Genomic DNA, 105,438 nt, shown 5'->3' with positions numbered 1-105,438 from the left:
CCTCGCTGCAGCCAGCTGGTTCCGGTGCTCGATGCGATCGGCGAGATTGCGGCACCTACTCCCTCGCTGATGGCGCGTGACATGGTGCCTGTTCCCCTTGACCCAATGCCAATACACGTCACAAAGCTGGCACGGGGGCGCAGGGATACCGCGGCAGCGTCCTTGCTGGTGCAGCCGTAGGTGGTCCGACCGCCCAAAGTCGTGGTGACAATTGTCACACACATACCCTAGCGTCGATAGGAGTTTGGAGATGCCCATTCTGCACACAGTAACCAAAACAAATATATTACGTTGGACCAAAACAGACTATTCATAAATTACGTGTGCCTATAGCCTTGGTAGTCGCACGTGCGCTGTGGGCCTTTCGCACCAGTAGAGCAGATAGCTTCGCGGTATATTCGATGTGAAGTGCAGAGTTTTTCAAACGTGCACAGGCTTCGAATGCGTCCCGTGCAAAATGTATCCAATTGGCATAGAAAATCCATTACAATTACCTTATCGCGGCCTCTCTGAAAGAGCATGCCTGTTTTAGCATAAGAAAAATTGTGTGACACGTTTACACCTACCCCAACATAAAATCGCGCAAGCCCAACGAAGTCCTACTTCCGCTTCGTAAAGCCCTGTTAGATTTGATTCCTGACGCCAAAGATCATCATGCCCGAAACCTTTGCATAATCTTTCGGATCTGCTGGCTATTTGTCTGGTCGACCGATCAGAGTTTCTTTGCACGTATCTGGATAGAACAATCCTGGAATACGCTACTCGTCAGTTCACCCCTGAGCCCAAGCGTAAACGTCGTCGATTACACTAGGGCATGTCAAGTGAAGAATCTCGTAAACGTCGATTCGATGAATACTTTATATACTTAGACGACGAAATTACCCAGGCCCTGCCTGAGGAAAATGTAAGCAACGTCTGCCGTCTTTTCCTTGAGTCGGTAGGTCAGCTACACCAAGCAATCGACGAATTATTCCCATCTGCTCTGACCTTGGTCGAGAGCGACAGTCTGTCGAAGATAGCTAAATCGGGTTGTTTGACACCCTTGAGGTCGAGCGACAAGTCCGCTTATTTGAGTACACCGAACACTCGGCAAAGAAACATCGCAACCGTTAACTGAATAAGTGACCTTTTCTTCATCAACCAAGACTTCTAAATCCACAAGGATGGTCCGCTGACTCGATACCGCAAAAACTCATCGAAATGGCCGATAAGCAGCAGCAGCTTGAAGCCATGAATAAGCGTGAAGTAAAAGTGGAAGGTATCCGTTTGACACAATTTTATGGCAAGATGGGATAATCTGTGAATTATACTTCAAGCAGCTTGCTCAGTACTTTAAAGTTAAAAATATTGCTTGGCAAGACGATAATTTAAACACTTGAACTTTGGCCATTACTGCAAACTTTAAGGAAAATGCTGCCGTTTGGTACAAGCTGAGCAAGCGTGATATCAAAGACATGCAGGACCTTATGGCCAAGCTGAGCGAATTGGTGTCTCCATATTTGCAAGATCGCTTATGTGATCAACGGTACGCTCAAGCCGAAAAACTGTTCCAGCCTGGAGGACTATCTCTTTCATTCCCGTGAAGCCATCATGCAAGAAGCAGACGTGAGTGAGTTGGACAATATCACTTACATTACACGTAGACTCGTTATCCCTACGCGTGATGAAGTGCAGTATCGCCGCTGTACAACAGTGTCGCAAGCACAGATCGTTTGTTTAAGGAAATCAAATTCGCTCTTCAAGGAGATCTAACGCATCGTCTTGTAGCGGGCAATTGATGTTTCCTTGACAAGTGCATGTATGTTTCGAGCAGCGCAGCATCTTGACACCGCAAGCGCGTTAAAGCAGCATGGTGTGCGCGTTCGTTTATTATTACCATGAAATAGTTGTTACGTGTCATTTTAAGCCTTTTTCAAGTTTTTAAGCCTTTTTCAAGTTTATGTGCCCCATTTAAGATTTTCTCCTGAATTCCAGAAAAATTACAGTTACTTTTTGCGAATTTTGATTTTTTAGCGAAACGAGCTATTTACATTTGTGAATTGTGCCTTTGAAATTTCACTAAGGTAATTTTATAATGATTTTTAAAATCTACTTGCTGCACAATTGAGAACCCCTAATAGGGGCTCTCAATTGTGCAGCAAGTAGATTTTTTTTGGTTGGCCGGCGTTTCATGCAACACCTTTTCAGCCAATCAAACACTTCGTAATTGAGGGCCCCTAGATTTTTACTTGGCGCCGACTCCAGTGCTGCACAATTGAGAACCCCTAATATCTTATCGAGCTCTTTTTTCTAATTTAAAGCACTCTCTTTTCGTAGCCGCAGGTTTTATTACATTCATAAGATGCTACGCCAGGTCACGAGGACTCGTGCCGTGGCCGGCCAGTCCCGCCGCGCGTTCAGCGTGCCGCCCAAAGCTCCGATTGCACCCAAGGCGGTGCCACTCACTCCGGCCGTCAAACTGCCGAGCAACGGCAAGCCCGTGGCGCCCGCGAAGTCGACACCTGCCACGGCTGCCGCGGACTCGAGCACAGGCTCGTCGCTGCCCAAGCTGCTGCTGCTCGGTCTGCTGTCCACGCCTGCGGCCACTGCTGTGTATGTGAAGAAGAACCCGGAGTGGAACCCGGCCGCCTTGAAGGATGACGCGCGCTGGATCAAGTTCCGCGAGCTGGTGCTGGGCAAGGACGTGGCACAACCGCCTGTGGTGCCTGTGAAGCGCTCGCCCGAGGACTTTAGCGCTGCCATTAACAAGGCCCAGCAGGAGGTGCAGAAGGAAGAGAAGGCTAAACTGAAGAAGGACGAGAAAAAGGCCGAAAAGAAAGCTGAGAAGGCCAAGATGAAGGCTGCCAAGCTCAAGAAGGACGATACGGACGAGAAAAAGGCTGGCAAGGACGAGAAGAAGACCGACAAGGTGGAGAAGACACTAAAGCAAGCCGAGAAGAAGATGGAAAAGGCCGAAAAGAAAGCTGAGAAGGCCAAGATGAAGGCTGTCAAGCTCAAGGAGGACGATAAGGACGAGAAAAAGACTGAGAAGGCTGAGAAAAAGATGGAAAAGGCCGAGAAGAAAGCTGAAAAGGCCGAAAAGAAGGTGGCCAAGCTCAAGAAGGAGGTGGAGGCCAAGGGGCACAAGGAGGAGAACGCTGTTAAGAAAGACGTTAAGAAGGTGGCCGCCGCTGTTGCCGGCGCTGCCACTGTTGTGGAAAAGAAGGTGGACGCCGCCACGGCCAAGGCGCGGGAAGAGATCTCCAAGTTGGCAGGCGAGGCCAGCCCCGAACACCTCAGCCGTCAGATGGACAAGCAGATCCAGGCCACCACGGTACGTCGCGTGACGTGGCAGTACAGTGCGATAGTGTGAGTTACTGATGAGATTATGCTGCTTGCTTATTGAAGAACGACCTGCTCAGCTCGCTGAAGGCCGAGTCGGACGCGGCCGCTGCAGAGATGGACAAGCAGTACCTGTCTGGCCTCAACGTACGTACTGCAGAAGAGGCTGTACTATGCCTGGGCTGGAAGCTAACGTCGTTATTGTTGCAGGAGCTTGATGCGAACGCGTTGGCCATCCGCGTGGCCCAGCTGGCCACAGAGATGAAGCACCGCTCGAAGTGGGAGGCTGTGCGTCTGCTGGAGTCGCTCCGTCACATGGAGGAGGACGCCCAGAAGAAGAGTACGGAGGTGCTACGTCGTCAGGATGAGCTGCATAAGGAGCTGCTCGCCCGTGAACTGCGTCTGCAGCAGGAGCTCCTTTCTCGTCAGTCCCGCGAGGAGATGAAAGCTCTGAAGAAGCAGTGCACCGACGATCTGGCGCGCAACGTGAGTCAGCAGCGTGCGAGCTTGTTGTCCGAAGTGCAGCGCACTTTCGCCCGTGAGAGCAAGGCGATCGAGCAGCGCAACGCTCAGCGACTTGAGGAGGCAACGCAGAAGATGCAGAAGACGCTGGCCGAGGAGCGTGAGAAGCGTGTACAGGAGCTGGAAAACTATCGCGCAGAGCTTCGTGCACTTGGCACGGTTCTGGACAGCTCTTCGACATACGAAGCTTTCAGCCACCGTGTTCACAAGGCATCCATGGCGGCGCTGGCGCTGTCGGACCGCGTGGAAGCTGCGGCACCGCTGCGTAGCGAGATCCGCGCTCTGCGTGAGGCGGCGAGGAACGACCCGTTCATCGAGGCGGCCGTCAAGTCGCTGCCGCAAGACGTGGTTGAGCAGGGTGCACCGTCTGTGGGTCAGCTTCAGGAGCGCTTCAAAGTCGTCAAGTCGGTCGGCCACCGGGCCGCGCTAGTGCCGGAGAACAGCGGCATTATTGGCCAGGCGTTCGGCACTGCTTTGTCACTGCTGATGATCCCGCCTGGAGGCCCGATCGAAGGCAGGGACACGGACGCCGTGCTGTCCCGCGCTGAGTTCGCTCTGAAGGCAGGCGACATTGAGAAGGCGATCGTGGAGATGAAGGGTCTGTCCGGGCTCCCCGCGCAGGTTTCGCAGGACTGGATCGCTGCTGCCGAGTCTCGATTGGCCGTGGAGCAGACAGCCAAGGTGGTGAAGGCGCACGTGGCTCTGCTGGCCGCAAGCTGCTCCTAAGCGCAGCAGATCGATGAACCAGCAAACGGAACCGCGTGCGTGTTTGGTAAGTCCAACGAGTTAAAAGCAAAGTAATGACATGAAACTTTTGAGTTGGATGGAAAACATGTTTGGAAGTGCAGGAAGCTCGACACTTGAAGCGTCGAAGGCTGTCAAGTGAGCGGAATTATTTACATGCACTTATAGATCAATACAAGCGATGGACTATGGACTATGGACTATGGGGCTATATGAGCTGAGTTGGCAGCTTAGAAGATGGACATCTTGCGCGCCGTGAGCTTCTGGCCCGGACGCCAGCCGATCGTGGGCATCGCGTAGTACTCGGAGATGTTGCAGATCTCGAGCTTGCGCACCTTCTGCATGGCCTGCGCGAACAGCAGCGCGCACTTGATGTTGTTGATGAGCGACACACCGAAGTCCACGGCGGCACGACGAATCTTGTAGCCGCTCGTCAGCTCCTCGCGGTTCGTTCCTTCCGGCACGTTGATTACCAGCTCGATCTTACCCGACGAAATGTAGTCAATCACACTCGGCAGGTCGCTCTCCGGGTCCGAAGGCTTGCGCAGCGCAATGGTCTTGACGCCCTGCGTGGCCAGGTACTCGTGCGTGCCGGGCGTGGCGTAGATCGTGTAGCCCAACTCCTGCAGGATGAGAGCTCCCTCCGCGAACTCGCGCTTGATGTCCTGGTTGCCAATGGAGATCAGCACCTTCTTCTCCTTAGGCATCTTGAAGCCGGCACTCAGCAGCGCCTTCAGATACGCCTCGTGCATGTCCGTACCGAAGCAGGCCACCTCACCGGTCGAAGCCATCTCCACACCCAGACTCGGGTCAGCGCCGTGCAGACGCGTGAACGAGAACTGCGGCGCCTTGACACCCACGTAGTCAATGTCGATCAGAGCGATCGGCACCGACTTGACCGGCAGACCGATCATGGCCTTCGTGGCCAGGTTGATGAAGTTCAGGTCGAAAGTCTTCGAGATGAATGGGAACGTACGCGAGGCGCGCAGGTTGCACTCAATCACCTTGACGTCGTTGTCACGGGCCATCAGCTGGATGTTGAACGGGCCAGTGATGTCGAGCGCCTGTGCGATGGCGCTGGCAATGCGCTTCACCTGTTTGATCGTGCCCACGTACAGCTTCTGGGCGGGCAGCACCAGCGTGGCGTCTCCAGAGTGCACACCGGCGTTCTCCACGTGCTCCGACATGGCGTAGTTGAGGATGGCGCCGTCCTTGGCCACACCGTCGAACTCGATCTCCTTGGCGTTCAGGATGAACTTGGACACAGTGATGGAGCGCGAAATCTTAACGGCGTCGGTGCTCAGGTAGTCCCTCAGCTGGTCCTCGTCCGAAGCCACAATCATACCAGCACCCGACAGCACGTAGCTGGGACGGACAAGCACGGGGTACTGCACCTCCTGCGCGAACTCAAGAGCGGAGTTCAGGTCCGTCACCTCCGTCCAACGCGGCTGGTCGACGTTCAGCGTGTCCAGCAGGGCAGAGAATTTGTTGCGGTCCTCGCACTGGTCGATGCTTTCCGGAGACGTGCCCAGGATGTTGACGCCGGCCTGGGACAGCGGCATGGCCAGGTTGTTCGGGATCTGGCCACCCACAGACACGATCACACCCTCCGGGTTCTCGCGGTCCCAGATGTCCAGCACGCGCTCCAGACTCAGCTCCTCGAAATACAGACGGTCGCTCTCGTCATAGTCAGTGCTCACCGTCTCCGGGTTGTAGTTGACCACGATCGCCGGCTTGCCCAGCTCACGCACCGTGCGCACAGCACTCACGCCGCACCAATCGAACTCCACAGACGATCCGATGCAGTACGCGCCACAGCCGAGCACCACGATGGCCTCCTCGCTCGTCGGGATGTCGTCCTCCGAGCCGCCGTACGTCATGTACAGGTAGTTGGTCTGGGCCGGGAACTCAGCAGCCAGCGTATCGATCTGCTTGACACACGGCACAACGCCCAACTGCTTACGACGCTCACGCACCTGCATGGCCGTGGCGTTGGGCAGCTTGGCGGCGATCTGACGGTCAGAGAAACCGTTCACCTTCAACGTACGCACGAAGCGCTCGCTCAGCGTGTCCAGCGTGAGCTTGGGCACCGACTGACGCAGCGACGAGATGCGCGCCAGCTTAGACAGGAACCACTTGTCGATCTTGGTCAGCTCGTGCACGCGGTCAATCGTGTAGCCGGCGTCCAGAGCCGAGATGACGTAGAACAGGCGCTCGTCCGTCGGATGGCTCAGCTGCGCGTCCAGCACCTCCGGGTTGGTCTCGTTGTCCACGGCGCTGCCGTCCAGACCGTCCAGGTTCGGGTTCACCATGCGCACAGCCTTCTGGATGCACTCCTCAAAGTTGCGGCCGATAGACATGACCTCGCCCACGGACAGCATGTAGCTACCCAGGTCGTTGGACACACGCGAGAACTTCTTCAGGTCCCAGCGCGGCATCTTGACCACACAGTAGTCCAAGCTGGGCTCGAAACAGGCCGTGGTCGTCTTGGTCACGCTGTTCTTGATCGACACGAGGTCAATACCCAGAGAGATCTTGGTGGCCACGTAGGCGAGCGGGTAACCCGTGGCCTTGGAGGCGAGAGCGCTGGAACGAGACAGACGAGCGTTCACCTCGATGATGCAGTAGCGCTCCGACTTAGGGTCCAACGCGTACTGGATGTTACACTCGCCCACAATGCCCAAGTGACGCACCACCTTCTGCGCCGTCGAGCGGAGCTTGAAGTACTCGCTGTTCGACAGCGTCTGCGACGGAGCCACGACGATCGAGTCGCCCGTGTGGATGCCCAGCGGGTCGAAGTTCTCCATGTTGCACACCGTGATGCAGTTGTCCTTGGCGTCACGCACAACCTCGTACTCGACTTCCTTCCAGCCGCGCAGGTCCTGGTCGATCAGAATCTGCTTGATCTGGCCCTTCGACGCCGAGCCGTGCAGTGCCTTGGTAGCCAGCACACGCAGCTCCTCGTCGTTGGCAGCGAAACCCGAGCCCAGACCGCCCAGAGCGAAAGCCGCACGCACCAGCACAGGGTAGCCGATCTCGTTGGCAGCCTTTAATGCGCCTTCGACGGTCGTAGCCGGCTGACTCAGAGCGATCGTCTCATCAATCTCCGCCAACTTGGCCGAGAACTTCTCGCGATCCTCCGTGTCGATGATCGACTCGATCTGCGTGCCCATGACGCGGACGTTGTGACGCTCCAGGTCGCCGTTCAGGTACAGCTCGATACCGACGGACAGAGCCGTCTGGCCACCCATACTCACCAGGATTCCATCCGGCTTCTCCTTCTTGATGATCTCCAGCACCGTCTCGGCACGCACCGGCACGAAGTAGACCTTGTCGGCCAGACCCTTGGACGTCTGCACCGTGGCGATGTTCGGGTTCACCAGCACGACGTGCACGCCTTCCTCACGCAGAGCCTTGATGGCCTGCGAACCAGAGTAGTCGAACTCACCAGCCTGGCCGATAGACAGACCACCGGAACCGAGCAGCAGCACCTTGGAGAACGTCGGACGGTCGTACAGAGACGTGTCCATGACTGTGAGCTTAGGCGGAGCGCTGTTGACCTTCTCCAGGAACATGTCGAAGAGGAAGGCCGTGTCCGTGGGGCCGCCACAGGCCTCCGGGTGGAACTGCACCGAGAAGAAAGGCTTGTGTTCGTGGATAATACCCTCATTCGACTTGTCGTTGGCGTTCATGAAGAAGGTCTTCCATCCCTCAGGCAGAGAGTTCGAGTCCACAGCGTATCCGTGGTTCTGCGGTGTGATGTAGCAGCGTGTAGTGCGCATGTCGATGCAGGGCTGGTTCATACCGCGGTTACCGTACTTCATCTTGTACGTGGTGGCACCGGCGGCCAGAGCCAGGATCTGGTTACCCAGACAGATACCGAAGATAGGCTTGGGTTTCTCCTGGTTGATGGCCCAGCGGATGCTCTCGATGGTCTTGGAGGCCATGGTTGGGTCACCAGGACCGTTACTGATGAAGATACCGTCGTACTGCAGCTCGCTGTTGGGCAGGTCGTAGTCGTAGGGCACGACCGTGAGCTCCACGCCCTTGGAGGCCAAGTACCGCACAATGTTGTGCTTCATACCGCAGTGGAAGGCCACGATCTTGGGAGACGCGCCCTTGTTGTACACGGTCACTTCCTTGACGGTCACTTCGGCCACGAGGTTCACCTTGTTGGGGTCCACGATCTCAGTGGCTTGGCCCTCGAACTCGATCTTGCCTAGCACGGCACCGAGCGAGCGGATGCGCTTCGTGATCATACGTGTGTCGATGCCGAACAGAGCCGGCACGTTGTGCTCCTTGAGCCAATCGCCGAGCGACTTGACGGCGTTCCAGTGACTGTACTGGAACGAGTACTCGGACACAATGAGACCCGAGATCTGCACCGTGCCCGACTCGAAAAACTTGGGCAGGTTAAACTCGTCCTTGACGTCCATGTCGGGCACACCGTAGTTGCCAATAAGTGGGTACGTCAGCACAAGGATCTGGCCACGGTACGACGGATCGGACAGAGCCTCCGGGTAGCCCACCATACCCGTGTTGAACACCACTTCGCCCGAGATGCTCTTGTCCGCACCGAACGAGTAACCGGCGTACGTAGTGCCGTCCGCCAGCACCAACGTGCCACGAGAGGCGTTGTCTGTGTCTGCGGCCACGGGAGACAGCACCGGCGCCTGCGTGGCCGGGGCCGCGCTCTCCGAGAAGGTCACCGACGACATGTTGACGATGTGATGTGTAGGTTGAAGCTTGATGGAGCGGGACGGAGTGACGGTCCCGGTGGAGTGGTGCTTGCTTGCGCTCTTGGAGGCAAAAGGCAAAGTCTTAGCAGCGGGTGCACGCAGACCTAAAAGGTAAACGCGTCTTGAAGCCTGAACCGTCGGTAGTTGGAGTTGGGCAAAGACTCACTTGGTTTGAGTAAGTGTACACCGAGAGTGGACAAGCGTGTCCGTTAGGCCAATCAGAGCGGATGCCCGCCCCACGATGGGAAACTGGCCTGTCTACGACGTCCGCTTACTCAATGCAAGTGAAAAGTTCAATTTGGGAATTTTTGAAAAGGATGGCCAAAGATTGTCGCAGATACTAAAGACAAGTCAAAGCCAGTGGCCAGGAGAAGCCCAAACACGTCAGCCAACAGAGACGGGGCGATCGCGAATGCGTGGTGCTGGTGCGCCGTGTTGCGCGCGGAGCTCTTTTCAACTCTTTCCGCTTTTTGCGGCTTAGGGCGCAGGTGGTTTAGGAAGAGCGAGTGGATCGAAGCGCTGACCTGACGGACGCGATGGAGGGCACGTGACGACAGCGACTGACATGCATCACGGAGAAGCTGTATAAACAGGAGAGCGTGATCTACCTCATCTACGGATAATCTACAGTGGACAGCTACAGCGCTACAGCGAACAGCTACATACAGGTCAGCACGCCACCACGCACGAACAGCGCTAAATCAGATCATAGGCGAGATAACGTGCTGCATGGAGCCACTAAGAGCTTTCGGGAGAGGTGGGGGGGGCGATGATTGAGCGGTCTGTGGCGTTCAAACAGTGGAAAAGAGGACGCAAAGGCCACGCTGGGGAGGGAGAGAGCTTTCAGGACCGTGTGCGCGCGTGAAATAGCGTATAGCTTTCAGGACCGTGTGCGCGCATGAAACAATGTGCGGCGGAGCGGACCAACGTCAGAGATCTTTGTCTGAGGAACGCGTTCAGATAGATGACGGACGGAGCTGCTCCAGTGTAGCGATTTGCAGAATCAACCCCTTTGTGCGCCGTTAAATATATTATATATATTTGTACGATACGCGTTGGTCTTGGGCGGGGTTGCGATGCATCTTGGGTTAGGCTGGCACACTCAGCTGGCGTGGTGGTGTCGCTGCGGTACTGTCAAGTAGGCGTCGAAACGTGGAAAGTATCGATGTTCGACACCATCTCGCAGCAAGTGGTGGTGCTGGGACTGATCAGCAGAGTAGGTATATCGAGTTGGCAGCAAAGATTCCCTCTGCACAACCAGGCTGCGGAATATCGCATCTTAATTATTGTCAATCAAAGCAGAAAATACTACAGTAGTAGATAATTGAAATTTACAAAAAGTGATCAAGCCAAAATACGCTTTTGAATTAGCAAATCTCAGGCATACTGTACTAGCCGAGCGCCGCCGCTACGCGGCGGTAGTTTAGGTTTAGCTCTACCTTCCCGCCTCTGCTGCTTACCGGATTTATGAAATAATTATTCTAATGATCTTGAATCAAAATTCTTGATGCAATCTCTTTTTTATTGCTGGCTATCACTGTATCTTCACCTTCCACCCAAAACCAGCCGCACTTTAAATAACATTTATACAAACGCTATTCAATATGTTCAGTTTAGCGTCGTGCTCGATATCACGGACCATTTCTGAGCCGCTATGAAATTTAGCTCACATGATAGTACATGTAATGGTCTGTCCAGCTTGCACCTATTTGAGCTTACTTCACACACAAAACTCAATGAAAGCTAGAAAATATTCAAATTGTAATATTTTTTTATGCAGGCAGCGTTCATTTTGTGCTGATTCAGAATTAGTCAATAGACTACCAGTTATGATTAAAGCATTTAGATAATGTGTCGCAAGACGCCTTGCTGTTGTTGTTGTTGACGGTACAGTAGTGCTTTGAATTTGATAGTTTAACGATAATTTCATGATGGTTAAACATCATTTAGGCTCCTAGTTTATTAGCGTTTCTTTATGGTGTCTACTTAGCCTACTATAATGAACACCTCTCGTGTTTTGTTGTTGTGCTGCCGCTCCATTTAAAATCGTATCCTACGCCCCTGTCGGCGACTCGTCCGCCAGTTAAGTAGTATCGGATTTGCTGCCTAACAACTCTTAGAAAACAATGGCTTACAGCAGTCTCTTAGAAAACAATGGTTACAGCAGTAACACATATGAGTTATTTCTATTCAATCTAAAACTATTTATCTTTATGGATCAGGTGACAACGTTTATTGGCACAGCGTTGTTCTTACGGTCAGCTTCTGTTGTACGTGTACTACTATTTGGCAGCTCAATCAGTTACCTCACACTCAGATATGTTCTTAATATTTCTACAACAAAACAGCTGTAGCTATTACGTATTATGTATGTTGCTCATTGTAACTTGCAGAAACTATTAAGAACATAGTATTACGTATATTATAGTATGGCCTCGAAAACACGCATTCCTACGTGTACGCTGAGCACCTTGCAGCATAGGAAGCGTCTTTCGGGGCTATTTCATCTGAGAATAAGTAGCCCTTAAATATTAATAGCAACTTCCCATATTAAAATAGTTCAAATTAAAACTTCGTAGTATTTAAACGATGCCGCCATCGGATAATGGATAGTCTTGTGCAAATCTCCATATGTGCTCTGTGAACCACATAAATTTACTGATGTAAGCTACATAATTCCGGCTTAGCCAATCGAAGCCGCCTTCGCTCCGCTCGGCAGCCAATGGGAAGGCTCAAAAATCTAAGCGTTTCGTGTGACGGACGGACGGACACCGTGCTAGCATTGATAGTTTAGGACTAGCCGTTCGCCGCCGCTACGCGGCGGAGTGGCATGGTTTGATAAAGATACAGTGGCCGCAAATTTAATGCTTCTTGGTGTCGCGTACTTTGTCAGCGTCGTTCACCCCAGTATGTCTTGACTTCGTGTATTTAACCACTTACCATTCCGTAGTCTCATGTGGACCCGTATAATATCGTTGTTTGGTACGCTTCCGTTACCCCGTACTACATGTTGGATGTAATGTTCTACAGTGGCCGGCGCTCTTCAGTGATCTTCCTGGCTTCGTGTTTCCCTGCTCACCCGTGGCCCGCGCTGCATAGTGGGTACTCTCTCTCTCTCTTGGGCTCATGCTCTTTAGTACGGCCTCATTTGTGGCTGCTAACTATTCCCTGTTCTCAAACGTTTTCATGGGTTGCATCGGCTTCGTGGTACATCGTATTTCGTGGCCGTTGGCCTCCCATCGCCGGTAAGCTAGCCGAAGGGTGCTTTTCCGTGGTTTGGTGCCTCCACGCAGTCGTGTTGCTCCAGCACCCGTGTATCGGCTCGTCTGGTGAGGCTCCATCGACCGCGTTATAACGCCGTCGTGTAATTGCGATATAGTTTTGCTGTCTATGGTATTGTGCTCGCGGATTGCATCTGCATCGCCCGTGTTATCGTGCTCTACAACGGCATCGTCCTCCACAATCGTGGTCACCCCGAGCCCCCTTCCATTTCGTGGCTGGTCCGCCGTCCGTGTAATCGAATTTTAATGCGCTATTGTCCTCCGTGGCACGGTAAGCTCAGGTCCCACACTGATATAGTGCTCCGTGGCTCGGTGGTTTCGCGTCTACAGCTCCAGTGGCCGCATTTCTATCATGGTTTAAGGTCTTGGCCACCGTCCCAGTCATCGTTTTATTTTGTGGTGTCGACGCTGGTCTGCCGTCCGTTCTGCTGTGAGCTATCGTAGTATCGCGCTGTCGGACTCGGTGAGCTCCGGTTCTACCCTAATATCGTACTCTTACGCTCGGATGATCTTCCGTTTATGGTATACCGCGGCGTCATGTTTGGTCGGTCGACTGTGCTCCGTGTTCTACCGTGGTGCTATGTAAGAATTGCTGTCCGTGCACTCCTACCACAGCGTGCTCTTCCGCAGCCGTGCTTTTTAGCATGCTGGGGTGTCTATATATTTCGTTCCCTTCCGTGGCCCGTGCGCCCCCTTTATATTCTTGTCCTTCTGTCCTTTTCATTGCTGCGTGCTTTTCGGTCTTTCACGCTACGCATAAAACCTCGTGGATTGCATCGCCTAAGTCTTCTAGTATCGTCCATGGCCTTTCGTGCTTCGTGTTGCTCTTCTATCCCAGCGTCTACTTAGTGTGGGTCGGTGTTCCTTCGTGTTTCGTGTTTTTGCTTTGTCACGTGCCTCCACGCTAACTGAATTACAAACGCTGCTCCCATTTTGTTTGATGTACGCTACGTATATTGCTGGAAAGCTCGAACAATACCTTAAGGCTGCACACTACGCGCGCAAATACAAAGGAAGATGATACTTTTTCCCGGAGGCAGTGTGGGGTGAGTCATATTTTAAAGTTTTAACACTACTATTTGATAGTAATAAATATTGATTTTTTATTATACGCTAATAAAATAAATATGTTGACTACTACTACAAATAACTGCAAGCAAAATATGAGATGTCTTTAGAATAGTACTACGCAAAATAGTTTTGTAATTTTTATTATATGAAAAGTACTACAAAGATAAAACATCATTTTAATAGCCAATAAGTACTAAAGTTTCGATTGAGGCCGAAATATACGTCACCAAAGCCTACAATTTTTTTCAACAGCTCCTACGACGATACAGTACGTGTGTGCCCATCGGCGCCTTATACTAATGCTAACTAACGCGCACACAGGCAGCGCCCTTTGCGTGGCCTTGCAGACCGCAGCTGAAAATGAGAGCAAAAATAAATTTAAGCGGTGCTTTTAAGTACGATGTGTAGACCACAGTGTGTACAAAACACAATGTCGATTTTAGCCAATGGAAGCCGCCTTCGCTGCGCTCGACAGCTTTTTAGCGAATCGAGGCCGCCTTCGCTGCGCTCGACAGCCAGTAGAACGCGCGTATTTGCGTTACATTAATTAACCCTAGCCGCGGACGGACGTACGGACGGACAGACAACACACTCCACTAAAGCATACGTGTACTTCAAAAATGTAAGACCGGGTAGTTAAATCATATACTACGGTGTAGATTACTGCTCCCGACAGAGAGAGCTGATACCGTATTTCCAGAGTTCCGTGCCACACTAACAGTTCATCTGAAAACTTTACAGTTTCCACTATAAATATTAACCAATAAAAAAAGCAAACATCACTGGAAAGAGGACATCGCGTAGCATCGAAAGTGCCCTCCCGCACCTCAAAGCGCCAAATACTCGGTGACAAATCGCCCAATACGGTGTGAGCTAAGTGCAGAGCGAACGGGCTGTGCCATGAAAGAAGTCGATTCAGCTGAAAAATCAGCACTAGCAGATGCAGTTGCTGCAGTAAAGGCGAAGCTGTTATCACTTTGAGAAGCAAGTAAGGAGCACAAAGTGGGTCGGATGAAAATTCAGCACCGTGTAACCGGACAAGTAGCAATGGATGCTAGAAACGATCCTGCTCCTCTGTTAGCGAAGGATGAGGTAAATGGAGTGATCGAAGCTGTTGAGCAGCATTTTTATCACGCCCTGTAACGGGGTACAATCCAGTGTGCCCCATGTTTCATATAGAGTGACCCGTCACTCTTGTGGACATCTGGTGCACGGTTTACAGGTGCCCTCGGAGCCAGTCAGTGCATGACTACTTCGCTCCACTATAGGTAACCTCTAGTTTGTATGAGACCCAAGCTTATCTTACTTATAAATACATCAGTCTTAAATCTACTCTTTTAAGTAACAAACCGCTCCCTTTGAGGCCGGGAACACGTGGACTAACGTTCACTCGGGTAGTTAATACCCTTAAGCACTTCCTCTGTGCAAGGTGCTGTGTGACCCCGTCACACTTGGTAGCACTCGTAGTCACGCCAACACCATCGCGGGTAGATTGAACTACCTGAATCCTCTGTGCGCTCAGCGTTTGATCCAAGATGGACCGAAGCGAGTTTCCTCGCTTGAACGACTCACAGTACGAGTCTGTTCGGAAGATGGGAGGCATCTTTGGACAAGATTTCCTTCGCAGCTTGGCGGCGGCGACGCCTGCCGAGCAACAAGAACGCGTGACCGCGTTTGAGACCTACAAGCGTGGTCTCATCGCTCACGTCCGCGGGAGCTTGGAGGCCACGATGGCTGCTCCCCAGGCAACCAAGCCTAAGCCGGTATGGCTGAAGGTCCCCGCGTTCGAGGGGAAGGAAGGAGAGAACCTTCACTTCTGGGTCCGTGAGGTGGAGATCGCCATGAAGGCGGGTCTCATCTCGGACGAGCCAGTTCGGGTGGCGTTTGCCCTGTCCAACCTTGGTGGACGTGCCAAGCACTGGGCATACACCAGGGAGACGACATCTCCTGGATGTTTTGCATCCTGGGCTCAGCTGTGTGAGCAGCTTCGAGCCGCGTTCCTACCGGCGAACAATGAGTTCCGTCAGCGCTCACGCTTTCTCGCGTGCAAGCAAGGTAAACGTGAGCTGCAAGCGTACGCGCAAGAGATGCGCACGTTGGTGGCATCTCTGGCAGGGCATCCTCTGCCTGAAGACATCAAGACAACAGTCTTCACGGATGGCCTGAAGGTCGGTCCTGCTCGCACCCAGCTATTTCGGGTGCAAGCGACAGCTATGGAGGAGGCGATTCAAATCGCCCTCCAAGAAGAGTACAGCCACAAGCAGGCTGGTACTTCTCGGAAAGAGGAACATCGCCATGATGAGGATGGCGTTCCTCGAAAGGCGGAGCATCGCAGCAATGACGCTGTTGCTCCTGCTGTCACGTAGCCCGTTGATACCGGTGCGTACAGCGAGCCCGAACCCATGGACTTAAGTCAGCCGAGAGCTTGGTCCGCTGCTATGGATGCGGCGGGCATGGACACTACCAGCGTGTGTGTCCCTCGCCAGTCCTTGGGAAGAGGACAGCCCGTGGATCCCAAGTCCGGTGGCGCAGGCCACGGCCAGGTGGACGAAGACTCCACGGCCATCAGTAGAGGTGGTATGCCCTACTGAAGAGCGCTAAGTCTTCGTGATGGGTGTGCAGGTTGTGCACACCACGGTACTTAGCCCAGAGAGACGTGGATCTCTCAAACCGGTGAAGGGCAGTGATGGGCTGCTGGTAGTACACTCAGTGTACGGGGGTACGGTACCCCTTTAACTTTTGATGAGTTCTGGGGCGTTGATACGCCGCCGGAACGTCGCTTGGCATAGCGACATCCGACTGCACTCTATGTCAGAGTAGCGGTCGTGGGCTGGTCCTTGGTGGACTAGCCTTTGGTACGGTGAAGGAAGTACCAATGGTCCTCAACGGACCTGAACGTTTCGGCTCGATGAACTCGCGCACCGCGGTGTCGCTCGCAGTTCTCGCCATGAACAACATGGCTGTGCCGAACATAAGGCACAGCCCGGACTTTGGTGTGGCAAGGCTGAGAAGGGCCTACCCGTCCAATTCTATGACGGAGCATTGGCGAGTCATGTTCCCACCTCCGTCATGACTGGGGCGTCTGATACAGACCGCCAGGACGCAGAAGCGTCACGGATCTGTCAACGCGCCGACAGCTCTGCGTACAGCAAGACCATGCTCCGCTGCGGCAATGCCACGGGCGTGGGTCTTTTGCCCGGCGTGTGGACCTGCTACACCAGCAGCGTCCAACGCCGAAGGTCGTCGCGCCGTACGGGCTTCGACAGTGGATATGCCTTTAAGCGCTAACCAGGTGGGTAACGTAAGACCACACGGTCGCCCAGACCTTAACTGATGAGGAAGGCATTGTCCATGCTTCCTGTGTGGGTAATACAGTGCCACACGAGGTCTCACGTGCCTCTGATGTCGTCAACGAGACATCACGACGTGGGTAACGAAGTGTCACGTCACGTCAGCCGCCGCAAGTCGGGTCTGAACCTTGTTCAGGCCGACGTCGCTTCAAGCAACTTGGAGTCCAGGGCCCTGACTCGGTCGGTGGACACCAACTCTGTCCGGTGTGTGTGTGCGGGTCTGCCACGCCAGCTGATCCCAACACCGAAGGTCGTCGCGCCGTATGCGCTTCGACAGTGGTGGTGCCGAAGGGAATTCACCAGGTGGGTAACATAGGTCCACATTGCGGGTAACAAGTTCCGCAAGCAGCGAAGCTGCTTAAGGAGACCGACATTCGGTGCTCCGAGCGTGGGTAACAGAGTTCCACACAACCAAGGTGGGTAACAGAGCTCCACACCCAAGGCGGGTAACATAGCTCCCCACACAGAGCCATTGGCTCGAGGCGCGAGGTTGTCTTGGCCTCGCCAGACGTCAGCAACTCGCTCGACGTCAAGTCGCGCAGATTCAAACTGCTGACGCGAAGGCTGGATGCCTTCGGTCGACACGGCCGACGCGGTCGTCCATACCGACGCCGTGCACAGGGCGGAGAGCCGTCGCGCCTGCCAGTGGCTATTAGAAGCCACGAGAGACTCAGTAGTCTCGAGGTTAAGTGGGGGAGAGGCTCGGAAATACCTTTCCCCCCTGACTTTCCAAGAGGTAGGTAGCCGTCGTGCTGCCAGTGGCTATCATAAGCCACGAGAGACTCAGTAGTCTCAAGTGTAAGTTGGGGAGAGGCTCGGAAATACCTTTCCTCCCTGGTGTTGAGGTAAGACCAAGTTCTTACGGAGCCAGGCGTCGATGTACGTCGACTGCAGGCTGGAGGCGAACAGCCGGGCTAGAGCTGCGGTAGCTCTAGCCGAACAAGACATAGTGGCGAAGAAAGCCACTGGCGCAAGGTGCCTCGGAATCGCTGAGCGAATCAGCCGTGTTGGGGTTGCAAGCAACCACACACGAGGCGAAGCGCGGGCCTAGTGCAATCAACGCACTGGTCGCTTGGTCATGAACGACCTGTCGGGTAGGGTGAACGGAGCGTCTCACCCGCCGACAAAGCGGTTGCGGTACGTGATGTACGCAACGCGACGGGTATAATGGGCCGTGGAGCCATAACCCAGGTGTGGTGCACGAGTGCACACACAAATGACCAGGTGGTGGTTGAGGCAAGGCACGCAGTCGTTACTGGTGCCGCACCGAGCATGACACCGTGGTGATGGCAGCTTGCCTCACCATGGGTTGGTACCCGTGAGTACTCGGTGTCAATGCCAGACACCAACGCCGCAGTGGCATGGTGGTGAGATATGCCCCACCACGATCGAGTACCATCAAGGTACATGGTGTCTGTGACAGACATGCAAAGGATATGTACCATACCACGACCCGATGCGCTCTGGACGCTGTGAGTCAACGCACGTACCGTGCATCGGCACTGGCTGCTGTCGAGCAGCCTGCCGGGAGTTCCACGTAATAAACTCGTCGTGCATGACACACATGACGTGCACGGAGCACGTATGGTAGCTGTGGTACGTGACGTACACAGCGTACCTCGTGTACGGGCCCATGGACCTGTACACTGTGCTTGCACATGCGTCGTGCATGATGTGAGCACTGGCCATGAATTTGTTCAGGCGACAGCACAGCAGAAGCTGTTTCCGCCAAACATGGCAGCCTTGTGGTGTGCGTACCGCACCAAAGGTTAGTACCGTACGGTACATGGTGTCGATGGGAGACATCTACACCACGGTTGTGTACTGGCACGGTACACGGTGTCGATGAAGGACACCTACGAGCCGCTGGTATGGTGACCAAGACGCGAAGAGAGCGTGGCAGAAGCTCCGCCCGCAAGGATGGATCCTTGCTGGAGCCAAAGGCATTACCCGAGGTGAGCTGATAGCTCCCTCTAGTGCTGGGGAAGGTGTTGCCCTTCTCGGTGTCGTCCCTCGCGGGGACACCATGCTCCGGACGCGTTCGCGAGGACTGTCGTGTCCTCTGGTGCGAGCTGTGGGCGAATGCCACATGTTCGGATGCTATTGCACCCTGTGCCAAAGCACTGTACGCGCTCTAGCGCAGGTGCTAAGGCAGCTCTGAGTGTAGGCTTTGCGGCCAACACAGCTGTGAGCATAGGGATGCAAATCCCAGTGAGCTTTGGCAGCACAAGTCACTGTGAGTGTGACTGAGAGCCGCGCCAGTCTCGTGGCTGCTCAGTGTGAGAATTCACCTTTTGGTGTTTTAATTCTCTCACTTCTGATTGGAGAATCAGTTGTGATTGGAGAATCAGGTGATTCTCAGTTAAGTGCGGGAGGATGTAACCGCGTACAATCCAATGTGCCCCATGTTACATAAAGAGTGACCCGTCACTCTTGTGGACACCTGGTACTGTACACGGTACCAGGTGCCCTCGGAGCCAGTCAGTGCATGACTACTTAGCTTCACTATAGGTAACCTCTAGTTTGTATGAGACCCAAGCTTATCTTACTTATAAATACATCAGTCTTAAATCTACATTTCTAAGTAACAAACCGTTCCCTTTGAGGCCGGGGACACGTGGACTAGCGTTCACTCGGGTAGTTAATACCCTTAAGCACTTCCTCTGTGCAAGGTGCTGTGTGACCCCGTCACACGCCCAGTGCTTTACAATTGAGAGGTTGGCTTTCTTCATTTGCCGTATTGCGAGGAATAGTTCAAATAGACGCACCCGATCCCCGACATTTTCTTCTCTCAGCTGGTGTTACGACTGTATTGCGTTACACAAGAACACTTTTGGGCCAAGAAGAGCCCAAAACATGGAGGAGTCGTCCACATGCGAAAATGTCTTGCGGCACTATAAGAATTACGAAAGGGTCGTAGGAAAGGTGGGTAATATTGAGTCAAGATGCGTGTGGAACCTTGACGAGACTGGCATGTGCGGGCAAGGAACTAGAAAGAAGAAGATTGGGCTTGACCCTAAAGGGAAGCGTGCCAATGTTCAGCAGTCAAACGATCGGACCAAAGTCACAGCTCTCGTGTGTGTGGATGTTGATGATGGGTGTCTGCCTCTTTTTTGTATTATGCCTGGGGCTGATGTGATACGGAGCGAATCACGGGAAGGGTATCCCAATGCTATGTTTACTGTCAATAAGAGCTTCTTGCCGTGGGCCTACACGTTTGTGCGGACTAAGCACGAGTACGCGTACAAGCGCCTGTTCACCTCGGTGGTGATGTTTGCCAAGCTTCTTTCCTTGCGTGATTCGGTCACAAAATATAGTAGCTTGGGCCATTCAGACTGCATCGCAAACACATAACTCACGGTTTGGTATCAAATTGTTTTGCTGGACTGCTAGCCTCACATGTCTAGGAGTGCCGGAAAAACAAAGAACGTCTGTCGCAAAGTTCGTTTTTTAAGACCAAAAGCGCAATTATCATCGTTGATACATGTGGCACGAAGAGCAAGTTGATGCGCTTTCGAGCCTGTACATAATGTTCTGGCATGAATATGGCGAGTGCGATTACGTCAACTGGTTTGAAAAAAACAATATGTTTGCATTATTGGAAGAGGTGGTTTGCGGTAAGCGCATTTGTGAGCATTCTTCGGTCGCAGAACGCTTTGGGGTCCCCAAACGGAGTTATTAAAGCTTGCGGAGTAGCCGAAAAGAGGGCAAAGAATATAGCTGTTTTGGAAGAGTCGGTACCAGGTGACTCGCACTCGCTGCTATTGACACACCAACAGCCACATTCGGTCATTGCAGCGATGTTTTATTTTGTTTTTTTCTACTTATATTTTAGTCTATCACTAACAACGATCTTTACAACATGGCCCGGTCTGCTGATGAGCATCAAGGTTGCTCACGCTGCCAAACATATCCAGCCAGAACGCCACTACATAAAGCGACGACAGGAAAATGAAAAGAATATTAAGTGCATCATTTAATTGAGCGCTTCGAAGTACATAGAGACACCATCGGGTAAGTCCGCAAAGCCTGTCACCGCTGGTCGCGCTAACCGGTTAGCTTGTACTATTAAAAGTGCAATCCTAAATGCGTTGCTGTTAGGATTGATGCAATTTGCGGTGGTGAGTCACAGGTATCTGAAATCAAAAACTGGGCTGCATAATCACGTCGATTCGGTTGAAGACAGCAGCCTCAACTAAAAAGATCTGCGTTAGTTGGGCTACTTGATACGAATCGCACCAAGACGTTCAAGCTGACCAATGAGCTAATCGTAGCATTAGACCAGGTACCGACCCCCCCCCTTGATCGCCAAGCTGCATCGGGTCTTTTTTTGCTTACTTTTTTTTTTAATTGTTGCGATTTGCGCAAAATTTCGCTGTGACTGCAAGTCGTTACGGAGCACTGGATGCATGGGCTTTCACGTAATTGCTGCAATGGCGCTGAAATAGAGTTTTTCACTGGCAGTAGCCATGGACGCGCTTCCAGCGAAAAAGCGGGTGGTGGCCAAAGCGATATCCCTCGGACGCATTGCAAGGACAAAAAAAGCAACAAAACGTTTTCGAAAGGAAATCTTATCAACAAGCTTCAGCGCGATTAGATGTACTGCCTCGGATGGAAAGCTGGCGCTGACTTCTCCTTCATTGCAAAAGATGGCTAGAGTATTACGGACCCCATGGTAGGCAATTCATGGCCATCGCCGGGGAAATGGCATTTCTAAGTGGTGTGCTAAGGGCTAACTCTGTTGCAGTAAAAGTGAGTACTGTGATGGGAATGTGATCCTGTACGGGATCGAGGATATAGTAATGCTGAAAATTTCGTTGAGACGTGATGGTCTGGATGTCACACATGGAGCGAAGCTAACGGCTGCAGACATTTAATTCTAGATTGAGGGAAGGATATATTTGAACAAGGTGAGGTGGATGAGCAGTTGTGTTGTCTGATGGTACGTATCGGCTCCGACGGCGCTATACATCGTATCCAGCTGATAAAGGGCAGCAGCAGCATCATACACTTTATTTTGTTTTGCATATTTGCGAAATAGCTACAACGGTAGTAATACGAAGTACCCATCCACTTTTGAATTTGACATCTTAGCCAGTTGTCATAGTTCGAGTCTTTCAATGATTTTTGGTGAACTCACTGAGTACACCTTTTCTGCGACATACACGGAGCCATCACGGTGCTCAGTATGTCAGCATTTGGTACAACTAGAAAACCATCCGCGTGATTTGAAATTGGTCTGAGGATCTCAGGTCTAGTATGCGCGATTCTAAGCCGCTGCTTTATTCTGCAGGTGTAGTTAAGTGCTTGTGACTTACATTTGTAGAAGTTGCAATGCTGCTCTGCATGTCCGCTCCAAAGCGCGCTATGATATTCTGCGGTCACTGGATCCACCGTCGGTGAATTGGTGGCACCAACCGTTGGTCCTTGTGAAGACAGCTCGAAACCCTTCCCTGCTACAACCACGAGTAGTTGGTCTTGCATATTTTGCTGCTTGTGGATTTCATGGGCTCTCTTCTCGCCGATAGCGATCAGGCCTCCATTCTGTAGGTGATCAACATATAAACGGTAGACGCGCGATCAATCCACGCGAATTCGTACATCTCGGAGAAGACGACCCTGTCGCTTTAAATTGATGCCGTAATAGCTGCAGTATATTCCTATCAATAGTCTATTGAAGCCTTTCGCGGTGTATCAATTACATGTATCTTTCCGTATTCCAGAGTTCCGTGCCACTTTTGAGCTCATCAAAAAGACACAAAGTAGGGGATTTAAAGAAATCTGAAGGTACATGGAAAACGTAGAAATCCCAAGGAAACCGTTCAGTGCAGTACAACGAAAAATAGCTATAGCAGCGCGACGCAGCGCTGTTCTTTCTTATTATGTCTCGAAATTTGTATAGACAATCCAAGCTGCATTTTACATACAGTCATTATTACGCAGCCGCAGAATACACGAGCTTTACCGTCTTGTCGAGCGTGCGCTTTGCTGTCATCTACTCCTCGCAAAGTTTTAGTATTCATACGTGCCTCTAGTGCCTTTTTATCTTTGTTTCGCGTAACAGAGCTTTGGCCTTACGATTTTGCTCTTTTCTCAGCAGCCTCTATGCGTAACTCCTCACACAGCACTCATCACGAGTACAGCCGTGGTATTGGCTTCATAAATCAGGTGCAAAATATACGAACCGCTAAGTTGTCAAAAATGACGAAGGAGAAGCAGCAATCATAGCATTGGGATACCCTTCCCGTGATTCGCTCCGTATCACATCAGTTCCAGGCATAATACAAAAAAGAGGCAGACACCCATCATCAACATCCACACACACGAGAGCTGTGACGTTGGTCCGATCGTTTGACTGCTGAACATTGGCACGCTTCCCTTTAGGGTCAAGCCCAATCTCCTTCTTTCTAGCTCCTTGCCCGCACATGCCAGTCTCGTCAAGGTTCCACACGCATCTTGACTCAATATTATCCACTTTTCCTACGACGCTTTCGTAATTCTTATAGTGCCGCAAGACATTTTCGCATGTGGACGCTTTCGCTCGACACTCCTCCATGTTTTGGGCTCTTCTTGGCCCAAAAGTGTTCTTGTGTAACGCAATAAAGTCGTAACACCAGCTGAGAGAAGAAAATGTCGGGGATCGGGTGCGTCTATTTGGACTGTTCTTCTCAATACGGTAAATGAAGAAAGCCAACCTCTCAATTGTAAAGCACTGGGCGGGATCAGAACGTTGCTCAACAGCTTCGATCACTCCATTTACCTCATCCTTCGCTAAGAGAGGAGCAGGATCGTTTCTAGCATCCATTGCTACTTGTCCGGCTACACGGTGCTGAATTTTTATCCGACCCACTTTGTGCTCCTTACTTGCTTCTCAAAGTGATAACAGCTTCGCCTTTACTGCAGCAACAGTATCTGCTAGCGCTGCTTCTTCAACTGGATCGACTTCTTTTATGACACAGCCCGTTAGCTCTGCACTTGGTTCACACCGTATTGGGCGATTTGTCACCGAGTATTTGGCGCCTTGAGGTGCGGGAGGGCACTTTCGATGCTACGCGATGTCCTCTTTCCAGTGATGTTTGCTTTTTTTATTGGTTAATATTTATAGTGGAAACTGTAAAGTTTTCAGATGAACTGTTAGTGTGGCACGGAACTCTGGAAATACGGATACGGATGAATATCATCAAGGTGCCGACACATAATTTTATCATCATTTAAGTATAGGAAAATGGCAGCAGTGTGCGCCTTTTGACCAATGACATTCATCTATGTATCTAATCTACCAATAATATCCACTAGGGGTAGGTTTACAGGCTACCGACATTGTGTCGACGTATAATGTAGGCACGGAGGGCAGAATATGCAGCGGCTCAATACGAGCCACTAGTTCAGTCCACATCACTGGCATATTTGCGCTCTTACCGGCAAAACACTAGAAACGAGTATGATCCTTCAAGACCTCGCACCTGTCAACTCCCAGCGCGCTCGCCAAACAGCTATCAACGCATTTAACCGGTTTATCGCTGCGGAAGGAGTCACCATGGACTTCGTCGCAGCCTCCCTCCTTGGAGACGGAAGCGGAGCGGTGTTTGTGAAGCTCATGGATCGCTTTGGTGTTCATCTAGCCTTTATGGAGGGACGAGGAGGGAAGCCGCTGGCTAGGAAGTCTGTCATGAGCTATTACCGTCACGTGAAGAACTGGCTGCTCGACACCTACCCGAAGCACCGCACGGCCATCGAACAGAAACTTCTCAAGATGGGCCAGACGCTCGAGCGCCACTGCCTTAAGAGAGTCGAAGGTGGAATGGTCAAGAAGGCACCTAGATTACTCAGGTCAATACCAGCTACACAAACGACTTAAAGAGACATACAAACAAACTCAGAATTTCACGTGCTGTTTAATATTAAATTACTATGGAGTTGCCCAAATTTAATTATTTTTATTATAAATCAAACTGACAACGTGTTTTTAAAATTAAAACTTGAATTTTGAAGAAGGATTAAAAGTAAAAGAAAATTTATTTTGATTGATTACTTGGCTCGATGGCATAAACACCATCAACCTCGGCAAAGAAATGTCGCAATGCCTCCTCAGTGCTTGCCTTGTAGACGAATTCATCGGAGTCGATGAAGTAGTGTTTGTCACGAACTAAAGCTCGCGCAATACAGTGACACGTCCCTTTCTTCTGACCCATTGCTCTACCAACGATCATGAGATGCTTGTACTTGGAGCGGGCCACCTTCTTAAACCACTTCTTCTTGCTACAATTGAAAGTCGCCATGTTGTTGAGGTACCTCAGTTGATATCCCTTGGCTCGAAGTGCTTCGTGCAGCGCCGCCGTAGAATAGGCACCGTATTTGTCGTTACCGTGAGGTTCAAGGCCCTCACTTTCGCCTGATTTTTCATTCAAACGACGCACAATTGGCGCCATTGTCTCAACCGACAACATATCGCGGTGTTGAAGAGCATTGTTGACCGAATATAATCCGCACAGCGAGTATCGAACCGAAGTTCCGCTCTGATTCTGACACATTGGACGACCTCTTGTCCGTCTCAAATTGTTGGATGCATCTCCGTCCTGATTATCTAGCAAATCGCCGGATCCGGAGAGAAACGCGCACCGAAAGACTCCCAACTTCTACTTCACACTGACTTTCCCGCAAAACGGTCGCTAGCAGAACGCTGGCTAAAGGGAGTGCAAAAGTAGAAGTGAGTTGGGGGAGCGTTGGCGCAGGCAAACTTCCTGCTAGCCATTCATGCTAAAAGCGTAAGAAACCATGTAGTTATGCGACCTAGCCTAGATGTCTCTGTGTAGTAGCGTTACCATTTGAGAATTGCATTAGCTTCTAGCGTTTCAAGCATTAGCGTAATGCAGTTTACTGCAATTGATTTGCTCTACACATCATTGATTGCCCAGCAGCTGTGAAAGCAACCGACTGCCTTTTTTCTCAGGATTTGTTTTTCACCACTTGGTTCAATATACAGTACTACATTGTGTATTATTAACGGTAAATAGTCCTTTTAGTAATACTGGGCGAGTACAGTATTCACGAGTGTGGTACTGTATTATCGTTTTTGCATGTGATTTGAAGCTAAAATACAGTCAGTGCCTGCCAGCTGGGATAATAGTTGCGAAAAGCAAACTATGAAAAAAAAACATTATGTCAAAAAAAAAAATGGAAGTTGCATTGTTAAATAAATGCTGCCACTTGGATGCATGAAGTAGTCGCCTCCTAGCTCTATCAAGAGACGAGAAGTTAGCATCATATTACACAACGCTACATGGAGTAGGCTGTGAGGTGCAGCCTTTGCACAACATTAATTATGATATGCTGCATATATTTGATTATTTACTTTGTTCGCAGCGAATTTCGCTTGGCGTACAACCAGTGTTGCACTGCGCAAGTTTCCTACACCTTCCGTGTCAATCTATTCACTTGAATCAATCAGTTTTCTTACATTTTCGACCAATCATGTCTTGTCGGCACAGTTGGCCAGGTGTCGGCAATTTTATGGTATGGTATCAGCTTTCTCTGTCGGGAGCAGTAATCTACACCGTAGTATTTGATTTAACTACCCGGTCTTACATTTTTGAAGTACACGTATGCTTGTGGTCGAAATACAGTATTACCAGCACAGTAATAACGAGTTTCAAAGCGTGTTCCAAAAACTGGGAGCCAATCAGTCAACTGCCGCCTAACCATTTGAGTAAAGTATGAGCAGAAATATCGGTTCCAAAACCTTAAGGTTTTTTTAAAACGAGGCACGCCACTCCCCCCACAGCCCGAAAAGCACGCGCACCGACGAGCAGCCACGCACGCGCACGCGCGCCTACGAGCAGCCAAGCACGCAGATCCAGTCACGCGCACCAACGCGCCGACGTTCAGGACGAAGCCGCAGACTCAGCGCTCGCGTGCTGTTAAAGCGGGATCAAACCCAGCAGGGCTGGTGAAATGCTGCCCATTTCGCGCGCCGACGGCTACATTATATGTTTTCGACTTGCTATCAACGTCTTCGGGGTGCGTAAAATGCTTTGATTGTGTAGCTGACGGGTCGCTAACATTGTCAGTGCGGTGTGTACTCACCGCAAGACTGTTGATTGTGTGTTTGCTGTGAAATATATATGCATAGGCGTACTATTTAAGCGTTTAAATGAAGACATGGACTGAACTGAGCCTACAATTCTAAGTCTTTTTGCTTCCAAATGTGTGTGTCAGGTGTGCACTGGTCGACGATACCGTTGGCGGCTTTGCGAAGGATGTACGCAGAGCACAGCGCTTTGTACTCCGGTTGATGTTCAAGTCGCAGCTTCCTCCAACGCTTCCTCAAAGAGCTGGCTGTCTTGGAGGTGCTCTTCCCGTCAATACTTCTCAGCTTGCAATTGACCTTCTTGTCCAAGTCTTCCGCTAGCGTCCAGAGCGCCTATTTCCACATGCGATATGCGACTCCATTTCGCTCAACCGGCGCAGCAGGTATGTTCATATCACGTCCACCGGTAGCCATCATGATGCTAATGCAGGCCTTCAGATCAGCGCGCACAAACTGCTGTCTTTTCTGCGTAGCCGTGTGCCACATATCAAGTGTGAACCAATTAAAGAAGCGGCCAGCCAGCGTGTGAGCCTCGACAACGACGTCATCCTGGCGTGGAGAAAGTGGAGCACTAGAACCGGATGTACTACAGCTGCAAGTCGGCGGTTGGGAGGAGCTACAAGGCTGTGCCTCGTGCATGGCAACAAGCTTGTGCAATGTTTGCTGCATTGTTCCAATCGAAGCCAGCATTTTGCGTGATGGCAGCACTAAGCGCAGCTGTGTCACCGCCACTGCTATTTCCGAGTTGAACATGATTCTTCGCCTTCCACAACACTCGTAGCTGTCGCCCCCATTCGATACAAGAATCAAGTGTCAAGTGAGCTCCCAGGGTGGTGTTGGTGGCGTCAAGAGCTTCGCGAAACCGGCACACGTAGTGCGACGTGAACCCAGACGTGCCCTGCTTATTTGCTACTGCTGAAGCGACTTCCTCGAGACGAATGAAGAGCGCCGCCATTGCAGCATCCAGTATCGCACCGTCAACGTTTAGATTTACTTCCGTGAACCCCGACACATTTTTGAAAAGCAGCCCCCGCAGTCCTAGAAGCTGGGCGTATTCGACATCGGGTAGTTGCGCCTTCAAGGACACAATCGACGGCGTTATACAAGGCAGATGCGGATTCTGGTATCCCGCAAGCACCTTGCCGACGCTTTGGTCCTCCTTCGTGGTGGTGCCCACGTAAGCGACCGCCTTTGTTAGAGAGTCCAGCAGCCGCGCCCCTCGCGTCGAGATCCACTGAATTGCGAGCTTCGGTGACGCATTCGCGTAGGCAGCTGCACCCGCCTCAACGAGTGACTAGTGAGCTCAGGTGTAAGGTCGGGAGGCATTGGGGCACAGGATTTTGAGAGCCGGTCGGTGACCGAGGCTATGATGTCGTTGATGTACTTGGCTACACTTGGCCTTCCTCTAACACGCTTTGCTGGAGGCTCCTTCGAGTCCTGGTTTTCTTCGAGGCTTTCCCAATACAGACTTGCTTCGTCTTGACTGTACGTCTTCTCTCCAGGTAAATCGGACGCAGCCACGTGCTTACCAGTGAAAATACGTAACATGATGGATCAGAAGCACCCACAAAGAGCCTACCCAGTGCATGTAGCATGCAATGTTCCCAGTGTACGGCCGCTTTGTAAATGGAAATCCCTTGTACTACAGACGTCTTGATTCTTGCCACACGGAAAAACAGTTCGCCCGATGCTGACATGGAGAGCTGAGTTTTTCTGGCAAAACAAGTACCAATAGCGCGACCAAAGGTGTGCCACATTAGCGTTAATACAACAGCATCATGTAGACTCTTGTAGCCATTTCCAGCCCCCTTAGTACTAGTTTTCTGGACTTACAGACGTAGGTCGCCCAGCGTGCACCCAGGTGCCTCTCCTGTTTGTGCACCGGTTAGCAAGTTCCGCTCCTCAATAGCAGCAGCAATTTTATCCCTAATTTTTCCAATTCGCTTGCTGTCTGACATAAACTGCGGATACCGCTCTCTCAGCAGGTTGACTACCTGTGACATATAGCCAACTGCGGTAGCCTTGGCGAGCTGGCTGCCTTGAGAACTTTGTTTCGTTTGCAGAAAAATAGAGAAAGCAGTTAGCAAAGAGTAGAAATTCTGGCTAGATAAAGCATCAGAGCTAGACAACGACTTCGCAATCGTGGCGATGGATTCTTGGTCCATGTTTCCGAGTGCTAGGAATTCCCCGAAGCATTTCATTGCTGCTGCTTCTTGCACTGCCGTCCCTTGCGGGACGTCGAGTCCTCTTGCACTGCGCTGCATCTTTTTAACAGGCAAAGTCGCGTGGAGAGAACTTGGGAGAGTCGCAGCTATTTTAATAATCTAGCTTTAGACTTGACATTTGTACGTATCATTATTCGGTAATGTGCACGTTTTCCCAAAATAATTGGGAACATCTTCGGAATGTTTAGGGATGGACAGTGATTGGTCAAAACACAAAATTTAAAGAATTGATTGGGCGTATCAACAAAAAATCGTGAGACTTAGGAGAGATATTCTCTCTGTTTGAAAAATAATTGCTTATCCTACAATAATTTACTGCCTGAGTTTCGCTAATTCAAAAGCTTATTTTGGCTTGATCACTTTTTGTAAATTTCAATTATCTACTACTGTAGTATTTTCTGCTTTGATTGACAATAATTAAGATTGTGCAGACAATTTGACAGGGAATCTTTGCTGCCAACTCGATATACCTACTCTGCTGATCAGTCCCAGCACCACCACTTGCTGCGAGATGGTGTCGAACATCGATACTTTCCACGTTTCGACGCCTACTTGACAGTACCGCAGCGACACCACCACGCCAGCTGAGTGTGCCAGCCTAACCCAAGATGCATCGCAACCCCGCCCAAGACCAACGCGTATCGTACAAATATATATAATATATTTAACGGCGCACAAAGGGGTTGATTCTGCAAATCGCTACACTGGAGCAGCTCCGTCCGTCATCTATCTGAACGCGTTCCTCAGACAAAGATCTCGGACGTTGGTCCGCTCCGCCGCACATTGTTTCATGCGCGCACACGGTCCTGAAAGCTAAACGCTATTTCACGCGCGCACACGGTCCTGAAAGCTCTCTCCCTCCCCAGCGTGGCCTTTGCGTCCTCTTTTCCACTGTTTGAACGCCACAGACCGCTCAATCATCGCCCCCCCCACCTCTCCCGAAAGCTCTTAGTGGCTCCATGCAGCACGTTATCTCGCCTATGATCTGATTTAGCGCTGTTCGTGCGTGGTGGCGTGCTGACCTGTATGTAGCTGTTCGCTGTAGCGCTGTAGCTGTCCACTGTAGATTATCCGTAGATGAGGTAGATCACGCTCTCCTGTTTATACAGCTTCTCCGTGATGCATGTCAGTCGCTGTCGTCACGTGCCCTCCATCGCGTCCGTCAGGTCAGCGCTTCGATCCACTCGCTCTTCCTAAACCACCTGCGCCCTAAGCCGCAAAAAGCGGAAAGAGTTGAAAAGAGCTCCGCGCGCAACACGGCGCACCAGCACCACGCATTCGCGATCGCCCCGTCTCTGTTGGCTGACGTGTTTGGGCTTCTCCTGGCCACTGGCTTTGACTTGTCTTTAGTATCGGAAGGTCTGCGACGATCTTTGGCCATCCTTTTCAAAAATTCCCAAATCGAACTTTTCACTTGCATTGAGTAAGCGGACGTCGTAGACAGGCCAGTTTCCCATCGTGGGGCGGGCATCCGCTCTGATTACGCTTGTCCACTCTCGGTGTACACTTACTCAAACCAAGTGAGTCTTTGCCCAACTCCAACTACCGACGGTTCAGGCTTCAAGACGCGTTTACCTTTTAGGTCTGCGTGCACCCGCTGCTAAGACTTTGCCTTTTGCCTCCAAGAGCGCAAGCAAGCACCACTCCACCGGGACCGTCACTCCGTCCCGCTCCATCAAGCTTCAACCTACACATCACATCGTCAACATGTCGTCGGTGACCTTCTCGGAGAGCGCGGCCCCGGCCACGCAGGCGCCGGTGCTGTCTCCCGTGGCCGCAGACACAGACAACGCCTCTCGTGGCACGTTGGTGCTGGCGGACGGCACTACGTACGCCGGTTACTCGTTCGGTGCGGACAAGAGCATCTCGGGCGAAGTGGTGTTCAACACGGGTATGGTGGGCTACCCGGAGGCTCTGTCCGATCCGTCGTACCGTGGCCAGATCCTTGTGCTGACGTACCCACTTATTGGCAACTACGGTGTGCCCGACATGGACGTCAAGGACGAGTTTAACCTGCCCAAGTTTTTCGAGTCGGGCACGGTGCAGATCTCGGGTCTCATTGTGTCCGAGTACTCGTTCCAGTACAGTCACTGGAACGCCGTCAAGTCGCTGGGCGATTGGCTCAAGGAGCACAACGTGCCGGCTCTGTTCGGCATCGACACACGTATGATCACGAAGCGCATCCGCTCGCTCGGTGCCGTGCTAGGCAAGATCGAGTTCGAGGGCCATGCCACTGAGATCGTGGACCCCAACAAGGTGAACCTCGTGGCCGAAGTGACCGTCAAGGAAGTGACCGTGTACAACAAGGGCGCGTCTCCCAAGATCGTGGCCTTCCACTGCGGTATGAAGCACAACATTGTGCGGTACTTGGCCTCCAAGGGCGTGGAGCTCACGGTCGTGCCCTACGACTACGACCTGCCCAACAGCGAGCTGCAGTACGACGGTATCTTCATCAGTAACGGTCCTGGTGACCCAACCATGGCCTCCAAGACCATCGAGAGCATCCGCTGGGCTATCAACCAGGAGAACCCCAAGCCTATCTTCGGTATCTGTCTGGGTAACCAGATCCTGGCTCTGGCCGCCGGTGCCACCACGTACAAGATGAAGTACGGTAACCGCGGTATGAACCAGCCCTGCATCGACATGCGCACTACACGCTGCTACATCACACCGCAGAACCACGGATACGCTGTGGACTCGAACTCTCTGCCTGAGGGATGGAAGACCTTCTTCATGAACGCCAACGACAAGTCGAATGAGGGTATTATCCACGAACACAAGCCTTTCTTCTCGGTGCAGTTCCACCCGGAGGCCTGTGGCGGCCCCACGGACACGGCCTTCCTCTTCGACATGTTCCTGGAGAAGGTCAACAGCGCTCCGCCTAAGCTCACAGTCATGGACACGTCTCTGTACGACCGTCCGACGTTCTCCAAGGTGCTGCTGCTCGGTTCCGGTGGTCTGTCTATCGGCCAGGCTGGTGAGTTCGACTACTCTGGCTCGCAGGCCATCAAGGCTCTGCGTGAGGAAGGCGTGCACGTCGTGCTGGTGAACCCGAACATCGCCACGGTGCAGACGTCCAAGGGTCTGGCCGACAAGGTCTACTTCGTGCCGGTGCGTGCCGAGACGGTGCTGGAGATCATCAAGAAGGAGAAGCCGGATGGAATCCTGGTGAGTATGGGTGGCCAGACGGCTCTGTCCGTCGGTATCGAGCTGTACCTGAACGGCGACCTGGAGCGTCACAACGTCCGCGTCATGGGCACGCAGATCGAGTCGATCATCGACACGGAGGATCGCGAGAAGTTCTCGGCCAAGTTGGCGGAGATTGACGAGACGATCGCTCTGAGTCAGCCGGCTACGACCGTCGAAGGCGCATTAAAGGCTGCCAACGAGATCGGCTACCCTGTGTTGGTGCGTGCGGCTTTCGCTCTGGGCGGTCTGGGCTCGGGTTTCGCTGTCAACGACGAGGAGCTGCGTGTGCTGGCTACCAAGGCACTGCACGGCTCGGCGTCGAAGGGCCAGATCAAGCAGATTCTGATCGACCAGGACCTGCGCGGCTGGAAGGAAGTCGAGTACGAGGTTGTGCGTGACGCCAAGGACAACTGCATCACGGTGTGCAACATGGAGAACTTCGACCCGCTGGGCATCCACACGGGCGACTCGATCGTCGTGGCTCCGTCGCAGACGCTGTCGAACAGCGAGTACTTCAAGCTCCGCTCGACGGCGCAGAAGGTGGTGCGTCACTTGGGCATTGTGGGCGAGTGTAACATCCAGTACGCGTTGGACCCTAAGTCGGAGCGCTACTGCATCATCGAGGTGAACGCTCGTCTGTCTCGTTCCAGCGCTCTCGCCTCCAAGGCCACGGGTTACCCGCTCGCCTACGTGGCCACCAAGATCTCTCTGGGTATTGACCTCGTGTCGATCAAGAACAGCGTGACCAAGACGACCACGGCCTGTTTCGAGCCCAGCTTGGACTACTGTGTGGTCAAGATGCCACGTTGGGACCTGAAGAAGTTCTCGCGTGTGTCCAATGACCTGGGTAGCTACATGCTGTCCGTGGGCGAGGTCATGTCTATCGGCCGCAACTTCGAGGAGTGCATCCAGAAGGCTGTGCGCATGGTGAACCCGAACCTGGACGGTCTGGACGGCAGCGCCGTGGACAACGAGACCAATCCGGAGGTGCTGGACGCGCAGCTGAGCCATCCGACGGACGAGCGCCTGTTCTACGTCATCTCGGCTCTGGACGCCGGCTACACGATCGACCGCGTGCACGAGCTGACCAAGATCGACAAGTGGTTCCTGTCCAAGCTGGCGCGCATCTCGTCGCTGCGTCAGTCGGTGCCCAAGTTCACGCTGGACACGCTGAGCGAGCGCTTCGTGCGTACGCTGAAGGTGAACGGTTTCTCTGACCGTCAGATCGCCGCCAAGCTGCCCAACGCCACGGCCATGCAGGTGCGTGAGCGTCGTAAGCAGTTGGGCGTTGTGCCGTGTGTCAAGCAGATCGATACGCTGGCTGCTGAGTTCCCGGCCCAGACCAACTACCTGTACATGACGTACGGCGGCTCGGAGGACGACATCCCGACGAGCGAGGAGGCCATCGTGGTGCTCGGCTGTGGCGCGTACTGCATCGGATCGTCTGTGGAGTTCGATTGGTGCGGCGTGAGTGCTGTGCGCACGGTGCGTGAGCTGGGCAAGCCGGCGATCGTGGTCAACTACAACCCGGAGACGGTGAGCACTGACTATGACGAGAGCGACCGTCTGTATTTCGAGGAGCTGAGTCTGGAGCGCGTGCTGGACATCTGGGACCGCGAGAACCCGGAGGGTGTGATCGTGTCTGTGGGTGGCCAGATCCCGAACAACCTGGCCATGCCGCTGTCCCAGGCCGGCGTCAACATCCTGGGCACGTCTCCGGAAAGCATCGACCAGTGCGAGGACCGCAACAAATTCTCTGCCCTGCTGGACACGCTGAACGTCGACCAGCCGCGTTGGACGGAGGTGACGGACCTGAACTCCGCTCTTGAGTTCGCGCAGGAGGTGCAGTACCCCGTGCTTGTCCGTCCCAGCTACGTGCTGTCGGGTGCTGGTATGATTGTGGCTTCGGACGAGGACCAGCTGAGGGACTACCTGAGCACCGACGCCGTTAAGATTTCGCGCTCCATCACTGTGTCCAAGTTCATCCTGAACGCCAAGGAGATCGAGTTCGACGGTGTGGCCAAGGACGGCGCCATCCTCAACTACGCCATGTCGGAGCACGTGGAGAACGCCGGTGTGCACTCTGGAGACGCCACGCTGGTGCTGCCCGCCCAGAAGCTGTACGTGGGCACGATCAAGCAGGTGAAGCGCATTGCCAGCGCCATCGCACAGGCGCTCGACATCACTGGCCCGTTCAACATCCAGCTGATGGCCCGTGACAACGACGTCAAGGTGATTGAGTGCAACCTGCGCGCCTCGCGTACGTTCCCATTCATCTCGAAGACCTTCGACCTGAACTTCATCAACCTGGCCACGAAGGCCATGATCGGTCTGCCGGTCAAGTCGGTGCCGATCGCTCTGATCGACATTGACTACGTGGGTGTCAAAGCTCCGCAGTTCTCGTTCACGCGTCTGCACGGCGCTGACCCGAGTCTGGGTGTGGAGATGGCTTCGACCGGTGAGGTGGCCTGCTTCGGTACGGACATGCACGAGGCGTATCTGAAGGCGCTGCTGAGTGCCGGCTTCAAGATGCCTAAGGAGAAGAAGGTGCTGATCTCCATTGGCAACCAGGACATCAAGCGCGAGTTCGCGGAGGGAGCTCTCATCCTGCAGGAGTTGGGCTACACGATCTACGCCACGCCCGGCACGCACGAGTACCTGGCCACGCAGGGCGTCAAGACGATTGCCCTGCGCAAGCCTTCGGACCCGGAGAGCGACCTGCCGAGTGTGATTGACTACATCTCGTCGGGTGAGATCGAGCTGGTGATCAACGTGCCGGAAGGAACGAACCGCGAGGAGCTGACGAGCGGCTACAAGATTCGTCGTGCCGCCGTGGACTTCGGTGTGTCGCTCATCAACAACATCAAGTGCGCGCTGCTGTTCGCGCAGGCCATGCAGAAGGTGCGCAAGCTCGAGATCTGCAGCATCTCCGAGTACTACGCGATGCCCACGATCGGCTGGCGTCCGGGCCAGAAGCTCACGGCGCGCAAGATGTCCATCTTCTAAGCTGCCCAACTCAGCTCATATAACCCCATAGTCCATAGTCCATAGCTTGTATTGATCTATAAGTGCATGTAAATAATTCCGCTCACTCAACGCTACGAGTGTCGAGCTTCCTGCACTTTCAAATATGTTTTCCATCCAGCTCAAAAGTTTCATGAAAAAACTCGTTGGACTTACCAAACACGCAGGGCACTATTAATAATACAACATGTACTTCCAGATATTTCCTTAACCCCCCCAAAGCGACGGCCTGTATTATACACGTTTCGTAGGGAGGGCTTATCCTGTATAATACACGATAAATGGCGCATGAATGATCTGCTAGTTTTTCACCTTGTTTTTGTATACGGTCATACAAACGCTAAGCCAAAGAGGGATAGGTATGTGAAGCCTGATCCCCATCCTTCCTGGTGCGGTGTGCGCAGGCGGTGCATTGCACAATTTTTCATAAAATAAAAGTTTAGAGGAAACTCAGCGATATGTGGTTCACGCCAAATCAATATAAGAAACTGCAGGGATTTTCAACGCCACTCATTTTGGCGCTCATTTCAGAAAACTCCCGCTTCCAGTCAGATGTCGGGTTTTCGGGCCCGATGGCAGGAACTACGGCAAGAAGGCTGGTCTTCCAAGCCTCCTACATGCCTCTCAAATGACCACACCTATCTGAAGCCCGGTAAAAGCAAGACAGACGTCCGCGGAATAGACATCTTTGTAGGGGAGAAGGAGCTGATGTCGTATTTGGATCGACTAGACCTTGGTAAGTTGATTATTCTAATGATGTATTGAAAACTTGAGCCTAACCGTTGACGCGTGTATAGATGAGCTTGCGAGGCAAAAGGAAGATGAACGACAGACCGACGACGCCACACACGCATCCTCGAGGCAAGACGATGGAGCCACTCCACCTGATGACGCTACTACACCTCCAACAGGTATATTTTACAACGCCTGTACATTACACCGTACCTGTCTAGCACTATCGTGTATTATGCAGTTAGTACAGTGCGTGAAGAGCCACTCTCAACCACCCCAGTACGACAACAGACGCACCCCAACTCTCCAATGCAATCTCACTCCAGTGCACCGCTAATTACTACTTCGCCGCAAGAAGCTGACGACGATATCGATGCTTTATTTTCGTCAAGTCCAGACACACCCGGTACGTTTACTGTGCCATCCATACAATTCGAAGGTGTTGTAGCTAACTCTTTTCAACGTTGTATTTTTCCAGTTGTGCCAACCACTTCAAGGCGCAATCTGTATGAACTGTTTGGGTCTTCTGATGATTCAGATGACTCTAACGACTCTCCGCAAAGCCCCATAAATGTGCAACAGTCCGCAGACGGCGATCGCGTGGACGCGGCATCGAACGCTGCGTTTTCCTGTTCGTCTTTATCTGGTAGGTTCAAACGTGTATGTACACGATATACAATTCCTTTGTATACATGATACACATACATGATAATAACAACTATCATGTATATTTTTAACAGACGATCCTAACATTGTAGCGCCCGGCGATGACAAGTATGTCTTTGCAAGTCTTGATTCGGACGAGGAGGGGGGAGGATTCTCTGTGTACGACGATGATGAAGAGCTGGAGCTCGCTGAGCCTGATCCCAGCATTGAAGATGAAGATGTCGTCCCACCTGAGCTTCCATTTGATGCGTCTCTACTTGAAGCAGTAGGTGGTGTTCACGAGATTGCACGTGGCAACCTCAAGGCTGATGTTTTAGCCGACATGAAGGAGAACGGGTGGTCTCCAGTACACAATCAGACGCCTTACCCATACATGGATGAACCCTACGACATGCGTCGCGATGATTGGGCAAATATTGACTATCCGGATCTATTTCGCGGTGAACATGGACCAACTGCTGCAGCGTTGAGCGCTGCCGAGACCCCAATTGGTGCATTTTTTTCAGTTCGTCCCGCCGTACGTACTAGAAAGAATTGCGGGTGCTAGTAACGACTACTTTATGGAGAACCTGGACGCGCGAGTGGAGAGTCTACACGCCAAGCAGCTAGATAGGAAGCTGAAAAGGCCTGATTTCCATGTCTCACCTCCGGATATCATAAAGACTAAGCTGCTGAACACGAAGGACATTTCAGGACGAGAAATTGCTATTTTTCTTGGATTACTTATTGCAAGAACCATAGCTCCCAACAAAGAGAGGTTTGATAACCATTGGAAGACTACAGGTGAAGGTGCTATTCCTCGTGGCTGTTAACGCATTTATGACTAGAGATCGCTTCTATCATATCTCGCGGAATCTCCACTCTAGCAGCAATGCTGACGCAAGAGCGCATACCGATCGAGCTTGGAAACTCCGCCCGGTGATTGACGTGCTGCAAGAAACATTTCAGGCCAGTTTCATCCCACCTCCAATAATAGCGTTTGACGAAGCGATGCTTCCGTGCACGTCTCCGTTCAACAAGATGAGAATCTTCATGAAGGACAAGCCCCATCGCTGGGGCACAAAGCTTTTTATGCTGTGCTGCTCCAAGTCTGCATACTGCATCAGGTAAGGAAAAGAGCGTGCGTTCGGGCACGCTCTTTTTTTTTGGTTTCAAAGTTACCTTATCGTGTCTTCGGCGTGCTAAAACCTTTTGAACTATTGTGTATATTACAGGTTTGAAGTCTATTGTGGAAAGCAACAAATGCAAGACAGTAGCACACCCAGTGATGAAAAGTCGGGACCTGCCGCAGTCGTACGGAACTTACGTCAAGTCTTTGGCGTCAACGGACCAGCTGAGCGACGTCTCATAGTCACCGACAGGTTTTACACCTCTGTCGTGCTGGCTATGCAGCTGCTGACCATGAACTTCTACAGTTTGGGCACAATAATGACGAACAGAAAGGGGCTGTGCAAAGCAATTCTACCAAAGAAGACTAAAAACGGCAGGAAGGAATCAAAGAAGCGACCAGCACAGATCGTCAAAGGAACGTATGACGTAGCCACCCTCCAAAAGGTGCCATCGATCAAGGCCGTCCGTTGGTGGGATAATCAAGCGGTGTATCTGCTTGCTGCTGGAGAAAGTGCAGTACCAGACCGTATCGTGCGTAGGAATCCAGTAGCTGGAGATCAGACAGAGTTGATGTGTCCACGGATCGTTAAAGACTATCAGACTTTCATGGGCGGAGTCGACGTTCACGACCAGTTACGTCTACAACGGCAAGTATTCATATCCTGTATATACACGTTGAAGTCATCGTCTTAACATGTATTGTACGTATTATTAGGTATTCACTGCAATTGGCTCGGCGCTACAAGAAGTACTACAAATCTCTCTTTCTGGGACTGATAGACATGGCTATCATCAATGCTTTCATCGTGCACAATTACCATCGCGCGGCAACCGGGAAGCCAACGCGGGCACGACAAGCTCGAGCGGCGCACATGCCTGTACAGGCCGACGAGTGGCGCAAAGGAAACTCCGATAAGACGAGAAAGCGTAGGCAGCGTGCGTGCAAGGTTTGTTCGGTGCGAAAAGGTGCTGCCACGTCTCGAGGAGGGGAAACGACATTCTACTGTGCTGAATGTAAGCTGAAAACAACATCAAGACACGAGTTAGCCGCACGCGTATTCCTCTGCAACAAGGTGAAGCATTGCAGCAAAGGCGAACCTACTTTGTGCTGGGATATATGGCATAAACACTGGAAAAATGGGACTATGATCCCTCAATCAGACGCAAGCGCAAAATTCGAGCCCGGAAGCCCGCACGCGCTGCAAGTGACGGTGGCTCTGATGCCAGCGACTCGGAGTCGCAGTCTAGAGCTGAAATCGGAAGTGTTTCCTCTCAGGGTCGTTCGGGATGGCGGCCACACACCAACGATGACGGCATCTAGTGAGATCGTCGTCAGAGCACATGTTCCGGCTTCAAAAATAACTTGATTTGAATATATGTTTTTTTGTGCAGATCGCCATGTGGAATCCTTCTCTAAATATCGACAAAAATATGACCCGTCACTCCCCGCTAGATGTGTTTTTGTACAAATGTTGTGTTGTCTTTGTTCACTCAGGACACGATATCAGCGTTATCGCGTACAGTGCAGACATGTTAGTATACCTGATACACGATATCGAGAAATGAAGACCCTAGGGGTGGGGCGCTGTACCGACTCTGTTAAATACACGATAAAATATAGCTGGGTCTTACTATTGTAACCCACTATCCATAACGTGTATGGGGTTTCGGTAAATAGGCGCAACGAAATCCGCTCGCTTTGGGGGGGTTAAAACGAGTTTGAGTGTATTCATTTCCAGAGCTATTCGGAAATATTCTTTTCTTTTCTAGAATGCTTTGACGAAATAGGAAAACAAATAGAATATTTATTGTTTGCTTCACTTTTTTTTTCATTCCAAGCGAAGGAATTGGTGGAGCCCTGTAGTCGAGGCTGCATCGGCTCATAAACCTGACGCGGTTAACATTATGAAGATGAGATGCAATCAGGATCTCACTTCAGAATTTATGTGCTCAAGCTTGTCGAAGTGGTAGTAGAAGGGCTACTGGATACAAGCTCATGTACTTCGGCCATGATCTCTTCTGCCATCAACTCGGACTACTGCGGAAGCAAGCTCAAACACATATCCAGAATAAAATACGATGAAAGATGCTTTCTTTTAAAAAAACTGGTGTCATGCGTAGGCTTTGACCCTTGTACGTAATCAAAACATAGTGAGGCGAATGCTAAAAGAAAAGTTCTGAACTGGAGCCGATGATTCTCAAGTTGGAGGTGATCAACACTATTAATTGCTCTGTAGAGAAGATAAGTACACAATGAAGATAAAAAAGACAGCATAAACGCAAACCTTTCATCGTTTTTTATTCTGGATATTTGTTTGAAAGTGCCGACAAGAGATCCAAATAAATCGAGCATTTGCAGAAAGCCCGATTGATAGCAAGCGGGGTAGCTCAAACAAAGAGTCGTCACGGCACAAAGTTCTCTTTATTGATCATTGGTACCATCTACCATCCCCCACCGGCACCACGCCAGCCTCCCCAGCCACCACCCCAACCACCATTCAACCACCACCCCAGCCTCGCATGCCAAGGCCCTAACCATCCCCAGAATTCCTTCTTGTTTCTTTCGATGACAGAGGCAACGGCGAGAGCAGAAATCTCAAATGGTCGTAGCTAATACGATGGGGTCCGTTGTGCGTGCTTCTAAAAACAGGTTGGGATATGGTGACTTTGAGCAAACCGTGATGTATGGGCTCCCATCACTCCGGGGTATTCCAACCGGGAAGATCAGCTTTGATACTAGAAGGTCAAAGGAAAATTGACGAGGATAGCTACACCCTATTTAAAACAATTTACCGTGTAACGACGTTTACAGAGCTACAAAAGTCGTTTTTTGTGGACACTGTGTAAGATTTTTAAGTCCTGCCTGTGGGCACCGTGACAAATGCGGAAATTCGAGCTGTCAATGTAATTAAAATTGCGCTTTCGCTCGAAACATGTCTTAGTTTTTTCTTTTGCTATCCCAGCATCGTCAAGTTTTTGTTATTCTCTCTTGTTGTAAAAAGTTTATTGCTTCCCCGCTACAAAGTGTTGTGCGTATCTAAGTCGATGTTTATTACATGCTTTGGCCAGGAACCTGATGATGAGCGCTGAAAATATCAAAGGCAGCTGATGAGGCCGTAGCAGCAGCTTCAGCTACCGTGGTCATACGAGAGAGGACACAACTGGTGCCTCCTTCGTCTACCTCGTATCCGGATATGCACTCGCACAAGCCAGAGGCACTTGGTTGCGAGTTCAATGGGCACCCTGAGGTCTCGTAAGCGTCTGGAATCGGTTCTGGTTCGGCGATGATCTCGGCCACACCGACGTCAACATGTTGATCTGGCGTGGTAGAAACTGGCACTTGAGGTTCGACAGGTTGCTCGATCGCTTCGAGCAGCTCCGATATCTCTTCCTTTGATTCTTGCATCACATTATCTGCTATTGGCTCTTCGTGTTGGGGTTCGTGAATGACCTCCGGCTCTTCCTTCGCTTGCATCGAGTCACGCTCTACCGCATCGAGATCAACTGGTTGTTCAAGCGCAGCGTGTTCCGTAGGCGCAGGAGGCACAAGTTCATGGTCCTCGTCATTCTCACTCTCTGCTGGCAAGTTTGGGTTACGCGTCACACTGTTAATTTTGATCTTCGGGCCTCGTTTGGCTAACAAAACACAATACACCTTGAATAACTACTTAAGAATTTAAAAAATCGACGTGTAACATACCTTTCGTGGGTGTCAGCTTCACGCACGGCTCATCGGCTTCCGGTATCTCTTCATCACCCACCGCTCCATACCCTTCAAGACACTTCCCACAAATATTGGCCTTACGCGAGCACTTAACAGCAGTAAAAAGTTAGCTTTGACCAGGAATAATTGCAAAAAAAAACAGCAGAAGCACTTACAGCTTCACGTCCGCGTTGCTCACACGATGGCGTCACCTTGCACTCCACTGCTTCCGGTAGAACATCAGCCGGCAGACCGTGCGTTCGAGCTGTCACAGCCTGTTTCGTCCATGATCCAAAGACTCCAAAACTCTCAAATGTCTCCGAACGGAAGTAAAGATCATACGAAGTGCCTTCCGTGAGTCCATCGATCACAAAGCTTGTCTCCTGGCTCCCTGCGGTCTCATTAACGTCGATGCTGCCACTTGCACGTACACTCAGCTCGGTTGATTGATCGTTCGACGGAGGCTCCGAGCCACGTCCAGTAGGTACAGCGACGTAGTGCACGTGGCCATGCTCACTTAGCGTAACATTCACTGTAAGCGCATCCACACGAGCGTCGGTCGGGTTAACCGTCACATTAACCAGCTCTGGGGCCTCTGAATGAGCTCGAACGCCAGCGTGAGTGGCCACAGTACCGTAAATGCCTCCACTGTCCTTCGTCTCCGTAACGAGATGAACCGTATAGTTAACTCCAGTCTGAGGCACTTGCAGAATCATTTCTCGCCACCCGCTGTCGCTTTCGAGCTCCATACTCGCTCCATCGACTTCCAGGCTCTTCTGCGCTACAAGTCGGTCTTGCAGCGCCAAGCGGTTGCCGAACCGGTCACTTCCTTTAGCAACATGATGCGTGAGACTCCAGGGTTCCACTGCAACAGCGGAGAAGTACACAAGGCCCGGTGCGTCCATGCGAAAGCCCACAGTTAGCGATTCCGTGGTCCCCGGTGTCGGATACGCCGCGTGCGCCAACAGAATCGGCGCGTTGGCGAATGTCGAGACGTCCTTCACCTCGTGGATGACGCCGTAGACGCCGTGATCTGCCGGTAAAGCCTCCGACACAATGAATAGACTGTAGCTTGTACCGGGCAGCAAATAGTCCACGAGCTCGACGTACTCACCGTCCGACAACGTTACACTTCGTCGTGTGCGTACAATTTCTGGCCGATAGTTGTGTGCATCTCGACTGCGTCCATGACGATCACCGGTTGGAACTCCTTTACTGCTGATGTTATGAGGCGACGTGACGTTAAACTCGGCGTTGTCTGAAGCTCCAAGCATGTAGTGCACTTCACCAGGACGATCAAGAGCGAGCGTTAACACCAACTCCGTCGTAGACCCTGCGCGAGGCTCCAGTCGAAATTTTGTGAGTTTCGGTGCTGGGGCATGTGTTCGCACTCGCAGTTCCTCGAATCTCGCACTCAACACGCCGTGAGCACCTACAGTCTCGGTCGCTAACAGAACCACGTAACTGGTGTTGGCTGAGAGCACATTTCCGTCGCCAAGTTCCTCTTCGAGATCGTTCCGGTTGTGTTGTCGCTCGGAAATTGCAAACGCCACGCGCTTTTGCACCAACGGAGTGCTGCAGTCTCCAGTTACTTCACTAGAGTTCACGATGCTCACATTAGTCTCTGAGCCAGCAAATTGATCCAAACGCAGCGTATCAGCCACAGACTCTGGAGTTTTACAAGTGTCTGGATAAACGAGTAGATGAACCAGCGCACGCTCGCAGGAGTCGCACGAGATGTCAAACTTCACTGTGATGCTGGAGGTTTGACCAAACGTGGGGTTGGCTTTGGCTTTCGGGATGCGAGGAGCAGATTCGTACGTCGTGACTGGGATACCGTCATTCTCGGAGCGCGAATTGTTGCCTCGTAGCTTATGAGGATTGATCCGAGTGAAGACGCCGTTGCTGCCGCTGGTCTCGTACGCGAAGAAGAGCAAATACTCGTGATTGGCCTCCAAGCCGACCACTTGCTGCTCGATTACCAGAGCAGTAGCGTTCTCATGCGTTATATTCGACAACACTCCGGCAGCCACGACGCCGTCGCCATGTCCAGGAGAAGCGTGTTTAAAGGCGCTAGTAACTTCACCTCGATGAGAAGAAAACGCCTTCAGGTCACGTCCAGATCTTGATTTTGCGTCGATCAGCACAAAATAGGGCACTCTGCCGGTTGCTCGACCAAATCGCTCAAGGCCTGTACCGTCAGTTGTCTGCGGGGCGTTCAGCAGCTTCGAGACGTTGAGATTGATACGGATCCCGTCCGTTCGACTGCCTAAAGGGTGTACAGATATCTCGTCCAACAGCGTCGACTGGTTCGTGTAGTCTGCGTGTGTAGCAACTCTGTGGCACGCAGTAGCGCTACCGTCCGACGGCCAGCCCAATATACCGCCACTGGCTGCAGTCTCACTCATAAGACACACGTCAAACAGTGCGTTAGCTGGCAATTTATCGATCTCCTTGTGCGTCATTTTGCCGCGCGTTATATCGTCTCGAGACACCGATATGGAGTCATTCACCCAGACACCCACGCCAAGCTCCTCTAGCTCCGCTTTCTTGAGCATCGAGCCGTCCAACTTCTGCAGATCAAACGTGCTAATCGGTGGCGGCCAGATTGGCGTCGACTCGTTCCCCGTGTCCTCCTTTTTGTCCTCGATTCTCTCTACTGAAGCCTCAAATTCGAGACTCCTGTCAGGTACAAGACCACGGAAGAACAGCGCGTAGTGGACGTCTCCAAAGCGATCCAATTCGAAGTCTATGGCAAGTGCTGAGCTCGATCCGTCCACCGGATGTATCGACAGCTTCTCTGGAATGATCACTGGAGGCCCAAGATGAGTATTCACCAGCACTGGAGGTGGGAATTCGGCAAAGACGCCTTCGCTACCGTAGGTCTCAGTGGCGAGAGACACATGATACGTCGTGCCAGACTTGAGGCCACTCACTGTAGTGTTGTGTACAAACACGAGTGGATCGGTGGGTCGAGTGTCGTTCGTACCGTTGATAACTTCCATCAAAATATGCTCCTGCAGCACCTCTAGCTGTCCTCGTAGTTCGTGAGGTATGCGCTTCGCCTCGTTGCTGTGGCTGATAACTGCAGGATCTGCGAAGTCGACGTCGCTGAGGAAGTAGTGAAGCATTCCAGGGTGTGATAGATTGGCAGTAATAACGACGCTGTCGGTGCTGCCATCAATAGGATCCACAGTTGCCAGCACGATTTTAGGAGCTAAAGCGTGCGTTGAAACATTGAACGTCACGAGCTCTCCGAGGACTCCGCTACTGTTTCCGTCTCGACTCGTCTCCGTTACGACGAGAACTTCATACGTCGTATTGGCACGCAGTTCTTGAACTTTGAAGCTCGTATTAGCAGCACCAGACTCGGTAAATACGTTCCCACCGCTTACGAAAGATGAAGAGGATGACGGTAGTCGATGCTGGAGCTGGGAACGAGTATCCTTACTGGAGGAATGCTCTACAATTGTAGCCGCATCCATTGGCTTCTGTGCCTCAGTCGCCATGGAATCCTGCGCTTCACGAACAACATAGTGGACTATGCACGAGGAATCTGGCTCCACTATAACTTGTGCGTCGATCTGCGATGATGAAGCAGCTGTAGGCTGTGCAGACGTCTCAATGACCCGCGGTGCGCTCTTGTATGTTCGTACCGACTGCTCTGCGCTCCGTTCGCTTACTACGCCGTTGCGAAGAGAGTTCTCAGCGTACAGCGCGACATGATACTCGGTGTCTTCGCTGAGATTTCCGACAGTAAAGGTGAGGACGTTGGGGGATACTCTTGAAGTCTCCAAGCTGGCCCTGTCCACTTCTCGGCAACTATCCAAACCCACGTCCGGAACGTCCGCTGCAAACAGCGAGTTGAGGCACAAGAAGAGAACATCTTTCGGCTTCGTCATGCTTACTTCGAGCTGGACGGCGGTAGTATTCCCGTGGAGAGGCTTGGCTGAAAGCAGCTCAATCTCCGAGGCATTTTCGTTCGTGTGGGCTTCCAGTAGAGAGGTAAAAGGACGACCGAATAGACCAAAACTCTTGGTAGTTTCTGGAAGCAGCACAACAAAGTGCGACGTCGCGTCTTCAAGTCCCGTGATCTCAAATTGTTGCCTGAACGCTTCCACTTCTGCTTTTTCTTCCGGTTTCCCGGGCCCCGCAACATTCGGGTTGCGAGTATCCGAGACAGAGACTTTCTCCTCCGAGATGAAGGCAACCACTCCAGTCCTGTAGGCATTCTCTTCGAAGTCACGAGGTGATCGGTCTCGCAGTAGGCTGTGAAGATGCTCCACACTTGTGGCTTGCTGGAACACGCCACGAAGACTGCCAGCAGCTCCACTTTTACCGGTGAGGACATAGTGAACATTGCCTTGTTGCTGCTCCAAATCCACCACGAGAGTAAGGGAATCCACACTTTTATTGGTAGCTTGGACAGCAGCAGCCAGGATACGGGGCGGCACTTGGTGTGTCGTGGCCTCTGCTGTGAACTCACGAAGACCGAAGAGTCCGTTGCTCCCTGCAGTTTCTGCACGCAGCTTCACTTTGTACAAAGTGCCGCTTTGCAGTCCCGTGATGTTCGCGTGGTGACTTTCCTGGAGACCTGCTTGGAAGTCCTCGACGCTCGAGAAGTTGCGCATGGAGAATTTTCCACGGATTGTAGTATTTCTCAGCGCGCTGATGTCGTCTGTACTGCGAGTTGCCGTTCCCGTCCCCGCATAAACTGATGAAGTGCTAGCGGTGACTGTAGATTTCGTACCATCAGACAACGCGATGACCTCATAATGGAGATCGTAAGTAAAATTCGGCAACGTCTCGAGCTTTACGCGGTCGATGTCTTCTTGATTTACAGCTAATTGAAAACTGATGTCAAGAGCCGTAGCACTCGCATTAAGCGGAAAACATACCAGTTTTGTCACTTCTGGTGCGAGCGCATGAGTACGCACTTTGCCTGAAAAGTTAATCACCTCACTTCGAACTTCTCCATCGCCCGGAGCCTCCGTAAGCACGAACACATCGTACAGCGTCGCTGGCGTTAGATCTTTTCATCTCTAGAAATGTAGACCATGATCCACGTAGTGACAAATGGATTGCGATCACAACATGGTTTGCAACCACATATTGGGGCGTGGGGGGAGAGAGGTCTCTTAACTCTCCCGCTCTCGCTCTTATAAACACAGGAACAGATAAGACCCGCCCCCCGCGATTTGTGAAATGGGGGTTTACCCCCCCCCACTCCCACCCCCCCCACAGAAATTCGCCTAGTGTGGGCGTTGATCAGCACCGTATCCGCCGTTGCATTAGCTGGTTGCATACTAATTATGTCAATTGTCGGAGGTTCTGGATGTGTGGACTTCTGCAGCACCGACTGTACTGAGCCAAAGACCCCGTTACTTCCGACCACTTCGGCGACGAAGAACACGTCGTAACTCTTGTTTGGCTGCAGATTTTCCACTGCACTCACCACCTTTTGGGCCTTGGGCACCGTGACCGTTTCTGCAGCCACAACACCCGCATCCTGCACTCTCGATACTGCACTGCCCGGTCGTACATCATTTGTTGTACCCACATCCAAGCGACACTGGGCCGCCGCAGTCTTGATACCGGCTGCATCCAGCGTCGGTTGACCCGCAGGAAGTACCGCATAGTGCAAATGTGCAGCATCAGTCAGGAACGTCGTCAAAGTCAGGGAGTAGGCTGACCCGCGAGTCGCGGCCACAAAACTGCGTGTGTTCTTGTCGATTGTGGCGATAGCATTGTCGGAATGTGTAGGAACTTCAGCATTTTCAGCCGATATCTCGTCGCTAAACGTATTGCCAATTACCAGCGCTATCAAGGTTAGGAACACGAGGTCAACACGATACCTCATAGTTTATCAACTCCCAGCGCAGTCGCAATGCCGAATCTGCACTAAAAGGATACCGAAAAGATACGCCGCGTCGCTTCGAGCAAATAATGTCGTTAGAATGTCGCACAAATGTGGGGTCGGTTCGCTGTCCGGTAGATTCTGTCCGTTTCGCTGGTCACCTCTCACACCCTTTACTTCTTTTACACTCTTTATGCTCGGACAGAAGGGTCGACTAGCGTCAGCAGAGGTACACAGTGCATTGCTGCACTGGTCACTAGCGTCACTCCCTTCGCGATGCCGTCGACCCTCACCAAGGCCGAATCCGAGGACTTCGCGGCGGCTAAAGCTCCGCCACAGGCCCCGCAAGTGGCGGACAAAGCGCCGTCTAAGTCGCGCAATGGATCTAAGCGTGACAAGCTCCGACGCTTCACCTTCAAACGACTCAGTCGCAAACACGAGGCAATCGCAGAGAACGAGAGCGAAGACGCAGCAGTACTGGCTTCACCCGCGTCTTCAGACAGCACAAGCAGTGTAAGCACCGACACGAGCGGCTCGAAGCACCCGGTGGGGCCTCAAGACTTCGATCTACTGTGTGTCATCGGCCAAGGAGCTTTCGGTAAAGTGATTCAAGTGCGACACCAGCCAACGGACGAGATTCTGGCGATGAAAGTACGTGCAATGGCGAAAGAAGCGCGGGTTTAGTGACTATGCTGATAGAACCATTGTGCTTTTTTGTGACAGATTGTGTCCAACAAGTACATCGTGCAACACAACTCGGTGTCGTATCTGCAGGCGGAGAGGGACATCATGACCAAGATCAACCACCCGTTCCTCATTAGTCTGAGATATGCCTTCCAAACCAAGTCGAATGTGTACTTGGTGATGCCTTTTGTGGCGGGTGGGGAGCTCTTCCATCATCTGCACAAGGAGGGACTGCTGCTCGAAAGCTCGGCCAAGTTCTACGCTGCTGAAATGGTACTAGCACTGGAACATTTACACTCAAAGGGCATCATTCATCGGTATGACTTAAAATTGGTTTATTCCTGTCTGTGGAGATGATTTGGTTGGTGACGCTGCTGTGGTAACGTGCAGAGACTTGAAGCCTGAAAATGTGCTGCTTGGTGCTGATGGACACATCCGCTTGACGGACTTTGGCCTCGCCAAAGAGATGGCAGATGTGAGTAGACTTTGTGTCGTCGAAAGAGCAGTTGAAGTGCTTATATAAATGTTGCAGGAGGACGACTCGACGAGTACCATGTGTGGCACGAACGGTGGGTTCGTATTCTACGTGTTTGTGCTATCAATGAACTAAGTGTGTCGTGTGTTTTGTGCTCCTGTATCAGAGTACATGCCGCCGGAAATGATCCGTCGGAAGGCATACAACCAGGCAGTCGACTGGTGGGCGCTTGGTGCCCTCATCTACGAAATGGTCACTGGTTACCCGCCATTCAGACACAAGAACCGCAAGAAACTCCATCATAAAATTCTCAACGAGAAGGTAAGTGCTAAAACCTGTTTTAAACTGTTTAATACTAACACTGCTGTGCAGCTCCCTCTCCCCAAGTGGCTTGGCCCTGATACCCACTCCATTCTAAAGCAACTGCTGGAGCGAAATGTGGACAAGCGTCTGGGGTCCGGCAAGTCGACGATGTTCCAGGTGAAAGGTGTGCAGGCCATCAAGAAGCACGCCTTCTTCAAGGGCATTGACTGGGGGTTGTTAGAGGACAAGAAGGTGCAGCCACCTATCGTGCCCAATGTTCTCAGCAACACAGACACCACGTACTTCTCCGAGGAGTTTACGACCCAAGACGTAGGACGTCGCAGTCGCATTGACAGTTCTGGCGCTAGTGGCGACTCCACAAAGCTCTTTGCACGCTTCTCGTGGGTCGCTGACGACGCCCCAAGCTTTGCGGATATCGTTCGTGCCGGTGGCCCAAATGAAGACCCGGCCGACGCGGTGGCTGACGGTGTCGCGAAAGTTGCAATTGCTGAAGACCCCAACACCCCCTAGAGGGCGAGCGCACTGGGCAGGTAGTTTTCATTTTCCTTTTAGACGACTTCATAGTAGTTGCCCCTGTCTAGGTGTATAATCTTCAACTATTACCGCGAATGCAATACCGGTTAAATTGGAAACGATGGTGCTATTTGGTAAATTGATCGGCGTCCACCCTGCGCAGCTTTGCTCAGCTTCAGCAGCTACCAGAAGACTTCGCATTTTCTGCGACAACAAAAGAATCTCCGAACGTTGAAGTTGCCCTTTAATACAGCCTGTTATTGTCGAACGGGAAAATGACAAAACATGGTGTGATCCAGATAAACATGACAAAAAAGATTTATTGTGACAAAATATGGTGCTAAGTACTGCACCCCGTTTTCGCGGGGGTGGACCATATAGGATTTGCAAATAAATCCGATTTTAGCTTACAAACCTTAGTTCATTTGGATTCTGGATCATCACATCCAGAAGTTTATCAAAGGTCCAAGGGCGCGAAAACGGGGTGCAGTACTGTACCTGAAAAGTAACTAGCGTCGGCGACGGAAAAGGTTTATATGTCAAATTGTGGAGTTATTTTTAGTCATGAAGCAAAAACAAAACTTGGTTTTACCGTTTTATTTATTTTCTTCCTGCCACATTTTGAAGGTTCTGGTATGTTTTTGCAGATTTCTGCCCCAAAACGGTTTTGAATCAAATTTTACATCTATTTATTAAGAAATATTTAGTTTATTTTAAAATATGAGAGGTACAACCATGGGACTACTCTCGGAAACCTTTGTCATTCGAAAAGATGGCACACGCGAGTAAGGACAGCAGTATGCCATCTTCGCAAGAAAAGGCTTTCGTCACCCAACGCACTGAAGATACACCGGAAGAAGAAGTTTTCGTGCAGTAAAACTGCAGTGCGAAAGAGACAAGAGCAACGGCGCCTAAAGAAAAATGAGCGCGAGCGAGTGCGGTACTATAAGAAACAACACCGTGATGTCCTCAAGAAAGGAGTGAGTCGGTGAATCTCCGTACTCAGCGCAGACACTCTTCGCGGCCTGTGGTCCTGAATTTCTACTACTACGTCAAACCAACGTGTTCGTGCGAACACGTTGTGTCTGTAAGGCCCACCATGAAAATGACAAAACCTGGTGTGGTAATGTCCTGCTTCCAAGAAAAATAAAAGTTTTCGAGCAGCACCATATTTTGTCACAATAAGTCTTTTTTGTCATGTTTATCTGGATCACACCAGGTTTTGTCATTTTTCCATCGTGGGACATCCGCTAAACGAATGACGGTAAAGTTGCGAATACACTGGCCACTCTCTAGCACCGATCAAGTCATCCGCAACAGAAGTACAGGGCGGGCGTATGGAGTTCACCGGAGGCATGGATGATGCTGGTCGAGCTTTTCATGAGCGAGGAGATCGAGAATAAGCTTCCTTGATTACCACTCCATCAAATCCAGCTTCCGGTACGTTTGAGTATTTTTCGCTTTGGCTGCTCACCCCAACCGAACACTTGTTTGTATAACCCACATTTTGGTAATACTATTTCTTGTAGCAAAATCTGTTATGACATCTTTGCGCTCACAACATCTACCTGTCATACCTAATTTCGCTAGGTAGAGCGCATGCTGATGGACAAAGCGCGGTCTTCGTCCCAGACCGCCATGTTGGGCGGTAAGGAGATGGAGTCACCTTCCTCCTCCCGCCTTTGGCCGAGCGTCGCACCACGTGGCTATTCATTCGCACTCTACTATGGAAAAACTGGACGCTCAAGAGACGCCACCCTGTGGCCACTTTCATGGAGATCGCCCTACCCTGCATCTTCATCCTAATCATGGGGCTACTCAAGGCGCTGGTGGATGACGTGGACGTGCCTGAAGGCTGGAGTGACGACGAGAGCGTCACGAGCGATGACACGTTGGGCACGTCCTACAACCTGTTACAGACGTCGGGCACCACATTATCCGGCATCCCCGCCATTCTACCTAAGTTTACGATGCACGAGACGTCTCTGTGGGGTATTCTCTTGTATATGGGTAGTCTGTCCATATCGGAGGGCATGAAAATGGACGAATTATCGTCCACAGAGCTAGCAAACTGTACGACGGGAGTGACTGCTCGAGGCTTGGTAGACATCGACCCTACGTCAGAATACGCTGTACCCTCGTCATGCAGAGGCAAAGTAGCGCCCTACAAGATCGCCATTACCCCGGACAATACCTTTACGAGAGATTATTTCATGCAGACTATGGAGCTGTGGTATCCTCGAATAAACCTACGCAATTCGTCCACATCGGCGGTATTTCCGTCATTTCTGGAGAGTGTCAAGTTCTTTGACACGGAGGAAGCAATGGAGGACTATGTGAGTGGTCAGGACTACGCGTCAAGTCTGGAGAAGCCTCATATCTACGGAGGTATCGTGTTTGATTCGCATCCAGCTGACGACGATATCGGGTCTTTCCAGGATATTGAGTACACTGTGAGGCTAAATTCGACACTTGGACGACGTGGCGCTATCGGGTTAGTCCCCAGAACAGGAGGAGACCCACCGCAGATCTCCCCATTCCAGAAATCGATTAGTATGGACTACTACACGAGATATTCCATTACAGGGTTCATGACGCTGCAGACGTTGGTCACGAGGTTCGTGTCCTGTATGCCCCAATGGGATTCTGCTACCAAGACGACGAATGGAGAGTGTCAGAGGCCACAGACAACAGCGGAGGCGTCGACGGAACTGGACGACGCACTGCTGTCATCGCTGGATAATGATGTGATTATCTCGTCTGCAGTCCAGAATATTGCTGGAACAGACGCCACTTTCTCAAGTTTAAAGGATTTCTTCCCAAACGAAACGATAGAAGCGTTGCTGAAGCCATTGCGACAAGCTCCACAGCCGTACCTGGGCGCATCGGTGGCGCCATTCCCCATCGAAGCATACGTTAGCTCGCCCTTCTACGACCAGGTGTCAGACGTGTTCGCTATCGTGTTCATCTTGTCGTATCTGTACTCGATTTCCCGGATTCTGGTGGTTTTAATCCAAGAGAAAGAGCTGCGTCTGCGAGAGTACATGAAGATTCTGGGCGTCAAGGAGAAGGCGATTGTCGTGTCCTGGTACATCACGTACGTCCTGATCCTGTTCTTCGGCTCAATTCTGCAGGCTCTCATGGGTATGGCCGGTCTCTTCTCGAACAGTTCGGTGGTGTTGATCTTCCTCTTCTTCTTCCTCTTCAGTCTCAGTGTCCTCGCGTATGGCTTCATGATCAGCACCATCTTCAGTAAAGCTCGTGTTGGAGCGTTCGTGGGCATGGTGGTCTTCTTCCTCATGTACTTTGTCTCAGCTGCGTTCACGACGGAAACGGCAGAGAACCAGAAGACAGCAGGCTGTGTCCTGTCCCCCGTGGCTCTGTCACTCGGAGTGACGGTGTTGTCGAACTTGGAAGCCACAGGAACGGGCGTCAACTTCTCCAACGCGAGCGTCTTGAGCGACAACTTCCGTTTCAGTCGATCACTGCTCATGTTCGCTCTCGACACGGTGTTGTATACTCTACTGGGACTCTACTTCGAGAAGGTCATCCCCAAGGAACACGGTACGACGTTGAAGTGGTATTTCCCGGTATCTCCTTCGTACTGGAGGAGTCGTAGTAAAGCGCGTGAGGCATTAAAGGACGCGGACCCGGGTGAGGCCTTGCTGGACACTGTATCTGTTGATGTGAACCACAACTTTGAGCCTGTGAACGCAGAACTCCGCGAGCAGGAGCGTCAGGGTGAAGTATTGGCAGTGCAGCGATTGCGTAAGGTTTTCTCGGTCCCTGGAGGTGAGAAAGTGGCAGTCCAAGGTCTGAATCTGACCATGTACAAGAACCAGATCACCTGTTTGCTAGGACATAACGGAGCTGGCAAGACGACACTTATCTCTATGCTTACGGGCATGATCGCGCCTTCGAGTGGAGACGCTACGTTCCGAGGCATGTCGATCACCGAAGATATGGACGAGATCCGTGAGTCGTTGGGTCTTTGTTTCCAACACGATGTACTGTTTGAAGAGCTAACTGTGGAAGAACATCTGCTCTTCTTTGGACGTATCAAGGGCTACACGAAGACTGAGCTGGACGCTGTGATTACCCGACAGATCCGTGAGGTTGGACTAACGGAGAAGCGTCATGTGAAGTCGACGGAGCTGTCTGGTGGTATGAAGCGCAAGCTCTCCGTTGCTGTCTCGCTACTTGGTGACAGCTCGTTGGTGTTTTTGGACGAACCAACGTCCGGTATGGATCCGTACAGTCGTCGTAGCACGTGGGAAATCCTGCTGAACAATCGTAATGATCGAGTGATGGTATTGACGACACATTTCATGGACGAAGCCGACATTCTAGGTGATCGTATTGCCATTATGGCTGAAGGAGAGCTGCGTTGTTGCGGGTCGTCGCTGTTTTTGAAGAACCGCTTTGGAGCAGGCTACAACTTGACGTTAGTGAAGGACGATGCCACCTGCAAGGACAGCGCAGTGATTGATTTCGTGACGTCTCGAGTGCCCACGGCGCAGGTGCTAAGCAACGTCGGCAGTGAGATTGCGTTCCAGTTGCCACTTGCAAGCTCGTCAAAGTTCGCGTCGATGTTCGCAGACATGGACGACAATCTTCAAAGGCTTGGGTTGTTGTCGTACGGCGTCTCTGTGACTACACTTGAGGAGGTGTTCATTAAGGTGGCGGAGGCAGATGATCACGGTAACCAGCACACACTTGGGAACCGAGGTCGGGTGGAAGCGCCAGTGCAGAGCCCCGCCGCTTCAAGTGATTCCGGTGCAATTCCTGACCAGACTGGGTCGTTCTTCTTGACTCATTTACGGGCTCTCTTTCTCAAGCGGTTCCGATACGCCAAGCGCGACAAGAAGATGATCTTTTACAGCTTAGCGCTTCCGATTTTCCTATTGCTAGTTGGATTGGGGCTGCTTCAAGGCACCAGCTTCACGAAGAACGACCCGAACCTGCCGTTAACCTCAGACAAGTTTGACTATGGAACAGAGACCCCAACACCGTACTTCTGCCAACCCGGTGCAACAGACGACCAATGGTGCAGCACTGCAATGGGCGGATCGTACTTTACCGACGTTTCCACGGAAGCACTCGCACTATCCGAGCCAGCCTACGACTCCAGTTCGCCCACAGTCTTTCGTGTGACGTACACGAACCCAGCCATCAACACTAGTACTGGATACGGATTACGTCTGGGTCAGGAAGTTCACAAACGCGGTTACGGTGTCGACACTAGTACAGTTGAAGGCCAATACGGCGCCTACTTGGTGCACGGAGACAGTAACCAGAACCTGTTGGGCTACAACATGCTCGTCAACACGACGTCCACCCACAGTGCCGTCATCTTCAAGGCGTTAATGGACCAGACGCTCTACCGGTTCTTCGCATCCAACTCGAGCTCCGATGGGTCGAACATCAACTTGGTTGTTAACAACCATCCGCTCCCATTAACTGCTGATACGAAGGCTTTGTTCGGGTCTTTCCTGGCGTTTACGGCGTGCTTGTTCATCTGCATCGCCTTCACGTACTACCCGGCGTCTATCGTGACTTTCTTGGTCAAGGAGAAGCAGTCGAGTCACAACTCGAAGCACCAGCAACTGGTATCGGGTGTGTCTCTTGGGGCTTTCTGGCTGGCCAACTTTATCTGGGACTTCTTGCTGTATTTGATCCCATGCGCTGCAGCGATCATCATGATCAAGGGCTTCAACATCGACTCGATGACTGGCAGTTCGGCTTGCAACAGCTGCACGTCCGAGACGTTCCCGGCGGTCATTGTCCTGTTTATTTTATTCGGATTAGCGATCTGTCCGTTCACCTACTGCCTGTCATATCTGTTCAAGGAACACGCGTCGTCCCAAACGTACACGATCATGATCAACTTCATCATCGGCGTCGTGCTGATGGTCGTGGCGTTCATTCTGGATGTGATCGAGTCGACGGAAGATGTGAACGCCGTGCTGGTCTTCTTCTGGCGCTTGTCTCCGCTCTTCAATCTCGGCTACGGGCTGTTGAATCTGGTGTTAAATGAGCTCACAACGATCCGAGAGAGTGACGAGTCCAAGACGAGTCCGTTCAGTACGGACCTCATGGGCTGGGAGATGATCTTCCTGTTCGTCACGGCCATTTTGTACGGATTCCTGGCTGTGGGTATCGACTACGCGATGACTTTCCCCAAGGTGAAAGACTGGATGAGTGGCCGTGATAATGTACAAGACGAACCGTACGAAGAAGACGTTGATGTTGTCAAGGAGGCGCAGCGTGTGGCCAACGGAGAAGCCGATAGCGACATCGTCAAGCTATCAAACCTTCGCAAGGTGTATCCCGGTGGCAAGGTCGCGGTTCGTAACTTGTCGTTCGGGTTGAAACGCGGCGAATGTTTCGGTTTCCTGGGTATCAACGGCGCTGGTAAGACGACGACGATGAAGATGCTCACGGGCGACGAACTCCCCACGCACGGTACGGCTACACTCAGCGGCTTTGACATTTTAACGCAACAGCTCGAGGTTCGTCCTACTGTCCTCAGTTTGACGCCCTCTTTGAGCTGCTGACAGTACGTGAACATCTGGAGCTGTTCGCCTCGATCAAGGGCGTCCCAAGCTCTCAACTGAATGTCGTTGTACAGGACAAGATCAAGCAGTTGAATCTCGCAGACTTTGAGAACAAACTGGCCGGTAGTCTGAGTGGCGGCAACAAGCGAAAGTTGTCGGTGGCGATTGCTATGATCGGCAACCCACGTATCATCTTCCTGGACGAGCCGTCGACTGGTATGGACCCGGTCTCTCGTCGCTTCATGTGGGATGTTATCGCTGATATCTCAACTCGTGGCAAGAACTCTACGATCGTACTGACGACGCACAGTATGGAGGAGTCAGAGGCGCTGTGTTCACGCGTCGGCATCATGGCGGGTGGTCGTCTGCGATGCTTGGGTAGTGTACAGCACTTGAAGTCTCGCTTCGGCGATGGTCTAGTCTTCGACGTCAAGCTGGCCAATCCGTCCCAGGAAGAGCTGGATGAACTGGTTCAACGACACTTTGGAGGAGCCGAAGAGATCGTGACTCGTGACGATCTGGAGGACAAGTGCAGGGCGTTCGGAGACCAGGAACTAGCTCAGCGAGTGGTGGCTTCCCACCCGACCGGGTACGGCCTTGCTGCTGTGTTGGAACGAGATGGATACATTCGTGCAGAAGCTTTTCTGTCGTGGTGCTTGGAGGAAACGCGTTTCGATGCGTTGCTCCATTTCCTCAGCTACTCGTTCAGCCACGGTGGCGTGTCCGTGATGGAGCGTCAAAACGATTTCTGCCGTTTCAAGTTGCGTGGGTCCAACGAGGAGTTGCGCTTGTCGAAGGTGTTTGCGCTTGTGGAAGATATCAAGGACAAGATGCACATCCGAGAGTACAGCGTCTCGCAGACGTCACTGGAGCAAATCTTTAACTTCTTCGCCTCCCAACAGGCCGAGGAACAGGGTGTCGCTCGTGGTTTCCAAGAAGCTTAACTTCATATTCTCATTTCTTTACCCACATTGAGTAAAAATAAATGTTGATTAATATTTGCGAGCCCGCAACAATGATTTTCGTTGGATCAACACTCTTCTTGTCATGAAACTCCTTCAGGAGTTACGCAGCTTTGACATTCTCCTGTGAATTAGATGGCACGGCAACTGACCGATCGCATTTTCCACTATTGATAGGAGTTGCGTTGAAGGAGCGACGCAACGAGAAGATCGCACTTCGTGAAAACCCGGCACTTCATCACAAGAGTATCCGATCGTATCATGCCGGCATTTGGGTGGGGAACTCGGATTCGCGATAGTCGCTTCCTTAGCAATGTGTACATCCGAGGACTAGGAGCGTTCATGCTCTTCTGCAGTGTGTGTTCACTATCACAACAATATGCGTTCGTGAGTGAAAGGGGTCTCGGTGAAAGACATATCCGTAGTGCGGGAATGCAGGAAATCTTCTCCTTGGTAGCACATAACGCAGCGGTGATATCTGATGCTAAGCTAAAGGAGTCGTGGACGTCGCTGGAAGCTTCAACCTCATCTGGTTACGTGTCGATTTCTGTAGAACCAGAACCAACAACACAAACACCAACAACGGCAAAGGTAGCACCTACATTAGCACCTACAGAGAAGCCTACCGAGAAGCCTACAGAAAAGCTTACAAAGAAGCCTACCGAGAAGCCCACCGAAAATCCTACCGAGAAGCCAACTGCGAAACCTTCGGAGAAGCCGAAGCGTATTGCAGAGCCTCGCCAAGCCATCAAGAAGGGATCGAAGGGCATCCTCTTGTGCTTGCACGACGGTATTTTGGAGCTAGGTATTTCTCTGATTCGTGAGCTGCGTTGTCTCGGCAACAAGGAGTCGATTGAGGTGCATCACTGTCACGATCTCACGAAACCTTCCGTCGATCTTCTCTTTGGTCTGGATGACAACATCCAGGTCATCGATCTGTGTGAACGGTATGTCATTAAGAAGGTTCTCTCGGACACAATGGCCAGGAGTTTTCAAAGCTACTGGATCAAGCCATTGGCCATGCACTTCACCAGCTTCGAAGAGCTCATTTTCCTCGACGCTGATGCGATTTTGCTGAAAGATCCTGCGGTGCTGCGTCATAACGAAGGATACAAAAAAAATGGCACGCTGTTCTTCTACGACCGCGTGATCAACAATAACCAGTATCTGAACAAGAAGACGGATAAAGGTTCGATCTACCTGCACCAGTGGCTCAAGAGCTTCGACTACAAGCGCTTCGGGCTCACATTCACTGACCCGTCACCAGCGCTCAAGAAATCATTCGCATACCGTGGCAAAACAGCTCACGAACAGGACTCGTCCATGTTGTTGATCAACAAACGACACGCTGAGAAAGCTATGAGCGTACTGTGGTTTCTTATCACCGAGCACCGCTTTATCTACGAGTTCTCATGGGGTGACAAAGAGGCCTTCTGGCTATCGTACGAGTTCTCGCACACTCCGTACTTCTTCTCGCCGTGGGGCGCCAGTGTTGTATCGGCTACATCAAACAAGGATATGGAGCGCCACCCGGACACGCTGTGTGGTAGTTTAGCCCATTTTGAGCCGACATTGAACGCCAGCGCTCCAGCCGAGCTGCTGTACGTGAACGGCCGGTCTCTCGTGGATCCTGTGCCGTTCCGGCTCCACAAACTGAAGTTGTTGCAACCGAACCTCGTGTTTAACATGATGCCGACCCACGTAACTCCACGCCAAGTGCGACGTGAGCCTTCCGGTAAAGGCGAGTGGCCTGAGTGCATGACAGGAATGGGATCAACGCCAGTGCCACCGCAACTGTTGCCGAATCTGTGGAGACGACGCCAGCACTTCCAGGCCATCTCAATGGGCTTCATTGAACCTTTGCTGGAGTGCAGCAATCCGGGTGACCGTCTTCCAGAGGTCCCAGAGCCGTTGAAGAAGGCGAAGAAGTAGATTACTTCTTGCAAATATCGTGTTGGGTAAGTTGCAGTTTGCGTGATGGGCAAGTGAAACCAAGCAGAACAAAAACTTTTGAAATGACACGATTGAGTCATTATTGTGGATTTCTCTAGGCAACAATGAGCTGACAGCGAAGACCCGCACGAATGAAGACAAAAAACTTCGGTGCAGCCGTCGTTGGGCTCGTTGAGTTGTTGTTGAAGTCGCTGCGTCGGACTTGGGAGGCGGAATGTATTCAGCGAGTACATGCACAGTAGACCTACATACCGGTAATTCGAAGCGTTTCCTCTGAAAACAAGGCGCGGTGCTGGCACCACCGAACTGTGATGCCACGACATCCTCACTGATTACCACGACATTCTTAGTGAGGATTCCTCGCTGAGTCACTCAGAACTGAGCACCATCAAGACCAGGTCTCCGCGGCGTTCGCAAGCAGAAGGTTCGAACTCCCCAGCCTAATATTTCATCGCAAATCGCACAGCCGGAAACGACGTATACCACAAACCCTTTCGTTTTCGATATCATTCAACAAACTAAATACCACAAACTTATCAGCTAATAAAATCAAAAATGAAAAGAGACACCATGATCAGCACAGTCTTGCACTGTCGCAAGAAACGCTTTTCACAGTTATTTAAAATGTCAGATATCAACTACTACAGTTAAAAATCATTGTACTCGCCACCTCATTCCACACTCCGACAGTCGGCAAGTAACCGCCCAAGTAGCTTCAGCCTTCCCACCGCCCGCAATGAGCTCACAGGACGGCGCTGGTCGCGCATCTGAGGACAAGAATGGAGACGGCGTGTACGTGACGAAGAACCGCTCGCTCTTCTCCATGTGGCTGCACGGCAAGGCGATTCCAAGCCGTTCTGGTCCGGCCGTGGTGTTCCGCTCGGCCGACGTGATACAGGAAGGGTATTTGCTCAAGCAGGGCCTGCGACTTAAAATGTGGTCCCGCCGCTACTTTATACTGCGACTCGAGGAGCGACACATGACTCTAGGGTATTATACCAGCAAGGACTCTCTGACTTTATGCTCCGAGACGCCCATCGGACCAGGACACTTGTTGGGACACGTCAACACGACCAAATACCCGCGTCGTCTCGAGTTGCGCTGCGGTACAAAGGTCATGGTACTCGAGGCGGAGGACCAAAAGTCGTATGAAGCCTGGAAGAACGCCCTCCAAGAAGCGATACGCTGGAACCACGCCATGGTGCCTTCAAAAGACGGCAGTTTTGTCACGTACGGGAAGCAAGCGACCGAGGATATAAAACAAGAGGAACGCAGTCGCGCCGAGGCGGCCAAGAAGCTGCGAGAGAAGCAGCGAGCGGACGAGGCCGCCGCCGCCGCCAACGCCGCCAATAAACCCAAATATCTGCCCGCGACACGCCCCGGGACGCAATGCTTTATGACATCGAATACAAGATTTGAGATTCCCTCTCATTTCGAATATGTCAAAACCATCGGCTCGGGCGCCTACGGAGTCGTCATCTCCGCTACGAGCTCGCAAACAGGCACCACGGTGGCAATTAAGAACATCCAGCGCGCGTTCGACGACCTGACGGACGCCAAGCGCATTGTACGCGAGATTAAGCTCATGCGCCACTTGAACCACAAGTGCGTGCTTGGGGTGGAGGACATTTTCGAGCCCGTGGCGCTGTCCAAGTTCGAAGACGTGTACATTGTGTCCCAATTGATGGCTACAGATCTCCACCGCGTCATCTACTCGAGACACGCGCTGTCGGACGAACACATCGCCTTCTTCATGTACCAGATGCTGTGTGCCATGAAGTACGTGCACTCGGCCAACGTGATCCACCGAGACCTGAAGCCGTCCAACGTCCTGGTGAACGCCAACTGCGAGCTCAAGATCTGCGACTTCGGACTGGCGAGAGGCGTTTTCCCCGAAGAAGAGCTGGAATTGACAGAATACGTAGTCACAAGATGGTACCGAGCGCCGGAGATCATGCTGGGGTGTATGAAGTACACTCGGGAGGTGGACGTCTGGTCCATGGGCTGTATCTTCGCCGAGATGATGTCGCGCAAGCCTCTTTTCCCGGGACAGGACTACATTGATCAGCTGCATCTCATCATGAACGCGCTGGGGGCTCCAAACGACCAGGATCTCTACTTTTTGAGCAACGCGCGTGCTAGGAAGTTCATGAACGCCGAGTTCCAGAAGCGCGGACCCAACCCGACGAAGCCTCTGGCGCACATGTTCGCAGATTCGCCTCCAGACGCTCTGGATTTACTGCAGAAGATGCTGGTGATTGACCCGAATAAGCGGATTAGTGTGGACGAGGCGCTGGCCCATCCGTACTTGGCTGCGATCCGGAATGTGGAGGACGAGACGACCGCCACTTCGAGCTTCGATTTTGACTTTGAGAACGAGAAATTGACGAAACCCGTGCTGCAGAGACTGATCTGGGACGAGATGAGGCATTTCCACCCTGAAGTGGGCGACGAGACAGCGACGGAGGGAGATGACAGCAGTGTCGCTACCACGCAGGCTTCTATCACACCCGTGACACCTGTGACCCCCGCTACGGTAGAGCAAGACACAACAGAGACGACAAGTGACAGCTCGGACGCCCCTGTCAAGGTATCGACGCCAACAGCGTCAGAGGAAGCCAAGCCAGAAGACGAAGACGGGGAACAACACAGCACCAATAGCGACAAGATCCATAGGACAGACAAACTGACAGACGCACAGACGCGACAAGAGGCCGGCGAACCAGCTCGGGAAGTCGCATAAGTGCTGACGTGCATATCGCTATTGAGACAACCACAAATATGACAATAGACTGCAAAATTTGACTTTTTACCTGAAGTGTTTTTTTCGGTAGCTGTAGCTGTATCATCGCAAGAAGAAATGCAAACTATTTGTGTAGCCATGAGATGGTAGTCAAGAATGGCATCACTTTGAAGTATTTTCACATTGACATCGCTATGTCGAACCAGCTCGAAGATGATCTACACCGTGTGCTGCGACTTGCAAGAGCAGAAGCTCGTGCTCACAAGCAGAGAAAGAATACAAAAGTTGCTTACAAACCTCAGCGTCAAGTTGAACAGCGACATCGCCATGATCGATATCTGACCGGATCAAAAGAACGTCAAACTCTTCTATCAGCCAAAATGCAAGGCCTCGAAGCAGTCTACGGCCTCGATTCCAGCTCTCGTCACCTTGGAGATTGTGGCAGCAAGTCTGTATTGTATCACCGTAACAAGGAGACCTCAGAAGATGATCAAATGTTACAGCAACGCCTTGATGCTCGTCGAACCTTGTACAGACGACACTTTTCGGGTGTCTTGGCGGAATCGAGTGGACGGAAGCGAGAGAAGGAGCATGTTCTGGAGGCTGCAGCACGCGAAGCTCGATCTTCTCGTGCGAACGGTGTCGGCATCGGAGCTGCTGTACTCACCGAGTCTCAAACTATTTATTCAGCTGGAGCAGTCGAGAACGGAGCGCTCGTGCTTTGTGCTGAACACGCTGCAGTCATGAAAATGCTCACGTCTTCTGCAACTTCAAGTCCTGCCATAGCAGCCCTGGCGATCTGTAGTGAACAACGTGAGTTGCTGCCATTTCCTTGCGGTAGCTGTCGTGAGCTTCTGGCAGATTGCGGAGACTTCCCCGTGTACCTTGTGAACGCTCTAGGAGAGACCGAAGATACCAGAAGCTCGGTATTATTCCCACGAGCAAGACATTCTGAGTTCACGCAGATACTCACAAAATCCGTGAGTAAACAACCTCCCGTTCGAACCCCACTAGCACCAGACCAAGCCCCTCTGGAAGTCAAGCAATGGACAACAGACGACGTTCTTAAGTGGCTGGAGCAAGACGTTGGGTTGCCCCAGTATCGAGACGTTTTCGAACGAAACAACGTCGACGGATGTACGTTAGTGTTGCTAGAAGGAAGTGACCTGCAGCTTCTACTCGGGATCACGCACCCATTGCATCGCTCCAAGCTGCTGACACACCTCGATCGACTACGAGATCGAGAGCTGCTCGCTCGGGGGCTTGACTACACACAGCTAGCAGACTATCTAGCTGTGCTTGACATCGACCGAGTGAGTGCAATAGCGCAACTCAAGACAACGTTCGACCGGCTTGACGCTGACCACGATGGGTTTCTCGACTTTACCCAAGTAAAACAAGCTCTGTCGCGTCTTCGGTGCTCAATTCCAGCAGCTAATCAAGACGATTCAGTGGAGGCTACGCCACTGGCGGTAGAGCGCTTACTACACAGTGAAGAGTTGTTTGGAAAGGAGGCTGCAAGTGCAGGTAAAGTTTCATTCGCAGCGTTCACCCGAGCGTTCTCCAAGCTGGCTACACAACCAGCAGATACGTCGACGGTGACGCAAGGAGCGTTTGCAGTACACGCATTCGGCCCGAGACTTCCAGTGCTGGATCTCAAGAATCTACGGCAATGTTTCGAGCACCAAGCTCACGGGAATTCTCTCGATGAAACTGGTTTGGTTCGACTGCTGCAAGAGCTTGGACAGAGCGATACGCAGAGCTCAGAACTCGCCTGTCGGTGGCTGGACGCACAGGAAGACAATGACAATTCCGGTGATGCTATGGACTTTGCGCAGTTCATCGCACGGTACGCTCGACTCGTGGACTCTCATGAGACCAGCGGGGTCTCCAGACTGCAGCAGCTCTTCACATCCTATGAACCAGTTCGCTCCTCGCGACTCAAGCCTCGCACAGTAGTGCAACGCGCTCTTTCCACTCTGTTTCCAGCTGTCTCAAGCGATGAAGTTGGCGTTTGGTGTGCAAGTTTCTGGCCGTCACATGCGAATGGTGATAGCTCGAACAAGAAGAAGATGGCTACTCTGACCTTCCCTGAATTCACGTTAGCTTGCTTGGAGTTTGCAGCTGAAATGTACGCTCGTGAACAAGAGGCCGCCTCCATCAAACGATCTCTTCGTAATGACGCGTTGGCGCATCGGAGTCGAGTGGTCCACTTGCACAGCTCTGGACACGTGCGAATGTGCCCCCAACCTCCGGAAGACGACGACAAGAAGGACACAAAGGAGCGTAAATCTCACGAAGATGATGGAAAATTTGCCGATAGAGAGGCAAAGGCTCAAGACAGTGACGACGAGAAGTCTCCGAGACGAAGCAAACGTGAACAGCAAGTGGATGAAGCGTTTGATCGGTTTGTAAGACGACGAAGAGCGCAAATTGGTAGCTCCAGCGACGACGGCAAGCAGGACAGCGAGGACGAAGAAGAAGGTTGTATGCTGAACGCAGTTGAAGCGGCTCAAGCAGCGCTGGAGCTGGGTGCTGCCTTGTCACGAGAGCAAGTGCTGCGCTATCTCGAGCGTGAAGGTCTGGGCAGGATCCGTCGTCGAGATATCTCTCGAACGGCCTTCCACAGACTCATGAAGCGACTCGACGCCAACCAGAGTTTCCCTCAAGATCTCCTTCTCGATATCAAGGACACAGAAGCGTCACGTAAGTCGCGAACTGCTAGTAAGAGTCCTCGCCATCGCGTGTATAAGAGCAGACCTGACTACGACGAGTTCTTGAGGAGAAAAGTTGCAGAATCCAACGGTTCCCAGTGGAAAAAGGAAGTGGAGCAACTTCGACGTAAACAGCAACACCGAGAAGCACGACAAACGAGCAAGAAGACAAGAAAACACGAAAGATCTCGTCACAGGAAACATGACAGTGACGACGGTAAAGAAGATAGCGACAGAGACTCCACAGCCTCAGAGCGCAGCACTCGGTCGAGACGCCATCGAAGTCGTTCAAGACACAAGAGAAGAAGCCGCCGCCACCGATCAAGCTCTTCCGGCACTTCTACGGAGACCGACACGTCTTCAAACGAGAGTACGCGATCACCTCACCGTCAATTTAGACGAAGCTTCCAACCAGGAGCGCGAGTGGCGAGTATGGTGCATGGCAGAGGCACAATTGAACGCATTTATCGAGACTACTTCGTGGCTGACGTACACTTTGACAGTGGACGGCACTTACGCAACGTCGAGTTCAGCGGCCTGCACTTGCTGGACGTGGAGGATGAACTACAACGCGAGATATCACAAGGGTTTAACATGGGTACACGAGTCACGATAGCTCATAAAGGCACCAAAACTCGACGACAAGGGAAAATTATCTTGTGTCGCACTGACGGGACGTTCGACGTCTTAGTGGACGAGTTCGGATTGGCTCAAACACTGAAGCGTTTGCCACGCAGCGCATTAACTCGTGAGAACCCGATGCCTACAGTGTATCGTGACGGAGATCGAGTTATGGTTCGACAGCGCACTGAGTATCTGCGAGGGAAAATCTGCAAGTGTCGAACGGAGAGCACGTACGACGTCAAGCTCGTTAGGTCTCCGCAAAAGATTCTCGAGCGCTTGGCTCCAGAACTGCTCGTTCCCGATAACGATGAAGATGGCTACAGTGACGAAGAAATTGAGGTTGGTAATAAAGCTCCTACATCTAAACCGAAGCAAGACTCGGACGACGAATTTGAACCGGAATTCTCTCGAGGTGACCGCGTGGAAGCTCGTTTCGGTGGTGGTAAAGGATCGTATTATCCAGGTACAATTGAGCGAGTGCATCCTAACGGATGCTGCGATATCTCGTACGATGACGGAGACGAGGAGGAACGTGTGAAGCCATCTTTCATCCGTGCTCTTCCGAAGAAAAATGACCCTCGTAAGCCCACACCGACAAAGAAACCCGCCTCTGATGATGGATACGAGTCCGATCTCTTTGAAAGCGACTAAAATCAATACAGCAATATGGCTTGAAAAAAATATCTATTGAAGATGGCTACATCATGTATCCATCATGAAGATGGCTACTTCTTTAGATGACAGCACGGTACGTGACATAGCGTCCAGCTGTCTCCGAGGGCCGAATGATCTTGACCACCTGGCCACGATTCAAACCGTAGTAGCGCGCAATGGGGTCGGTCACCTGCATACGTGGCAGCTGCGAGTCACGGATACGGTATCGCTTAAGCAGCGCCGCCTTCTCGTTTCGGTCGAGCACACGGTGCACAGGCACAAGCGTGTGCTCCGTGATGTCCACGAGCAGTTCCGTCTCTTTAAAGTGCTCAATCTTGTAACGTGGAGCCATTTCATTCAGCGCCTGACGAGCGAAAGGGGTGATGCCTTCCTGTACTACGAGGATGGCTTTGGTCACGTTCTCGTCCTTCATGCGGTTGCAGTAGTTGCGGATGGGCTTAACGCCCACTTTGGTGTCTTCGGGGAAAAACACAAACAAATTGTCGCTCGGGTCGTCGATCTTCTCGACGAGAATCGTCATCATCTCGCGCGTCGGGTTGTCGCCGAACTGCGTCTGGAAGGCTTCGGGCGTCATCACCAGCTCGTTCTCGCTCACAATGTAGCTGCGGTTGTGCAGCATCTTGACCGTCGTCTTACGCACGCGGTACAGGCGGGAGGCTTCGGGGGTCAGCTCCGACATGACGAGAAGAGACGCAACAAGAACGAGATGGTACAGCACTAATTGGAAAATGGAGTTGGGCCAGTCAAAAGGACGTGTACCATAATATCGGTACGTTGATTCTAATTGGTGGAAATAATGAGTTTCAGTTTAGTGACAGTCTATTGCGAATAGGTCAGCTTCACATGTACCCATTTTGAAGTGGCTTCATCGAAAGCACCGACTGAAGAAACAATAGGCATATTGTCCGTGATGACCTTTTCGATGGCACGCAGTACGTGGAGTCGTGAGGCGCAGTCGATCACCAATTGTGGGGCATTGGGGAACACGTAGGACAATCCATTGGCATGTACCAGATCCCACACAGTCAAAGTCTTGCAGTCTCGCAGCTCTTGAACTGTAGCATGATCGACATCCAGCAGCTCCGTTTGTACCTTCCAAGGACCAAATTCATACGTCTCGCCGGCAAGTAGAGGGAACTGAGACGCGACGTATGGTTTACGAGGGAAGAACTGGTCGCGGAAGATGATGAGCTGCTTGTCTTTGGTCAGGAATGACCGGTTACCCTTTTTGAGCGTAACCCACGACCCCACCTCGGCGTCCTTGTTCTTGTGCTTGGCCTTACCCACAGGTCCAGCGTCTAACCGCTGCAGTTTCTGGATCAACTCGTGCAATGGCTTCTCGCGTACCATACTGTTGCCCATGATGGAGTGGCAGATCTGACGGAACACTTCTTTCCACACGAAGAACGACTGGTCCTTGAGCAGCCCACAGTCCACCCACACCGCCACGTCGCTCTGTCCGACAGTCTTCATGATTGGAGCGAGAACTCGCGAGTCCACAAGTTCAGCGCATTGCGTTGACTCCGCGCCAAGAGCCGAGAGATTATTGAGAAACCCGTCGCCGTACATGTCCCTGAGCAAGGGCACCAGGTGGTTACGTAGCTTACCTCGCGTACTCCACTTGGGCGTCGTGTCCTTGAAATATGGCACACCGTATCGATGTGCGAACTCAAAGATGACGTCTTTTTCCAAGTCTAATAGCGGACGCCAGATCCGCACACCGTTCACGACGCTACTCGCTTGCATTCCGTTCAAGTTGAGCAGACTCAGCCCTTTCATCATGTTCGAGATGACGTTCTCCTGTACGTCGCCGCGATGGTGTCCAAAGCACATACCGGGGATATGATACTTCTGCATCACCTCTGCATACGTAGAGTATCGTATCTCACGCGAGATCTTCTCATAGTCGTCACGTCGCGTCGTTGCGCGCTTCACTTCGTCGATCCGGCGGACATGGAAGACGATGCCAAAGCGCTCGCACCATCGTCGCACATAGTCACACTCAGCTCCACTCTCGGGTCGGTTTCCGTAGTCCAAATGCACTGCTACAATCGTAAAGTCTCCGTGTTTCTCCTTCAACTTGTGCATCAAGTACGCTACCACCATCGAGTCGACACCTCCTGACAGCGAGACAGCCATGTGGGAATACTCAGAAGCTTTCATCTGCGCTAAGTACTCATCCATCACACGGTACAGTCGATTCCTGGGCATGTCACTCTCATCTGTCTCCATATAAGCGCGTTCTAGGATATCATCGTCGGAAATGCCGGTCGTCTCGCTCTCCGGACCTCCTCGCAGATGCTGCAATCTTTCGGTGGTCGTACGTCGGAACTTCTCTAATAAATCTCCATGCTGTTCTTGCAATTGGCGGCGCGCTTCAATAGCTGCTAAAACGTCAGTGAGTCGCTCAGGTGTAGGAGAGTGACGCAGAGGCATCAAGGCGAAGACAAAGCGTGGCACAGGAAGCGACTCGTGCCAACGCTTAGGGAGCAAACTCTGCTCTACAATCGCTAGAGCGTGAACATCGTTGCGTTTACGTTGCTCTTCATTCGTTACAACACTGAGGTCTCTATAAACGTGGCGAGAGAATTGGTCTAAGACCAATATCAACGCCACACAAGTGTCGGGACTCTCGTCACGCCAGCTCTCGAGCTCTCCAGCCTCCGCACGAGCCAATAACGAGCTGAATTGCGCTGCAACTTCGACGTCTGTTACCTTCTGTATGTCTGACCCATCGGAGGGAAACCACTTGCTGCGGTACGTCTCCGTTTGGTCGCCGTCGAACCAGAAGCTCAGCACTTCCTGCGCCTGCGTCATTTTGATGTTGACCAGTGTTCATGCAGCAGCCAATGATTGGATGAAAAAAAAGAATTAAAGTTTCTTGGACGAATGCCAGAGAAGTGGTACCAGGTACCAATTTACTGGCTGAGAGGCACGTCGTTAGCTAGAGCGCAATACGTCATAGCGGCCGAGGATTAAGTCTCGCTCGTAGTCGTTATAATCCCAAGAGCACGCGGATAACTGGCAGAAGTAGTCATCTTGGCGCAAGCGAGTCGACGCCGGTACTTACGGAGGCGGCGCCTAGGACACTTATGATGGGAAAACATCTTCATCAACGTGGGTTAAAGACACCACGTTAGAGTTTGCAGAACGCCTGCCCATGGAGTACTAGCATACGCATCCCATATCCTACGTGCGCAAGTGCTATCCATTGGCACCTCTTCGTTTCACTGAGAAGCTGAAGGGTGGGGGAACGCAAGCAAGCGCGTCATCAGGGACACACAGACCAGGGTTTAGCCCAATTGAGGCCTCACAGCTCTAGTTTAGCGGCAATGAATTTCAAACCTAAATCGACATTAAGCTCCTTTTATAAACATAAAGACATTTTGTACGGGTTGGTTGGATCAAGAACAGCTAGTGTAACCAAAATAATAGAAGCACTGTTGCTTATCCACGTACGTGCTCGAGTCACCCTACAAGTCTGACTGGATAAGCGGCTTCAAAAACTTCTCGTACCCATCTGGAACTTGCGTCTTGTTCAAAGGTTCGTCGGCAGCGCGCTTCACCAAGGCACGATAGATGTCACCGTCGTAGCGACCGATAGTCGAGTTCAACTCGAAATCGCTGAAGTCCCAGGCGTCTGTGAGCAGCACGCAGTTCTTGCGGATGACCGGAAGTAAGCGCACGACCTGGCTCTGAACAAGGTCAACTTGCTGAGACGAGAGGTAGTCGTGTTGACGGAAGTCTCCAAGCGACTTGGTGATAAGCCAAGCGCCAAAGAGCGAGCACAATTGCGTTACCGAGTCCTTTTCAGAGCCAGCAGGTAGGTTCTGTGCGCCGTGGATGAAGGCTTCAAGCAGAATCAACTCGGCGTGAGCAGCAGAAGCACGTGTCATGAGCACCATGCAGGCATTGCCGTCGTTCTTCGTTGCCTTCATTTGACTGGCCAGCGCCAGAACGATACGCGCAGCTCGTGTCTGGAAAGCTTCGAGGAGAAGTTCGAGGTTTCCGAAATCGTCGGGTGTTTGAGCTTTGCAACGTAGTTTAGCGTCGCTGAATCGCTTCACGTGGTTTAAAAACGTGGTGGACTCCTCGTTCACAGGAAGAGAGGCGAGAGTCTTCAGCAGGTACCGTGCATGCTGCTGAACCAGCACATCGGACGTGCCTTCGTACGTGTTGGCACCGACCATCTCAGCGAACAAGTGAGCCAAGTTGCTGGACTGCGTGAAGCCGTGACCTCCGCATAGACGACGGCACGTTTCAATCCCGTCACTCACACGCTCGGCAAGCCAGGCTTTGAGTCCCGACGACACGGCGTGGAGCTCTGCCAGCTTAGCGCCGAAGGATTGTCCACCTTTCTTGATCACATTCAGCGCCGAGTCATGAATGTCCACGAGAGACACACCGGCAAACAGCGCAGCGTACGAAACTGCAATGAGAGGGAAGAGTTTGTGCTGCTGGTTCTGATAGTCGAGCACCTGGAACTCACCCTTGTTATCCGGAGTGCGTCCCTGGATACGAGCAGCACTGAAACGAGTGCAGATTGTACTAGCAGCTCCCATCTGCTGCCCAGCAGTCTTGATCATGTATGCACGGACCTGCACCATCGTCAAGTACACCAGCTTGTCGCTTTTCGGCTTGACGAACGTTCCATCCGGCAACACCTTCGCGTATCTCATCATCATATTATCGTGTGGGATGCGGATCTTATGGAAGGCACAGTAGCCATTGTCCACACCGTTAAAACCGACCTTCGGACCGATATCCCCCACCTCAATACCAGGCAGAGGCTGGTGATCCTCCATCGATCGGATCTGCACTAGGAACGCCTGTACACCCACGTCCTTGCCGTCCAAGTACAGTCTTGCATGCACGATGGCATGGTTGGCAGTCTTGCCCAGACCTCCAGGCCACCACTTGCGACTTGTCAGAGTGGGCGAGTCAATGATGAACTCTTGAGTGGCCTTATCGTACGTCGCGACCGTCTCGATGCCCTGCACGTTGGACCCGTGGCCCAATTCCGTTTGCGCATACGCACCGAAGATCTTGTAGTTTCTAGCCAATGGCAACCACTTGGCGCGTTGCTCGTCGGTTCCCTGGTTCTCCAGTGTAGGAATGAACATGGCTCGGTGCACGTCGAAGCCGAGCGGTTCTCCCAGCGCCTTGTACAAAATCTGCTGGTCCTCCGGGTCCGTGTAGCCTCCGTCTTGAAGCAGCTTCACGTAGTGGAAGGCCTTCTTCAGGCCGAACTCATAGCGTTCTGTGTGGTTGCGGAACATCATGTCGCGGTCGGAAAGTACTGGATGCTGCTCGATCACCTTGATGAGCTCTTTGCGGCGGCTGTTGGCGGCGTTGCCATCGCGCAGCACATTGGTAAGCACAGCCGGGTTGATGTCGCCATTGGCGCGCTCCTTCTTGAGCAGTAGCGGAGCCAGATCCTTCAGTTCGACTGCCATTGCACTTGCGGGCTTTGCGATGAGTTTGAAAGTGAGCAAACGCGCTGCAATGAGCACTTCAAGAATGTCAACGTCATCTTGTCGTGTCGACAGTTTTTAGCAGTCAGTATCCCGCTCGACGGTTTTGCGTGTGGATATCTGAATAATCAGATTTGAAATGCTGACTGATTCCATCCAAAAAAGCGTTTTTGTAGAATAAGAGCACGAATCAGCCGGATCTGAGTAAGCAGACGATTGTAGAGCAAACCTGACGCCGAGAAGGAATCAGACAGGATCTGAGTAAGCAGAGCACCGGTAAATCGGCTGATTACCGTTGCTGAGTCGGTGTGGTTTGGATCGCCACCCATCTAAGTCGAAGAAGAGCAAGATGTTTCGGTCTCCAAAGCCCGGCGACTGGGCCGCCGAAGACGAGGACACGTCGCCTCTACCGACGCCCACGTTAGCGTCGCCCACCCCGGATGCCACACCTGCACCTGCACCCGCGCCGAGAAGCGGTGGATATGAGCGCAGCAACAGCGGTGGACGCTTCGACCGGGACAGAAATAACAGCGGAGGAAGTCGCTTTGACCGCGAAGGGGGTCGCTTTGAGCGGGACAGAGACTATGGGGGAGGACAATATGATCGGGATAGAGATAACGGAGGAGGGCGCTTTGATCGGGACAGAGATCACGGAGGAGGACGCTTTGATCGGGACAGAGGAAACTACGGCAGCGGACGACATGACCGCGGAGGACGCAACGACAGAGACTACGACCGAGGCGGACGCTACGACCGAGACAATGACCGAGGAGGACGCTTTGATCGCGATGGAGGACGCTACGACGGTGGAGGGCGTGCCGACACCTCGCGCTGGGGACACAACGCCGACCGCCGAGGCGGAGAAGCTGGCCGTGACATGCCCGTGGAGCAGGGCTTCATCGTGTCCATTAAGGAGAATTTCGGCTTCGTGAGCTGCATGGAGAGAGACGGAGATCTGTTCTTCCATATCTCGGAGGCTCCCGTGGACGTCCAGCTGCAGGACGAGGTGGAATTCCGTGTCAAATACAACCAACGCTCGGACAAGGAGATGGCCTGCCAGCTGGTGGCTTTGCCCAAGGGAAGCATCAAAGTGGAGGAGGTCTCAGACGAGTGTTACGACGGGGTCGTCACCAAGAGTTTGCCTCGTGGAGGACATGGAAGCGGACGAGGATTCTTTCACAACCGCGATGACGACCGCCGACGTGAGGAACATGGACTTATTGAGGTGAAGAGGAGCGAGACGGGAGAGGAGAATACGAATGAGAAAGAGCAGGAACAGACTGGAGAAGATGAAGAGGAAGAGAGCAAGAAGACGCTCGTTAGACGCGAGTTTGTGCACTTCACCGCTGAGAGCGTCGCTGCTAGTGAGGACGATCAGGAGCAGTCGGCACGACCCAAGAAGAACCTGATCCCGCACTTTGGTGATGAGGTGCGTTTCCGTATCGCCAGACACCGTAAAACTGGAGCGAAGCGTGCTGTGGACATCACGATCACAGCCTCGGCTCGCGAGAAACTGGACAAGGCGATTGAAGCCAAGTTGGCTACGATGACGCGCGAGACGGGCGTGGTAGACCGCGTGAAGAACGGCGGTGGATTCATCAAGTGCTGCGATCGTCCAGTGGACGTTTACTTCCCTTTCCACGAGATTCGCGAGTCGGAAGAAGCTGAGAAGAGCGACAAGAAGTTGGAGACTGACACTGAAGACAAGTCTCGTCCTGGACGGCAAGCAAAGGGGCCGTCGATGCGTGAGGGCGACGAAGTGTCGTTCTTCGTGTACGAGGACAACGAGGACGACTCGGGACGCTCCAGACCGCGACTGACTGCGCTTCGTGTGCAGAAACTTCCTCCTGGCTCGGTGTCTTTTGAGACGTTGCTGCGCTCTGATGTCGAAGGTCTAGTGGCGAAGCTCCCGAAAGAACCGCGGAACGGTCCTGAGGTCATTGGAGCCATTGCCGTTGCGTCTACCGAGTCAAGTCACGCTGACGAGAGCGAAGAATGCAAGGAAGCTACCGCTGACGAGAGTGAAGACAAGTCTTTGAAGAAGAAGAAGGGGAAAGATGGCAAGGCGAAGAAGCAGAAGGTGGCGTTCCGCTTGTGTGACGCTGAGGACATGAGCTACATCCCGCATATCGACGACAAGGTATCGTTCGACGAGGTTTTGGACAAGCGTACTGGCAAGGTGAAGGCCGTGAAGGTTCGAGTCGTGCAGCTGAACCCGAAGAACCGCGAGACTGGCGTCATTAACGCCTTGAAGGAGGATTTTGGCTTCATCAAATGTGCCGAGCGCTCCGGAGACGCGTATTTTCGTTTCTCGGATGTGATGGGGACGAGTCGGAGTTTCAATAATGGCACAGAGGTGGCGTTTGACGTTCTCGTCGACAACAAGTCGGACCACATTCGAGCTACACGTTTGCAGATTCTGCCTCGAGGGACCATCAAGTGGGAAGACGTCGCCGCCGAAGGTCTGGAGGGCAGGATTGTGGCGGTACCGAGCTCACGTAGAGGCCACCACTCGACTCGAGGTGGTCGTGGAGACAAGACGAAGCAGCTGCACAAGTTTGCGCCCGGCAAGATTTGCTTTGTGACGCCGGACAAACAGCACTTGATTGACTTCTTACCGGAGCTCAAGGAGGAGCTGGATGCTGCGTTTATTACGTCAACGGAGACCCCAGTAGAGGCAGCTGAGGGTGCTGATGACGAAGACAAACCCAAGGCAGAAATCCGGGTCTCGTTCCCGAGCTCTTTGTCCAAATACGAGCGTGCGGCGTTGCACGAGTACAGCGACTGGCTTGGTCTGAAGCATGAGAGCAGTGGCGAAGGTTCTCATCGCCAGCTAGAGATTGTCGGAAGCGCGAAGATCTCTCGCAAGACGCTGGAAGAGAAGCTGACACCTGAGCTGACTGTGGAGTTCCTGGAAGATGACGTGAGTGACGTGCGGTATAACCCTCGTGTGGAAGATCGTGTCAAGTTTGATCTGGTGCTGGTCAAGCGGACGAAGCAGTTCCAATGCAAAGCTATCAAGTGCGTGGAGGCTGCGTCTACGAAGACCAAGACAGCCACTACGAAGACTGACGCAGCCACAGGCGAAGGGTTTATCGTATCGGTGAGACCGGAAGGATTCGGCTTTATCCAGCCTGCTCAGACTGTGCCTGGGACGTTGGAAGAGAACCTGTTTTTCCACATCAAGGAGATCACGACGGGGCAGACTTTGGCGGAGCTGAAAGAAGGAACGGAAGTGCAGTACACAGTCTTTGTGGATGAGAAGAAGAAGAAGAACCGCGCCACTGCCATTAGTGTAGTACCGACAGGCACGATCAAGACTGTGGTGACGGAAAGTGTGAAGGGTGTTGTCACCAAGGCGAGTTTCTTGCAGCGCATGAAGGGAGGACCTAAGGGACGGTTCACGAAGGCGAACAACAAGGCGAGTACGGTAGGACGCATTCGCTTGGCTGTTAGTAGCGACGATGAGGAAGACGAGGCTGGAAGCGAGGACGGAGACAGTGACGAGGAAGCCGAGGAAGCAGAAGAGACAGCACAGGAGAGTGGCGGCGCAGAAGCCGAGTCGAAGGACGCGAAGAAGAAGAAAGACACGAAGAAGAAGAGCAAACAGGTTTACATGTACAACATACGCGACATCGCTGACCCGACTGTTGTGCTGCGTGAGGGCGACGAAGTGGAGTTTATTCCTCAAGTGACGCCCAAGAGTCTTCGCGCAGCTCACATTCGTCTCATTACATCGCATGCCAAGCAAGGTGTCGTCACTCGCATCACGGAAGACCTTGGTGGTGTTATCCAGCTAGACGGCGATGAATCTGTAATTGAGGCCCGATTCGCTGCTCGTGCTGTGCTGCGTGGCGACGTCTTAAGTGAAGGTGACCGCGTCGAGCTCGCTTACAGACCGCCGTCTACTACACGTTCGGAAAAGAAGAAGGAAGACAAGACAGAGGGAGACGAAGAAGAGACCAAGCACGAGGAAGCTACTAAGGAGGCAGAGCCTCTTCTCGGTCAAGCGTTGAGTGTCCTGTGTCTCTCGTCGTCTTCGAACCGTGTAGCTGCGCCACAAAGTCGAGGCTCTCGATCGGTGAACTCGACGCTTAAAGAAGCCATGCGCCAAGTCGGCGCTAACGCCATGGTGGCGTCTCGAATGGCCAAGGGTCCGGATGGAACGCGCGGCTTTGTCAATGGCTGGGACTCGACGACAATGACAACCACAGACACGAGCGAGACGTAGACGGAGCGGCGCGTGGTAGTATGTATCTGTAGGTGCTAGGCATGACAGGAGCGCTGTCGATTGTGTTCGTATCTTCAGCGTAACGAGATGAATAGATGCTTTTAACCAGATGGGGTCTATGGCTCACTCTCTTCGCTCGCGAACGTAGACGGAGAAGAACTTCTCGACGCGGCTCTCAAGCGAGACGTAGGGATCTGGGAATTTATGACAAGCCACAGCGATGAGAGCTTCCTCGAACTGTGGGTACGTCACGTCTTCGTCTTCTGCTGTTCTCCGTCCGCCTTTCGAAGCGGGTGACGCACCTGAAGCTGACGGGCCCCCGTTGTTCCGCAAGACTTTACTGAGGATGCCTAGGATCTTGTCCGACGTGAGCGTCATGTCCAGCACTCCACGATCCAGCAGACACTGGCTGAAGGTGAAGGCAGTGACGCGCTCGTTCTTGTTCTTGTGCTTGGGGTCTTCGACTGCGTACTTCTCGTACAGTTTCTTGAGGTCGTCAGTGTATTTGATGAGCAGTCGATGGATCGTCGTGTCCTCGATCTGCTGGCGGAACAAATCGGCGTCGGAGCGGAAGGCAAAAGGCAAAATGAAGTTGTCCACGAACAAGCAAAACGTTTCCGAGATCGTCACGCGGTTGGTCCTATAGGATCAAAGAGGAGAAGCCATGTCAGTTGAGAGTAATGGCTGTCAGCAGAATACCACAACGTACTCGACGGGATATTTCTTGCGTCCAACTCGGATCAACACTTCCAAGAACTCGACAGGCGGTAGAGCTCGATGTGCGTTCATGTTTTTCTGTACGCACCCACCGTACAATCATGTTAGCTGTCAGGTGATAACGTAAAAAAACAAAAAATGTACTCACGCTCTTTGGGTCCAATACACGGATGATGTGCTGCAGGTCAGCGTTGGTCATGTTGCCTTCCAGTACGTGACACTCCGTCAGCAACTCAACGAAGACGCCAACGTTGATCGTGTCCGTAGAACCGCCAGATCGAGTCGCATATCCTCGATAAATCCGTGCGAGATCGCAGTAGATCGTCACGAGATAACTCTGTAGCAATTTCGCTTCCCAGTTAAAGTCCTCATAGGGCAACGCCAAGTCCTGCAGCTTGTGCTTAGGCAGCTTGGAGAACGCCTCATTCTCGTCACGTAGAGACGCATTTGTCTTGGTTAAGACGCCCGTTTTCCCTCGTGCTATGCGAGCATAAGACAGGAAACATTTCCGCATCACGATACGCTCCGCCTTGACCCAGAGCGCATGACCTTCACGCGACTTGAGGTCTTCCGTGTCAACTCGACGCTTCAGTTCTAGCGTCTGCGATAGTGCCAGCTTGACGCGCATACTCAAAGACAATTCTTCTTCAGTCGTTGGGCCTGTAGAGGCAGAAGATGCAGCTGTGTCATCGCCTTGAAGCTCTTGCCATTTCCCTTTCACATCCTTCAATTGCTGTGTCAACTCGGTACACAAGGCGTGGTAGTCTGGCGCAAGACACGGCGAGAAAGTGACGAAGAGGTAGGTAAGCGCTGCAAAGTTGAACTCGACGTGACCTGCTCGAATGTCCTTCGCGTTGAGTAAGTCAAGAGGCAGCCACATGGCCTGCCCCAGTGTGTTGATCATCACTTCCAGCCGCTTCTCGATGCAGCTCTCGTGTCGAATATGCTCCACGTATCGCCCCATGCTGATCTCAGTCAGGTCCTCACCGTTCTCTCTCAGAACAGACGTGGCTTCCAGTCGAGACGCAGTGCCGCCAGCAGGTCGTCGAGGGCGATTTCGACACATGGCTGCATGCAGCATCTTGGTCACCACTGTGTAAACCTTGCCGTCGGTCAGACTTGAGTGGAAGTTGTGCATACGAGGCACAGCCAGCCAATCTGGAGGTTGCCGCGCGACAAGAGAGTTCACCCACTGCGTCAGAATCGCTTCGGCTCGATCCACTGGCGCCTCATACGCCAGTGCAAAGCTTGAAGGCTTCTCGCTGCTTGCTTCTGCTGCTTCCATGTCGACCAGAGGGTTGTAGAACGAGGAATGTTCCGGCTTGTCCATAGCCTGCACCAAGTCTCGTGTGAAGACGTCGCTGAGGTTCTGTCGACCGTCACTTGTACTGAGAACTTCGAGCTGCGTCTCCATCGACTGCGTCAGTGCAGCCACAAGGTGGAAGCTCGCCTTTTTGTACTCTGTGCTCTCCACACGCAGCCGATCCAGTTCCTGGGGATTGACGACCTGCGTCTGCAACACGTTGACGAGCGCGTGTTTCTCCCGAAGTTCTCTTCGTAGCTCCAGTAGTTCGCGGTCTTTGGCTTGCATCGACTTCTGCAGCGCTGCTAGCTGGGCTTCCAGCTTCTGGACGACTTCTCGCTGCACGGCTTCATGGATCCGAGCTGCAGACTCGCGCTCGAAGCCATCTCCGTGCAGCTTGGCCACTTCTTGCGCCTTCTCCTTGGTCTCGCGTTGTTGCGACTCTGCGTACAGCATGGCACCGATGATTCGACGCTCGTAGAGGAAGAGCTGCCACGATTTCCAGAGACGACGCATACGCTGCTTCTGCAGTGCCCTGACTGCGAGCCGACTCTTCCATTTGGCTCTCCTGGCAGCAGCTCTCCACGCCTGGAACACCCACTGCACCACCACCGCCGCCATCCGTCGAAAAGCTCGCGTCGTGGCCTTAGCGAACAGCGAATCGACCGCCTGCACCAGCTGCGTCTTGTACCGCGCGCCATCCTGTTGTTTAAACTGCGTAAAGCACGACAAACACATCTCTGCGAACCCTCCGCATCCAGCACAGCGAGACGGTGATGTCGCCCAAGTGCTATTGGCCTTGAGTGGAGCAATAGATTGCGCGTTGACGCTAGCTCGTCTTGCTGCGATTGGCGGTGCGCTGTCGGGCCGACTTTGTTGCTGTGGCGACGCACCTTCCGACGTTCCGATGATCTTGTTGAGTATCTCGGTAGATGACAGCGTGACAGCTGCTGTGCTAGGTCTCGCTTGACGACGGCCATTGTCTTTAAGTGCTGATGGGCTTCTCAGCCGAGACGAGCGCTTGGAGTTTGCATCTGATGAGTTTAGCTTTAAAGGCCGCTTGTGAGTCTGCTGTGACGTTGTGCGGTCGATTATCGGCTTGCGAACATTCACGGGCAGTAACTGCGACCTCGACGACGGCAACGCAGCGAGAGAAACAGAGACAGATCGCTCCATTCTCGTCCTAATGAGTTCGGACCTGTGACCTCGGTGACGAAACCTCGCGTCATATTTAGCTTAACATCAGAAATAGAACGCATCGAATGCATTTTTACACGGGTAAAAGTAGATAAAAGTACTATTGTCACTACCAGTTGACCTCACTGTAACGCTGCGAGCTGCTGGATGCTGGCGATGACAAGATTCACGTGGTCCGACACCTGTCGAGCTTTCTCCTGCCACTTGTTCCTCTTCCTGCAGCAGAAGAATTGTTAGCAGAGAAAATAACTAGCCTAAAACTACATTTAGAAATGTCGTACTCTGTCAAGTGGATAAGGTGATTCTGCACGAATTTCTGAGCTTCGGGGACTGTCATTTCGACGTGGAAACTAAGTCCGATGTCCACTGTAATGAGTGACGTGTCCGGCACCTTGGCGCGCACGTGGAAGCGCTCGCCCACATCCAGTAGCGTGTGCAGTGTCGATTTGTCCGGATTGCTGGCATTCTGAGCCAGTTCTTGCAGCAGCTCACGAAGCTCTTGGTACTCGTGCACTTCCTGGGCTAGTGCGTCTCGGTGAGCAAGTGTTTGCTTTAGTTGCGGACGCAGAATCTCCTCCACGAAGGCGGTGTAGCGCTGAAGCGCGGCGGCGGACTCGGATGACATTGACACGGTTAAAAGTGACTGGTGCTGAGTATGGAAGGGACAACTATTTTATAAATTCATTGTTGCGGATTATTCATGACTCTTAAGAGATCAGCACTACAGTAAGTAGTACTCCGGACTAAAAAACAAACATCGACAAATTCTAGTCACTCAAAACAGCTTGTGGGTTGACCAATTATTCGATCAGGTCCCGTTTGCATGTTTGGATACGGTCCTAGTAACATGTGATCGGTTGGGCCCATCCTGAGCTTATCGAGCTGCTAAAGCACGCCGATTCCACTATCTACGTGGATACTTCACTTCGTCGTCTACCTCCCGGGTTCGAACAGTGCATGACGTTAATCGTGTACGATAAAATGTCTGGGCTTTTCGCTCCTGTGTTTCTATGTCTTGTACACAACAGCTTTTGCTAGCTATCGTAATGCTCTCTACTTCATTATTCAAGCTACACGACGAAAACTGAAGCCACAAGAGGTTGTATGTAGCTTTGACAACGACCTGTATAGGGCTCTGCAAATACAGTTCCCCAACGCTGCTGTGAGAGGGAGTGTTTTTGTCTTCAAGAGGAATTGCCAGACCAGAATGGAAGAGTTGAAGATACCGGACGAGGCTATCAACATTGCAATGGAGAAAGGTGTGCCTGACATGCTGGTGTCGATCCCGCCAGATCGAGTTGTTTCTGCAGGGATTGCCAGCAGATTAAACACAAGTGTTCTACAGCTGGATTTCCTTACGCACAGGATCCATGGAACTCGTTATGGGTCTACTTCCAACGCGTCTGGATCTCGCAGTTCTCGCCTGCTGTGTGGAACATGCACGGCTTGAACAACAGCATCATCGTTCGCACGAACAGCCCGCTTGACCATTTCCAGAGGGAGCTAGAAAGCTCCTTCACAGCACCAGACCCAGGTCTGCAATTCTTTGTGGCGACTACGAAAGGATGGCACGTCGTCATGTTGCTGATCTTGCAGGAGAGACGAGTACTCTTCCCGATGCAGTCGAGGTGTACAGCGGTGTGGAAGCTTCAAGTGACGAAGGGAGTTTTGGGCTCGAATCGGATGAACATGATGAGGACGAAGTCGACTACATCAAAACCGAGTCTGTTTTACTAGGACACGCTGGTAGAAACGACGAGAGTGAAAGTAAGGAGGAAGCTGACTAGGCTGATAAGACGAGTTGGCGTTTTCCAGCCGGACTAAATAGTATGGAAATTATTAAAAAAGCATTATTTTTACTAGCAAGCTGTCTTAATAACACACTGAACTTAGCATTTTTTATCTGTAACCATTTATATTTTCTTTTAACAGACACATGCTATTGATCACACTCGGCTATCATTTGAGCCCACCCGGCAAGTGTGAAGCCCTGCATAGTACTCCGAAGTATAAGACTAGCTTAGGCATCACACTTCTCCGAGCTACCGGTAGCATACACTTGCACCCAGTAGTGTTTGTAGAACGTGTCCGCATTGTACACGTAGGCACTACCGACCATGGTGTAGTCGCCAAGGATGGCGTCGTGGCAACCATCAGATTTAAGCCATGAGCTCACAACGGCCTCAGGAGTAGCTGATCCAGCGTCAAAGTTCTCGTCCACGCTTTCCCACTTGTATCTAGCGGCAGTAACCCGCGCTTCGGGAGTTGAGTTGTCGGTTCCAGTTTCCGAAACGTAGTCTGTTTTCGCTTGGTCCAAGATGTGACGCTCTGCTGCCTCCTGCAGCTTCTTGTTGGTGCAGAGTGCAGTTAAGCCTTTCGCGACGCGCTCCGCGTTGACAAGAGTCAGTAGAGCGACAGCATTGTTATCCACTTTTAACGCCGCCACGTTACTGAAGTCTAGACTTTCTAGACGGAGGTTTGCGGCATTGACGACAGCGACGAAGCCAAACAGAAATGCAAACGGAGACTTGATGGTGGCGACCATAATTGTGTGTGTGGCTGGTGAGGTCGTTCTGGGCGGAAGTTGGTAAATTCAGGAATAATGTTATGCAAGGTGAGAGAGATGGAGAGGGAAACCTGTTGCATTGATAGAACATCAAGAAGGCTCAACAGACGCTACAACACCACAAAGGCACGGACAGTTCTACTTGACGAAACAGCCCAAGTTGCTTCCCGTATTGTGGAATAAATGCCCTGACGTCTGTTGTGGAGTGCACCCAAGACATTATTAGTTACACGAACAGCTTAAGGAAAACGGAATTTCGTTTTTTTACAATGAGTCAACTTCGTTGTCAAGATCGATTATTCTTGCAATGAAGAATTGATAGTAGAGAAATATTAGCTCGATTAAAATACCGGTACAATTATCAATGTCCGGTGCTATAATAGTTGTAGGTTGAAAATATGAGCGTTGTTAGAAATTAGATCTACACCTTTTCAACTTCAAAATGGCGACAGGTAAAATCAAAGTGACAAAACGTAAGTTCAAAATGACATCGAACATAGGAGCCAGCAAAGCCAAACTTGATATTGTCTTTATTCTCCTACAGGCATATCTTTCATCTGGATCGCACGCGCATGGAACTTCATGGTGTGCAACGAGCACTTGTAGCAAAGTTCTGGGGTGATAGCTTCGAGTACGAGGAGGTCTGCAGCCAGCTTTAGGTAGCTTTCACGGTGCGCCTTGATGGTGAGGTGCGGTGGGACGCGTAATGAATGAAAGGCAGTGCGGCCACAAACTGCAGCAACAGTGTCCACTGATTCCATCGACGCCGTACAGCCAGCCAGCATCCACCAAAATTGGCGGGAGTAGTTGCCGCCACTTTTTGCCTCTTTCATCTAATGAACTTCAAACGTAAATACTCCCATAAATATTAAGTGTCAGTGTCATGTCATTTTGAACTTACGTTTTGTCACTTTGATTTTACCTGTCGCCATTTTGAAGTTGAAAAGGTGTAGAGCAAGATTGGGTTGCCATGCGGGTTCTGCGATCGGTCATGGAAAGCTTCCCAACCGATGCAACAGTTCGACTCCTCTGACCGTCAGACTGACGCACCGTGCATGGAGCGTATATCTGCACACTTCGTTACTGGGGACATTACACTCCGCAACGTTTCAGCGTTGCACTTGCTAGCACAGCATCATTGCAAACGGTCTCGTCTCCGAAAAGCTGCCCACTGTAACGAAGTTGGGCTGGTCATCACTTACACATTGCCCTTACACATTGATATTTAAGATGCCAACTCCCACGATATTGGACATTCCATATCGAAAAAATGGCTTTCTTCGAAGTCCTCGGGAACTAACAATATTGTAAGATTTAGAAAGGCTGCGAATGTAAATCTTATAGCGTTGTTACCCGGTCGATCCAAATGTACGAAAACCATTCGGTGTCAAGTTGTCTAACTTTTATAAAAGAAGACAGCTTGACGCCGAAATGCATTAAATATTACACTTGCGTGTGTGTTCTACTTTTATGCACTGGCCTCTTTAATTTTCCACTAAATACGAGCACTTATTAGTTCTAATTGCTGAAGTACATGTATGCTATTTTTTTCAAAAATGTTTTCTTAAAAGAAAAACAATTAATTTATCAGCTTGTTTATTGGCATGTGAATAAGTTGTTACTTAAAATCCAAGGGCTCAGTTTGCTCACTCCTACGGATCGGAACGGCCCTAAATGCTGTGAGGGAGGGACCTAGCGACACCAAAAGCACTCCGAAATGACAGCAAATATGAAAAAAAAGAAAACAAAAGATCTCTTGATATGTTCGGTTTAACCTCCAGTGAAACCAGTGAATAACACCCATGTACAGCTCGTTTAACATCGCACTTGCGGTCGCAATCAACACACATGCTAGTACTAGTATTCCCATTCTGATCAAAGCGAATCGGGTGACGGCACCACTACCAGAAATGGCTACAGTACGAAGAGCTCCCTACTGCATCTACAGATCAGACTGGATCAGAGGTTTCAAGTACTTCTCGTACCCTTCCGGAACCTGTGTCTTGTTCAGTGGCTCATCAGCAGCGCGCTTCACCAATGCGCGGTAGATGTCGCCGTCGTAGCGACCGATAGTCGAGCCCAACTCGAAGTCACTGAAGTCCCAGGCATCTGTGAGTAGCACGCAGTTCTTGCGGACGATCGGGAGGAGATGCACAATCTGATCTCGAACGAGATCAACTTGCTGAGAAGAGAAGTAGCCATGTTGACGGAAATCTCCTAGCGATTTGGTGATAAGCCACACACCGAAAAGTGAGCAGAGTTGAGCCAGCGATCGCTGCTCAGGGCCAGCGGGAATAGCGCTAACACCGTTCACCAAGGCTTCAAGCAACATAAGCTCCGCGTGCGCATTCGACACGCGCGACATCAGCACCATACAAGCATTGCCATTGTTCTCGGTAGCTTTCATCTGACTAGCCAGCGCGAGTAAAATACGCGTAGCACGCACCTCGAAAGCCTCCACAAGCAGATTTAGGTCACTAAAGTCCTCAGTTCTCTGACTCGAGAAGCGTAACTTGGGGTCTGAATAGATCTTAATCTTAGCAAGGAACCGAGTAGCAGGTTCGCTCTCGTCCAGCGTCTTGACAGCAGCCAACATCTTCAAAAGGTACCGAGCATGCTGCTGTACTAGCACATCAAACGTGCCCTCGAACGTGTTGGCACCCACGATCTCATTGAAGATGTGAGCCAGATTTCCAGACTGCGTGAAGCCGTGGCCTCCACACAACCGGCGACAGGACTCGACACCGTCGCTTACCTTCTCAGCAAGCCAAGCCTTAAGCCCCGAAGACACGGCATGGAGCGTGGCCAGCTTGGCGCCAAAGCCAGCGTCGCCACGCTTGACAATCGCCACAGCCGCATCGTGTCGTGCCATCATATCACGAGCTGCGAACTTGGCAGCATATGCGATGGCGATAAACGGGAAGAGTTCGTGCTGCTGGTTCTGGTAGTCCAGAACTTGGAACTCGCCTTTGTTGTCCGGAGTGCGTCCCTGGATACGAGCAGCACTGAATCTCGTCGTGATGGCAGTAGCTTTGGCCATAGTCAAGGCGAAGTTCTCGACCAAGCTGGCGCGCACATGCACCATCGTCAAGTACACGAGTTTGTCACTTTTTGGCTTGACAAATGCTCCATCCGGCAGCACCTTGGCGTATCTCATCATCATATTATCACGAGGGACTCGGATCTTGTGGAAGGCACAGTAGCCATTATCAATGGCGTTGAATCCGACCTTCGGACCAATATCCCCCACCTCAATACCAGGCAGAGGCTGATGGTCCTCCATCGATCGGAGCTGCACCAGGAACGCCTGCACACCCACGTCCTTGCCGTCCAAGTACAGTCTTGCGTGCACGATGGCATGGTTGGCAGTCTTGCCCAGACCTCCAGGCCACCACTTGCGACTTGTCAGAGTGGGCGAGTCAATGATGAACTCTTGAGTGGCCTTATCGTACGTCGCGACCGTCTCGATACCCTGCACGTTGGACCCGTGGCCCAATTCCGTTTGCGCATACGCACCGAAGATCTTGTAGTTTCTAGCCAATGGCAGCCACTTGGCGCGTTGCTCGTCGGTTCCCTGGTTCTCCAGTGTAGGAATGAACATGGAGTCGTGCACATCAATGCATAGAGGCTCCCCCAGCGCCCCATACATGATCTTCTGCTCGTTTCTATCGGTAATGTTCCGATCCTTTAAGAACTGCACAAAGTGCGAGACTTTCTTCAGCCCAAACGTGTAGCGTTCTGTGTGGTTGCGGAACATCATGTCACGATCTGAAAGCACGGGATGGCGCTCGATCATAGCCACGAGCTCCTTGCGGCGGTTGTTGGCAGGCTTGCCATCGCGTAGGATGTCGGTGAGTACAGAAGGGTTGATGTCGCCGTTGGCGCGTTCCTTCTTGAGCAATAGCGGGGCCAAGTCCGTGAGTTCCATGACGAGATCAGCACAGGGAGGAGTTTGAGATGAAAACTGATATTAAAAGCATGCAAAATAATATAATGGCTTTGTTTAAAGCAGTTTATATGAGAGGTATGGAGTATAATACGATAGCTTTGTTATTCGATGATTTAAATATCATGTTTGAAAGAATCGTCTGGATTGTTTGACGTCAACGTTGTGAAGTTGAAGGCCTGTAATCTCCACGTTCTACATTCTCGTAAATTAAAATTACTTGGACATGTATTAGGGCTTATGGAAACCATATATCATTTGAATTTTTAACAGTACTACTACTTTTCAGTATTAAATATCAATAGTCCCAAAATTTAAAAGGCAACATGATATTATAATATTAGCTTAGAGATTGAAAACTAGATACTGAAAACTATTTTTATGGTAATTTCCACTTAAGTACGTTTCTTGACACCTTACCCTCTGCTGAGTGCAACGAGGGCTTACCAAATAACTCTTTCGGTCACAGCAGTAGATGACAGGCTTCAAAACTGACAAATATTTGTTCAAGTATTTCACTATGACACAGACAAAGCCGATCAAGATGGAAACCCGCAAACAGTTGCAGTCGTTTGAAGCCGATAGAGATAAGTTAAGGTATTTGTTTTTGTTCTCTACCGATAGTGTAACGGGGTACAATCCAGTGTGCCCCATGTTACATAAAGAGTGACCCGTCACTCTTGTGGACACCTGGTACACGGTACCAGGTGCTCTCAGTGCATGACTACTTAGCTCCACTATAGGTAACCTCTAGTTTGTATGAGACCCAAGCTTATCTTACTTATAGATACATCAGTCTTAAATCTACTCCTCTAAGTAGCAAACCGTTCCCACTGAGGCCGGGAACACGTGGACTTACGTTCACTCGGGTAGTTAATACCCTTAAGCACTTTCTCTGTGCAAGGTGCTGTGTGACCCCGTCACACTTGGTAGTACTAGTAGTCAATCCAACACCATCGCGGGTAGATTGAACTACCTGAATCCTCTGTGCGCTCAGCGTTTGATCCAAGATGGACCGAAGCGAGTTTCCTCGCTTGAACGACTCACAGTACGAGTCTGTTCGGAAGATGGGAGGCATCTTTGGACAAGATGTCCTTCGCAGCTAGGCGGCGGCGACGCCTGCCGAGCAACAAGAACGCGTGACCGCGCTTGAGACCTACGAGCGTGGTCTCATCGCTCACGTCCGTGGGAGATTGGAGGCCACGATGGCTGCTCCCCAGGCAGCCAGGCCTAAGCCGGTGTGGCTAAGCGTCCCCGCGTTTGAGGGGAAGGAAGGAGAGAACCTTCACTTCTGGGTCCGTGAGATGGAGATCGCCATGAAGGCGGGTCTCATCTCAGACGAGCCAGTTCGGGTGGCGTTTGCCCTGTCCAATCTTGGTGGACGTGCCAAGCACTGGGCGTACACCAGGGAGACGACATCTCCTGGATGCTTTGCATCCTGGGCTCAGCTGTGTGGGCAGCTTCGAGCCGCGTTCCTACCGGCGAACAACGAGTTCCGCCAGCGCTCACGCTTTTTCGCGTGTAAGCAAGGTAGGCGTGAGCTGCAGGAGTATGCGCAAGAGATGCGCACGTTGGTGGAATCTCTGGCAGGGAATCCTCTGCCTGAAGACGTCAAGACAACAGTCTTCATGGACGGCCTAAAAGTCGGTCCTGCTCGCACCCAGCTATTCCGGGTGCAAGCGACAACTATGGAGGAGGCGATTCAAATCGCCCTCCAAGAAGAGTACAGCCACAAGCAGGCTGGTACTCCTCGGAAAGAGGAACATCGTCATGATGAGGATGACGTTCCTCAGAAGGCGGAGCATCGCAGCAATGACGCTGTTGCTCCTGCTGTCACGCAGCCCGTTGATACCGGTGCGTACAGCGAGCCCGAACCCATGGACTTAAGCTCAGCCGAGAGCTTGGTCCGCTGCTATGAATGCGGCGGACATGGACACTACCAGCGTGTGTGTCCCTCGCTAGTCCTCGGGAAAAAGACAGCCCGTGGACCCCAAGTCCGGTGGCGCAGGCCACGGCCAGGTGGACGAAGACTCCCCGGCCATCCGTAGAGGCAGTATGTTCTACTGAAGAGCGCTAAGCCTTCGTGATGGATGTGCAGGCTGTGCGCACCACGGGACTTAGCCCAGAGAGACGTGGTTCTCTCAAACCGGTGAAGGGCAGTGATGGGCTGCTGGTAGTACACTCGGTGTACGGGGGTACGGTACCCCTTGAACGTTTGATGAGTTCTGGGGCGTTAATACGCCGCCGGAACGTCGCTTGGCATAGCGACATCCGACTGAACTCTATGTCAGAGTGGCGGTCGTGGGCCGGTCCTTGGTGGACTAGCCTTTGGTACGGTGAAGGAAGTACCAATGGTCCTCAACGGACCTGAACGTTTCGGCTCGATGAACTCGCGCACCGCGGTGTCGCTCGCAGTTCTCGCCATGAACAACATGGCTGTGCCGAACATAAGGCACAGCCCGGACTTTGGTGTGGCAAGGCTGAGAAGGGCCTACCAGTCCAGGTCTATGACGGAGCATTGGTGAGTCATGTTCCCACCTCCGTCATGACTGGGGCGTCTGATACAGACCGCCAGGACGAAGAAGCGTCACGGAGCTGTCAACGCGCCGACAGCTCTGCGTACAGCAAGATCATGCTCCGCTGCGGCAGTACCACGGGCGTGGGTCTTTGCCCGGCGTGTGGACCTGCTACACCAGCAGCGTCCAACGCCGAAGGTCGTCGCGCCGTACGGGCTTCGACAGTGGTTATGCCTTAAGCGCTAACCAGGTGGGTAACTTAGGACCACACGGTCGCTCAGACCTTAACTAAAGAGGAAGGCGCTGAATGCGCTTCCTGTGTGGATAACACAGTACCACACGCAGTCGCCCAGACTATAACTGAAGAGGAAGGCATTGTCCATGCTTTCTGTGTGGATAACACAGTGCCACACGAAGTCTCGAGTGCCTCTGATGTCGTCAACGAGACATCACGACGTGAGTAACAAAGTGCCACGTCACGTCAGCCGCCGCAAGTCGGGTCTGAACCTTGTTCAGGCCGACGTTGCTTTAAGCGACTCGGAGTCCAGGGCCCGGACTCCTCTGACTCGGTCGGTGGGCACCAATCCTGTCCGGTGTGTGGGCGGGTCTGCCACACCAGCTGATCCCAACACCGAAGGTCGTCGCGCCGTATGCTCTTCGACAGTGGTGGTGCCGAAGGGTATTCACCAGGTGGGTAACATAGGTCCACAGTGCGGGTAACAAGATCCGCAAGCAGCGAAGCTGCTTAAGGAGACCGACATTCGGTGCTCCGAGCGTGGGTAACAAAGTTCCACGCAAGGTCACTCAGACCATAACTGATAAGGAAGTCGCTGTATGCGCTTCCGGTGTGGGTAACAGAGTTCCACACAACCAACGTGGGTAACAGAGTTCCACACCCAAGGCGAGTAACATAGCGCCGCACACAGAGCCATTGGCTCGAGGCGCGAGGCTGTCTTGGCCTCGCCAGACGTGAGCAACTTCGCTCGACGTCAAGTCGCGCAGACTCAAACTGCTGACGCTAAGGCTGGGTGCCTTCGGTCGACACGGCCGACGCGGTCGTCCATACCGACGCAGGGCACAGGGCGGAGAGCCGTTGCGCCTGCCAGTGGCTACTAAAAGCCACGAGAGACTCAGTAGTCTCGAGTGTAAGTGGGGGAGAGGCTCGGAAATACCTTTCCTCCCTGGTGTTGAGGTAAGACCAAGTTCTTACGGAGCCAGGCGTCGATGTACGTCGACTGCAGGCTGGAGGCGAACAGCCGGGCTAGAGCTGCGGTAGCTCTAGCCGAACAAGACATAGTGGCGAAGAAAGCCACGAGCGCAAGGTGCCTCGGAATTGCTGAGCGAATCAGCAGTGTTGGGGCTGCAAGCAACCACACACGAGGCGAAGCGCGGGCCTAGTGCAATCAACGCACTGGTCCCTTGGTCATGAACGACCTGTCGAGTAGGGTGAACGGAGCGTCTCACCCGCCGACAAAGCGGTTGCGGTACGTGATGTACGCAACGCGACGGGTATAATGGGTCGTGGAGCCATAACCCAGGTGTGGTGCACGAGTGCACACACAACTGACCAGGTGGTGGTCGAGGCAACGCACGCAGTCGCAACTGGTGCTGCGCCGAGCAGGACACCGTGATGATGGCTGCTTGCCTCACCATAGGTTGGTACCCGTGAGTACTCGGTGTCAACGCCAGACACCAATGCCGCAGTGGAATAGTGGTGAGATGTGCCCCACCACGGTCGAGTACCATCAAGGTACATGGTGTCTGTGACAGACACTGGTATAGGTGCAAAGGATGTGCACCATACCACGACCCGATGCGCTCTGGACGCTGTAAGTCAACGCACGTACCGTGCATCGGCACTGGCTGCTGTCGAGCAGCCTGCCAGGAGTTCTACGTAATGAACTCGTCGTGCATGACACACATGACGTGCACGGAGCACTTATGGTAGCTGTGGTACGTGTCGTACACAGCGTACTTCGTGTACGGGCCCATGGACCTGTACACTGTGCTTGCACATGCGTCGTGCATGATGCGAGCACTGGCCATGAATCTGTTCAGGCGACAGCACAGCAGAAGCTGTTGCCGCCAAACATGGCAGCCTTGTGGTGGGCGTACCGCACCAAAGGTTAGTACCGTACGGTACATGGTGTCGATGGGAGACACCTACACCACGGTTGTGTACTGTCACGGTACACGGTGTCGATGAAGGACACCTACGCGCCGTTAGTATGGTGACCAAGACGCGAAGAGAGCGTGGCAGAAGCTCCGCCCGCAAGGATGGATCCTTGCTGGAGCCAAAGGCATGGCCCGAGGTGAGCTGAGAGCTCTCTCTAGTGCTGGGGAAGGTGTTGCCCTTCTCGGTGTCGTCCCTCGCGGGAGACACCATGCTCCGGACGCGTTCACGAGGACTGTCGTGTCCTCTGGTGCGAGCTGTGGGCGAATGCCACACGTTCGGATGCTATTGCACCCTGTGCCAAAGCACTGTGCGCGCGCTAGCGCAGGAGCTAATGCAGCTCTGAGTGTAGGCTTTGCGGCCAACACAGTTGTGAGCATAGGGATGCAAATCCCGGTGAGCTTTGGGAGCACAAGTCACTGTGGGTGTGACTGAGAGCCGCGCCAGTCTCGTGGCTGCTCAGTGTGAGAATTCACCTTTTGGTGTTTTAATTCTCTCACCTCTGATTGGAGAATCAGTTGTGATTAGAGAATCAGGTGATTCCCAGTTAAGTGCGGGAGGATGTAACAGGGTACAATCCAGTGTGCCCCATGTTACATAAAGAGTGACCCGTCACTGAGGCCGGGAACACGTGGACTTACGTTCACTCGGGTAGTTAATACCCTTAAGCACTTCCTCTGTGCAAGGTGCTGTGTGACCCCGTCACAGATAGCCTCGTCCACATCGTGCGTCTCATAATTCCGCAAGTAGAGTAATGAGCTCAGCATTGCCAACACACCACACCAGCGTTGCCGTCACTCTAGGCCTCAGCGTGAATAGTAATACTTCAGTTAGTCGATATTTAGCGACATATAATTGGTGAATTTATTCCGATTTTGCAAATTAACTAATATTAAGTTGATATTAAAAATATCAACTTTATCATTGATCAACAGTGGGGATAATGCCATGACACACATTTATCATGTTTTGTAGCTGGAATGTCGCTCTGTGTTATAGCTTAGATCGAGCATGGCGGCGCATAACACCATTTATAAATATATCATATCGCGTTTTCAAACACGAAAAAATGGTCGATTTACAGGAGATCGATGGGATTTGCTTGGAAATCCATCTCGTGCGCTCGATTTAGTCTGTCATAGCTTTAATTTCAGACAGCGATGGTAAAATCCGCCATACTACAAGTACACGCCAGTATGGTTTCCAAATAGCCAGCAACCTCTTAACCTCCATGGATAAATTGCAGAAGCATCACGGCCGATTTGCATTGCCAGAGTTCCTTTAAATATTCGATGGGATCAATATTCGAACTATTTAACTGCTTCCTCAAGTGCATTAGGTGTCGGAATAAAGTTGTTGTGGCATCCCGATATTACAATTGGAGACCTACACCTTTGCGCTCACTATGGATGTTGTTATCGAGCTTGCAAACATGTACACCTTTTTGCCGCTAGGTTGGACATCGTAAAACACTCCGTAACTGGCAATATCGAGCTGCTAGTTCACAATGTCAAACGCGTAGCCACTAAAACGTGAGTGATTCGTCTCCAGCCCGCACTCGTGTGTTGAACAGGGTCGAATACTTGTTCAACTCGGGCTATCTCTGACGTAAAAGCCTTTTGCTTTACATTGGCCTACGTTGTAGCGTTAGCTACAGAGTGTTTATGTTGTTGGGGCTGTGTCCACCAACACCAACACTCTAGCGGTGTGCAGCGGACAATTTTTTCCGGCGACCAGGCATGAGGAAACAGAGTGAGTAGGGTTAACGACCAAAAGATCAATACACCGACTACTTCTACATTTTCATTGGAAGTGACACAACAAAGAATTCTTTTAGCTGGGACAGTCGCACTCAGTATGGTATACGACGAAGCGATGGTGCCAGGCTCCGCCGGTGAGATGCCTATCGCTGTCTACCCTCCTCTGCCTCCTTACACCAAGCACGACCTACGACTGACGCAGGAGACGCCTACAAGGACGGCGGTAGTTCAGGGAAGTGAGACGAGACTTCAATTAGAAGCCCTGGCACAACACTCAGCGGCGGCGTATCAGCAGAATGCTTACCAGATCGGCCAGGTGCAGCGCCAGCAAGACCGACTTGCGGCGCAGACTTCAGAGTACTTAAAAAAAAGCGCTGCACGACCGACAGTCGTCGCTACTGGAGCAGCAGCAGGAAATGCGTCGTCAAATGGACGAGCATCGCCTGTACTTAGAGGAACTGTACAAGGTACTACGAGCGGCGGAAGAAGCAGCTAATCTTCAAGGCCAGAGACTTTAAAGCTTAGCCGAAGCCGTGCAGCCTCTTTTTAGGCTCGGTGGGGTGCGTTTGCGCAGGGAGCAGCACCTCCAGCGTAAGTTCGAGCTCAAGAGCAGGCTGCTGTCACTGTGGCAGCAGGAACGAGCTTGCCCGTACCGCCAATTTATAAAGGAAACTTTAAGAAGAAAAAAAGGGACTTCATGGACAGCTATGCAATCTACACTCGGCGCATTCAAGCACTGAATCAAGGAGCACAGGCTAAGCTTTTTGTGATGCCTCTTAGCGCTTGTACCGAACAAGGGACACTGGTTCGCATCTGTGGTTACAAGCTGTTTAAAGAGGAAAGTGATGACACGGAGACTGAGTGGAGAGACTACTTTTTGACGACAAGAGTACCAGATAATACAGCATAAAGGACATTTGAAAAGGAAGTCAAACGTCTTTGTATGGACATTAAGCTACAGGATGCAGAGTCCAGCCTTTCTCGTTTAATGGCGGAATTTTACAAGATTGTTGACCATCTCAACCGGGAAGACATTGTTCACACCGAGCCAAAGAAGGCCGTTAGGTATCTAGTGGACGCACTAAGACCGCCGGCGTTTAGAGCAGCAGTGAAGGACCAGTTGAGTCGGCAATGTCACAAAGCGTCCAAGTCAGACCTTTCAACGTTTCTGAAGTGGCTAAGAGGAGCGTTGGAGTTTGTTTTTGCGATTTGAGGTGCATATTGCTACACAGAATCAGCAAAAGCCTTTCGTTAAGCCTGCTCAGACGCACAGTCAAGGTAAACGGAGCTTTGGACGTGGTCAGGAACCAAGAAAAGTGCAGACTGCTGATGACCGATTACAAAAGAAAGAAGGGCGCAGCTCTAAGCAGAAGTATACTGGCAGTAGACAGCCGAAGGAATGTTTCAAATGTGGTGATCAAACCCATGGGGTGCTTCAGTGCCCAAATATTTCCAGTCCGATGGAGGCTAAGGAGATCTACGAGACTACTACTGGGAAAAGGGGAATGAAACCTGTTGACGGTGGCTCCTGAGAAATCTCCTGTTGTATCTTCCCCAACTACACTTCCGTGTACTGTCATGGACATTTTGGAGACTGCGATCACGCCTGACAGTGCAGCTGAGGTCTCCGTGGTTGCGACAAAGCTGTTAAAAAGTTTACTAACGAAAGGAGCGTGGTTAAATCAGCAAGAAGCTTCTGGAAATGCTACTGTCGCTGGAGTTGGAGACAAACTCGTCACAGTAAAGAGTAAAGTGAGGCTGTATCTCCGATTTTCGACACCAGGAGAAACATTGGTGCTCCGAAATGTGATTTGCTGGGTGACAGAATGTAGTTTACCTTCTGGTGTCGGCGATTTACTACTCTCAAAGTGGATTATGGAGAGACTTGGCTACAATCCTGAGAAACTACTGGCTGATGCTCAACAAGTAAGTGCGGACTGGGATATGAGTGACGTAGATGACACCGGGGTGAGCGGTGTAGCGAGCGTTCTCGCTTACGCTGGGAACATGGAGACGCCCTCAACTGCTGCGAAAGAACGTGCATTGAGAGAAGATGAAGATCGCACCTGTTTCCCGGAGTTTACTAGTGACAATGAAGGCGAGGAAGATGAAGTCAAGAAATTCTTCTTGAAGCCATCGACGAAGCTCGTCGTGTCGGGGCTACAGCCGAATTTGTGGTGGAACCGGAGAATATTCTGATGCAATTCATTGATGTTTTTCGTTTATGGATTGGTCGTGATCCACCGGTGGATATGTCACCCATGGAGGCGACACTGAAGCCTGGTGCCGTGCCAACAAAGTGCAAGGCACGCCGATACTCTCCGGTACAACGCGAATTCCTCAAGAGCCACATTACAGCGCTGATTGCAGCCGGATTGTGCTACCGAAACCCGAAGAGCAAGTGGTGTTCACCACCCCATGTCGTTAAGAAGCCCGAAGCTGGGCGTCATCGCATGACGGTTGCAGTTCGGGGCCCAAATGCTTGTGTAGAGCAAATCGTGTGGCCAATGCCGATATTGGAGGCGGCATTCGAGCTTCGGGGCTCATCAAGATACTTTTCGCTGGTTTTCTTTAAGGATTTCTGGCAATTTGCTATGGCTGCGTGGTGCCAAGAGCTATACTCTATCCTGACGGACGAGGGAGTGATTACACCGACCCGAGTGCTGATGGGCGGAGCTAACAGTGTTGCTTACGTACAATCAACAGTGCAGCAAATGTTTGCTGAAGTGTTCAACGATGGTTTGATAATTTGGATAGATGACTTACTTGGATACAGTGACCGTGATGAAGGACTTCTTGGATTGCTGAAGAAGGTTCTAGACATTTGTTCCGACAAAGGACTTAAGCTGAATCCAAAGAAGTGCAAGTTTTATCAGCGTGCGGCACTGTGGTGTGGACGTGTCGTGTGCGGTGATGGTGTTCGACACGATCCAGCTCGAATTAACGCTCTCACAAACCTTCCTGCTCCTCCTACGGGACAGGAACTGCAACAGTTCGTCTGTGCATTGAATTCGATGAGGTCATCCTTACCAGCTTTCAACAAATTGATCGCACCATTGACGAAGTGCATGGAAAAAGTCTACGAACGGGCTGGTGGGCGCAAGAAATGTCAAGTGCGAGGCACCCAGCTTTCGGATGTGGGGTGGGGTTACATTGAGACAGAATGTCTGAGTCGTTGCACGGTAGCTTTGCAAAACTCGGTGCAATTAGCACACCCAGATCCCGACAAGCGTATGTCCGTGTACACGGATGCCAGTGACGAGCACTGGGCTGCTATGATAACACAAATTGCGCGCGATCAAGCCGTCAGACCGTTGAGTGAGCAAGATCACCAGCCTCTCATGATGTTGAGTGGTTCATTTTCAGGAGCTGCAAAACGGTGGGCTATCGTCGAGAAAGAGGCATATGTTATTGTGGAAACGTGCAGGCGTGTAGATTACATGCTTCTCCGCCACGATGGTTTTGCATTATTTACCGACCATCGGAATTTTTTGCTATATCTTTGATCCACATAGTTTATCAACTTCGGTGTCCAAGTATACAGCGGACAAGCCGCATCGCTGGGCTCTGCTACTGATGGGATATCAATACGAGATCTACGACATCTCCGGTGAGGAGAATGTGTGGGCAGACCTTCTATCGAGGTGGGGCTGCACACTTAAGACTATCTGTGCTATTCGACATGTGGCACTGCCGATGTCTCCGCAACTTGATGAAAAGTTTAAATGGCCGACCTCGTCAGCTATTATTGCGGCACAGAAAGAATGGACACCACCATCGGGCCATACCAAATCAAAGGCGGATTTCCTTTGGAAAGACAAGAAGGGTAGGATCTGGATTCCTAATGAGGCGACGGACCTACAAGCTCGGGTGTGTGTGGTGGGTCATTTCGGCATTGGGACACACAGAGGCAGTGGGGTGACATTGAAGCAAATTAGTGAGGGTTTGTTTGAAAGACTATGAATCAAGACGTGGAGCACTTTGTCCAGCGTTGTTTGCACTGCGCAAGCACTCTCGGTGGATCACCATAGCAGCGTGTGCTGGGTGAGGAAATACATGCCGAACGTCCAAACGAACTATTACACTGGGACGTTTTGTACATGGGAGATAGCTACACGGAGCAGACGTACGAGCTAGTTATCAAGGACGATGCCTCTAAGTTTGTGTGGCTTGTCCCGTGCAAGGCGGCTGATGCGGACACCCCTTTTAATGCTTTGCTCGACTGATTCGCTTGCTTTGGGGTGTGTCGGACTTGGGTAAGTGACCAGGGGACCCACTTTAAGAACAAAACCATTGAGGCGCTTCAACATGCGCTCGGAGCGCACCATCATTTTACCACCGCCCACTGTCCGTGGGCGCATGGTACCGTGGAAGTGGTAATGAGAGCGATATTGCGCTATTGCCGAGCACTTTTATCGGAATGGAGATTGCATTCGAATGAATGGCCGCGAGTGATCAAGATTGTGCAAATGGGGCTGAATAACTCGCCATCTCCAGCTCTTGGCGGCGTGGCGCCTGTTACGGCAATGACCGGTTTAAAGGCGATGGGGCCGAGCGATCACATTGCTGTTCCGGGACCGGTTAAAATAGCTACACTAGACACGATACAGAATGTGCAGCGAGAGAATGTCGCCAAACTACAACAAGCTCTAGAACGTATGAACAGAAGTAACAAACAGGCAAATGCTGCCACCAGAGCCGCTGGACGAAAAGGTCACGACAAAAACAAGGCACTCCCATGGCCCAATTTGATGTCGGGGATTTTGTTCTCTACGCGAATATTTGGCAACACACACGCAGCAAGCTGCGTGTAAAGTGGTGCAGCCCGGCACGGGTGGAACACACAGTGTCTAATTGGATCTTCAAGATCCCGAGCTCTATCATGGGGCAATGCAAAGAGGCCCATGTGAGTCGTCTAAAGTTCTATGCGGATTCCTCTCTCGCTATGTCGGAGGATCTATTGCTGCATGTTGCTTATAACAGCGAGGGGCATATGGTTGATATTTTACTAGAGGCCCTCTACAATCAGCAAGAAAAGCGCTACGAGATTAAAGTTTATTGGCGCGGTCTCGATGTTGTGGAAGACTCCTGGGGACTAGCAGAAGTGCTGTTGCAAGACGTTCCTGCGACCGTGACGACGTTCATTAAAGAGCGTGGAAAGCGGCCAGCGGTGCGAGCGCGTTTCGCATTGCCTAGCAAGGCTGCCAGGGATCCCGGAAAGTGACTCAACGGCAAATCGCGTGCAAAAATCCAGAGAGGGAAGTGCTGTAGTGTTAGCTACAGAGTGTTTATGATGTTAGAGTTGTGCCCACCAACACCAACACTCTAGCGGTGTGCAGCGGCAACACAATAGTGGTGCAGCGGACAATTTCTTCCAGAGACCAGGCATGAGGAAACAGAGTGAGTAGGGCTAACGACCAAAAGATCAATACATAAACTACTTCTACGTTTTCATCGGAAGTGACACAACAGCCCACCATATCAAAAGTGGTAACTGTCTCATCGATCGCTACATTTCGGTCGACGAGAGTCTTAATCTTTTACCATGGCGATTCGAGACGGTTGTAGCTGCAATTGTTAAGATGAACAAGATTGGCTTGAAGGTAAGAGCACCACATGCTACAATTCTTAGGCCAATGCTCCACAAAATAAACCCAAAAGGACGGAAGTTCTCCATCGTGACGTATCTTGTCTACTCCCAACTCCTTACGTATGAAGTTGTATCATTCGACGTACTCCTCTTGAGAGCCAACTTTCACAAAAATACTCATTGCCGGTCTCAATCGCTCTCGTTGAACGGCACCCAACGTTTTGTCAGAACTACCAACACGACCTCGCAAATAGTTGACAGCATGAAACTGGCACATCAGCATGCCGACTTCAGGAAGTTCGGACGACAAACCCCCTTTCTCCGTAATTTACTTGTCCACGACGACACAACGAACTTTAGACCAAGCTGGATTTGTTTTCTTGTAATGACGAATATCATGACAGAGCGTTTCCGATCGCTCATCCGTCATTAGAGCATGATATCAAAACGCAGCTCACAAGCACAAATCTAAGTTAATAATTTGCATAAGCTCATACAAACCAATTATTGTACAATTTATAAAATCACTATACACCATACTACATGCAAATGTCGAATCGTACGTGAACAGGTTGTCCTCACCCGAAATAATCCTGGTTAAAAAACGGAAAACAGATTGTAGTGCTCTGAATTGATGTCGTGCGTCGCGTCAACAAGAAATACCTTGAGAAAACAAGAGAATAGCGACCGCATGTGCGAAGTGTGAAATTTGACGCACCGCGCGATGGTCTGTTGAGTAAAACGCCGTCAGCCATAAATACATCAAGACCAGCAGCACAAGTATGTTACTCTACCTTCTTTCCTTTGCGATCCATGCCCACATGCGCCACGCCGTACGTATCATCCTCGCAAAATCTATCCAAGGTTTTCGACAATCACTGCAATAACGTGGCCCCTTCACGTCCCTCCCTCCTTAGTATAATAAAATTGGGTGTGGCTGCGCGCAGTTATGGGGGTCTAAATCGTTTTCGTATTGAGCTGTCGAATTCGTTTCTCGATCTACCTCATCTGAATCCCCATCGCGGCGAGGAGATGTGATGTCCAAATACGAAGGAGAGCGCTTACGCACCCTCGTGACTGCTAACCATGGATGGGTGCCGTTGGTGGAACACGAGCAACGTGAGCTCATACCTGCACGCAAGAAGCGTGAGCGCGGGTTATGACATGGGCGTCGTAAACGGAGGGGGGGGGGACGACAGCTACACCTTCACAAAAATAACGTTGGTTAAGTGAGCGTTGTTTTACCCGAATCGGACGTTTTGCGCTCAGGCAAGAGTGAATGGCATTACGTAGAATCCCTTGGTCCTACATTGGCTCTGTAGTTTGTGGGTGTAGTCACTCTCCTTCGACGCAATTCCTAAATCATTACCCGACTGCGGTCAATCTAAAATGAGGGTCATTTTGAACGCGCTTTTCCCGCGTTTCCCAAAAGTTTTCTACTTGGTGGCACTGTTTGAACACATATCTAAACCTAAACATTTGTTTGATTAACCCCTCTGTTACCAACGTCGTAAGTTACGACTTTGAGTAGGGCGAAAGTCGTAACTTACGACGTAATTCGAGCCTTCAAACAGAAAATGGCTCGAAAAAAGAGGACACGATACTTTAACCAAGTCAAAGTTTGGAGGCAAATTATATAAGCTGAAAGAGGTCGATTTGGCAAATGTAAAAGAAAGGGTGGGGGAAGGGTAGATGTGCTGCACCGAACAGAATGATGAGTGGCCGAGGGCGCCGACTCGAGCCACTGGTGTCTCATTCAAGAACTTGCCACCATGGCGAGAGTTCGATCAAGTACGCGGACGAAGCAATCAGCGGTTGCCAGCACGATGGACGTGCGTGCCATCGACTTCAAGCATCTCTGGCGGCAGCTACGCGCAGTGGGATGGACGTCGAAGAGACCTTCCGGTGGACTTGCGAAGGAGTGGACGTACACGTCGCCGGACGGGAAGTCGCTCACTGGTGCGAAGTTCGTATATGGTTATGTGCTTCATTTGTCTAATTTATATCACTTGTCTAGGGGAGGATGCTGTGGTGGCTTATGCAATCGAGACTGGGCTTATTGCTGAAGAGAGTGGCGACAGTGAGAGGGAGGTGGGCAGTGATGAGGTCGTGCCGGTCATGGCAGAGGACTCTATTCGTCGCAACGTCAAGATGGTCGGGCCGTCTTGCGTCAAATGCCCAAAGTTAGTTACTGATTACCAGCGCTGGATGGGCGGAGTTGATGTACATGATCAACTTCGCCTGCAGTCCTATTCAATCCAAACGGCTTTCCGTTTCAGGAAGTATTACAAGTCACTGTTCATGGGTTTCATGGACATGGCACTCGTCAATGCGTATCTCACACACAAGGAAACATGCCGGATCAAGAGGCTGGTACCAAAAGATCGTGGAGAATGGTATCTTCTACTTCATAAGCAATTGATGCAACTCAAAGCCGACGACTTCATTGAAGCTACTGCTCCTACACCTTCTCCTATGGCTCGCTCTCGCAAGCGCCGCCGACTAGACGGTCACAAACACATCCAGTTCGACGACTGGGTCACCGTTTCAGGCATCCAAAAGCGCCGGCAACGCTCTTGCAAAGTATGCGCTCTTCTACGAGGCGATCGAAAAAAATCCTTTCAAACGACCTATTATTGTGAGGATTGCTCACACGCAGACGCAAAGTGCTTCCTCTGCCCCAAGTCGCGCCATAGCTACGGAGGCGTGCGCAAAACATGCTATCAGATTTGGCACGAAGACTTTGACAGTGGGGCTTCCATCCCAGCATCGCTCGGCAAGCGAGTCGTCTTGCGACGATCAGCCAAGGCTGGTACTCGAAAACCAACTCGGCGTGAGCTGCTCTGTCAACAAGACGGCGAGGCCGACAATGAAGAGGATCAGCCAGCTCAGCAATCGGCAATCGTTTGAATGCGTTTGGACAGCACTTAGTTTATGTAAATGTAGTTCTTTCTCTGTTGTACGAGGAGCTCTACGGATGTGTAAATAGGCATCTGCTTCGACAAAAACAATACTTGAACGTCGTAAGTTATGGCTTTTCGTGATACGACGTGCTCATAATGTCGTAACTCATACGACGTAGCTCAAAATATCCTCTGACAGTTTATAGCGGGAATCCAGTGTGGAAAAGACACATCCATACAAATAAATATACTAAAATAAAGTCGTAACTTACGACGTAAAATAGGCGGTTCCAACACGGATCTTCTGGTAACTGAGGGGTTAAGTTGTTATTTTAGGCATCGTTTATCCGCGATATAGACGATTAAACAAATTGTTTGAAGACCACCTTTTGGTCTAACCAAGCAATTCCCGTTTAATCCAATTTGTTTCTGACCCATTTAACGCGCATTATCCCTAATGATTAAACACTGGGCATTTCTTGACATTTATCATAGAAATTCCGAGCTCCTACTTCCGTACGTGTTGCTGTGTTGCACCGCGTAATCTCGGTGGTCAGACAGCCCTTACCGATTAATACAGAATTGCTCACAGCTCTCCGGTCCAATAAGATTAACCGTTCATTAAACTTGCGATAACGTTTACTCTGCCGACTAAATGTAGACGGAGCGAGTTTCACTGTAAAGCTCTTTATTCGCAGCACCCCAAGTAATTTCTTTGCAAGGCGAGCTCCCGCCAAAAGAGGTAATAACCGACCATTTAACCCTATTGCTGCCGTTGCTACTAAAAACCTGCAGTCCTGGCTGTGTCTTGCGTGTCTTGGATCTGTGTTTAACCTTAACATTTACCTAAACCTAACCTATTGATTTGGTCGTTCGTGTTAGTGTTCTAGAACACCTTCGATGGGGGACCTTGCTGTCAGAATTATCTCAAACGTAATGTCTGTCCGACAGCCATGTCCCGCCCGCCGATCTTGCCCGCAATCAGAAGCTCTCCAACAAGCTGGCTCAGCGCACATCGTTGTCTTTTTGGCGCCCCAGTACTGACACCAGCAACCTCTGACTCAGGCGGTGGATCGCGTCTGTCCTTGTCTCGCCGCCAGTCAGACAGAGTGACCCTATCTCAGACTGGCCAAGTGGCTCGATCACTGCCTCTATCATTCAGCCCGCTCAGTCGAAATTGGTCCCCTTTGTCGTGACATCCTCGCCTCGACAGGTTTGACGACCCTGCTGAGCGCCGATGAGGTTGTTAACCAGCCAGTTGCAGCATCCGGCGCCTCTACAGTCTCCATTTCGGGCCGACCAAGTCGGCTCCTAGCAAAACAGCGCGATGCGAATGTCGCTTCGCTGTGTTGGACGACGGAGCTTGTGGACAAGATTTTCTCCTTGAGGTCGGCTAGTGTAGAGATATCTGCTTCAAGATGATGCACAATACTGATAGTGTCTTGTATTTGTTTTATTTGTACAGGTACAGCGCCCTAGTCAAGCAGTTTTTAAATATCCGTATCGAGCATGTGGTACACTGCGGGTGGATCGCTGTTGCATGGGTACTGGGCAAACAGCGTGGAGTTGGTGTGACTAGCTGACACTGCCAGGTAATAGCGTACCGCTAGTACATATAAAAGTTACATGTTATTCAATTATTATCATTGCAACGGGCTAAAGGCTGAAGTGAAGCAACAGTGGAGATAGTTTAAGAATGATCTCAATCGTACAGGCTACGGTATAGAGCGCCCACGTGTCAATCCAAAACATCTTGATACAATGATCGTGCATTGGGTGAAATATCCGGGGACAAACGCGGAGACACTCTTCGATTTTGCAAGTGGGTGCCCCTCCGCTGACACTGAGACCTTGCCGTTCGAGGAAACGTGCTCGAACGATGGGGCTAGACACACCGAAAAACCGGAAGGAGATTCGCGCGGCATCAGAAACCAGAAACTAACAGTGACGACAGCCATTTCCTACGGTACAGTGCTGTTAGGTTTTATCAAGTTAGAATTCGATGCTGAAACTGGGTTTAGAATGGATTGCTTGGGCTCGAATCTCTCTCTAAAATAATAGGTCATATTGGGGGCTCGTTAGCAGCGCGGAACGCTGGGGCTACAGGCATTGCGAAGCTGGTAGCAGTCATCGAAGCGAAACAAGAACAATAAAGCAGTAGAATAAAGTCTGGAGGTGCTCATTGGGCTTTTAACTCAGCCGCAAACACAGAGGTAAGACCTTTAATTTAGAACGTAGTCTGCGATGTCATTGCGAAGAGCCAGACCTCTCTGATGCCGCTCTCGTACTTCCCGTGACTTAGACTCAGTACCACAACACCGACGGTAATTAGAGCCTCTTCAATTTCATCGCTATTTGTCCCGTCGTGGCGCTAGTGCTGTTGGCTCTAGGCGTCACATCGACCAGTTCCTGCGCGCGAATTCCATTAATCGGATCTGGCAGCGGCGTTGCATCTCGTACGTCAACTGTAATACTGTACAGCACTATGCACGCAATAATTGTAGAGGAAATATTACCTAACAATTTTCTTTTTTGTGGCCTCCGCAGCGTGTGGAAACGATTTTTTAACGCACACTCTACCACAATTCTCGTCCGACTGTGATTAAAGCTGTGATTTCGCTCTCGGCTTGATAGATCCAATTCGTGATCGAAGGTGCTGTACGGAATGACGAGCCTCCAGGGGGCAACTTCTCATCAATATGCCGCCCGAAATTTGATGCCGCCCAAATTTTCTTATCCCTCCAGAAGCCCTCCCGCATGTCAAATATTATAAACCGCTGGTTTGGATCCACAACCGCTTGATAATTTACAGATGGGTAGCCTTTGCGGCAGTAACAACCCTCAAAATCTTAAAAGCAAGCGAGCTCAGAAGACGTTCCGTCGACTATAGCGCAAACTAGGGAGATTCCGGCGCGCAACTCGAGCGCTTCTTGAATAGCCCCCCCCTCCCCCCCCCACGCTCCTTGTGATCTGGGCAAGCGACGATAATTGATTCAACGGTATCTAGAAGCTCGTTTACTGCAGTAGCTGCCTAGCTCTTCGAGACGCCGAAGGTCTGTGCCGTTTCACGGAAACCTCCCACCGAGGCTATATAGAAAATCATCACAGCAACTCTCGTCTCAAATGAGTGCTCAACGTACGCAGATGGTACAGTGCGGCGAAGAGGCACAACATCTTGCATAATCTGTGAAAGCCTGACTGTGGGAAGCGGAAACTACCCTGAAACACTTGCTGAAGATAGTATTAGATAGCATCGCGTCAACATTGCAAGCCAGTAGCATCAGAGCGTTGGTCTTCTCCTTCTTGACAGCCCCACAAAGCACAGCGGTAACAGACGACACGCATGCTACAACCGCAGCGAGCGCGGTTCCTTATCAACCTCCATTTTGGAATATTGAATCTCGTAAAAGTGCTCCCTTTTCTCTCGGCACTGGCCCTGACACCAATGCACAAGATATTACTCAATCAATTCGAAGCAGCTGCCTGTTTTAAGCGCACTTTTCAAACACTGACACCAGACACGAGTGACACAACCAGGTCCTAAATGATCTAGGTCCTAAGGTTTTGCTCGCTGTACCATCAGAAATAATCGGAATAAATCAGAAAAAAATATCCAGAACAAAGAAAAAAAAGACCTTATTCCAGAGAACCATCACTAAACGCAATCTGATTCATAATAGTGTCTAAAACAGCCAATCCGCTTGACAAACAAATCGTCAAAAATGATGCATTTTTATCTAGTCATATAAATTAAGAAAAAGGCCATAGACAAGTCAAACGCACAAGGTTTAAAAAATTACTGTTGATTATTTAACGGACCACTATTCAATTGCGAATAAATTGAGTCATTTTTTCTGGGAGATGCTCATTTTGTACCCATGCGACAAACCGGTGGCTCACCTACCAGCTCGAAATTTGTAGCGTAAATCCCAAGCAGCAACGACCTAATCCGTTCAACGTGCGTTTTTTCTCTGTGTGCAGTATTATATTTGCTATGGTCGCTACAATTTCTGTAACTGGTGCCATCGATACGGAAAATAACGCCATGTAGACGCCAACAACTCGTGTCTTACTGAATGAGGAACGATTGCGCGTTGGAGGGCCATCCATATTCTGCCAAAGGGACCTCCAATGACGTATGGCCAAATTTCAAAGCATGGTTTAACACCTTGCTTACGAACGTCGTATAAGACGACATATTATTTTTGTTACGTCGTATATGACGACATTGCACGAAGGTCATTAGCAAATGGCTCGGAAAAGTTTTTTCAATACTTTAATCAAGTTACCACAAAAATATAATCTGCGAGAGGTCATTTTGCTACAAGTCAAAACCAGGCCAGGGGAAGGGGATCAGCCACGTCGTGAACAGCCACTCATTCGACATTTTGCTGGATGGTGCGCATACGGAATAGTCGACGCGAGAAGCCCGCCGCGCCGGCTGCCGCTACACACGATATTGACTTTGGCCACTTATGGCGGCAGCTTCGGGCGGCGGGGTGGAAGTCCAAGCGTCCGAGTGGCCTCCAGACTGAGTGGAGCTACTCGAGTCCTGACAACACGCACGTCTTCGTGGGGGAGAAATCAGTCGTGGACTACGCGTTCGACAGTGGCTTGCTGGAAGAGGCGGATGCTGATGCTCAAGTCCGAGATGAAGAAGGTGGGGAACTAGACCAAGCAGGAGCTGGTAGTACCCGTAACATTCAGGCACGGCAGACTGACCTTCGGCGTGAAACTATCAAGCAGATTACACGTCGTTTGAAGGCTAAGGCAGCATACTCTACACACGAGATTCTTCACGTTGTTGGACTCCTCGTTGCACGGATGCTCTGCCCTCAAAAGAAACGATTTGGTGCGCACTGGAGTATGGTGGAAGACGGTGCTGTTCCCGCCGGTCTTTTCGGGCGGTTCATGACGCGTGACAGGTGCCAGAGTATCATGCGATACTTGCACTTCGTAGACAACACGATTGACCACGGTAACGATAAACTCTGGAAACTTCGCCCCGTTGTTGACAAGGTCCAAGAGCGCTTTTTGCTGGGGTGGTCTCTTTCTGCTATTTTTTCGTTTGATGAGGGTATACTGCCGTCCACGTCGAAGCGGAACACGACCCGGATGTTCATGGCCGACAAGCCTCACCGCTACGGGTCCAAACTATTTATGGTCTGTGACGCGCAGACGGCATACTGCCACAGGTACGTTTAAAATTTGTATGTC

The 105,438-nt window shown here is 51.5% G+C and overlaps 18 protein-coding genes across 18 annotated transcripts; 9 read left to right on the top strand and 9 right to left on the bottom strand.

Annotated features, from left to right (window-relative positions):
* Positions 1 to 2,316: 2,316 nt before the first annotated feature.
* Positions 2,317 to 4,670, top strand: PITG_10455 (uncharacterized protein; the record flags this gene model as incomplete). Its single annotated transcript, XM_002902197.1, has 3 exons — positions 2,317 to 3,313; positions 3,388 to 3,468; positions 3,532 to 4,670. The coding sequence occupies 3 exons, from the start codon at positions 2,342 to 2,344 to the stop codon at positions 4,567 to 4,569; spliced, it is 2,091 nt and encodes a 696-aa protein (XP_002902243.1).
* A 147-nt stretch (positions 4,671 to 4,817) lies between these two features.
* Positions 4,818 to 9,893, bottom strand: PITG_10454 (carbamoyl-phosphate synthase [ammonia], putative; the record flags this gene model as incomplete). Its single annotated transcript, XM_002902196.1, has 2 exons — positions 4,818 to 9,430; positions 9,851 to 9,893. 2 exons carry the CDS (start codon positions 9,891 to 9,893, stop codon positions 4,818 to 4,820), a joined length of 4,656 nt encoding a protein of 1,551 aa, XP_002902242.1.
* A 21,058-nt stretch (positions 9,894 to 30,951) lies between these two features.
* Positions 30,952 to 35,535, top strand: PITG_10452 (CAD protein; the record flags this gene model as incomplete). Its single annotated transcript, XM_002902195.1, has 1 exon — positions 30,952 to 35,535. One exon carries the CDS (start codon positions 31,048 to 31,050, stop codon positions 35,533 to 35,535), a length of 4,488 nt encoding a protein of 1,495 aa, XP_002902241.1.
* A 5,578-nt stretch (positions 35,536 to 41,113) lies between these two features.
* On the bottom strand, positions 41,114 to 47,624 carry PITG_10451 (uncharacterized protein; the record flags this gene model as incomplete). Its single annotated transcript, XM_002902194.1, has 6 exons — positions 41,114 to 41,697; positions 41,762 to 41,873; positions 41,941 to 46,478; positions 46,515 to 46,533; positions 46,663 to 46,752; positions 47,220 to 47,624. The coding sequence occupies 6 exons, from the start codon at positions 47,622 to 47,624 to the stop codon at positions 41,114 to 41,116; spliced, it is 5,748 nt and encodes a 1,915-aa protein (XP_002902240.1).
* Positions 47,625 to 47,872: 248 nt separating this feature from the next.
* Positions 47,873 to 49,614, top strand: PITG_10450 (protein kinase, putative; the record flags this gene model as incomplete). Its single annotated transcript, XM_002902193.1, has 6 exons — positions 47,873 to 48,272; positions 48,345 to 48,622; positions 48,696 to 48,780; positions 48,838 to 48,874; positions 48,947 to 49,101; positions 49,153 to 49,614. 6 exons carry the CDS (start codon positions 47,898 to 47,900, stop codon positions 49,612 to 49,614), a joined length of 1,392 nt encoding a protein of 463 aa, XP_002902239.1.
* A 1,608-nt stretch (positions 49,615 to 51,222) lies between these two features.
* On the top strand, positions 51,223 to 57,118 carry PITG_10449 (ATP-binding Cassette (ABC) Superfamily; the record flags this gene model as incomplete). Its single annotated transcript, XM_002902192.1, has 3 exons — positions 51,223 to 51,309; positions 51,366 to 56,133; positions 56,178 to 57,118. The coding sequence occupies 3 exons, from the start codon at positions 51,223 to 51,225 to the stop codon at positions 57,116 to 57,118; spliced, it is 5,796 nt and encodes a 1,931-aa protein (XP_002902238.1).
* A 279-nt stretch (positions 57,119 to 57,397) lies between these two features.
* Positions 57,398 to 59,068, top strand: PITG_10448 (uncharacterized protein; the record flags this gene model as incomplete). The annotated part of the gene is made up of 3 exons (XM_002902191.1): positions 57,398 to 57,542; positions 57,654 to 57,673; positions 57,758 to 59,068. 3 exons carry the CDS (start codon positions 57,398 to 57,400, stop codon positions 59,066 to 59,068), a joined length of 1,476 nt encoding a protein of 491 aa, XP_002902237.1.
* Positions 59,069 to 59,825: 757 nt separating this feature from the next.
* On the top strand, positions 59,826 to 61,832 carry PITG_10447 (mitogen-activated protein kinase, putative; the record flags this gene model as incomplete). Its single annotated transcript, XM_002902190.1, has 1 exon — positions 59,826 to 61,832. The coding sequence occupies one exon, from the start codon at positions 59,826 to 59,828 to the stop codon at positions 61,830 to 61,832; it is 2,007 nt and encodes a 668-aa protein (XP_002902236.1).
* A 194-nt stretch (positions 61,833 to 62,026) lies between these two features.
* On the top strand, positions 62,027 to 65,821 carry PITG_10446 (uncharacterized protein; the record flags this gene model as incomplete). The annotated part of the gene is made up of 4 exons (XM_002902189.1): positions 62,027 to 62,816; positions 62,871 to 64,736; positions 64,785 to 65,704; positions 65,771 to 65,821. 4 exons carry the CDS (start codon positions 62,027 to 62,029, stop codon positions 65,819 to 65,821), a joined length of 3,627 nt encoding a protein of 1,208 aa, XP_002902235.1.
* Positions 65,822 to 65,837: 16 nt separating this feature from the next.
* On the bottom strand, positions 65,838 to 66,563 carry PITG_10445 (DNA-directed RNA polymerase I, II, and III subunit RPABC1, putative; the record flags this gene model as incomplete). The annotated part of the gene is made up of 1 exon (XM_002902188.1): positions 65,838 to 66,563. The coding sequence occupies one exon, from the start codon at positions 66,522 to 66,524 to the stop codon at positions 65,904 to 65,906; it is 621 nt and encodes a 206-aa protein (XP_002902234.1).
* A 101-nt stretch (positions 66,564 to 66,664) lies between these two features.
* On the bottom strand, positions 66,665 to 68,662 carry PITG_10444 (tRNA(Ile)-lysidine synthase, putative; the record flags this gene model as incomplete). Its single annotated transcript, XM_002902187.1, has 1 exon — positions 66,665 to 68,662. The coding sequence occupies one exon, from the start codon at positions 68,660 to 68,662 to the stop codon at positions 66,665 to 66,667; it is 1,998 nt and encodes a 665-aa protein (XP_002902233.1).
* Positions 68,663 to 69,318: 656 nt separating this feature from the next.
* PITG_10443 (peroxisomal acyl-coenzyme A oxidase, putative) lies at positions 69,319 to 71,320 on the bottom strand (the record flags this gene model as incomplete). Its single annotated transcript, XM_002902186.1, has 1 exon — positions 69,319 to 71,320. One exon carries the CDS (start codon positions 71,299 to 71,301, stop codon positions 69,319 to 69,321), a length of 1,983 nt encoding a protein of 660 aa, XP_002902232.1.
* A 348-nt stretch (positions 71,321 to 71,668) lies between these two features.
* PITG_10442 (uncharacterized protein) lies at positions 71,669 to 75,563 on the top strand (the record flags this gene model as incomplete). Its single annotated transcript, XM_002902185.1, has 1 exon — positions 71,669 to 75,563. The coding sequence occupies one exon, from the start codon at positions 71,669 to 71,671 to the stop codon at positions 75,548 to 75,550; it is 3,882 nt and encodes a 1,293-aa protein (XP_002902231.1).
* A 110-nt stretch (positions 75,564 to 75,673) lies between these two features.
* PITG_10441 (uncharacterized protein) lies at positions 75,674 to 78,308 on the bottom strand (the record flags this gene model as incomplete). Its single annotated transcript, XM_002902184.1, has 3 exons — positions 75,674 to 76,190; positions 76,260 to 76,345; positions 76,416 to 78,308. The coding sequence occupies 3 exons, from the start codon at positions 78,306 to 78,308 to the stop codon at positions 75,674 to 75,676; spliced, it is 2,496 nt and encodes an 831-aa protein (XP_002902230.1).
* A 581-nt stretch (positions 78,309 to 78,889) lies between these two features.
* Positions 78,890 to 79,392, bottom strand: PITG_10440 (uncharacterized protein; the record flags this gene model as incomplete). The annotated part of the gene is made up of 2 exons (XM_002902183.1): positions 78,890 to 78,983; positions 79,049 to 79,392. The coding sequence occupies 2 exons, from the start codon at positions 79,390 to 79,392 to the stop codon at positions 78,890 to 78,892; spliced, it is 438 nt and encodes a 145-aa protein (XP_002902229.1).
* A 582-nt stretch (positions 79,393 to 79,974) lies between these two features.
* Positions 79,975 to 80,504, top strand: PITG_10439 (uncharacterized protein; the record flags this gene model as incomplete). Its single annotated transcript, XM_002902182.1, has 2 exons — positions 79,975 to 80,026; positions 80,113 to 80,504. The coding sequence occupies 2 exons, from the start codon at positions 79,975 to 79,977 to the stop codon at positions 80,502 to 80,504; spliced, it is 444 nt and encodes a 147-aa protein (XP_002902228.1).
* A 283-nt stretch (positions 80,505 to 80,787) lies between these two features.
* On the bottom strand, positions 80,788 to 82,265 carry PITG_10438 (SCP-like extracellular protein; the record flags this gene model as incomplete). The annotated part of the gene is made up of 3 exons (XM_002902181.1): positions 80,788 to 81,326; positions 81,684 to 81,707; positions 82,235 to 82,265. The coding sequence occupies 3 exons, from the start codon at positions 82,263 to 82,265 to the stop codon at positions 80,788 to 80,790; spliced, it is 594 nt and encodes a 197-aa protein (XP_002902227.1).
* An 849-nt stretch (positions 82,266 to 83,114) lies between these two features.
* Positions 83,115 to 85,288, bottom strand: PITG_10437 (acyl-CoA dehydrogenase/oxidase; the record flags this gene model as incomplete). The annotated part of the gene is made up of 1 exon (XM_002902180.1): positions 83,115 to 85,288. One exon carries the CDS (start codon positions 85,259 to 85,261, stop codon positions 83,276 to 83,278), a length of 1,986 nt encoding a protein of 661 aa, XP_002902226.1.
* Positions 85,289 to 105,438: the final 20,150 nt, after the last annotated feature.

This window comes from Phytophthora infestans, genomic scaffold, assembly GCF_000142945.1.
Source record: "Phytophthora infestans T30-4 supercont1.18 genomic scaffold, whole genome shotgun sequence".
Classification (NCBI taxonomy): Eukaryota; Oomycota; class Peronosporomycetes; order Peronosporales; family Peronosporaceae; genus Phytophthora; species Phytophthora infestans.
The sequence above is the reverse complement of the archived record's forward strand: the minus strand, read 5'-3'. Positions and strand labels throughout refer to the sequence as shown.